Below are 130,232 nucleotides of genomic sequence, written 5' to 3'. Positions count from 1 at the left end.
GATAACGGTAACTTGCTTTAATGTGGCTTTTGCCCTTTCAAGTATGTGCAGTTCTCAGATGTGTTGAGATCAAACTGACTCACCTATCCTGTTGCCTCTTGCTGTCTTTCTGGGAAGCAACAGCCCAGACACCGCCTCCGATAATTCCTACTTTTTCTCCTACAACAAAATTATGCTTCAGACGGCAGAGTGCAAATCTACCGTAGGTGTCCTTGAGATAATATTGACTGATGTTGAGCTTTCTCCATAACCAGCCCAATTTGTTATTTGATTAAGGTGGCTCATAGCTGTAACAGAAACCCAAATCGATAGGAAGGCCTCTGCTCCCCAGACCAGTGACACTAATTGTAATCCATTGCATCATTTCACCCAGACCTGCAGTTCTTTGTTGATCTTTCAGGTCTTTGCCTTAATAGTTGCTGTTTGCAGAGTTCAGCTGCTCAGAGTGTTTACTGAGTATTTGCTCACCAGCTGTCTGACCCCTTCCATCCACTGCCCATATAAAGAGGGTTTCATTGGATCCTACTAAAACCTAGGAGCTTATTTTAAGACCATAGATTCTGCAAGGCCTCTGGAGTGTTTGTGCTTCTTATACTTGTGCATCGGTCCTCTCCTTGTTAAGCTTCTAAAAGGCTTTCAAATGAACCATATGGAAAACTATATTGGACACAGTCTCAATGCACCTTTCCTGCTGTATATGCTCTTGATTATGGATATCGATCCCTTAGCATTACTTAGTGCCTGGCTTTAACCCAAACTTATAACGTATATTTAATGTAGCTTTTAAATGTTAATAGCCTTTGTTTGTTAGGGCAGAGGAGCTTGCAGCTGTGATATAAGGGACATTTTAGTAATGCAAGATTGATTGAGATTGCAGCAGTTTCACTCTTGACAGAAGTTTATACTAGAAGATGGATTGTATGTATCCAGTGATTCAGTCTCCCTCTGAGGACTTCTTGTGTTCAGAAATCATTGGCAGAGCCACAGCTCTATAGTTTTTTAATCTGGATTCACAAATAAATGTTCTAATTTTGCCAACCTGGCACCCCTCAGTTGAAGATGGCAGAGTGAAATATAGGTAAACTGGCAAGAGATGAGCAAGTGGCAAGTTCACATACACATACGAGTTAGGCAAATTTAACAGATAAACAGACCTCATGGTCACACTAATTCCAAGGACAAGCAAGGGAAAGATGGTAAAGGTGAATTTAGTGTTCAAAAAAAACAGAGTTTGACACATTTAGACCCCCTGGAACCATGGGTTCAAACCTAGCAAAGCATTTTCAGGCTTTTGTTCCTATGAAATAGACAAATTACGTTCCAGGTGGCTTTGTGTGTTGTCAAATATCAGAAAATAGCCAGTTGGTCAGGGACCCAGAGCCTGCTTTATGTGGTCACACTGTACTGCTGCAGAGGTATAAATTATTTTGCAGGGATTAATAGCATATATAATTTTTTGTTACAAAAATGGTCTTTATAAACAGTCACTTTCTACCTGAATGATTCACAGGACCATAAGAGGTTGGAAGAATCAGAAATACAGGATATGCATATGCCTGTCCTTCATAACAACTGTGGGTTTAGAGGCTATCAAGGAAAATTAGTAACCATTAATCATTTAGTATGCAGACCTTTGACACCTTAAAGAAAAAGCCTTCCCTTTGTAGTTCTCCTTTATATACTACACCTAATCTAGGAGATTATTTGAAGGGGTGAGAGGTAAGGTCCTCAGAGCTCACTCGGATTTACCTGAACAGGTGAGGTGTTGCTGCATCTAGACAGCTAGTCGCCATAGAATGCTTATGCTTGTTGTCCCAATTCAACCAGTTTAAAATACCTGTCTGTCTAAAATACATCTCCAGAATCCCCCCTAACTGGCCTAAACCTTGTAAGTACTCCTAAGATGCTGAGTTTCCTCGGCTAAGACTAACAGTCCTGGAATCCCAGTTCTTCCCTCTGTGCTAATCAGTCATTATGCTTGCTTTCATAACGCAGGATAAATATTATAGTATTAATGTAATCACAGTAGTAATGATTAGAGAGTACATGAGCAAATTGTTTTTTGTTTTTGTTTTTTGGTTTTTTTTTTTGTGGTATTTGCCAGCTTGAATCACTGGAACATCTTGACGACAGCATGCAAGTAGGGACTTGATTTTGTGGTGAGGTTGTGCCCATGTGAAACTGGAAGTCTGCATAAGGAGAAACAGATGTGGGACGGTCGAGCCTGTAGGTTGAGCTGTGTGTCCTTCTCTATAGCCAGAGAACACAATATTACTGCAATAGTCTGAGGTAACCTTTAACGAGTATGTTCCCCAAGCATGCCCGTTTTATTTTCTTTGTTTCTTCATGGCTCTGTAAAAATAAAATGGTAAGGACAGGACTACAGGTCAGGGTTTTCTTGATATGCAACACGTGCGTTACTGGCATAAATTTAAGTGCTGAAATCTTTTTGGCTGTCATCTCCTCTGTTTACTCAAAATTCCCAGTTTAAACTGAAATGTCACCTCAATTTGGGCATGTGTCATTGATCTGAGTACAGGATCTCCAAAAAGACCAAAGCACAACTTCACATCCAGTTATATCCAGAGATGATTGTTTTGGGTCTGGGATCTGTGGCCCATTTCCAATTCCCTATCTAGTTTTATGCTGTCAAAAAAAAAAAAAAAAGTGATTTGCCTCGATCACCTTAACAATATTCAATGTAGATCCCACAGGAGGAATTCAGGAGTTTTTAACAACCCAGCATGGAACATCTATATCAATAATAGGAATGCCTTTTACTTGATTACACGAAGTAAAAATGAACCCCCTGGTATTTTCATGGCTGCCTAAGAGGAGAAAGGAGAAAGTGGTCTAGGAAAGGTAGTTTGTTACTCACAAGCAGTGATATTTTTGCTTTTTCCTCTGAAATACGGAGTTAGGGGAAGAGAGTACTGAACTGGGCGGACCCTGGGTCTATAAGGTAAAGAAGGGAAGAATGAACAACCCTTCTTGAAAATGCTGTCTACCACCACCTAGCGGAAAATACCACTACACCTTCATATATTTATGGCTGATCTTGTGGACAGTTGTGACTTAATTGCTGTGTGTTTCCCCCATAGTGCTATATGTAATTAGAGTTAGCATAAAATTATTTCTTTTGAGGAAGTATTTTAAAAACTGAACAACATACTTCCTGATCTGCCATCAGAGCTAAATCCTTAGTTTTGTCATCTGCAAAATGGAGACAGTAAGACCCAGGAAGAGTTTTATGAGGTTTAATTAGTGCAGAGTGCTTTTAGGTCTTTTGGTCCAAGGATCGCAGACTACTTTGGTCCAAGTACTCAAATTACTGAGGCTTCAGTCAGTGATCCAAGAGGAAGATGTACTGCTGTGCTTGCTATATAGAAAGATAAATAGCACGAGTTGCAAAGTTGCAGTTGCCAGAATTCACGTAATAAATCAACAGGGGGAGAGAAGAAAAAGCCTGCATAGTTGCAAAATTGTTGGATCCATACTGTTCACATCGAGATGGTTTTGCCTCTGGTAACTTTTGGAGAGAGACCTTCCTTCGCCTTTGTGTATGCAAAATATTTTGTAAATGGAGACCAGATTCTGGCAGCCAGTGGGGTACAAACAACCAAGAAATCCTCCTGTGCTATTTGCAATAGGGCTGATTAGACCATCATGGCCAAATAATATTCATTGAAATGTTGTCACTGAATGTGGGGAAGTGCAATAGGGAACACGCAGTAACACTGACTCAACTGGACAGCTTCAGATGAGAAGCCAATTTTCCTGATGCTATTACGTCTGGCACCTCAGGGGCTGCACCAAATAGTTAACGTTTAACATGCTGACTCTGGTGTAAGGCCTGTATTTAGCAGAGGATGGAGGAGATAGGTTTAGCTACATCTCAGAGTTCATTCCCAGTCCTCTTTTCACAAGCAACTAGCCAAGGGAGAGTCTTTATATATTGGGAAGAATGGTAGCAGGAGGGGGCCAGGAAAGCAGCATGCATTTATCCTCCCTGTTCTCATGTTTCTGCCAAGTTTTAGCTGCCAATACTGCTGAATTGCTGGAGCCTTATCTCCTGGCCCTGAGATATTGTGGCAACAAAAGAAGGACTGCAAGAAGCCCATGGCTGACAGCTCCTGACATATTTGCTTTGCTGGTGCACATTCACACTGGCGTTTTGCTTGCAGCTACCCATCAGATGAAGTCTATGTCATTTGGAGAGATGGTGCCTAGGCAGGAGACAAGATGAGTTTTGCCATCTTACATCAATTTCTTGAGTGACTGTTGTTCAAATCTGCAGCAGTAAATGGCAGCTTCAGTTGACAAATGTGTATGGGCAGGATCAGGCCAAAAAGTGACTTATTTCCACTTTGTTTCCAAAAGGGTATGGACATGGTGCTCTGTGAAAATCATTTGCAAGTCCATTAGAGGAGTTTTGCAACACAGAACAAAATAGGTTTCATTTGAGGCACTGTAACAGGTTGCCCAGAGAAGTTGTCAATGCCCCATCCCTGGAGGTGTTTGAGGCTAGGTTAGATGAGGCCCTGGGCAACCTGATCTAGTGGGCAGCATCCCTGCCTATGGCAGAGGGTTGGAACTAGATATCTTTGAGGTCCCTTCCAACCCAAGCCATTCTATGATTCATTAAGCCACCTCCACTTTGGGGTTCAAATGAAGGTCCTTTACTTTGCAAAGAACAGAAAGCAGCACTTGTGTGGTTGCTTACTTGTATCTCAGCAGAGAAGTCACAGCAGAGAGAGAATCCCTGTTTTAACTTTTTCATTACCTGAAAATTGCAAACAGTTTTGAAAGAACATCCACAGTGTGTTCAGAGGAAGGATGGTCTTGGTTGTTGTAATTGCTTTTATCCTCTATATGCCCATGACTCATTTAGTTCATCACATGAATGTATGGTTACAAAAACACAGCAATGTCAGAAATGGTAAAAAAATGATTATTGCAAAATCTAGCGAGTAGCAAAACACAACATAAATGACTGTGGTGCTGAGTCAAAGAGGGAAACAGACAGTACCACAACAAGCCCTCTAAAAGCTTCTGAAATTGGAGTCACGCTGGGTAGATACTTTGTGGGAATCGTCACTCACTTGGCTAGAAAAAGAAGAACTCCCTGAGGCAGGAGGGAGAACTGGGCCCAAACCAAAGCACAATGGGCAAACTAAGAGCTGGAAATTTTCTGTGGCAATACTCTTCAGTTCCTTCTTTCCCTGACAGCTGAACTAACACTTGTCACAGGAGTGCAAATGAGGCAGTTATAGCAAACCTGGATGCCACAGGGCTGGACAGGCACACTATTTATATTCCCTGCTGACAGAGCTTTCCCACTGTGCCACTGCACACATGTTAAGGTAGAGTCCATGCCATGAAGGGCTTACAGTCGGTCCTTTTACAAAAATAGCAAAAAGAAAGACAAGCAACCCCTTTTATGATGAGAACCAAGACTCAGAGAGATGAAAGGATGCAAAGGAAATCCACAGCAGAGCCTGGAACAATGAACTCCAACTTCCCCCCAGCAAATTGCCCTTCCTTTAGTTAACTCCTTCCTGCCTGAAGTCCTACCTCTCCATTACTCTTAAGTAGTGCCAGACTGATACAGTGTCATTGAAGGGGAGATTTTGCAAGTTCTGGGCTGTCCTCCCACTGTTAAATTATTTTCCCTACAGCAGATGTGGGAGAAGGGATGTGCACCCAGCCTATACACCCTCCTATTTCAATGCTTCCCATCCTGTTGTAGGAAGGATGGGGAGCATTGGACCAGGACAGCATCCTGGTGTGCTGACCCTGCTGAAGGGATGTTAAATTCCCTGGAGAGGAGCAGGCTGTCAGCTTCAAACATACAGTGTCTCAGACTGCCGTGGATCTGAGTCAAAGACAGTCAGTCTCCTTTGTTTCATGTGGAGGGTTAAAACACAAGGAGGCTGTTGAACAAGTTGAACTCTGCAGTATCTTCTCAGCAACTTGAAATGTGGTTGCACAACAGAGAAACTTCTACAAATACTTTTTTTTTTTTTAATTATTTGTAGTTGGAGACCATCCGCTGGCCTACTTTTAGACATACATTTGAACTGGCCACATTACAATCCTGCCACTGTTCTTATGCAGAAAAAATACACTTGACCTGCATAACCAAATACAGGGAAAATAAGATACTTGTCTGGAAAAGAACCACCCAAAATAGTGCTGAAGAAGTCATGCTGCTACATGCACTGTTAGTATTGAGAGGCGAGAAAAATGAATATTGAAGGATCTGGTAGAATTCTTCTAATGGTGTTAATGAAAATTAACTGGTAGAAAATGATACGGTGATACTAATTAGTATTTGTATGTTTAAGGACCTGAAAACTTTCACTTTTACACTGAATACACATGTAAGAGTAAGAAATAATCCTTGCTGAGGTGAGACTGAGTAAGGAGTGAGTTGGGCAGGCTAGAAATCTCATGTCCAAATGTCTTACACAGTCTATTATCTAATTGACCCCTCTCCCTAATTGACATTAATTGGTGTCAGCAAAGAATTTGGCCCAGCATTTCATGTCAGCTTTCTGCAAGATTTTCTAAACCCTGACTTCCTTTGCTGAATATAGCTTTTAGCTCATAAGCTGATGCTGTTCTGTGTGTGAAAACTCCCCTGGTAGCTGGCTTTTCGTTGATTGTGTGCCAGAACCAGAGGGACTGTGTGCCAGAGGTCCGTCTGTCGGCTCCACAAGGTGCTGTGTGTAGGGAAGTGCATTTGAAGTGCTTCTACACAAACACATGCAGTATGAGGAGTAAAATGGATGAGCTAGAAGTCTTGGCCCAGTCCCACAGCTACGACATCATCAGCATAAGTGAAACCTGGTGGGATGAGTCCTGTGGCTGGTGTGCTGCAATAGATGGTTACAGGCTCTTCAGGAGGACAGGCAAGGTGGTGGGGTGGCCATGTATGTGAAGCATGGGCTGGACTGTGTGGAACTTCAGGTTGGGGGTGGCAAAGTTGAGAGCCTCTGGGTAAGGATTAAGGGACGAACAAATAAAGGGGATGTCGTTGTGGGAATCTATTACAGACCACCTGGCCAGGACGACAATGCCGATGAATTATTTGCAGAACTAAGAGATGCCTCGAGATCAACTCCCCTTGTCCTTATGGGAGATTTCAACTTGCCAGACATCAACTGGGATCACCACATGGCTGACACAAGCAAGTCCAGGAGGTTCATAAAGCACCTAGATGATAACTTCTTGGTGCAGGTGCTAAGGGAACCAACTAGGAAAGGTGCCGTCCTTGATCTGTTGCTGGAAAACAGAGAGGGTCTTGTGGGAGACATGGCAATTGGCGGCTGTCATAGTGACCATGAAGTGATTGAGTTTAGAATTTATGGTGACAGAAGGAAAACTGCCACCAAAACTTCAGCCCTGGATATGGGGAAAGCAGACTTCAGGCTGCTCAGGGAACTAGTCAGCAAGGTCCCCTGGGAAGCTGCTTTTGAAGGCACTGGCGTCCATCAGTGCTGGTTAATCTTAGGAGGCACTGCCTCCTAAAAGCACAACATCAGGCGATTCCAAAATATCAGAAGGTAGGCAGGCGGGACAGAAGGCCGGCCTGGCTGACCAGGGATCTTCTACTGGAGCTTAGACAGAAAAAGAAAGTGTACAGCTGCTGGAAGGAGGGTCAGGCAATGAGGAAAGAATACAGGGATGCTGTTCATGTTTGTAGAGAGAAAATTCATGGGGCCAAAGCCCAACTAGAGTTGAAGCTGGCCATGTCTGTGAGAGACAATAAAAAAGGTTTTTTTAGGTATGTTAACTGAAAAAGGAGAACCAAAGAAAACACAGGTCCGCTACTTGACGGGGAAGGTCTCCTCACAGACAATGACATAGGCAAAGCAGAGACATTTAATGCCTTCTTCACCTCTGTCTTCAATGCCGATGATGGGCTTCAGGACCTTGGGTGTCCTGAAAAGGAGGACCATGACGGTGGGAATGACAAATTCCCATCCAACCCTGAACGTGTGTAGGATTTGCTGCTCCACCTGGATCCATACAAGTCCATGGGTCTGGATGGGATCCATCCCAGGGTGCTTAAAGAGCTGGCTGATGTCATCTCGGGACCTCTCTCAATTATTTTTCAACGATCTTGGGAATCTGGAGACGTCCCAGTAGACTGGAAGCTGGCAAATGTTGTGCCAGTTTTCAAGAAGGGTAAGAAAGAAGACCCTAGCAATTACAGGCCTGTCAGTCTCACGTCAGTGCCTAGTAAAATTATGGAGAAGATGATCCTTGAAGTTATTGAAGCGCACCTGGGGAACAATGCAGTCCTTGGTCCCAGCCAACATGGGTTCATGAGGGGTAGGTCCTGCTTAACAAATTTGATTTCCTTTTATGATAAGATCACACATCTAGTTGACCAAGGGAAACCAGCTGGTAATGGCAGATGGTCACTAGTGGGGTCCCTCAAGGCTCCATTTTAGGACCAGTCCTCTTCAATGTCTTTATAAATGATTTGGATTTAGGACTAGGAGGTGTTTTGAGCAAATTTGCCAACAACACCAAACTTGGAGGAGTTGTGGACTCTGTTGAGGGTGGAAAGGACTTGCAGAGAGATCTGGACAGATTGGAGAGCTGGGCAATCACCAACCACAGGAAGTTTAACAAGAGCAAGTTCAGGGTCCTGCACCTGGGACGGGGCAACCCTGGCTATATGTAAAGACTGGGCAATGAGACGCTGGAGAGCAGCCCTCTGGAGAGGGATCTGGGGGTTGTGGTTGACAGCAAGTTGAACATGAGCCAGCAGTGTGCCCTTGCAGCCAGGAAGGCCAACTGTATCCTGGGGTGCATCAGGCACAGCATTACTAGTCAGTCGAGAGAGGTGATTGTCCCGCTCTACTCTGTGCTGGTCCGGCCTCACCTTGAGTACTGTGTGCAGTTCTGGGCACCACAGTACAAAAAGGACATTAAACTGTTGGGGAGTGTCCAGAGGAGGGCGATGAAGACAGTGAAGGGCCTAGAGGGGAAAACATATGAGGAGCGGCTGAGGGCACTGGGCCTGTTCAGCCTGGAGAAGAGGAGGCTGAGGGGAGACCTCATCGCTGTCTACAACTTCCTCGCGAGGGGAAGTGGAGAGGCAGGTGACCTATTCTCTGTAAACACCAGTGATAGGACCCGCGGGAATGGTGTTAAGCTGAGGCAGGGGAAGTTTAGGCTGGACATCAGGAAGAGGTTCTTCACTGAGTGGGTGGTTGCACACTGGAACAGGCTCCCGAGGGATGTAGTCACTGCACCGAGCCTGTCTGAATTTAAAAAGCGATTGGGCTGTGCACTTAGGCACATGGTCTAAACTTTTGGGCAAACCTGTGTGGTGCCAGGAGTTGGACTTGATGATCCTTATGGGTCCCTTCCAACTCAGGATATTCTATGATTGGTTTGACCACTTATATTAAAGAAGATGCAACATGATATGACAAATGCAACCAAACATTGGGATGCAGTGCAATGGAAATGCTGCATCCTTTTTGATGCGTCAGCAGGAGAAAGAGAGGAGCTATTTGTCTTTGGTAACAGCACATGGAAAAGCACAGAAGTGAAAGCTGACCATATCTTCAGGGCAGGGAGCGTGATACATTTGTACACACAATTCATGTTCCTTAAACTTCTATCAGCCTCTGTTAGTCAGACTTTGTAATATCCTACACAGAGTAGACCATTATTACTATACGTGTCTTCTGTCTTTCCCTCCTTCAAGAAGCATGTTAAATTGGGGGAAGAAGACCTGACTGCAGATGTGTTAACTTCCCACTATCGCGTCAGCGACTTGAGTGTACCATGCATTTCTCACTGACGAGCAAATAAGGGCTGAAACCTTGCATGACAGGTTAACAGCATGATTTGCAGCAACAGCTTAAATAAATGGTTGCAGGCATGAACAACTAGCAGGCAGCTAATCCTTTAAAGACTTAAGAGCAGCTACTACTGCAGCCCAAGTAAATATTTCAAAATAAAATTAATTAGTGGTGACAGGTGGATTTTATTCTTTGTTTTGCAAACTCAGACTAAAATGTTAATTCCTCCATGGAACTTATGCTTTCAGTGCCAAAAAATTTTGCAGAAATGGAGCCTTCTCAAAGACAATTCATTGCAATTTTTTTCCTTACTGTAATTGTAGCAGGACTGGAAAAGTTATAGATCACCTTCAGAAAGGCAAGCTCCAAGAGATGGAGGACAGCATCGTGGCTTAATATCCAACACAATACAATGTAAAGGAAGGAAATGTTTGCTTCCCAATTCTTGTCACGAGCAAGCTCTGTCCATGGCCACAAAAAAGACCTCTTAATAATTGCCTTACTTCCAATTAAAAGAACTTTCTTAACACCTTCCTATACACAGGTGAAAGCAGGAAGGCAAAGGCCTCAATAGAACATGTACCCAACCAGCACAAAAGAAAGTTTGCCTGAGCCTGGAGAAGAAAAACAGTCCATCTACACCAGCGAAAGCTCAATGAAATTATTTGAAAACAATAATTTCTAATCCACAATTAAGCTTTTTTTCAAAGACTTTTTTTTTTCTTCTACCTTGACCCTTGGCTCTATCTCAGAACAAAACTCTTGGGAGGGAGGAATCTGTCGTGGCCCACTGAACTGTCTGGACTATTTTTAGTTAAATCCAGCATTCCTAAAAATCTCAAGCTGCTTGTGTATTAAGGAAGGAAGAAGGAAGCCCTGACACACACTGACATTTCACTCAGTGAGCATGGAACATGGCATGCCAGCTGCTTTGCAGCATGCAGACATCACTTGGGCTGAGTGCAGAGCTCTAGGAAAAAGAACAATTTTTGCCCGCAGTTTTCACCAGGAAGAGAAGGGTGAAAACGAGGGAAGAATTACTGTCTTCCCTGAGCTGGAGAAGGCAAACTAAAGGGTTCTGCTAGCAGCTGGAAGGCTGGAGAGATCTGAGGGTTGGACAATTTGCACTTATCTGCTAAACTGATGAGCTGCAGCTCCAGAACACAGCAATGAGAAAATTGCCCAGTGGAAAGGCAGAAGTCAGGGAGGTGCTTTGCAGGTGGTGATCTTGCTGGGAGGAGCAGGACAAAGGAAGAGAGAAATATTAAGGAGCTAACGAGCTGTTTAGGGAAAGACAGAAGATGCAAGGAGTGGTTGTATGAATGGGCTGATGCTTTGGACTTTTAAGGACTAGGCATGAGGGGGAGGAATGTGGAGAAACTCATTTAGACCTCAGCTTAAGTGGAGTATAGCACAAATCTGATTAGAAAGGACAGAACTGTTGTGCCGAGTCATTTCTTCCTACCCTGCAGGTTTTTACGTTGTTTTTTACGCTAAGCAAAATTCGTATTGCTATAAAAGTAGCATCATAGCATGGAGCCTCTCCATGGCAAATGTTGCTGAATTTGGCTAACTGCAGGTGACAGAAAGAAAGCAGACCGCAACTGTAGGGTCTAATCTAACTGTTCCTGTGTGATGGGTACTGGAAGAGCACTAGAGGTGCTGTTGTAGATTGCACTGTTTATTCAAGCAAAACATTCATTTTATGGCTATATTTATAGTGCATTGATTATATGCAGCATGCTCCAAGTCAGTCATCACATCCTCTCTCCCTCATTCTCTGCAGATGTTTCACACAATTTCTACTAAAATATTTTCAGGACTATGATCAGTTACAAACCTGCTGGCCATCCCAGCCCCTTTACAACCACCCCTCTCCACAGACAGTCCTCAGCCCTCAAGGGATGATCATCCAGATGGATGACATCCAGCCAGGCCTCTAGGATCAATTTATAAAAAAAGGACATAAAATCACTGCTGAGAGAAGAGAAACAAGTTTTCTCTTGGGTTGGAAACCCAAGATCCTGCTTGCTACACCATCACAAGATTAGTGATGGGCCTTGCTCTTCTCCTTGTCCCATGAACTTCCATCAGAACTAACACATGGAGAACTTCAGAGAGAAAGATCAACAATGATGCCAAGAAATATATATAGTGCAAGGAAAGTTGTTGCTGAGAGTACTGACAACCCCCTTTCCCAGGATCTTCCCTGTAGAAAGCTCTCACAGGTTAACTGCCATTGAATGTTGGTGGGTAAAGGTTTGCTAGTCATTTAGGTGCTAGGGTCCTTATAGGGGAAGCATGAGACAAGAGGAATTAGCACTCACCTCCTCACAACAGTGAGACATATGATGCCTCGTTACTAGGCTCTTCATATGGATAGATGCAAAATCACTGCACCTGTAAGGAGCACAGCATTGTTGGCTCCACTAACCTTAAAACAAAGATGAACTGGGAGAACAGCATAGTGTGATAAGCCCTTCACAGGTGTGGTTTCACTTGGACTCGAGGCTCACGTGCAGTAATATCTCCAGGCTGGTGAACTGCCACACCACTGCCTTTATCACATCAAGCAACCTACAGAAACACAATTTCTCCCTCTTCTCTCAACCATTTATCAGAACCATTTGCACAAAGCTTTGGTTAATTCTGGCTTTTCCTATTGCTCCTTTCTACTGCTGAGTGTATCTCTATGCCTCCTATTTTTGCCTTGTGATACAAAGAGCCCCTTTTGTGCAGGGCCCGTGCACAGAATGTTTCACCAAGGGAATCAGCCACAACCTTGGAGGTGCAGTGTTGGATCTGATGCTTGCTATAAACTCTCGCTGTCTCCTACTTTAGCCAGTGCATGAGTTGGCAGAGACTGTTACGTTGCTTTTAGCAGCATCTTGAGGTCTGAAGCCTCTCCTGGAAGCCCACTGAAGTCCCTCAGCCTGTGTGTGGGCAGCAGGTTGACTCCTTAGCTCTATGCTTGAATGTCACTGCTTGGTACAAGTCTGTTGCCTTACTTTCCTTCTCACTGGGAACTGGCAGTGGGAGGTGTTAGAAAATCAACATTAATTATATATGGCAGTTTTGATCCAGGAGCTGTTGGTGGCCATATCTCTCAGAGGTTGGCATTTGTACCACCAACAGTGAGAAGGAGCCTACTGAAGAGGAGGGGAATGGGTCGCATTCTGTCTCAGAAAGCATATGTCATTAACAATGAGCCACTGCAAAAGAGGATTAGAGAAAGTCATTATGGATTTAGCATGAGTGTTTAGGGCTCAAAGTTAATATCTGCAGCTACCCAGACTGTCTTCAGTGGTACCTTGTTTGTTCCCCTCAATTTATTCACCTAGACATTTCAAACAGCTTGTGTAGTTAAGGGAAGTTTCCTCTGATGTGATTATGCTTTGCAACTTGTATTAGCTGTGCTCACTCCAGACACTTAAGTAAAAATTGTGAGATTGACCTAAAGGGCTTATTTTCTTTTATAAATAACATGTTTGGCAGAATTTCTTTGGGACTGCTAGTAGCTTGGGCCTTCAGGGGACTCTAGAATCAAACAATCATATAAATACACCACACCACAGCAACAGAAAAACATCACTGAGGATATAAATTCAGGCACTCATAAACTAGAGAAAAGCCTTAAATCTGGGTGCCTGTTCTTGCTAGAGAGCTTCTGTGTATAATAATATCCCATCAAACTATATAAATGCCAACTATTTTTTCTGAGACAGCTGCCTCACCAAGTGCCCAGAATGGATGATGCTCAATAAAGGAAACAGCTACTTCAGTATTACCCCCATTCATCAGTGTTCAACCTCTGCCTTATTTGTCATTCAAGCCCTGCTCTAGAACCAGAAACTTCTTCACAGGTATTTTCCTATTACCCTCATCAGTCAGCTCTCCCCAAACCCACAACAGACAATTTTACAGAAAGGGAACTGAGGAGCACAGCCATTAGCTGTGGGTTTTGTCAGAAGCACTGAGCACACAGGGTGGAGGCAAGGATGCAGCTCCACACTCCGGGAGCTGAGGCAAGCCAGCTGTGCAAATCATCCATGCAGGTCCATGGGGTGGCTGGAGTAGAAGGAAAAATTGTAAAAGATCCTGTTGTAATGTATCAGCACTCAGGGACTAGAACAAGGAATGGGCAATGGCTGCATTTAGAAGGAAAACTGTGATGCCTTTATATAATACTTTAACAAAAGTAAGAGCTGACAGCCCTGATTATCCTCAAACCTACCCAGAGGAGCACCACTGCCATGAAGGCATGGACCATGCTTATCACAGAAACAAATGCTACAGTAAAATTATCCAAATTTTCCAAAATGTACATTAGTTTATTTTCTAAGGAAAAATGAACACCTGGTGTTAGCTACACTACAGCTAGACAATAGAAGATTGGACACAAAAGAAACTTGTACCCTTGAAAGCCACACTTAGAATACACCACGCAAACTCCAAGAATTAAGTAGCCTGGATCTACATTTGAGTAGTCAACACACCTTTTTTTTCCCCTGAAATGTCCATTTTGACTTTCCAAATTAGATGCAAAACATCCCTGTAGAGAGGAAATTTTCCCAGTGTCCATTCATCATACAGACAGCCCTGTGAGCACCAGGGTAGGGACTGATTTTATTTATACGTTGTGTTGTCTGAGGGTTTGCCGTTTCAAAAAATAAATTGTCAACCCTCCAGAAATGTCACTATGTTCCTCACCTGTCCCCTACATTTACTTACCCCTCTCAGTTGCCCCAGGCTTCTCAACTTTCTGCATCCTATCAGCCCTTGAAGGCATCTTCTCCCCCTACTCCTCTTTTTCCATCTCAACTCCCTGTCCCCTTTCCCCAAACCAAACAAACCCACATTCTTATTCCCTAATAGAGGCTGATTCATGGTTTTGCGTCAGCAGCGACTTTCCTGGCCAGACCCAGCTTTAATTGAGGGATTCCAGCTGCTGCCAAGAATGTGTGACATCTGGGAAGCTGGGCTGCCACCAGCCCAGGGGCTGGCTGCGTCAGGAACATGAGACGGGTGATGGCCAGGGCCAGTGTGACGCAGCAGAGCAAGAGAGAACACACGTAGTTGTTGCCTTCAGAGATGGAAAGGCAAAAAGGAGATCCTGAATTCTATCAGTTAGACCTCAGAGTGCACCACTGGGGCACACACAAGCCAATTAATCAAGTCAAACAAGGGAATTGTTGTAGGTTAAAAAAAGAAGACCTTGGCTCAGGCTTTGAGTTTACTCTAGAACATTGGAGGAGGAATAGAAAAATGAGGAAGGAAAAAAGACAAAGTGATTTTGCACTTTCAGAGCAAGACTTTTGTCCAAGAAAGTCTTCTGACCATCTCCAAGGACCTGCTCTGTATTTGTCCCTCTCCCTTTCAAATTTTCAGTCCATATGAGCTATGCCTGGCACAATTCTGGAGTATCAGTACCAGACTGCAAGTCATATGTAGACACTACTCCCTGTTACATAAAAGGACCAGATATTTGGACACTGACACCAAGCTATTAGAAGTTTGGGGTCTTTGCACATTCAAATACTGCACAAGAGGTTCAAAAAGTGAAGCCTGGGCTTCTGAAGCAGCACATAATCTTGTCACACCTAGGATACTCTGCATTGCTGCTCTAGAGATTCCGGGTTCCCAGCTCTGCCCAAAACCAAGCCAAGGGTCCTGCAGAGCAGTTGGAGCTGTTTCAAAGCTGCTGGCTCATCAAAGTCTATTGCTGACTGTAGCAACTACATCAGAAACTAGAAGCAGTAAGCAACAGCAGACTCAGCTGAAGTATTAACCTCTCTGCCCAGGACCATTTTTAGCATACACTGAGATCTATGAATGTGAAAAAGATGAGCTTGTAATTTGTACACAGAATATAGTGAAGTTTATTCATGTAAAATACATATACTTGAGGCTTGCATTTCTACATCTTGTCACATACTTATCCTTCAGGACACTTGGTTCACTCCCACTTAAGGAGACAGTGAGTTTTACTTTTGCATCAAGTACAGAGCTACCAATTGGTTTTCCCTGAATAAGCTATTACTGAAGCTAGCAAAACAATACAAACAATTTATTCAGTACAAACTATACAGAGATTCTTTTCACTGGTATAGGGAGTTAGTCACAATGTATCGAGGATAAAATGATCCCAAATATACATACAGATAGCTGGAATTCAGGTCTCCAATACCCACACCTGTCAAACCCAAGATTTTTGTATTTAGACACTTGAATGCTGGCCCATACTCCAGTTCTTCTCCCTGTCTCTATTCATCTTAAAGTAAGCAAAATCCCACAACAGTCCATCCTTTTAAAGGATGACAGTCTGATTTTGCCAAGAGTAGCAGTGACATGGGAAACAGCTTGCTTCTGAAGAATGCGTTTGGTGAGTGCATAAGATTGGTCAGTCTAGCAAGGAGTTGTGCAGCAAATGCAGTTTGTATAAATTATTTCATGCAAGTGCATTTTTCCCCCCTTGTACACATATGATTTCCATTACTCAAGACAAGCACAAGACAAGTAAGTTGGAAGCCCTTCTGATAGGCAGAGAGCAAAAAAGAAGTTATGTATGGTGCTTGCAACTCAAAAAACAAGCATAGCAAAGATCTCTCAAAAAAATAAAATAAACTCTATGAAGCAGTTAGAAAAACAAATATCTTTACTGCTGAAACTGTCTGGCTCAACTATTTTTGGAAAATTGCTAGAATTGCCTTGCCCAAGAGTAACTTCTTACAAGCAACCAGCATTATGTAACCAAGAGAAAAAATATGATGAACCACATGTTCTTCCCACCTAATGTTGCAATACTTTTGGTTGATTCCATGTTTAACCCCCTTGTTCCCCCAACTGAAAAGCTTGCAGCACTTCAGCACCGAATTTTGAAAACCGGAAGTTGCATCACATGACTGATATACTTCATTTACAATCTTAACAGCTTCCTCCAATATCCAGGGTAACTAGCAGCTCTTAACACTAACCTAATTATAACATCAGGAACATCATTCAGTCATCAAAATCTGGGATATCGTCGTAAGAATAGCCCCGGTAGCCTTTGGAAGCGTAATATGCAATGCGCAGGTGGTAGAAGCCTGGGAGAAATACAAGAATCCCGATGATGAGCACGGGGATAGCACGGTCCGTTCCCTGCGTCAGACAGAAAAGCTGTGTAAGTGCAGTAAGAGATCCATATCAAGGTCTTTTCGTTTACTCAGGCCCTGCCTCACCAAGCAAACTACCACAATTATTCATCCCTAAGGCCTGGCTAGCTGACAAAAATAAAATCCATCTCAAATCTCTCAGCTTTCTTCAGGCTGAGCTCTAATTCCTCTTCCTGGTCTGGCATCCACTTGATGCTACAGGAAACCTCAACTGAACTTTTCCTTTAGGCTGGAGGGGTGGCTCCTCCTGACACTCATCACATGACAAAATTGCCAACCACAGGCTGAGTCCTGCGTGCTTGGCTAAGCTCTCCTATCTGGGCCTGGACTGCTTCCGATATGGCCAAAATGCTGCTGTTTCAACAACGATAAGCAGCAGCTGCCAACTGTAAAGCAGTTCCATACTGCACTGGGTAAAAGGAGAAGTGTGTCACAGAGAAGCACAATGTCAACTGCAAGCATCAGATCTGCTTTCAATGGATTGTAAAGGCAGAGAGGGGAGAAAAGCAGTGCTGTGTTCTATATAGCAATCAGGTACCTGTTAGAGAAAGTGGGGGATCTGTACTAGAAGTGTGATGATCCCAGGATTTTTTCACCAATACAGCAAGCTGATCACTGCAATGATGTGGCATTAAAATGGAACTGTACCACCTGGTAGGACAGAAATTCATCCCTTCCTTGCAGATCTCCTCTCCAGCTATGGACCCACTCCCAAGTTGCTAACTAGAGATAAAGGACTCTACTGCCAGAGGAGCAGGCCTGTTAGCAAATACCAGTGTGGCAGGAAGGGGGATTACTTTCTTGTTTACAGGTCTTTTCCTCTGAATTTCTGCACTGAACATGATAGTTCTGGCAGGCTTTGGGAGGGGCAAACAATACAGAACTTGTAATCAAACCACTTACACCTTTGCTAATGTATCCTGCCAAGAGGAGGGCTCCTATGATAATGAGAAAGGTCCCAATCATGAAGAGCACGACAGCAAGTGCAATTGCCTTGTAGGGAATTTTTGGTGGGCTCTTCTTGAACTGGATGGAAAAGGGAAAAAAAAAAATTAACAGCTTACCCCAGCACAGTTCGCTTCTAACCACGGCATAGATGACAGCAAACGAAATACTGCAGTGGCCCTGATGCATGGCTCTATAACAGCCTCTCTGCAACGAACCCTGCCCATGCAGACACTGCTGTCCAAGCTAGCATTTATACTCATTGCTCTGATTTTCATCTCCCTCCAAAGAAATGAATCTGACGCTACTAAACAATAAATGTTTTTTTCAGTTGTGCTCTGTGAGCTTTCTAGAGGAGACTGGAGTGATGGCTTGTGGATAGGTTTGTACCTTTCTGGTGGACACAAACAAAAAGCAGTCTCACATGCATATGCAAAGCTATAGCAGCCCCCACTAGTAGCTTAAAGACAGAGAAGCAGTACAAAGAGGTTTTATTTGCTACTTTTTACCTGCAGGTCAATATATCCATCATCAGTACTGGAAAGCTTGGAATACTTGACTTTACTACTGGGAATGCCAGCAGACAGATTCATTCTTGATGACATCATTACAATGATGCTTGGGAATCAGCTAGAACCTGGAAAACAAAAATAGCAAAAACAAACAAACAAACAAACAAACAAATGAAACAGAGCTAAGTGGATGATGGAGTCAGATGTGGATTATGTTTCCTAAGAAAAGCACAGGAGTGTTAAGCCCATAGTAACCAAAAAAAATCCTTGTACACTTTCATGAATTAAATCTTTTAAAATAAAATTTTGTATTTAAGTCTAAAATAGAAGGCAAAAAATATAGCTGCAGACAAGTTTGGATTTGTCAATATTTCAAAACAAAAAACCCGACAGAAGTTCCAGAATAATATGCCCTCATAATCAGCCAGGTCTTATTTGCAAGGAGATCACACTTCCAGCAGTAAGATGTCTGACATCCACCTATTTCTAAATAGGGCCGCTATTAAATACACCCAAACCAAAATTAAACAAAGCAACTTTTCAACCAGCCAGATATTTTGCAATAAATCCATTTTGGAAAAAAAAAAAAAAAAAACACTGGAAAATAGAATGAAATGGAGCTGTCATCCCTAAGACAGTTTGGGTCATGACTCAGCAGGAACATGACAAGGGGATGGGGTGGTTAGCACATGAGGCAACCAAAAAACAGCAGGGAGTTAAAAAGCATAGGTCACTTGCCTATCTAGCTGCAAGGGAGGAAGTATTCAGGGTTGAACTTTATTTAGTTACACAGAGCCATACCCTGCAATTTCACTACACAGTGAAGCCTAACCCTGTGGTTTTGCTGCCAGCAGTGACAGTCCTGGGTTATCAGAACAGGGAGATGGGCAGAGCCAGCTTTCTTCTGTGCCTTGGAGCCTGTCTTCTCATAAACTGAAGCCTGGATCTGGCCTGCCAACACATCCCTGACACACTGCAGAGCCATTTAACAGAGGCTGACAACTCCCAGCTGCTGGTTTCCCCTATACAGGACCTATGCATTAGGCACCTGCTCACCCACAGCCTTGAACCTGTGCTGAATTCCCAAAGAGGCAGAATATACATTTCCTGCACTGCCTTCAATATATATTTTTTTAATTTCTAGGAAAGCTTGAATTAAAAAAATAAAATAAAAAGGCATATATCCCAATTGCTTCTACAGGAAGGGATAAAGATGCACTTTCCGTAATGGTATTTGACAGCTAAGGTAATAGGAACTCCTCAAAATATTTAGTCTCCATTTGAATGGAAATTCTTTGTCTCACTCACATTAATAACAATTTATCCTTTTTCATCTCTGCTCACATCATGTTGGCACATTCCCTTGCCATCAGGTTTGTTTCTTGTTCAGTAAATTTGACTTCTATAAAACATCCAACATCTTCCGATCTTAAATCCCCCTCAGCTATACCTTTAACTTGAACTTTTTTGCTTTTTTCTGTAAGAAAAACACATTTCTATCCCTATGGGTAGTAGGGGTATCACCCACCCACTGGGTAGTGACACACACCCTCAGCTTCTTTACACATCTTATTTTTACTTTTGTTTTCTCCTAAGTTCATTGTGCTAAAATGCCGCCAAAGCCTCCCACATACCCATGGGGTCAAAGTGCAGAAAGGGAAGAAGACAGGAAATCAGCACACCCAAACCCTGTCAGATGTCCTGACTCTGTTCCTGTTTGCCCCCACATTCCGTGGGACTGTTTACTGCCTGTCACATTATTTACCAGGCCATTCCTAGTGGCTTCCCAGCGATAATTTCCAGTTTACACCTGCGTCAACCATTCTAGCCCTCTGCATTTCCTTGCTAACCAACACGAGGCTATGAAGCACAAAGCGCTGCCTCGGACCTCATGTTTAAGGGCCACTTTCATGTCCACTGAGCTTCACTCTCCTTGCGCTCAAGAACTGCAGAGGATCAGAAACAAGTTCACTGCTGTGCTCTATAGGCAAACAAATGGGGAGGCATGCTTGCCATCCAAGCCCTCTAATAACGCTGTGCTACCGCCATGCTTCATACGCAGCAGGAACCAGAACTGCCTGGGGCAGGACTTCCAGGGTAAGCCAGGGCTCAAAGGGGAACATGCAAATAAAAGCAATCGTGCCACTTCAGGCCAAAATCCTGTTTTTCCTTCTCACAGCAGTGATACGAATTTCTACCCTCTGCACCTGGGAGTAAGGAAGGAAGGGGGATGTCATTTCCTGCCCCATCTGGGAGCTCAAACCTCAATGCTGGTGTGACAAACCCATCTGATCCCCTCCCGCGGAGGCAAAATGGTTTCTCTGCTGCAGAACAGGAAGTTCACAACATGTCTGACGACGCCCCGAGAACTGCACGCTGTGCCGGGAGCAGCATTAGAGCTTTGGAAGGTTAACCCAAGCCAAGAGGTACCGACAACTCACGCTGCTGGTCAAACCCATCACTCCCGCTGCCGCTTTTCCTCCGTGCTCCAGCCGCAGGCCGACCCAGGAAGTTTATTCAGTGCCTGTCATTTCCTTCCAGGTTATGGCAGCAGCCGCTCGCTGGCTCAGCTCCACTGAGTTATTTTGAGCCTTGCGCTCAGGACTGGCAGCTGAAATTAGAGCTGCGGGGCAGGTTGGCATGGATGTGCATTGTGGTCACCCTGGTCATGCAAGACCCACTGAGCACCAAGCTGACCTGCGTTTGTGACTTGTTTATGAAGCAGAATGTTCTTATACACATTGCTGCTACATATGCTTTAAAATATTGATTTTCTAAAGGAAGCTCAGGACATAAACTTGTCTGCAGGGAGAGCACACCCCTCCATCACAGCTATGCGTATTTAACAGAAAAAGTATAGCCAGAAAACTATTTTCATAGACTCATAGAATATCCCAAGTTGGAAGGGACCCACAAGGATCACCGAGTCCAGCTCCTGGCACCACACAGGTCTACCCCAAAATTCAGACCATATGACTAAGAGCACAGTCCAAACACTTCTTAAACTCTGACAGGCCTGGTGCCGTGGCTATATACCTGGAGAGCCTGTACAGTGTGCAACAGCCTTCTCAGAGAAACTCTTCCTGATGTCAAACCTGAACCTCCCCTGCCTCAGCCTGACACCATTCCCTCAGGTCCTATCGCTGGTCACTAAAGAGAATACCTATTTTGAACACCTGGAACTGTATTAATACAGATAAATCACAGCTGGGAATTTACTTAATCCAATTGCTCCCCCACCCCCCAAAAAAATAAAATAAAAGAGTAAGTTGCAGAAATAAGCATGGTTCCAACTCCTGTAAATCAATAAGATATGCACTGAATTTAGTGCATGGAACACCAGATCTGAAGTTTCAAAGACCACCCCCACTTTGTTCTATAAATTAGACTTTCTTGTCATGGAGAAAGGTATAAACTTCAAAGTTTACCTCCTCAAACATGGGGAAGCAGCGTTTTACCACACCTCCCCATTTTTTAATATTTATTTTTAAAGATGGAGCAGCTGTTGTTTCTTCAGTATTTGGGTACAGCAATGGCAAAGTAAATATTCAGCTAATGTAAGGATTTAACCAGAGAGATCATACACAAATCACACACAAGAGCATACATACTGATGCTAAGACATTTCCTACTACAAGAAACTACTCAACTTAGTTGTTACAGCTGCAAAAATAAGCAATTAAACCACATGGTTTATTTTTAGGTTTATGGATAAAACAGGAGTTCAGTAATCCCCACTATAGCAGGAAGTTGCACAAAAATGGATATGCTTCACTAGCACAGCTTCAAGCATCAGTAAAACAGAATTCTTCCTATTTCAACGCAATGGATCTTTCATTCTTTACCAAAGTACTTATTTACTTGCTGCACTTGTGGGTACCACAGTGGCAATCCATCTGGGAAGCATTACATTTGAGGTAAAATAGCCTCCTAATTCTGAGGTACCAAATGTTGTTCTCAACAACTCTACTGCTGCTGAGAAGTTTTAGGACAGCTAGGTTAGATCTTGCTTTCAGGAGTGTTCTTAGAGGTATTGAACTCACCAACAACCTCAAAATTCAAGAGAATAAATGGTTTATGCTCTGGAGATATGACATAGTTCAGAACAAAAAAAGTCATGCAGGGACCTACATGCAGAAGAAAACTGCAATGGAATATTTTCTAAAAAATAATTGCTGCTATCAATGAAGTAAAAAAGGGCAGAGAGCATTAAAAAAATCCTGTTCCCAGGCTTTGAGGAGGTACTAGTTTCAATCATGAAAGCACTTATCATTATGATGCAGCAGATCTGTTTCTGAATCAGTACTGCCACCTTGTGAAGTTCCGCTAAATCAGTTGGATTACCCAAGTTTACAGGCATGCTCAGTATCATTGTAGATGACCAGTGGAAAGTACAGGGCCTCCTAAACCTGAATGCACCCACAATACTTAAGACCCTGTAAGCACTGCTTGCTACACAGCACTGATCAAGCCAGGATTGCTTTTCATTGTTTCTTCATGAAGAAATAGTCACCGATTCACGATGGGGGGTGTGATTTATGGATAGCTTATAGCACTATAGTAAGTGAAAAACATTAAGTAGCTACCTACCAAAACAGTTTTTGGATCCTGTTTTTCATGATCAAGCCTTTAGTATAAACCTTCTACCTCCACGAATGATGAGTAGAAAAATATAAATAAGAGGAATTGCTTGTGATCTAGGTGATTGCATTACACTTGTCAACAGACATGTGGGGACAGAGCCACCAGAGAAATGGAATGTGCTCAGTCAGACCTGTCCAGGAATGGTTTAACATCAACAAGCTAGTAACAGAGCTAAAACCAGGAAAGGCTCATACAGCTTTCTACACCAAGCAACTTGCAGTCACTGTGACACTGGCATGTGTCTACACACCCTCAAGACTTCATTTGGAGTGCAAGTGATAGCTACAGGATTAGTCCCTGCTGGAACAGGTAGCTCTTGCATCTGCAAAGCTAATGCATTTTAAACAAAGGATGTTCTACAAACCTCCTCTGCTTAAGGCAACAGTATTTTTGATGTATTATTCAGACCGTAACTACCTCTTCCACTTCAACACATTTAATCAAGGTATTTGGCCACCCATGCAGTGGTTTATCAGCATAGTTTGACAGAGCATTGATTAATCCATCCACATTTAAATAGTATAAGAACCATGAAATTTATTTCCACTTTCCATGTTTCAGTTAGAGTATCAGCTTCAAAAATAAATGGGTGGAGGGCAAATAAACTTGTGGCGTAATTAAACAGCAATCCTAGTCAACTATAGTTCCACAGCTGAAACTCTAGGAGTCATCTTTATTGAAGTTAAATAATGCACTCCACTCCTCCTCTAACACATAACAGAAGAAGTAAGGTATTTCACCAAGAGACAGCATCTAAGATTACTGGAAGCGTAGGAATAGGCTAGAAAAAAAAAATCCTGTTTCAAATGACACCAGTATAGCAAAATAGCAAGTTGAAAAATATTTACAGAGATATCTACACAACATGCTTAACAGTATTCATTGGATGCTCCAATGTACTGAAACTGCTGGTAATATGGCAGACACTATTTCCTTCTCAAAGTCAGTTGTTCTCTCCAGGAACAACCAGATCTCCACCTCAAGTCCCAGTCCAATTAAGAACCTTCTTGTTGGTCTTCAATCTTTGGAGCCAGATAGTATTTTAAGTGTCCCATATCAGCAATCTTGTACTCCACAACTGGTAAAGAAAAAAATGCAAAAAATTATTCAGAAGAGCCATTCAGTCAAGACTTGTTACAGTTCTAAGGTGGAATTTACAAGGAGATTTTCAATAAGATCTGCATTTACTTACCCAGAGGAACATCTGCAGACATGCTGAGTGTTACTGTAGGTGACAGAGGAGTAGCTTTGGTAAAAAAATTCAAGTACCTCAGAGCAAAGGTCAGTTGGACTGGCTCATTCATCTCTATTGTAACCTAGAACAGCCAGATTGAAAAGTTTGGTAAATGCAAGGTGCAACAAGTACTCTGAAGTTTCTCAAATAATTCAGCACCACAGACCCAGCAACACCTCATGCAAAGGCAGCCAGTGGTATTCCCCATTTTGCTCTGAGAGCTGTTTGCAGGCCCCATGGCTAAGAACCCAAAGCTGGCAGAATTTGTTGACTTGGTTCTATAAATCAGAGAAATATGTGATCCAGTAGCCCACCTTTAGCCTCCAGTCATATTAGTAGAAAACTCAATGCTGAAGACACCACAGTAAGCATTAACTTACAGCTTCTTCTTCTTTGTCCACATTACTAGTCTGTGACAGCTTGATGTTTCCATTTCCTAGCTCTCCATTAGCTGAAAATTTCACACCATCTTTTGCACAGGAGATGACAACTGCATCACCAATATGGCTGAGATCTCTACAGATGCGTGCAAATTCAGCAGAAGGCATTTTCACTACACAACTATATTCCTGTTCCTGTGAAGAAAAAAAGTGACACAATTAAACTTTTACCAATAAGATTGGTATAGTCAATACACTTAAATTTATGTAGTCTTTAGTAGGTAAGTGTTGTTACAATCTCAAACCGTGTCTGACACGAACATGGAAAAACACGCTAAGAAACAATCATTCAATTACTTACTGGAATTCCAAGCTGCTCCACATCAAGATCCATTAGCTTCATCTCATAATCAGAAACCTTTTCCTGATCTAAAGAAAAAGCATAGTTTGACCAAGTGTTTCAAATAAACTACCAGTCAGGATTTAAGTTCTGCCCCCAACTTTTTACCAAATTAAAAACACCGTAAGTGTGACAATAGGATCCACCTTGCTTGAAATCTAAGCAACATGAACTGCCTTTTGTAGGTTGCCTGAGGAAAATGTGCCTAAGAACATTTTTATGTCGCATAAGGAAGATTCTCTTTCAGATGAAACACTGGTCAAGCAAACCAAGTTCCCATTTCCAGGCCATGTAAGTATCAGGTGACTCCTCCCATTTCTGACCACCCTCACAATCAGCACGTACTGCTTGGTCTATGATTGCCTAAATTATCCTGGTAGCAAATGAGCTCTCCAATACAAGACTCACTTGGTGCTTCAAACACTAGAGCCAATGTATCCGCATTGTCTTCTGCTCTGAGCGTTATGATGTCTTCATTTCCAGCACATTTCAGTATTTTGGACATGCTAGGAAAAAAACAAGCAGACCGCTCACGGGATTGCAAACAGAGAAGAAACACCAAGCCAGCTGCCTACTGCGGAACGCTAAAGCAAGTTTATCGAGAAGCTGTCAATAACCTCGGGTACAGCGTGGCTGCTCTAGACCCCAGGTGCTGCCCACGGCCGCTGGGCCGTTACAGAGGAGCCCCGACCCCCACGTTGAGGGGCGGGTAGCGTGGGGGGGGGGGGGGGAGGCTGCGGGCGCCATGGCGCCAAACCGCCGCACTTTCCCGCCACAGCGCGCCGCGCGCATGGCGCCGCCAGTGACGTCACGGGCCCCGCGCGCGCGCTGCGAAAGACGGCGCGAGAGCTCTGAGGAGAAGGGGAGTGTGGGGGGGGGCCTAGGGGGGGGGCGCACAGCGGGGCTCCGAGCGCCCCGAGCCGCTCCTGAGGGCGCGGGTCCGCCTCGGCCCTCACGAGCCCCTGACGCGCCGCCTCCCCCGAGCCCCAGCGGGCCCCACTACCCTCAGCGCCGCAGGCCCGGGGCTGCCCCGCGGCGGCCCTGCCGCTACCTGGAGAGGTTGACGCCCATGGCGATGTTGCGGTCGCAGCGGTAGGTGTCGAAGCCCTCGGACCGCAGCGTGAGCTGCACCAGGGAGACGTGCGAGGAGTCCATGCTCTGCAGGCTGATGCCGCCCGAGCCCAGGTCCCAGCAGGCCTCGGTGATGAGGTCCTTTAGGGCCTCCAGCACCCGCTTGAGCACCGAGCCCTGCACCAGCCGCGCCTCGAACATCCTGGCGGCAGCAGCAGCACCGAGCAGCACCGGCACAACGACGTGAGCGGGACGCGCAGCCGCCAACTGCTACCGCCCGCCGAGCCTCCCCTTTATAACCTCCTACGCCCCGCCCCCCTCCGCGCCGCAGCCAATGGTGGGCGGCTCTCCTCTGCCGCCGCGGGGCCCGATCTCGCTCACGTGACAGCCTCCCCGCTCTCCGAGAGACCCCGACGCCACTCATCCCCTTTAGTCCCGCCCCCCACCCGGAAGAAACCAGTCAGCACGCGGCCTACGCGGCGCCGGGGCGCCAGCCCCACCTCCGCGGCCATCCCGCGCCCTGCTATTGGCTGGCGGCGCGCGGCCCTCGGCCTCCCCCTGGCGACGGCGGCGGGCGGGGGGTGGCGGCGGCGGCGGCAGCGGCAGCAGCAGCAGCAGCAGCAGCAGCAGCAGCAGGAGGAGGAGGAGGAGGAGCAGCAGCAGCAGCAGCAGCAGCAGCAGCAGCAGCAGCAGCAGGAGCATGAGCGAGCTACGGCAGCGCCTCGGCCGGGAGGCCGGCGGGGCGCAGGAGCCTGAGGAGAAGGTGGGGAGCAGGCCGGGGGCGGCGGGCAACGGCGAATCGGCGGCGGGCCGCGGGCCTGAGGTGGGCGGGCAGCGCGGCCTGCGCGCCCCGGGCCGCGGGGGGGGACCCCGGGCTCCGCCTGCAGCCGGCGAGGCCCAGGCCGGGCCGGGGAGGGCTGGTTCGGGGGGCTCTGATTCGGTCCGTGCTGTGCCCTGCCCGGTCCGTGCTGTGCCGTTCCCGAGTGCGTGCCCTGTGCTGCAGCGAGATGCGTGTTCGCAGTAGAACTTCGGTAGTTTGGTGACATTCGCCGGTTGTGCCTTTCCGAAGGACAGCCGTGAGGAGGAAATCCGCCTGTTTTCCTGTAGCATCTCTCCTGTTTAAAACCCAAGCGCAGTCGGGTTCATCGAGCTTGGCCATCAGTGAGTCACGGCTTCACCCTTGTCTTCTTTACTCATGTGCCCCCCCGGCGTGTGAGGGAACAAGAGGGATGAGCAGTCAAGCAAAAGAAAGTTTTTCTACGTAAATAATAACTGCAGGGTCACAGAGAGCAAAACCAGGAGGGAGAAGCAGTTCTTCACTGCCTTCCTGTTAAATGTGTGTATTTTGGGGCAGCCCGATGCTTGTCCATTTGCCCTTAGTAGCATCATATTGATGGGTTTCCTCTGCTGATGCATAAAGTACACGATTCAGAGAAGGATGAAATCACATGCAAAATTGCCTTTGCAATTGAAATAATACATTTAATGCTGTTAAGTATTACATTTAATGCTGTTTTGAATGCCAGGTTAACACCTGCCAGACGCTGTGCAGTCAGGTTTGGGTAAGCTTTATTGTTCTGATGTCATTGGGGTGGGAATTCAACAGAAAGCTCGGACAGTATCAAGAACAGGTTGCCTTCATGTGGATCCAAGGTTTCTGCCTTTTTTTGACCGTTACATGAAGTTGTCTGACATCCAGATCTGCTGACCTCCATAAAGACAGAAATAGGACCACTTCTGTTTCATCGTTGTTGTGCATAGAGCAAAACTTGACCTCTAAATATGCATATTTGTCTCAGTTGGAATTTACTTTGCAGTGGAAAATCTTCAGGGACTTTTATGTTCCAGAACTTTTGTGGGAGTTGGAAGATGTCCCTCAGAAGCCTGGAAGTACCAGTGCAGCTTAACTGGTATGCAAACAAACTCCCTCGGCCAAGCTGTGATCTTGCTTTAGCTACTTGTGATGTGTTCCTAAAGAAGGTCAGAGGGCCGCTATTTTGAGTGCAATCTTGTCGTCTTCAGGCAAGTATGCTTTTTTTCATATAATGAGCTTCCTAAAAGGCTCCTCTAATATTACCTTGGAGTTGATGACTTGAAGCACCTTACAAGAGAGAGGGAACATTTATGTCACACTGCTCATCCTAAAGTAGCTAAGATGAATTGCAAAAGAAAAAAAAAAAAAAGAAAAAAGAAAAAAAAAGATGTTTTCAACCAATGAGCAACAGCTCCTCTGAGGTGCTGAGCATGATGTCTCTTACCATTAGCAAGCAGTTACAGGAGGCAGAGAATTTCCCAAAACTGCTAAAATCAAGCATGGTAGGAGGTTACCTGGTAACAGCAATACTGCCATTAGAAAAACTGTACAGCATTGCACTTTGCATGGCAGTATACTTGAGTGGCAGATTTTTCTCTCCTCTCTTGAGATCAAGCTGTTGTGTTTTAGTGCTTGGGAAACGCCTGGCAGAGTCTGGGAATAACATCAGTATAAAACCAACACAGCAAAATTGCTTGCGCTCGTACTGTTTATCAGTGGTCTCAGCCTGCCCAGAGCATTATGTGCCAGTATTTCTGTCAAGAGGGGAGATTCCCATTTCTGCCTTGTCATTCAGTTGGCATTGCCACAAAAAATAATTTAGCAATGTGTGTTGTATTCTACAAAAACTTGTGTCTTCTGAAAAGACCTCTCAGTTTCTTAAAAGAAAGAAATTAAAGAGATATAAACAATAAGGTTGGTTTCAAGATTAGACCCAGAAAGTTGTATTTTGCACTTGTTTTCACTTTGCTCTGTTTGGATAATGAAAGAGGGAGGCTGGTTTCACATTCTGGTCCTCTAACCCTTGTACAGTGTCACAGCTTTGATGTTTTCCTGCCTTTTGGCACACAGCAATACTTAGAGCTGAAACTGTGCTGCTTCAGTTGAGACCATCATGCAAGAACATTTTAGAATCAGGTTTTGTAAAACTGTTGTGCAGCACACAGTCTTTGTTCCAAAGGGAAGAAGGCAACATGTGTTTGATCAGTGAACTCCGTCTGATGTCTCTAGCTAAAAAAACCACCACCACCAACAAAAAAAAACAGGGAAACTTGTATTGATGTTATTTGTTCTTTTAGCCAGAATAACTTAAATGCTGTTAACTGTTGCTGTTCATGTGTAAATAACTGAGCTTAGATGATTGAAACAAGTTCTAGTTTATCATTTCCATATAGATTCCATCCTCTCTTGCTCTTTGTAGACTCTTCCCTTTGCTTGGCAGACTCATTCCTTGTGTAAAACAGGAGGTCACTGCCTTCTGTCCTGTGCTGTGTACATCCCACAAAATCACTTTTTCTCTTCCACTTTCCAAAGAGAATAGGAAAGGTGTAAAAGAAGATTGTTCCACAATGCATGCACAGCTCCTGAACGTTTCTGCTGTTCTAGAATCGTAGAATGGCTTGGGTTGGATGGGACCTTAAAGATCATCTAGTTCAAACCTCCCTGCCACAGGCATGGACACCTCCCACTAGACCATGGGATGTTGAGATCATTCCTCAGTAGTGGCTTGTGCTTCATTTGACTGGACAGGGAGAACAGAAGGTTTTTCCTTATCTTTTTCCTGATTGTGTGTTTTCCTGATCTGTTAGAATGGTTCCAGAGGAGGGCTATGAGGTTGGTCAGAGGGCTGGAGCACCTCTCCTATGAAGAAAGTCTGGGAGAGCTGGGGCTGTTCAGCCTGCAGAAGAGGAGGCTCTGGAGTGACCTTATTGCAGCTTTTCAATACTCAAAGGGAGCTTATAAAAATCCAGGGGGGTTCTCAGGCATCTGTCCCATGGGAGGGGAGGAGGGCAGAATGGTTGAGAGGCAGGCTTATCTGGGCTGCACATCACACCCTTACGTCACTTGTGGTTTTGTTTACCCACCCCTTTGTCACCAGCAGTCAGTGTATCTCTGGAAAATACCATTCCCTTTCAGAGGGGTGGCAGCTGCAAAAGCAAATGGAAATACTCTGTGCAGCCACGGTGCTGGCAGGCATTTTTGTGCAATGGCCCATGCAGATGAGTTTTTCCACTGGGCAGCGTTTGGCACCTTGTCGCACCCACAGCAGCTTGTCATCCTCATTTCTTATGGGAAAAGAGCTGTCAGTGACTTCAAGGAGTGCTGTTTTGCTGACACGAGGGCTTGAAGAGCAGGCATGTAGTGTGCAAGGGTGAAAGGTTTTGGAAAGGATTTGATAAAGAGGACTTTTTTTTTTTACAGCTCAGTGGACTGGTGACATGACTTTTTATCTGGATACGTTCATATTGTGTTACGAAAAGCAATGGACTCTGGTATCCAAGCCTCGTGATTCTTGTACTTCCAGGCATTTTGCAAGGTTTCCCTAGTGATCCAAAGTGCCTTGAAGATGCTGAGTGAAGCGAATGCTGGATGTTTGAATGCTGGTGCTGACAAGTAACTCTCCCTTAGGTCTGGGAGAGTGAAGGGCTGCCTGGCATGTGCTGGAAAGGATGAAGGAGCTCAGTTTCGGTGTTTGGCTCAGGAGAAGGTGTGTGTGGGATGTAGAGAAATAACAGTGCAGGAGCCATGAAGACTTAAATGGTTTCAAATCCTGTTATTACCCAGGTCACAGGAGAGCTCCTAGTGGTTGGGAGTTTGTGATACAAGATGATGTTCTTGAAAGACCAGAATGAATAAACCACCTTCGTGATGCCTCTCTTCCTTTTCACCCATGGTTAAAAGAGGCAGAACTACAAGCCATTTTTCAGACCCACCCCAAAGTTTTATTTTTTAAATAGCTCTTAAGATTTTAGGCTTGATACTGAGCATCAGTTTGTCTGGCTTCTGCTGAAGCATGAGCCTCATTTATTCTTTGTAGATAGTAACAATCTCAGGTCTGATGTGAGAATACATTTCAGCCTTCCTTGCTGTTTAATGTTCAGTTTTATGTGTTACTGCCAACAGGAGTGCATTGCTGTCTGTCACTGTTAATTGTGGCAATGAGAAATTGGACTGATTACATTTCTTAGGGAGCTCATTATAACTGGCTGTAAAATTTAATACCTAAGCCAGCTTCTGGCCTGCTGTGGAGCTGATGAAAGAACTACAGGCTGCTTGTAATTTCCTTCAGATGGTGGTTGACTAGACCACTATTTCTTTTTGCAAAATGCACACTGTTCTGAACTACCAACTTCCTTGCACATTTTTGGGGATGCCGGAGAAGTTTAATCCCAAGAAGATTTTGTCATTTGAAGGACTGGATGAGTCCACCTTGAGCTGCAAGGAAGAAAATAGGGTTTCCTTCCTAGTCCGCAAGGAGGTGTGTGCAGCATTTGTGCATGGTAGAGCAAGCATGGAGACTGTCAACGCTGAGGTTAAACCCTGTTATTCAGCCCTTTGGAAAGGACAGGGCTGGTTTGTGTTTCCCATCCTTATTTAATGACTAGATGATTTATTTCTGTCTGGCCTGGAGGGCTACATTTTCTAAGCTCACGTCTCTCTTGTCAGCATCTGAAAAGTTGCCATTACCTCCAGGCAGATGGCTGACCTGTTTTCTGAAGTGTCTCGCTGGGTCTTAGTGGATCTGGGAGCTTCTTACTGAGTTCCCTCTCGTGCTGCCCCAGTGGTCTACCTTCACTCCCTGCTGTGTCATGGCATCGTATACCATAAAGTCAGTGTGGTACAGGGTGATTGAGGAAGGCTGTGGCACACCTGTGGCTCTCAACAGGTATTCGTGCTGTCTTTGGCCCGCCGTTGCAGTTTGGGGTCAGGACTCTTGCTCAGCACTCAAATGAGCTGCTTCGTATGAGACTCATGTCTGCTTGCACTGCTGAAGCCCTGTGCTTGCAAATGATATGCTGGGGGCGATTCTTGTGAGTGCAAGGATGCTTGGTGCTGAGAAGGGGAGAGCTGTGAGGAGATGTTTGTGTTTCCCTTTCCAGCAGTGCCATGCCGTATCCTTCCCTAAACAGAGGGCCGACTTTACTGTCCATCAGTCACATACCCCATGTTATGTGGCAAGAAAACCATTTGCCTGTTTTTAATGACCAGTGGTGTTCACCAGGGTACACTATGCATGCAGATAAAAGCCTTAGGAAACCAACTTACGTGAAGACGTGATATTTCCAAGAGGATACGTCTTTACTTTCTGAAAGAAAAGAATACTGTCACTTTTCTTTGTATTGGGCAGGACACATCTGCAGAAATTTCAGAGCTGCCTATCAGTAGCTCTGTTGTTTTCACCCAAAATTTGTTAGTATGTGTCCCTGTTGGTGATCTGCTTCACATGAATTTTCTCTGATTTACATTTTCTGGGCTTATAAAGGACCATGAAGATTAATAGATTTTGCTTTAGAACAAGACGTTCAATAGCCTATAGGTTTATAATGATAGCTTTGTCTTCGGAAATTTGTTGATTTGGGTTTGTGAGAATTACATGTAAACATACTGGGCCAGGTATGCCTCCTTTGATTAGTTCAAATAAAGCCAGCTGGAGTGATTGATGGAGGAATGTGAACAAGAGGGTGGTATCACAGTTGGAGCAGATGGAGGGTTTTTCCAACCTATGATTTTTGTGATTCTTTGATTACCTTACGGTCAGCAAATTAACTAGACTCAGAAGTTTTGTTGTTGTTTGTTTAGTTTGTTTTGCTTTGTTTTGTTTCTGATTAGGACTTGGAAAAACACGTATAACTCCAGAGGAATTGAGGGTCAGAAGCCATCAGCCGTAGCATGATACAAGCTCTCATTTCGGACGACAAAAATAGACTTTTCCTTTACTAACCTTCTGATACAAATAGAGTATGTACTGCTGCAGAGCTGTTTGTGCTCTCTCTTGTTGCTCACAGCTCTTCAAAATAACAACAGATCGAAATGTTTGTGCAGAACCGTGCAGACACAGCTCCAAGGTGGGGTAGCCTCTTTCAGACACGGGCTCCAAAAGGCACTTAGGAGATTTATTTCTTGTTTATGTATGTGTTTTTCTGTTTCTGCAGGGACAACAATGGTTGGTTTGGTAAATGCCGTCATAGCAGAGAGGTGCCAATTAGATCTGGGAGAACCCAGCACCAAAACCTACCTCCAAAACATCTCTGTCAAGTGTTTTAGAGGGGGAGGCAGGTTGCTTTCTCAGCAGCAGGAAATTCTGGGGGAATGACAGAACTGGCAATGCATTTTTGTACTCTTTGTGTACAGTAGCTTCTCTGAAGGAGTTGAAGGCTGATGCATTTACCTTCTTGATTTCCTGGAATAAACAGAGCCTGGAGTTTGTGCTAATTTGGGTGCCAGGCAGAGGATTAGCCGAATGAATCACGGGGATGTGCAACTTTGCATGAATCATATTTGCTGACACAGAGATCAGGGTCTTATATCAGGCAGTTCTGCTAAAGGCAAACTATGCAACCCCCTGGTCACATCCTAGCAGTGAGCTGAACTTGCTTGTGATCAAAACAAAGCAGGCAACATCAGGGATATGAGATGACAATAGGTGTTATCTTAGTTATGTCAGCGTCAATGCAAACATTTATGCTTTTTGTGGTGTTATCCACTACTGGTCTCAGTTTATAGGCATGCCCTAATTTCTGTGTGCTTTCAACTGGAGTTTGTTTTGTGGGGTGGTGGAGAAGGAAGTCCCATGTCAACACAGATGAAAACGGACCTTCATCACTGGTTGAGTTTTCAGGAATTGAGCAGGCACTAGCGTGGTGGGATATGTTGATGGAGAGATGTGATAAACTTGAATTTCATTGCCCGAGGATAACTGCACTGAAGTTCAAGGGTGTTCCCCTAGACCTCCCTATGGCATGAGATACTTCGTGCCCACTTGGCTGGGCTTTTCTAGAACCTTGATAGAATCAAGTGTGGGCACTTGTGCATCTTCCTTCTAGTGGTAGTGGTCTCTGAACTTCTCTCCCTTGTTTCACTCTTCTAAGCTTGTAAACAACTAGAAGAGAGTATTTTGTAATTAGGGAGCAAAGGGAAGATGTTTTGCCTTGATGTCACCTTGAGGACAGAGGTCTTTGTGGCATGGCAGCTGTTGGAGATGAGCACTGCTGTATAGGTAAAGCAGCGAGGAAGGGAGAGGGGAAGACAGACGGCTTTTCTGGACATGGGCCATAAAGCCACTTTTGCAGAACATGGAGATTTTTATAACTGAGGCTGCTGGGTTTGTATCCATTAGACTAATCATGTCGGCCTAGAGCCTGCAAACATGCTCAGAGGTGAGAATAGCAGAGGCTTTAATACAGTTGGCCACTGTTGTTCTATGTGTCAATTTTACTGCCTCAAAAAGCAACTTTATTTTTTTCTTTAGCAGTGTATTAGCATTTTCCATCACAGCTTTTTGTTAAAGTCTAGCAGGAAGTCTAAATAAAGCAACGCCTTGCTTCAAGGAAGGTGCACAAATAGTGGAATTTCTTGGACTAATTTAATCCACCAGCATTGAATACTTAACTGTATCTCTGTGTTGGGCAGAATTTTTTTGGCAGTGAGATAGCTTACTTGTTCCTATGACAACTGAGATCATGTCATGGATACTTAGGGGGAAAAAAAGCACTCAGCTTCTGCTGCAAGAAAGCCTTTTTGCAATGTGAGCACAAATTTTGTACTGCTTGCTTACAGGAGTTAAGTTGTTTAAAGAAAGCTGAGACGACTCATTTCTCCATGAATCTGTTTTAAGCATGATAAAATATTTGTTTACAAATTTTGCCGAGACCTACTGATTTCACATGTGTATCAAGCAAGTAGGTATCTGTTCTTTTTCACATCTGCTCTGGTTCCCCAGGCAGGAGAAAAACCTCACAGAGATCTGTAGGCTTTATTCTTTCTTCTCATTGTTATTTGTGTAGAAGTCAGCTAATTAAGGTAAAATATACATTGCTGTATCTTGATTGTATTCCTGCATTACTTATTCTCCTGATTCTTAAAACAGCTTTCAATATTTGAGCTGACAAATTGAAGGAATGATGGATTTGCTGAACAAGCAGATTACACAAAAAAAATTGCCCTTAAATTAAAAACTCCATATTGCTAACAAAGCCAGTAAAAGCTACTGCATCTGATAGTGTTTTAGTAGACTTAATGTGTACTCTTTATAGGAAATGGGAAAAATAAAGTCAGATTCCAAGGTAGTTGGACAGAAAGCTTGTTTTATTCTTACTAATGGGCTTTAATTGTTCCCCAGCTCTGCGCCATGCACACAAATTTCTAACATCTCATTACACATTTGCTCTCTGTGTGCTCTGCCCTCTTTCAGACTGGGAGGAGAGAGACGGAGCATGTTTCACCTGCTGAGCTAACAGGAAAAAATGATGAGGGCAGGACGTGGGAAGAGAATACAGATTAAATACAGCTGGAGACAGCTACGTCTTGGTGCAGTAGCACCAGTGGGAAGTGGTGGGGTTGCTGAAAGGTGATGGGGCTGCGATTTTATTTGTCTGAGCAGCGTCTGGTTGAATGAGACCTAGGTTCAAGATTGCAGTGTTTAGGTGTGAGTGTTGTGCTGCCTCCAAGTCACAAGAGGCTCAAAGGTATTCAGATGTATGTGAGGAGTAACCTGTAGCTAAATGGCTTTGATTTTAGGAAGAATCTTAAAAACAACAATAAAAAGGCACAAAAGATGTCTGTTGCAGGGTCCAAGAACGTTGTAAGGCCCAATAGCTGGGAAAGGTGACAAATTGTGACTTCTAGGTTGACCTGCATCATGCCCAGGCTTTAACAAGTTACTTAGCACCCCGCTCAGCTGCTTAAATTGATGGTTGATAAGCTGATGGTTGCACTTTGCATAAAAGGTATGGAAATAGTGTCAATTACTGAGCGCTCTCCATGGCCTGTATCTGGCACAATGTCCTATATAGTCTCATCACCCCATTTCAGGGAGAGAGCTAAGTAGGGAGGAAAGCTGATTTCTGAAACTGATCAGTTGTTTTCAAAATTAAGGCATTAAAATGTATATTAGCCATTAGTTTGACTGGTGATTTCTTCCATCAGAGGAAATGTTTCTTTCCAACTCCCTTCAGGCTTAAATTGAGCTAGTAAGACATGCACCAGGAATGAGTCCAGCATGTAACGTTGCACCTTAACAACGTCTTTTTATCTTGACAAAACTCTTGATTCCTTACTTTGGAAACTCTGGAAATAAAGTGGCAATGTTTGTTTGGGCTTCACATATTGTGTATTTGTTGCACAGCCTCTCCAATTCCCACTGCTGGGAGTGAAGTGGGGAACAGTGGGATGCATGCATTCTTGGACTGATTCCATGAGGCTTTGCTCCTGCTCTTAGGGACCAAATAATTTCATGTCACAAGGTATGGTTTAGCATTGCACTGTAATTCAGTGGATCAGGTAATTGATTATTTATTTTATGTCCCTTTAGCTTCAACATCAGTGTCTGTACAAGAAACCATTGGCTGGGCTGTGGCAGAGATCTGCTCTGCCCATCCCAGCAGCTGTTAGGTTGCAACATCAAATTCCTCTGTCGCTTGAGCGACATGTGCAGATGCTTTTATCCTTCCTTTTCTTGGCCAGGAGTGGAAGAGAGGAAAACATCAGTGCTCTTTCCCTTCCTTTTGGTCTCTGAGCACTTTGTGAAACTTCTGATCCTATGGGCTACAAGCAAGGAATAATTTGCCTGCTTTGCACTTAGCCCTGCAATGGTAGTGCTTTGGGAATAAAATGCAGGGAGGCTGGCTTGGACCTGTTATTGCATGACCAATGAGACTGGGACTTGCACAAGATGATGGATACTTGGACTGCATTAAAATTCTACTTCAGATTTTTGGTTTGAGAGTAACCAGCATCATTTGTACGGGCTAAGTACCTAAGCAATTCCTTACTCACTTGACTGGAATCAGCTACATTAATTTTTCTGTTTGTAAAATGTGAAACAAGAAGCAAAGATTCCTTTTCCTAAAGGTAACTTACAAGACCAGAGGGAGGAACTAAGCTTGGTCAGGCAGGATGTGAAGCTCTTCTCTGTTATTCAGGTTGCTTGCAGGGGAATTCTTTAGAGAATTCTTTTCTTAGGGAAAGCGTAGAGAAAGCATTGCAATGTGAGACACAGTCAGTGTCTCACATTTAAATACAGTGCACTGTTCTCCCCAAACCTGCTTAAGAACAGTAGTGCCTCTCACCTGTGCTGTGTTGGCTGTGTTGTAGGCTGTGATACTCATGGTCTTTGGGGAGCTTTTATTATTTCCAGTCTTCACTTGCTGCCATTTGCAGCTCCCTTATGGATTTGATCTTTTCAGTGTTCCCAGCTAAACTGCACTCTCTGGAAGTGCATCTCTCTGGAAGTCTGTGGGACCAGGGGATTTTACAGGTCAATCACAGCTGAAATAAAGCCAAGCTATATTTCTTCACCAACTCTCCAAACCCTTGCAAGTGCCAGCAGAGGAGTTTGTTTTAGCTCTCCTCTTCATCCCCAGTTAATGAGAATGGACAGAAGCAAGCAGAGGGCCAGGCAGGGAAGAGGCAGTGCAGGGTGTGACTGGTGCGGTGCTGGCGCTTCACTTGCCCCCAGAAGCAATCCCTGTCACGTTTTTAGCTGTCTCCATCTGATAGCAGCTGGCTGTCCTTGTCTGCTTTAGGAACCAGGCCCACAGCTATCGATACCTTACAGATGGGGCCTTTTCTTTTCCCGCCTTAAAGAAGAGAGCTGCTACTCGAGTCTTACTGCTCGAGGGAACCACAAATACCCCTTGATGTGGTTGCAGCAAGCCAGTCCCAGGGGATGCTTGTTTTGGTGGGGTCCCCCCTTTCTGAGCATGGGGAAGCCTGGAGGTGGCCCAAAGGGACGAAGTCGCTTTGTTTGCAGTGCTCCCAGCACTTTTCAGCTTGGCTTCCTTGTGGCTTTTCCTGCAAACACTGTTTTTTTCAGTGAGTTTTAAAATAGCCCATGCTCTGAGGCCTGGGCTCTGCCTGCCTGATGCAAAAGTGCTCCCCTGGGATTGACGTTTTCCTTCCTTGCTTCAAGTACTGTCTAGGAGCAGGATGATGTTCTGCTGCTGAAATAAGGGGCAAAGCATGCACGTTTGGATCTGTCCTCTATTCCTGAGCTGGACTGGAGGAGAAAGCCCTGAGGAGAGGGCATGGGACTGCCTGGGAGCCAGGAGGTCATTCGTAATCCTTTTTCCACCACCGGCCTCTAGCACAGCCTTCAGTAGTCTCCAGCCTCACCCTTATTTATTTACCTCTAAATACAGGACTTTGCTCTGAGCTAGGTGCTGGAGCAATAATACCAGGGGCAGGGAAAGCACATGCTATTTCTTTCCGCTACAGGTCTCTTCTTTGGCCAGAAAGGATGGTGGGGCCTGAGCGATAAGCCATGTTCTTCCTCTTGAGCTTTTTGAGGATGGGCTCAGTGTTATTTTTAGTGCTCACATATTAAGTTTGCACTTGAAAAGTCTGGAAGCCTTGAGCCTGTCTACTTGGAGGCCTTTCTTTCTGTCTAATTCGGGCGATGCTGGATACTTGGAGATCTGCCTGGGGCTTGAGAGACCTTGTAAAAATTCCTGCTAACAAGCTTGTGTCCCTTAAGCACTTGCTGCACTTGGAGATACTTCTTAACAACTGTGAGGCATCTTTAACAGTTCAGGGGAAATAGATCCTATAGCTGCTGCTGAGGGTTCTAGAGAGTAAAAGCCGTTGTCCAAATCACCTAAAACACTTGATGTTGTTTCTCATGGGTATAACCTCGTGAATGTTTTCTTGCCCTCTTTCTCTCGTGTATGCAGAAGCAGACTGGCAGTAAGTATAGCATCCTGTGGGCTGGTCTGAGTTTCTTCATTGTCGTCATTGTACCTTGTTAAGCTCTTTATCTCTCTTTAAGTTGCAGGAGTCAGAGTCTGAGAACAAGCTGGATGGAGAGACAGCATCAGACAGTGAGAGCAAGTCTGAATTTGGAGGATCACCCCCTGTGCCAACATCGGATGACACTCCAGAGGTTCTGAACAGAGCTCTCTCCAACCTGTCCTCAAGGTAGCCCTCACTGAGCATTCTTGCCCTCTGCTGCCAGGGCTCCTGCATCTTCACTGTGGCTTTTCTAGCCCTGGTAGCATGGTGATGGCTGATGGAACCTGAATAAGCAGCTCCCAGTAGTGCTGCGCTCTCCTTCCCAGACATGCAAACAGGAAGGTGTCCCTGAGGCCACAGGAAGCAGAAGGTGATGGTGACGTTAGCGGGGAGAGCAGAGTGCAGCACTCAGGGCTGCTGTATGTGGGAGAGGACTGGGGCAGAGGAGTGCTGTGGGAGGGCAGCCTTGTTGTGTGCTTAGTCTTGAAAGGTGAAAGGAGGCCTCAGTGGGGCAGAAGACGTGTTCAGCTTTAATAGCACTTTCAGTACTCAACCATGGTGGTTTTTAACTGCTGGTGTGACCCACTTCTGTAGGAATGCATGAGAAAAATGTGCTGATAAGGACAAGATCTGAGAACAAACTGTGAATGGCTTCTGCATGCTACTTTGGGGCAAAAAACCTTATTCATATCACAGGAGAAGGCATTTCTCCCAGATGTCCTCTGTGGCTGGGAGAGACTCAAGGCAGGATTTCTTAGAGAGTAGCAAGGCACGACACATCAGGACCCATGTCTCCTCTCGAAAAGAAGTGCAGGGAGAGGTAGTGATTCCTATTTTATTTGAACTAATCATGCAGCTTGTCCAAGGTGTGGGAAACCTGTAGTAGAACAGGGACTAACACTTCTTCCATCCCATTTCAGTGCCCGTGGAGAGGCTCTGTTCCAGACTAATGTTTTCTGTATTAATGACATTCATAGCAGGGAAGATTGAACTGAACTGTAGCCTTGCAGCTACTGCAGCAGGGCCTTGGTCAGTGAATCAAGGTCTCCCTTTGCTGCTTTTTGGCAGCATCAAAAAGAAATTTGGGGTTTCCGGGGCTCAGTTTCCTGCTTACGATGTGCAGAGAACAGTGGTGCTGTCCTGCTTCCTTGCTTTGTTTTGTCTTTCTCTAACTTCTTTCCTTCTCTGTGGCCTAGATGGAAGAATTGGTGGGTAAGAGGCATCCTCACTCTGGCAATGATCACCTTCTTCTTCATCATCATCTACTTGGGACCCATGGTCTTAATGATGATAGTAAGTGCTCCAGAGAGATGCCCTTATGCTCACAGCAATAGGGGAGAAGGTTGCTGGGACCACTGATGGGGTTGGCAGCTCAGAGACTTTTGTTTTGATATTGTATTTTCATTTTTAATATCCTTGCAGAAGGAGGTATTTAACAAATGTGTGTTATAGCTTGCCACTCTCTCTTTGTGCAGGTGATGTGTGTCCAGATCAAATGTTTCCATGAGATTATCACTATTGGATATAATGTGTATCACTCATACGACCTGCCCTGGTTCAGGACGCTCAGCTGGTGAGTAGGGTGACTACTCCCCTCCCCATGCTTGTGTGCAGCAATAATGCTTCACCTCACTGCAGGGAGGCAGCAAGGGGTTCATCTGGCTACCTCCAAACCAGAGACCATGGGATTGTTGTGTGTTGACCAGTGTCATGTGTTAGCGGCTCTTGTAAGAAAAAGCCTCGCTAAATCCTGATATATCAGCTACCTTGAAAGAGCCCATACTGATAAAGTTTGTCCCGTTGTTTATGAAGTGTGGGCTTTAGAATCCCATGATCTGTGCAAGGGACAGTATTGACAGCCGTCACCACTAAGAGACAGATAGTTACTTGGGTGGGTGGAAGTTTGTAAGTGGTTGTGAAGCAGGGGCGAACACTGGGACACAGCTGGGCTGAGCAACTGTCTGCCAGAGAAGAGAAGTCTGGGGAGAGGGCAGGAGCAGCGCTTTTAGGATATATGGGCTGTTTTCTTTTAGGGTGCTTGAGCTCACTCACAGAGGCCTGTTGAGGAGTGCCACCTAAAGGCAGACAGTCCTTGTGCATCAGAAGGCCAAAACCAAACCCAGATAGTATAATCCATTGCAAAGTGGGGCTGAGTGATGTAGCCACTAGTTGAAATGAAGGTGATGTTTCTAAACTGGAGGAACTAAAGATCTGGCTGTCACTTTCAGGATGTCTGTTTGCAGGGTATCAGAACAATACAAAGACCTTAGGAATCAGCCACTTTCTGTGTTTCTTCAGGAGCTTTTTAGAGTTCCTGCTAATGAGCATCTGCATTCTCCACAGGTACTTCTTGCTCTGCGTTAACTACTTTTTCTATGGTGAGACTGTGACAGATTATTTCTTCACCCTGGTTCAGAGGGAGGAGCCCCTGCGAATTCTCAGCAAATACCACCGCTTCATTTCTTTTGCCCTGTACTTAACAGGTAAAGACCATGTTATCTGGTGGTTAAAATTGTCTGGACTGGGAGGAAGAAATCTACTTGAACTACCCTTGTCTCGTATAGTATCCAATGCAGTATCTATATCAAATTATCTCTGCTCTTCATTGACGTTGTAAATTGGCTGCGTGGTGACAAATCTCTTGCATGAGGCTCTGTAGAAGGATACTGCCTAAACTGTATGGGACAGTTAGGCTTGATGTTTACTTGTCTAAGAATAATTTGAAGGCAACAATATTTTGTGACTTCCAGATAATAGTGCTTTATTAAAAAAAAAAAAAACAAACCAAACTAACCAAACAAAAAAAACTAAGGAGCTGTGCACTATGCTCTCTTAAGAGGAAAAAAAAAAGTGTTTCTTACTTTTGAAAAAACATCCCCCTCATTCACTTTTCTTCTGTCTCTCACCAGGTTTTTGCATGTTTGTCTTGAGCCTGGTGAAGAAACATTATCGCCTCCAATTCTATATGGTAAGATTAAATACAGGGACTGGCTGCCCCCATTTGGAGGCAAAAGAATCAATAACATAGGCTGCTTGAAAATGTTATATAGATAAATATGTTCCACTACATGCTTCTGTGCTGGCTGTGCATTGTAACACTACCTTGAAGAAGAGTTACTGTGAGCAAACTGTTTAGGGAGATGTCCTGACTGAATTTCCTTGTAGTCATGCATTCTTTTCTCTCTGCGCTGGTGGATGCTCTTAAGAAACTTTCTGCAAGCTGACATGACTGCACAAGGCTATATGACTCTTGTACTGAGGGTAGGTTGCCATGAGGGTGTATTGGCTATGTTTCCCTTTTCTCAAACATCAGTAAGATGTAGCTCATATTTAATCAACATGGTTAGTTTTGCTTTTCAGTATAATCAGCACACAGGGATACAGCTTGGATATCCATTGGCCTTTTGTTCTTCTCAATTAGTCAGAAGGCTGAGTGAGATGTATGAGAGAGGGGTGGGCTAAAGAACACTTGGTCTGGCAGAAGCCTGCCCAGTGAAGGTCAGCTCTGGGCTTGAACTGAAGAACATGCCTGTAAATTACTAGGGATAACTGTTCTCTGCTCATCATGCCTCTTCATGTTTGTTATGGTGAAGGTGCATGCTAGAAATGCACATGTGCATGAGCCATTCTCTGTCCGAGAGATAGCTAACAGCATCAGATTTATGCCAGTGACGTGTGTGAGCAGGGTCTTTAGGCAGGCTGGACTGCATGCTGTCTTCTCTTCCAGTTTGGATGGACCCATGTGACGTTGCTAATTGTTGTTACCCAGTCGCACCTCATCATTCACAACCTGTTTGAAGGAATGATATGGTGAGTTGCCATGTATTCTGAGTTGCTTTGATTTCTGCAGCCTTATATAGGTTATCTTAGAATCATAGGATGGTTTGGGTTGCACAGAACCCTTAGAGATGATCTTTTCCAACCCCCTGCTGTGGGCAGGGGCTTCTTTCACTAGATCAGGTTGCGCAAAGCTCTGTCCAAACCAACTTCGAGCACTTCCAATGATGAGGAATCCACACATTCTCTGGGTAACCTGTTCCAGTGACTCACCACCCTCATTGTAAAAATATTCCTTCATGATATCCAATCTAAATCTGTCCCTTTTCAGTTTAAAAGCGTTGGCCCTTGTTGTTTCACTGCAGACCATGATAAAAAGTCTTTCCACATCTTTCTTATATAAGCGCCTTTATATACTGAAAGGCCACCATAAGGTCTTCCTGGAGTCTTCTTACCATGTTCTGAATTAAAACTTTTTTTTTTTTTTTTTTTTAAAACAAGTGGCTAAAGAGAGAAAGTCCTTCCTATCAGGGACTAACCTGTTCAGAATAAAAAAGCAAAAGGTTGAATGATGCCTCAGCAACTTAGGACTTGCTTTGTGCTATTTGTCAGTATAGAGAGCAGTAGAGAGGCATCTGAATATTGCTCCAGGATGCAGGGACATTTCATGCAGTGCTAGGCCTTTGTAGATACCTCCTCTGTCCACCCATGTCTAGCAAATGAACAGGATTCTGCTCAGCACTTGATTTGGGGTAGAGCTGCCAGCATAACGTTAAAAGCGGTGCTGTGAAAGAAAGGAAATTGCAGTGTGGCACCTTCACCAGCTTACTACAGTTGCAATACGGAGGGGAAGCCCTTTTCGTGGTGGGGCTGTCAGGCTCCATCTTCTCCAAACCAGCAATGCCAGGAACTAATTTTAACTGCTTTAAGATTGCATGTTTCCGTGTGCACCTCAGCTGTCCCAGAGTGCTTTGTGAGCAGCCTGCTTCCAGTGAAAATGCAGCCCCTCTGGGAGGAAAGGAGGTGGCTATCTAACAGCATGTCGTGTGACAGAAGAAGATATGCTTAATTAAAACAGGCCATTCTGGGTGCACAACGTGCTCTTTAGTCCAGAACACTGGAGTAACCCCCCAGATTGCTCTGAGGGCTTTTCTAGAGTCATTTTCTACCATGTGAGATTGCATTGGATAGGGAGGTGTTGATATGATGGCCCTGCAAAACATCTTTCAAAACAACTACCCATTTAATTAAGTTGGAATTGTCTGATTTTGGTACTTGCCAACAGTTTGATTCTTCGCCCATCTAGGTTCATTGTCCCAATTTCCTGTGTGATCTGCAATGACATCATGGCATACATGTTTGGGTTCTTCTTTGGCCGCACCCCGCTCATCAAGGTTTGTAATTCTATATTGGACAAAAGATGGCATTTTGGTTTCTTTAGGTCTTAGTCCTGTGTTCTGATCTCCATTGGTGTGACTTATTATGGGTCTGAAGCAAGTCTCCAAATCAGACTTGGTGCATGCCTCAGTCTTTGAGGTTGTGAAGTGGAATGAACCATTTCAGTCCAAGATGTTAGTGTCAGGTTCTGACCAAACTCTGGCTGTTGGCACCAATTTATATTTACCTCAGCAATTCACAAGCAAGGAAGGACTGCACAGGTGTGTGGCAGTGACCATAAATGCACAGTTTGTAATTATCCCCTTCTTTCTCTCCCTCCGGCAGCTCTCCCCAAAGAAGACCTGGGAGGGTTTTATTGGAGGTTTTTTTGCCACTGTTTTGTTTGGATTGCTGGTAAGTAGCAATCATGGCGCTTATTTTTTTGGTCTTTTCCCTATGTAAGTTGACATGGTTTTGGCTAAAAAATGCACCCAAGCTTTAAGCTCTTCTGGCTCTTCTCAGAAACTGTTTTCCTTACTGGCCAGGATTTGAACTGGTGGATGTTTGTGTTATGTGCTGTATGCAGATTCTGCAGATGGAGCAGGGTATTGGAGGAAGTTTTTAGTCCCTGTTAGACCCTGTGACATTTTCAGTAGAATAATTGTGCTTAAAACATTCTCCCTTGTCTCTTGAAAGGGAGAGACTGTAATATTTCCACAGGTGCTGTACATGGGTAGCCAAAACTTCTGGGGCTGCTGTTGGATGAATTCTGTGCATCATTTCAAAGGCTGTGTGGGGAAATCAGTGTTCTTTGAGTATTCTTACCTGTTTCTGTGATAATCTGCGTGTCTAGTTGTGTCCGTCCGCTCATCCAAATAGTGCAGCCTATCTCAGCCTGTTTGTCCAGGGCTCTGATCACTGCTTGCTGAACACATGCACTTACTAAACAACAATCCTCACTCTGCCTTTAGCCAATTGCTGCTTGTCAGGAAAGTAATCTTCTTAATGAAGCTGGGAGTGTGGCTCCCTCCTCACTCTTTGAGTGGCCTTTTCCCTTGGTTGCACCTCTGCGTCATTGCTCAGGAAAATATTAATAAATATTAATCTTGCTTTCTCTTACTGCACCTTTTTTTCTCTCTCCTTCAAGCTGTCCTATGTGATGTCTGGGTACCGGTGCTTCACCTGTCCCGTGGAGTTCAACAATGACACCAACAGCTTTACAGTGGACTGTGAGCCATCAGAGCTGTTCCAGTTACAGGAGTACAACATCCCCTTGGTGCTGCAGTCCGTGGTGGGCTGGGTAGGACTCTGTCTTCTGATTGAGGTCTTATTTATTGGGATAGGAACATCAGGAAAATAGACCAGGGCTTTATTTTGCTGGTATTCAAAGGAACGTGACAAGGGATGATGGTACATCCAGAAGAAGGGTGAATTCAGTGATGACCTATGTGGGTTTAAGACCCAAAGCAATTGTCCCAAGTCTGGTGGGACATGAACCCATTTGAAAACTAGCTGTTCTAAAGCCTGGTTAGGACAGAAAGAAGGGCAGGAAGTGAGCAGTACTGTTCTTGATGGAAATCCTTCTCTGATGTGTTTTTTTTTTTTTTCCTGCAGAAGACAGTCCGGATGTATCCATTCCAAATCCACAGTATTGCACTGTCTACTTTTGCCTCCCTTATTGGGCCATTTGGAGGCTTCTTTGCTAGTGGATTTAAGAGGGCCTTCAAAATTAAGGTGAGGACTCCCAGGTTCTGCAAGGTCATTTACATTTTTAAAGTTAAAAAGCGGTTGCTGCCACTCTAAGCAGTCTGTGCTCCAAGGAGTGAGTGGCAGGTTGGGAACTCTGGGAAGGAAGAGAATGTCACAAATGAGTTGGGGGGGGACATGATACAATTCATTTTAACTGTTTGGGTGTGGGGAGAGAGCTGAAAATTTCAGCTGTGATATTCTAAACACTGCTTTGGTGCAGAACTTGATGTAGAGGAACAAAAACCCAGTCAGGATATTTTGCAATCTGAGCCTTCCCTTGATGCCTTGCAGTCTGGTTTTCATATAAACAGTCTTTGTGCAGCTAAGATGACTTGAAAGGCGGGACAGAGTTGCGAGAGATAAACATTAGCCTTCCTTGACCTTTGAGTGGTAGATGAGTTAAGGCTTTATGTCCCTCAGGCGCTGGTGGCCTTCATAAAGGAGAAACTTTTAAAAACCAAGGAGAGGTCAAGCAGAATTTCTAACTTTTGTCTTCTGGGAGAAATTAGAGCAAGGATGTGAGTGTAGTGCCTGGATGTTTGTAATCAAGTACAGTTAACGAGCATTTGAAACTTCAGTGTAATCCTTTCTGTTTTGTTTAGGATTTCGCCAACACAATCCCAGGGCATGGAGGTATCATGGATCGCTTTGACTGTCAGTACCTGATGGCTACCTTTGTTAATGTGTACATCGCAAGCTTTATCAGGTATCAGTTGTTTCCCAGTGAAGTTTGGGGGCTCTGTCAAGTTCAAATGACATACGGGCTTGCAATACAAGACTGTTGGTATCCCCATGAGATTAACATTCAGAAATACAAGACAGAGGGGGACTCGGGGGTTGAACAAGGGAAGCATGTCTCAGAAGGATCATGCAGAGTTGGGAACACAACCTGTTTTCCTAAGGTCTGTTATTTCAGTCCTCTCCTCCATGTCCCTTCTGCATACCTGTGAATCTTGAACAAGGTTTCCCCTGAACTGATCAAGCAGAAAAATCTTAATTCTGTTGTGGTGTGCAAATGTTCTGTAACCAAACACAGAAGAAAGCCTATAGATGCACAGAGATGTACTGGAGGAGCTGAGGAGCTGAATTTATGTGGCTGCTTGGCTTTTTGCATCTGTTAATAGGGGAAAAATCCACAGCCCTCTTGAAACAGATTTGATTTGTTTGGTTACAGTTCAGCATCATATGCCTTTTGAATCCATTTCCACATTTCTGAAATAGCTCCCTGGGTAGAACCACTGAAGTAATGGGCAACATATTATTTCAAGCCTGTTTTTTTGATGAAATTGCATTTGGGTTCCCAGAGCATTGAGACTTAGCAGTACAACTCACTGGTAACGATTGGTTTTGTGTTTCAGAGGTCCTAACCCCAGCAAACTGATCCAGCAGTTCTTAACCTTGCGGCCAGACCAGCAGCTCCACATCTTCAACACACTAAAAGCACACCTTGTTGACAAGGGTATGTTAGGTAGTTTGGAGGATGCATAGACAGCCACGTGATTGGAATGGGACTGAAAACGGACAAGCCTCCTCAAGGAAATTTCTGGCTTGCCTGATTTAAGACAATAACAAGGCCTCATTTCACTGTAACTTTTCTTCCTTTCTTGGTAAATGTTTGCATTTGTGTTTGTTATTTTTTTATATAATATATTTATATAGCTTTGGTTCAAATGAGCAAATCTGAGTTTGTAGCTGGAAAGGAATTAAGACTTGGAAGGAGTTGGGTGAAGTAAGAGGGTACAACTGTCCTCATGGTCTGTTCTTAAACTTCGATGCATGTGGGCAGAAAGTTCAATTTCCTGTGGATGCAGGGAATACACAAAACATTTCCCGTACAATTGCCTCTGCGCATGGAAGTCAGCAGGGAAGGTGAAGTTGTGCAGCTTCCCTGGCTTTTGTGCCAGGTTGCATTCATAATGGCAGCTCTGGAGACCATCATTTTGCCTGGCGGTAACTGTGACCGCAATGTTCATTTTCCCAGAAATCCACATACCCGCCTGTGTGCAGACTCCTTGGAGTCTCTGCATGGCAAGCACAAGGCTCAGTTAATTGGAAGAGAACTTTGTACTAATCCAGCTATGTTTCCTCTGCCCAGCCAGGCATGTGTATCTATTTTCACTTGCTGTTTCTGCAAGTGCCTCCCACATTCTCCTCTTATGGCTGGTGTTTTGACAAAGAAGATCTTTTTTAACCTATTAAATTGGAAATAAACCAGGGACAAGGAATTAAGTAGCTGATAGTTGCTCATAGGAATGTGGGAGGTTCAGATTGCTTCAAAACTGAATTGAGTAAATAGGTTTTAGAGAACACTGAAGTTTCATTGAGTAAATCCTGCCAAGTAAGAACAAGCTTTTAAATAACCTGGTTCCTTTTTCCTCTGTTAAATAACCTTTAAGAAACATTGAACCACACTTTTTTTTTTTTCATTTCTTGATGTTTGGAAATCCCACACTTGGATATTTTGCCTGATTTGGAGAGCAGTTTCCAACTTGGTGTTGTTTCTGAAGTTTGCAGGTTGGGGCTCCAGCACCCTGCTGGTGCTGTCAGCTGGGTATTTCATTTTTCTTTCAGGGATCATGTCTATCACCCGTTCGTTACTTGAGTTCTGGATGTTGTGCTGCTGAGTTTTATCACGGTCTGTGTTGCATTTCAGTCTGGGTTCATTCACCTGCAGGCTTCTGTCCTGCTTTGCTTACTAAATCTTGTCAAAAATAGGTTGCACTTAATAGTTAGAGGTTTTATCTAAGTACCTAAGTACTTTCCTTTATTTTGTCATACTTTTATATTATTTAAAAATGAGAGCCCTAGAGATTGTAAAACTATTTTTTTTTTTGTGATCAGATCGTGAAAATATCTTCAGTTTATACTAGACCTTATGCAATGTTCCCGTGTACAAGGTGAATCTGATTTTACTTCTTTCCATAGTTTGTGCACAAGAGAGAGAAACTTTACCTTATTTTAACCTGGGGAACGAGTGACAGGGAAAGATAATACAGAAGTACATTGCTGTTATCAAACAGTTGCTGATATAAACCTTATACACCAACACCACCCCACATATGGAGACATGTACATGCTGCAAACTATCTAAGCATCGATGGAAAATAAAAAACCTGAAAATATTTCATGGTTCATACTCTGTATTCTGATTCTGCTGTTGCTTTCATTTACCCTAAAAGAGTGGACAGGAGAGCACGTGTGCATGTGTAACTACATGAATAGATACCAACACCTCTCTTACATTTCTATACAACTCTTTATGTGTCAAAAGTTCTGCTTCATCTCCCTAAACAGGAGTTGTGGGGCGGAAGTGTGTGCCCATTGCACTGCAAATACAGGTATTGATCAAGAGCATGCATTGTGGAGAAGAAGGAACTGTTTCCACAAAGTATTTTCAGCATGGTGCTGAAGAGAGAGGCTTCTGAGAGAGGCCAGAACCACTAAGATGGAGCCAATTCAGGATTGTATTTGGTTAACACCAACTGTGTAGAGGCTTTCCTAAACTAGTTATGGAGCCTGATTTTTTCCAGCTAGAATCAGGAAGGGATTTATTTTGTGTTGACTTAGAGGATATTGGTCCAAGCTCGCTGGAGGGGAGAATTAAGGTGTTTCCATCTTGCTTCACCCCAGAGAAAATGTTTGGACTGCATTTTACAATGGTTTGTCCGAGTCTAACTAGGCAAAGGGAGGACACTTGAAGGAGTACCTGAACTGGGAATAGATGTGGAAGTGACCAGGTTTTGTGTAGACCCTGAAAAGCAGCTTTCCCTGTGGTCAGACAAGCTGGTGCTTTTCTGGATTCTCCCTGCCATATGTCAACATCTGCCAAAATCCCTTGTACTGCCCTGTTGGTTCCTAAGTCAGTCATCAGAAGAAGCTACAGTGTTGATAAATATTACAAAAGTGTAATGCTCTTTATAACAATGCATTTTTCACGTGGGTCTCTAGCCTCCTGCTCATCTTGCTTTGAACCTTTTGGACTTCTTTAGTTGTAATTAGTGGGGCAAAAGCCCGAAACCTTTGTGCATGCTTTTGATTTGAGTAGCATTGGGGTCGTTTTTAACGGTGCAATACTGCATGTAGACACTGGAGGGCAAAGCAGCTGCATTAATGGCTCCATAGTTCTGAGAGAGAAGCTGCAGCAGTGTGGGTGGTTTCCTGCGCAGCTCTATTCTATTAATATTACTTCCTCCCCAGCAGTGCAGTGGACAGCTGGTCTTCCAAACCTGTTTTGATGCTGAAGGCTAAAGATACGTGGAAAGGGTTTGGCATCCTACACTAAAATTTAGTAAACTGAATGGGAACAGTGCATCCGTTTGGGAAATGGAGGAAGAAGGGAGGGAGATGAGGGATGATAAGATCATCTGCAAGCTGTATAGCTGGTCTTGCTGAAAAATACTGGTGAGCACCATGGCATGTCCTCTGTCATGCTGAGACTATGGCTGGTAAACCCATTTGACTTCTGCACCACTTCTGAGAGTGTATATAGTAGCACTGGTCAGCTCTTAGTGACAGCATGCTGCCTGGGAGAGTGTTTGGTGGGTTTTCCCCATCACCCCAGCCTGGGATTGGCTTTAGTTTGCTGTAAATATTTCAAGTTATATCTAGAAAGTTAGAGGAAATGAAAAACTACTGTTACTGGCTCTGGCTGTTCCTAAAGGAGGTATTAGCTGTGATGCCAAATGTGTGTACAGGGATGTGCAGCAAGACATATTGCAGCTCTTTGCATTGCATTATGCCTGGCAGGACCGTGGCCATGCTGCAGCTCTTGCAAGAATGTAGTTTTGGAGGGAAGCTGATGTAGCTAGTGCTCCTGCAGAGGCCACGCAGGCACCAGGGGTGTCTAACTAAAGCAGTGCAGGGATGTTCATGTAAAGTTTCTCCAGCTGCAGGGCTTGAGCTTGGCATTGCACAGTAGTTTTGATCACAGGGGACTCCACAGCTGGAAGTGTTCATCATGCTTTTGCTCAGCAAGAAGGAAATAACTGGGAAAGTAAACCAGTGGGGGATACTGCATTGACTGGTGTGGGTGCTTGGGTCAGGAGAAAGAGAAAAGTGGGTTTTGTCTGATGTCAAGCCTACGAAGGTAGAAGTGCTGCCTTGGGAGGGGACAGGTGGTTTGAAAACCACCTCCTCACAATCAGTCACTGCTTTTCCAGTTGGAGCAGACAGAGATGGATGTGAGTGTATTTAATAAGCAAAGAGCTGACACATGGTGGAAAGGTGCTTTTGCATAGTGTAACAAGCTAGCTGTCCCAGTGAGGTAACTAAACGTTCGTGGTGTTTGCTGGTGGGCGAAGGTCATTTAGTGAAATGGGCTGGATGCTGGTCTGCTCACAGCTTGAGTGTGTAGTTGAGCACTTGGCTTACTCTGATGGGAATTTGCTTCTTTGAGTTTGTTTGTAGCCCAGATTTGTTTATAGATCAGTTGCATCATCAGGCTGGGGCCTGCAGTGCTCACTGAAACATTAAAACCTAGTTGCTGGGTATGGTGTCATGTCCTATACCCATCACTGCGTTATTCAGATATTCTTTGTGGTGATGGGCTCAGGAGTCTGCTGACGCTGATCTGAGGGGGCAGCCCATGCGGCTCGTGAAGCCAAAAATCCCACAGCATCAGTCAACACTTAGCACCAGATTGGGAAATGCCAGTATTTTTAAGGCATCTCCTGTTCCTCATGCATGCAGCATGTCCCCCTGAGAACGACTGGTGGGATCCAGGCATGCGTCCAGGCTTTGGTCTCTTCCTTCCCCACCTCCTCTGACTGGCTTGGTTCTATAGGAGGAGGGCAAAGCTGTGTGGAAACCATCACTGTGGCTCATCCAGACCTTCCTGGGGACAGGCAAGTACTGCAGAAAGCATTGCGTGACAGTTCCTGTGGTTCCTGACCTCTGTAATCAGCCCCTGAGCTGCATTTTGTACTACTGTAATTTTTGCGTGCTCCTGTTCCCCAGACCTGATGTGTTTCTACCATCTGCTTCTTTCTCTGTGCATTGTTCTTTTGAGTAATGTTTTAGCTACACATGTAGAATTGCCTATCTTTGACCGAATGTCCGAATGTGATATATTGTATATTTTAAAGTATTTACCCTATTTATATACCATATGTTACTGTTAAATAAATATAAGTTCCACTATCTGTAGTGGAGTTTTATTCAGTGCTGTTGGCAAGATGTTGGGGAGATTCTGGAAACCTCCTTTCCATGCTCTGCAAAAGCAGCTCAGCCTGTTTTGAACAATAATCTTTGTATTCCTTCATTTGTTGTGCCATAGTTTGCCTTCCTCGGGAACCTTCCCGAGAGCAGACCTGGTGGCTGCAAACATGTGCATGGAGGCTGTATATGGATGGAGCACGCAGGTAGCGACCGTCTGTGTCCTGCACGAGGGACAAGTGGCTGGGTTTCCAGCGTGGTTTGGAGTGGAATCAGCAATTAGATCACACAGACCTGCCCTGCAAATCAGCTCATTTTGCCCTCAGGTTTTTGCTGGGAATATGAAAACCTGTTGTAAATCTGGTTAGCATAAATTACTGCTTCATTTCATCCATTTTTCCTGGCTTGCTTGGGTTAGGAGGACAGAATCCTTCTGTTTACCCAGCAAAATGTATTATTTTTAGCTCTCGTGTTATTTTGACTGTTTGACTTATCAACTAAGCTAAACCAAGCAATCAGCAGACTTCTGTTTGCTTCCTGTCATGCTGTCTGGGTATTTTGAGACAAGTTAATCCTCCAAGAAAACCAAAATATATCTTCCCTTACAGCAAACTTGCAAAATTGACTCTAAGGACCCAAATCTTGTGCTGCAATACATCTTCCCTGGAGAAATTGGCTGGTTAAAAAGAAAATTGCTGAGCAGCACCATGCAATATTCAGCAGCCCTCTGAAACAACTACACGTTGTTACTGAGAGGTCTTGAAAGATGCCTCAGTATCAAGTCTTTTGGAAAACAGACTAAGAAATCATTCTCTTCTTGCATATTACCAAAATGCAACTGAATAGATAGCTGTGTAATTCAAGACGTCACCTCTAATCCCCTGTGTGCATGTAGTGGCTAGATAGGGAATGGAGAGCTATATTAAAACATGTTTTCTTGACCTCTGCAGCAGTTTTGCCTTATTCTTCTGCCACTGAATGAGTTTTCTTGCTGCAACGTGGGTTTTCCTGGGCTGGCTGGCAGGGCAGAGCGCATGCCCACACTTTGCCGTGAGTCAGCCATGTCATCTGACAGCCTCTGTGGCCAGCGTCATCGCTGCCTGCGTTTCAGCTGCTCAGCTGAAGATCCCCTTTGTTTCTCCTCATCCTATGCCAATTTCATTGAATCAAGCATCCAAAAGAGCAAAATCCCGGCATCAGTCCTGGTGCTAGCACTGTGCTCTATACCCACCAGGGCAGAAAGCCTCAAACTGAGGCTGCCTTTGCCACGAGCAGGTCTGTTACAGCCATGGAACCCTCCATCCAGATGTGTTTTCCAGGAGATCCTGATAGAAGAAGGATGTAAAACAAAATAACAACGGAGGTTGAGATTTGCCCTAAGTTCTCCAGGAGCATTCATCCCAGGAATAGGCTGCCTGATGTGGTTTCTAAAGAAAAAACAAGTCCTGTAGATGTGCATTCATTCTCAAACCCAGAGGCATAGTCCTGGTACATGATGGGACCAAGTGGGTAGCAGCTGGGATGGCTCTGTGGGTGCTGGAGTGCTGTGGGGTGCTGCAGGGGGCTGAGCTGCTGCCGTGTAGGCACATGGCATTGGTCTGAGTTGTACAGTTTGGGACTAAAACACTTGCTGTTTACTTTCTGGAGGAGAGGAAGGTGCAGCATGACATCCTGTTCACACGGGCAGGTGGGGAAAGGCGGCTGGGTGTGAGCTGCTGCTGGGTTTTTGTAAGAAAAAAAAAAAAAAAAATTGAAATGAGAAAAAAAAAAAAAAGATCTAATGCATGACTCCCTAAATTGTTTCCTGCTGATACTATGAAGAGGAGGAAAAATTATCCTAAATTCAGGGCCATCTGCTCAAAGTACGGCAGAAACAGGGTTAATGGAGGCAGCTTGATCCGAAGCAGACTATCAGGGTTAATCTAGTTCAGGCTCGGCATGTGCTGAGCTTCTCATTGTGATAGCACTGCTTTCTTTGCTTTCAGCAGTGGAAGACGTGAGCTGGGGCTCGCTGAGCTGGATCCGGCTGCCACTCACAGCTGCAAATTCATCTCTTCAGCTGCAATTAACCCAAACTAGCCCAATCTGGCTGTGAAATCGGGCAGTGGGTGCTGGCTCCAGCTCCTTCCTTGAGAGGCACAGCCTGAATTTACACTACGGCAGTAACAAAATAAACGCTGCCATTGCAAGGAGCTTGGTGCATCCTGGGCGTGACGGCAGGGCTGCGACTCAGAACAGGAACCGGCGGCTGCATCCTCTTTCACCCTTGGCTCCCCAGGCCACCGTTTCTGCTTCTACTTGGAGCAACTTCCCTTTCTGCAGGGCCCAGGCTTTCCCCACGGGGGGGGGGTTGGGAGATGGAGGCTGGAGCCCCCTTAGCCTTTGGGGCATATTGCCCTGTCCTGCAGCCACCATAGATGTTTTTTTGCTCCATTTGAGTGTTGGTGAATGCAACAGCCCTTCCTTGTGTTTGTCCATCTATCTCAGTCACATTGCATTGCAGACGGCTTTGCGGACGTGCAGCTGTTTGTCTCCTGGAAATGCAGCTTTAAATGGCATGACACAGGATGCAATATGCCTGCTGCTGTGAGTGTGGTCTGTGTCCACGTCCCCTGACTCTCGTTGGGCAGCTGAGCTGCACTTCTGCTTGTACCCACAGCCTTTCCTCCAACAGCAGCCCCATTTCACCCCGTTTTGACTGTGCCACTGTTGCAAAAACCCTAAACCACTTTTGGGGACCATTCAACAAGCAAAAAGATACCCATGTCTCCTGGACTCCGCACTCGTGGATGTGTTTGGACATTCGGGGATGATGTCCTGTAGTGTTTGGCCATGGCAGCTTCACTTTTCTGCCGAGCAAAACATTTCCTGAAACCCCACACTGGACCATGCCCTTCAGCAAGTGCTTTTCTAGTGCGCCCACAGTGCCGAGGACACCCACTTCCTCAAATGCAATGAGCAGTGTGCCGAGAGCGTCCCCAGCCTTTTGGTGCAGGCTGGGGCCACATTGCTGCATCTCCACGCAAAGCGGGGGAGCAAAAAGGGGAGCAAAAAAGGCGCTGTTGCCTCCGTGGTGTTGGGGAAGCAAGACAAGAGCTTTACAGGAGAGCAGAGCAGGAAAGGACTTTTATGGGGTTGCTCGCAGCCGCTCACAGATGAGGGAGGAGGAAGTACGTTGGCAAATCAACCCTCGCCGAGCTTTTGCTCTTGTGGGGGGAATCGCACCCTGGGCGCAAGATCCCTGTGGGGCTACCCAAGCTCCACTTCAGCCCATCTCCTAAGTGTGCCCCTTCGAAAAACAAAAATAAGCTCTTTCTGATCCAAAATGTCCCTCAAGCTGCCGCGGAACTGGGATTTCAACCTGAAAATGGATGCTGCGAAAATAGGTACTGTGACTGCTTCTTTATGTCCTTCAGTTCCTGCTTCAGCCTTTCAGAGCTGGGATCCGCAGGGTGCCCATGGCTGAGCCCAGCAGTGATTTCAGCTGCGGCCCACACCCCAAAACCTTTTGGGCCTTGGTGGGGGGACCTGGCCCAGGCTACTGCTTTCGAGACAGCAGATGGTTTGCAAATAATTTGTAAGAAATTATTTGCAAAGCTACCACAGGGATGCTGCATGAGTGTGGCTGGGGCTCTGGGGACTGGAGCAGTGGGGTGACCCAGTGGGGTTGGGGACAGAGCAACAGTGTTGCAAATCCAAACTCCAGGTTTTGAGAGGATTTAAACCACAGGGTCTCATTTTGCTGAGCAAAGCTTGGAGGAGGTGGAGCGCAGACAGAGGTGTAGGCTGGAGGAAGCAATCTTGCTCTTGCTCAGGTTTCTTCGCCCACCCCAACGTCACTGGTTTCCTCTCACCAGCAGTGAAGAGCCTTCTGACGCCCGCGCTAGGCTGTGTGCCATGGGGTGGCTTTGCTGCCTGGTATCCTGACCCTGCCCATGTTTTACATGGTTCCTGTCCACTGTGGGATCCATCTCCAGCATGACAACTACTTAGATGCATCCTTGGGAAGGAGTGAGGGGTCCCTACAACAGACTCTATGGCCAAAATATCACCTGCTTTGTGTCAAGCAGCCAGGGAGGGGTTTGGGGGGCAAGGATACAGCATCCAAGGAAGGGGTGCGTGAGCCCAGCCCTCTGCATGCACCAAAGCAAAGGTCCCTGGTGGTGCTGGCACCGGTTCCAAAACCAGAGTCAAGGCAAGTGTTGGTGGGGGGATTTCTCCTGACCACGGAGGGATTTAAGTGAGCAGGTCTCTGCAGTGCTGAGCTCTTCCTCCCTGCACCTCACATCGGCTTGTGGTATTGTCCTTGCAAAGGCAGTTGGATCTTTTATCCAGAGCCACTTTATCTGGGGCTGCCCAGCCATTGCTTTGCAGAAAGCTCCAGATGAAGCAGTGCTGGTCCCAGTGGCTGCTGCTGTGGCCAAGCTCGGTGATATGCAGGATGGGGCCCCATGAGGTGTGGCTGGACAAAATGGTGCCATTATGTGCACTTGTTGGCTTGCAGAACAGTGGTAGGGAACCCCCTCCCCCCCTACGTCCTCCCCTACCTCCCCCCAGACATCACAGATGCATCCTAGATTTCTGCATTGCCCATTCTTAGGTCAATTGGCTTTTTTTTTTTTCTTTTTTTTTTGTTCTTTTTTTTTTTTCTTTTTTTTTCTTTTTCCTGAGGATCATTGTGTAAATTCAATTGGTATCTCAAAAAATAAAGGGTCAGGGGATGCTGAGCCTGCTGGCTGCCCACAAGGAGATAGGGCAGAGATGTCACACAGGCGTGAACCCATGTTGTTATCAGGAATTGCTTTTCACTAGAAAATTCACTTGCAATGATATCTTTTTTGTAGCGTGCAGCATGCCCCTAGGCTGTGATGTGTGTGTGTGTGTGCAGGGATCTGAGCTGCAGGTGCCGCTCTTTGCAGCAACTCTTATCATGCTTCAGAGTGTCTAGCCCATGGGACCAGCCACTGCTGTCTGCAGGGACGTGACTCACTTGTGGAAAATAATCTCATATTAGTCACCATCGCTTTTGCTGGATCATCCCAGTTTCTGGTACTTCCCTCTACATGTCCCTAGCCATGGCCACGGCACAAGAGGTTTTTGAGAACCCAGAGACAGCTTGCTGGCTCCTGCGTGCTTCCTCATGTAGAGACAAACACAAAGCTATTTATTTCCATGAAACAGAAAACTACATTTGCAGCTGTCATTGCAAAACCTATTGGAGAACATTCGCTGTTTTTTATTGCACATACCCAACATCCTTCAAGAGGGATGGCAGGGAGGTTGTGTGCATGAGAAAAGGATTTGGAGCAGGGACTGGTGGCTGTGTGGGCACTGCAGTAGCACCCGATGCAATTTGTCACACTTCAGCAGGGCTCCTCCTTTCTGGGAGCAGCCAGCAGGATGCAGGCACCCCACTGTGGCCAGTCCCCAGAGCTGGAGGAGGAGCAAGGATGTTTTGGAGGAAATATTCAACTACAGAGGGAGTTACCGCAGGAAATGCTTCAGGGGGAACCGTGTTTGCTTTTAGGGGCTCTTTGCTGCCCTGCAAACACAGCAGAGATGCGCGGGTGAAGGGCTGCACCCAAGAGAGATTGCAAGACAACCTGGGGGAAGCCAGGGAAAAAGCCTCACCTCAGTCCTGCACGAAATTTTCAGTACATGAGCTGGGTATTGCACTGGCCACAGAAGGTAGAAACTTGGAAAAGTGGTTAGGGAGGCAGCCACAGCCTTGGTAGCTCTGGTTTTGTGAACACAGAAAACTTTCCACCAGGCAAAAAATAGCATCACTGTCTGCAAAGGCAAGATCCCCGCAGCAGCTCCCACTGTATGCCTCTGTGGGAGCCCTGAAGTGGGGATGGCTGCTAGGGAGGGAACACACGACAGGTATGAAAGATCCTGCAAACTGCTGATTTGGCCTTAAGTTAGCCCAAAGTACAGGGAGAGCTGTCTCATGCAGAGGGAAAAAACATTGGTGTGTATCGTGCACAAATGTGCGTGTGATCACAGCTAAGCCATATGTGGTTACACCTTGAATATAGCATTTTGGGAGTTCTGATGCTAAAGTAAAGGGGACCGAAATGTACCACACCTTTCTTCGTGCAGCAGGGAAAACATGGGAATGGCTGCAAACAGGGAGAACAAACTGTATTTCCAGCAAGGACTGGGCAATTTAAGCTCAGGACTGAAAGCAGGAGGAATGTCTGTGTAGCAGTGCTGGCTAGGCCACTCCCTTTACATGATGCAGAGCCCTGATGCAGTGGTGATGGGCCAAGGGGGAGGACAATATCACTGATAAAAGGTAATAAAATGTTGCATTTTTTTTGTAAAAGACACAATTTCTCCTTGCAAGCCCTGGGCCACTGGAATATTGAAGCTGCTGGGCTGATCTCTTAGTGAAAGATGAACACAGAGCTGGTGGATGGAGACATCCTGATTGGGATAATGGCACCAATCCTGACACTACTGCATCCTGGATTCCCACTCCATTGGGTGCAAGCACGGACCCCACCAGCTGCTTTGCAACATCTTTGGGGTTAAGCCTCAGTGGTGCTTGGTATAGAGACTTCATTCTGCTGACGTTGGTGCTTATTAAACATAGCATCAGCATCTGTTTCACTGAAGGGAAACTGAGGTGCTGTGATAAGACAGGAAACGGAAAGCAAAATTCTGTGAGGTGCTCTGAGTGCCATCAGCTCATGAGAGCACTGCCTTCTGCAGATTGGGGTTGATGTGGAGCTGTCTCACTCAGGATTCTTGCCAGAGTGATGGGCTGTGGTTTTTGCAGAGCAAAGAGCAAAGCGCTTGTGAGAGGCAGGCACCTGTCAGCCTGCACTCCAGCCCTGTGGACCATTCCCCTGTGGAACTAGCATCAGCTACACAACATGAAAGAATAGGACTTAGGAGGAGGAGTGATGCTGCTTGTAAGCAGTTTGGCAAGAATTGAGTTCATATTTATGAGATTCGGGTAATGCAGATGTTTTGGCAAAGAGCAAAGAAGCTGCCTGCAGCTGGAGGAGCAGTGTGGAGGAGCTGTTTGGTTGCTGCGGCAGGGCAGTTCCCAGGAGCAGGATTTTTCAGGGCAACAGGCTGCCAAATCCCTTTCAAAGGTCCTTGCTCACAACCACATCCTCTGCAGGGGGTATCTCATGTCAGCATAAAATGAGATATAAGCAGCATCCTTACCATGCTTTGAAGGATGATTTTTGGATTCACCATCATTTTTTAGAAAAGGATTTGCAATGCTCTGGTGGTTTCAGTGGGCAAATGAGCTCAGAGTGTCCTACCCATGCTGGGCTCCAAATGATAAAGGAAAAATGCAGTGGGGCTTCTTGCTCTGGGCGATTTGGAAGGGGAATCTAGGAATGGTCCCAAACTGCAGCACCTCTGAAGCAACTGCTAACTGTGCAGTGATAAATGCAAAATATTTTGCAGGTCCATGCTGCCCATGGGTATCTGTGTAGATGCAAGATGCAGCACTGGTCCCAAGCATCACAAGGCCATAATTTTTAATTTTTCACTTTTTTAAGCTTATCATTTGGACAAGGTCAACAAATTCCCAACACTCACAGCTAATGGAGCTCTTGCAGCTCTCTGCTCCACCAGCTGACTCGGGGAAAAGTGGACACTGGGGGTCAGAGCTATGGGGCAGCTGTGGCTTGCCCCTGCAGTGCTGCACAACACCACCTTTGCAGCCTCGTCTCCTCTGTCCAAATCCTGCACTGCAGGACTTGGCCACATGTCATTGTTTCTAGCAAGGCGGATATCTGGAAATCACCATGTGCAGCGACTAGCAAAATTGAATTCCCCTGCAGTCACTAATTAGTTTTACCCCACACCCATAAATGCTCACCCTGCCCAGCTAGGTTGGCACTGGTGTCCTGCAGTGCCTGGTCCAGAGGCAAAAAACAAAACATCCCTTCTGGAAATGATTCCTCCCAAGGCATTTACTATCACAGAAGCATTTGGAGATGCCACAAGGCCACATGCTGGTCCTTGGTGCAGATCAGTGTTACCAATGGGAAGCATCTATGCAATGGGAGACCAGAGACACCTCTCTGCCCTGCTGGTAAATCCATACCAACAATTCTCTCCTCCTTGACACTTTCCAATATCCTTGCAGGAGGTCAGCCCCTTCGGCAACATTAGGCAATGCTCTTCCAATGCAAAACTCTATTTTCCAAACAGTTTTTGTAATGTTTTTTAAACATGGCTGGGTCATTTTGCTATTGCTGCTGCAGGCTGTTTGGGGTGGGGATAAAACAACAAAAAAAAAACAACACACACTCCCATTAAAAAAAAAAAAAACTAATGATTTTCTTCTCGCTTGCAAGGCAATTACTCCCACGCAGGAAAAAGGAAGCATACACTGACAGATACTGCAGCCACTTCCTTTAAAACTCGATAGCCAGTTTGCTTGGTGCAGGCAGAGGGGCAGAGAGCCGCTCTCGTCATCGCAGCTTAGTCGGCCCTGTGGACGGGTCTGGGGTGGCTGGGCCCCCTGCATCCTCACCAGCCCGTCCCTCTCTCCCCTGGCAGCCCGCTCCAAGAGCGTGATGAGTGGTGAGGCAGCAGGCGCCCGGCCAGGCTCCCCCAACCCGCTGGAGCGGCCCCTGAAGATCGGCTGGCTGAAAAAGCAGCGCTCCATTGTCAAGAACTGGCAGCAGCGGTACTTTGTGCTCAAGGGCCAGCAGCTCTACTACTACAAGGACGAGGATGATGTCAAGCCGCAGGTAGGATGAAGGCCGCCAGCTTCGCAGGTCCTCGGCCTGTTGCTTTCCACTGCCTTGCTGGGGGGAAATGGTTGGGAATAGGTCTGGAGTAGGGTTTTTAAGAGGTTTTATGCCTTGGGGTGGTAACAGAGATGAGATGTCCCAATAAGGTTCTTTGTCCATGCACTTAAATCCACACAATGCTTGCAGACCCTGCTAGGGCTGGGCCTGCACAAACCACTGCTCAGGGAAGGAAGGTGTGGGAGCACTCTGGCTGGGAAGACATAAGCTTCTTGTCCCAATTTATATGGATCACTTCTCAGGTTTTCAACCATTTTCTCCACACTGCGACTTTATTGATTTATTTATTTGAATTTCCACCACCTTTTCCTTGTTTTGAGAGTTTTCAGGGAAAGACCCTCCCCTTTGCCGGAAAAGCCATTCTCTGTAGAAGTTGTTACTGATAGCAAAAATAATCCCAAGCTGACAAAAGCTCGCAGGGGGGAGGCAGTCCTCAGATCCTGGGTGTGAAAGCACGAGGCTGAGGCAGTGGGGCACATATCCTATTTCTGTCTCTGTCCTTTTTTGGGGGTGATGGGGAGGAACTGTTTCCCTGGCTGTAAATGGGGTTGTAGAAACAGAAAGCTCTGCAGTGAAGCTTATTGCTATTCATGGCACTTTTGGGAGCCCTTGCCACCATCCTGGCTCATTTCACGCCCTGCTGGCCCCACCAACAATTTAGCTCAATGCAGCTGCAGTTCAGGCTGTTGGAGTGCTGACACCCAGACCCCCACTGCCCATGGAGCTCAGTGGCTTTCAGGAGGCAGAAATTACTGAGAAACCCCATTTCTGTGGCGTGGCCCTGCTTCCGGCCAGGAGGCCTCGATGCTGACTCATGCGCCCACTGTCCCCATGTCATCGGCTGCTCCCCACCCATCTCCGCCCCCGGGGACCGAGCCACCCAGCTCGGACAGGTCAATCTGGGGAAGGACAGACCACCAGAAATGGTTGTTTTCTGCCTTTTTATTTATTCCACCCCCCCCCCCCCCCCCCCCCCCCTTTTTTCTCCTTTTTCTTCTTTTCCTGCACTTCACTCCTGTCCTGTAAGCTTTTTGGTTTGGATTTTGGTTTTAAGTGACACTATGTTAAATGAACAGTTTTCCTGCTCCAGTGCAGTGGGAAGACAATGCTCTGGTTTATTGCCATGTTCCTTCTCCTTTGCATTTTCCTCCTCTAATTACAACAGGGGTTTAAAAACACAAGAGGGGGAGGAAAAAAGAAAGAGGGACAGAAACAGTTTTCTCATTCTGAGGATCACTTCATCAGAAAAAAATGGCATTTAAGAATTAGTGTTTGAAGTCCTTTTTAGCACCTCTCTCATGAAGAAAGACTGAGAGAGCTGGGAATGTTCAGCCTGAAGAAGAGAAGGCTCCAAGAAGACCCCGTTGTGGCCTATCCATATTTAAACGGGTCTTTTAAAAAGGATGGAGAACAACTATTTGCTTGGGCAGATAATAATATGACAAGGGGGATTGGCCTTAAACTAAATGAGGGGAAATTTAGATTAGACTTTAGGAGGAAATTCTTCACTCAGATGGTGGTGAGGCACTAGCACAGGTTGCCCAGAGAGGTTGTGGATGCCCCATCCTTGGAGGTGTTCAAGACCAGGCTGGATGAGGCCCTCAGCAACCTGATCTAATGGGTGGTGTCCCTGCCCAAGGCAGGGGCTTGGAACTAGATGATCTTTGAGTTCACTTCCAACCCAAGCTGTTCTATAATTCTATGATTCTATGGTATTTAGGTGATCTATCTATCTATCTATCTATCTATCTATCTATCTATCTATCTATATTTGCAAAGAGAAAAATTGCAATGAGAAACTGAGCTTCTGCAATCTGTTTCAAAGGAGGACTTTGATGCTCAGGGCTGACACAAAGCAGTGTCAGCCTCACAGAGATGGACCATGGGTATTTTCAGCTCCTGCTCTGCTTGATCCTAGGGCTGCCTGTCTCTCCAGGGAAGCACCATAAAGGAGGTGGCTGGCAACTCAGAGGATGGAGGGAAATTTATCTTCGAAATCATCCCAGGTGAGGATGCTTCACTCAACTTTGTTACCTGCTTTTGGGATGGACTGTTCACCCAAAATTGCTTGGGCAAGTCATTTTGCCTGCCTTTTTACTCCAACTTCTTTTCAATGCCTCCCCAGCATTGCATATGAAAGCTGATGTTGTCCTTTCAATTTTTACATGTCAGGATGTCCCATGCTGAGAAGCCTTCCCAGCCATAACATTAAGCATTTTCTATTCCCTTCTTGCAAAGCTTCAGCGAGGGTGAAACATAAGAGCACTGCTTCTTTTCACAGCCAAATAGACATTACTGGGGAAACTGGAAGCTAGAAACATTTAGCAAAGAAAACACCAAGTTGTCTTTTTTCTGTCCAATCCTCACTATATATTGCCTATAAATGCTTTTTGCAGGGATCTCTGGAGATCTGAACCGGGCAGGGCAGGACACCTGTGTGCTCATGGCTACTTCCCAGTCCGAGATGGAGGAGTGGGTTAAATCCATTCGACGGGTGCTGGGCTCAGCATCAGGAGGTAAAGGGGAATGGGAACAGCCCTCTGAGGGATGTTTTTTTAGTGTCTCATGCTCCGTGTTGCTTCTGTGCAAGAATTTCAAAGCTGGTCTCATAAATCCATGAAAATGGAAAGTGGAGCAGCAACTGTAACTTGTAATGCCTTGGAGGCCTTCCTCGAGGCTGGACCTCATGGTGTTGGGACTGCTGCAAACACAGGCAGAGTTAAGCAAATGGCAGTCAAGAGTGAATGAAGATTTCCAGTCTCCTTTCAACCTCTTTGGGGAACTTCCTCATTGACCTATTGACTTCAGAAAGTTTCGTTCCTGAGGACAGCTCCTATTCAATGTGTCAGGGAAAGGCACTGAAAAAGAATCTCATCTTTCGTTTTCCTTCTCTGCTTTTCCCCCAGCTTTTCTCATTCTGCTTAGCCCTCCTTCCCCACTTTTCTCTGCAAACTCTGCCTCAGACATGATTGACCACTCCATGTGCTGGCAAGGCTTGTGCTAATGGGATCCTTGCTTCCAAACCCTTGCACACTTGTTTGTGCCACTACTGGGTTGTGGTCATGGAGGGATAAAACATGAACTGATTGGAGAGGAGCACAGCTTCAATTTGCCACTGTGGGCGATCCCCGCAAAGGAAGCAGCTAAGCTTGCTCCAGCCACTTTCCCTATACAGATGAACTACTCCGACTTCCTATAAGGATGAATTATCCAGACTTTTCCTATGGATGATAAGCAACATCCACCAGAAAAAGCAAGGCTGAGAGCCCCATTAGCACTTTCACAAAAGAGATGGTTGTCCTGAACCTCTCCTCCTCTCTGTGTTTCACCTTTAAAATCATAGAATGGCTTGAGTTGGAAGGGAACTGAAGGATCATTTAGTTCCAACCCCCCTGCCTTGGGCAGGGACACCACCCACTAGATCAGGTTGCTCAGGACCTCATCTAACCTGGTCTCAAACACCTCCAAGGATGGGGCATCCACAACCTCTCTGGGCAACCTGTGCCAGTGCCTCACCACCATGTGAGTGAAGAATTTCCTTCTAACCTCTAATCTGAATCTCCCCTCTTTTAGTTTAAATCCCTTCCCCTTTCTCCTAACATTATCTACCCAAGTAAAGAGTCTTCTCCATCTTTTTTATAAGACCACTTTAAATATTGAAGGGCTGTGATGAGGTCACCCCAGAGATTTCTCTCCTCCAGATCGAACACCCCCAGCTCTCTCAGCCTTTCTTCATAGGAGAGGTGCTCCAGCCCCTTGATCATGTTTGTAGCCCTTCTCTGGACCTGCTCTAACAACTTGACATCCTTCTTGTTCTGGGGGCTTTAGACCTGGACACAGTACTCCAAGTGGGGCCTCACAAGGTCAGAGCAGAGGGGGACAATCACCTCCTTTGACCTGCTGGCCATTCCTCTTTTAACACGGTCCAGGATACATTTGGCCTTCTGGGCACACGCTGCTGACTCATGTTGAGCTTTTTATCCATCGGAACCCCCAAGTCATTCTCTGCAGGGCTGCTCTGAATAAATTCTTCTCCCCTCAATAAGTTCTTCTCCCAGTCTATGCTCATGTCCGGGATTGCCCCTGCCCAGGTGCAGCACCCTACATTTAGACTTGTTGAACCTCCTTAGGTCCTTTTGGATGGCATCCCTTCCTTCTACAGTATCAACTGCACCACTCAGCTAGATGTCATCTGCAAATTTGCAGAGGGTGCACTTGATCCCACTGCCTATGTCTTTGGTAAAGATATTAAACAGTACTGGTCCCAGGACAGATGCCTGAGGTACACCACTTGTCACCAGCCTCCACTTGGACATAGAACCATTGACCACCACTCTCTGGGCGTGACCTTCAAGCCAACTCCTTATTCACTGAATGGTCCACCTATTAAATCCACTTCTCTCCAGTTTGGAGACCAGAATGTCAAAGGCCTGTGTCAAAGGCCTTGCAGGAGTCCAGGTAGATGACATCGGTCGGTTTTTCTTCATCAACTGATGCAGTCCTTTCATCATAGAAAGCCACCAGATAGGTCAGGCATGATTTGCCCTTGGTGAAGCTATGCTGACTGTCCTGGATTACCTCTATGTCTTGCATGTGGCTTGACGTATCTTTCAGGAGGATCTTTTCCATGATCTTACCAGGCACAGAGGTGAGGCTCACTGGTCTGTAGTTCTCTGGGTCCTCTTTTCTACACTTTTTAAAAATGGGAATGATGTTTCCCTTTTTCCAGTCACCTGGGACTTCATCTGACTGCCAGGAATTTTCAGATATGATGGAGAGAGGCTTGGCAACTACATCAGGCAATTCCTTCAGGACCCTGGGATGCAATGATTTACATCATTTTGATAATGGTTGTGTCCTGTGCTGCAGCTGTGTAAGACGAGCAACAAGAAGCTCTGACCTCCTGTAGCTCCCACTTGAATAGAAGTTTGGATGCTGTTTTCATTTGTAGTCCAAATGTTTTCTGCCTCTAAACTGAAGTGTGCTGTGCCTCAGGGAAGACAGCTTTACTCTTCTGAAATTAGGATGGCCTGAGCCAGAAATGTTCAGGATGTTGCCCCCCCTGGCTTTAATATTTCATACCAACTCCACATCTGATCCTTGCTTAAACTTTGGAGGCTGACCCGTCTTCTAGCCTGTTAAAGTGATCTTATATGATGGAAAATGTGAATTTACAGTAGTACAGAGAGCACTGAGGATAGCAGAGAAGTCAGGCTCTACAGAGCTGCACTTCATGTTGATACAGAGATGCACAGACACCAAAAGTTCATGCTGTAGGTTTTTGGCTTCAATGCAAGCCAATACAATGTGTGCTTTTAAAACAACGCCCTGCACAGCAGAGGTTTTGGCAGGAGCTCACCTGGAAGCCACTCTGCGTGAGCCAGCCAGTTGTGAGCTTGCTGCACACAATCATGTCAAGCAGCTGCAAAGTGTGAAGCAGCATCAAAAACAGCTCCAAAATCTTGGGTCCAGGAGCGGTTCTGCAGGGCTGGCTACCACCCTGCAATGACAGCCACCTTCTGGGTGGGCATCATGTGGGTACGGGGAGGTTTCCTGAATCCAGCCACTCTGCCAGCTTGAAGTTAAATGAGCAATTCAGAATCAGCTACCACAACAGAGGGCAAAACAAACAAACAAACAAACAAATTTAAAAAGCCATATGCTTTTATTGTACACAATTGACAAATTTATATACATTATTTAAAATCTTAAGCAAGTCTCATATAAATGAAAAACCCCCACTACTGGGCAGGTGCAGACAAGCTTTGTGGTTCCAGATGAGGGTGTTTACTTGAATTTTCCTGGTCTGGAAGATCCACCAGGATTATTTCAGCCTTCAGAGCATGAGGTGAACACACCACAGGCACTGCCATGGCAAAAATATGGTAGAGGACCATAGGACCCTTTGCCATTACCTCAGAGCCAGTTTGAGTTGGGATTCCTGTGCTGTTACCATGCCCCAGGCTCTGAGGAGGAAGAGCTGGGATGCAGGATGCTGCCTTCCCACCTTTAAGCTCTTTTGCTGCGAGTTTGGGAGGAAAAAGCCCTTGCTCCGAAGAAAAGGTACCACCCGCTGAAAACACTGCTTTTCTTTGCACTGGGGAGTTCTGAGAGGGTGAGGAGAGAGGGGAGGGGGAAGGAAAGCAGTGAAATCAGTAGGACTTCTAGCCCCACATCTCTGCCAGACTCCTCTTCTTAATTCCTAGTGGTTTCCTGGGCTTTGTACATCCTTCAGGTTTGCACAATGTGCTCGCTTTCCCTCCATCACCAGCCTTTTTGCTGTTTCTGCCTCTCTGTCAGCACCCTGCTTTGAGGAAGGCAAGTGGCATGGTGTAAAATAAGAAAAAAAAATTTAAAAAGCAATGGTCATGGCTTGCTTTTAATCATTTTGAGAATGTAATTATTTGGAGGAGGTTTCATTTTGCTATTATTTCTTTGAAAGAATTTCTGTTCCCTTCTGTCAGCTTGTACTACTTCTGCAGCTCTTCACTGTTAGAAAGAAAGGCAGGTGCTGCTGTCGCCTCTGCACCTGATGCATGGCAGTGAGTAACTCACCTTTAGCAAAGCTGTTGACCTCCTTTAACTCCAACGTCCTTTTCCTAGCGGTGTTTGGCCAACGCTTGGCAGAGACCATGGCCTATGAGCAGAAATTTGGGCAGCACCAGGTGCCCATCCTGGTGGAGAAGTGTGCTGAGTTTATCCGGGAGCACGGCGTGAGTGAGGAGGGCATCTTCCGCCTCCCTGGCCAGGACAACCTCGTGAAACAGCTCAGGGACGCCTTTGACGCCGGGGAAAGGCCATCATTTGACCGGTAATGCTGGATTCTTCCTCTCCTACTCAGCTAGGTCTAATGCACCCCAGTATCTGGGAAACAGCAGCCTAACCCCTTTGCAAGAGCCCAGCAATGCCCTGGTGGAAATTTGGACCCTCCAGAGGGGCTCAGCACAGACAGAGGGTTCAGCGGACACCTCAAAAAGCAGGACTGTGATAAGAGATTTACAGAAATCTTTGAGGAGGAGTTTAGGGACACTCAGTCCCCCCACAGTAGCATTCCCAGGACCAGCCAGGAAAGGAGACAAAGGGAAGAGCCTACATAGCCCAGGACAGCGGTTTGAAAGGAGAGCAAGAGAACAATTGTTCAGGGAAGACCCTATAGCTCACAGGAGAAGTCATTTCTTTCCCTGCCAACCAACTGGCACATTTTTCTCCCATTGCCTTGCCCTGTGACACCATGCAGAGGTGAGAGGGAGATTTTGGCTGTTGTGAAGGCTGATCCCTCCCGATTCCCTTCCTCTACATGGCTAAGAAGAAAGAACAAACCCCCTAAAGCCAAGAGAGCTGCCCATCACTGCCTGTAGGTCTCAGGGAGGCTCTGACGAGAGGTGTTTGTTGCTATCATACTCTATGCAAAGAAGAAGGGGAAAAAGAAGAAAAAAAAGCCACCCACAAACAGCCAGCCCTGGTGCACCTCTTCATAAAGCTGTCCCTTGATTGCTCACTGACCTGCTGCACCTGCACTGTGTCATTGTCTCTAAGGATGTTTCCCTCCTCCAAGCCAGACCCTACCATGTGCTTTTGTCCATGGTTGTAGGAGGTATTGCCCTGTGTTCCCCATTCACCCATGTGGTTGCTGCAGGGCTTTGATCCCCACTTTATGCTGGTGACAGCAGGGAGCCCATCTCTGGGTCAGCTGGCAAAGACCAGGGCACCCAACAACAGGCACCCCCCTCCTTTTTTGTGAGGAGTTTGCCTAAGCAGAGGACAGGGGCCATATCTCTGTGCACCTGTCCCCAGTCACAAAACTTTTTCTGTTTTTACCCTTGTTTATGCAGCTCTGTTAGGAAAAAAACACAGCACTTTTACCCATATAATCTGTGTGCCGTGCAAGGCAGAGCCATATCTGCTTTGCAAGTGTAACCAACCCAGCCCTTGTTTTTGCAGCTTTTTTTATTTTATATTTTTTTATTTTTATTTTTTTTATTTCTTGTTTTCTGTGTGCCTGAGTCCTGTTGCAACCTGTACGGGGGTCATAGGAAGGTGAAGCTTTTATTTTTTTTTGCAGAACCGTGTTTTGCAGCAGGGCATGGCAAGGGAGGTTGGCACTTCTCCCAGCACCATACCATGTTAACCCTGTGCTGCAGGGCTTGGGATGAACATCACTTTGGTATGACAGTGTGATCACAACCCCTGTGCACTTCAAACAAAATGTTTCTGTAGTAGTGAGGTGGGAGTTAGGAAGGCCAACAAAAGGGTTTCCATCAATGTGACTGCTGCAAGATGCTAGCTTTGCAGCCAGTTTGGGTTTGCACAGGCACATTTACATGCACAAGCATGGCTCAGCTGCGTGGGGAGAGTTAGAAAACTCCTGGTGCAGCTCAGACATCAAGGATGCCTAAGGCTATATATATGTAGGCCCTACAAAAATACAGCTCTGAAAAAATTATGCCATGAGTATGTGGGTTTGTTAAAAAATCATAGGATTTAAAAAACCTAAAGCAATCCTAAAAATAAATGACCTGGGGGATTTTTGCTAGAAGTTTGTAACAGTTTAGCAACTTCAAGGTAGGTCAAATTAGAGGCTTACAATCTTGACAGTGTCCTTTTGACATAATGTAAACTACATGGTATGCAAAGCTGCAAACATCTGGCCCAGCAGAACATCTTCAGTAATTGCTGTCAATCTTACAAACCCCAGGCAAGCTTCGCCAGCTCCGTGCAGAGCAGGGAGTGCCTGCCAAGCATGTGAACACCAGACGGTGTTTGCATGCAAACCCTCATGAGTCAAACACAGGCTGGGAAGGCTCAGCCTGGGTATGAGCACTGGGGACCTGCAGCAGAGAAAATCTCCACCAAGCATTTATTTTCCTGCCAACTGGGGACATTCCCCAGCTTGGGGTGCCCTGTGAGTCTCCCCCAGCTTGCTTTGGCTTCCCTATTTACAGTTCTCTGCCTCCTGCATCTGTATACAGAGCTTAAATACAGTCCCCTGCTCCTGGGGCAGTGTAGGGTTTTTTCACTGTCTGGGTCTGATTTTGATGTGTGTGGCTCTCACAGGGACACCGATGTGCACACCGTGGCCTCCCTGCTCAAGCTCTACCTGCGGGAGCTCCCCGAGCCAGTTGTGCCCTGGATACAGTATGAAGATTTCCTGCTGTGTGGCCAGGCACTGGATGTGGATGAGAGAAAGGTACAGAGCTGCATTGGTTTCTCTCCTACTGGCCTTAAAATGAGCTGCAATTGTGAGCTGGAGTTGCAGAGTGCATATTTAGCTGTCCATTATTAGCTGTGTAATTACCGAGCTTGGAAACCTGAAAAAAAAAATTTGAAAAGGAAAAAATCTCCCCATGCCAGTGGAATTTCCCAACTTGGAAACATGGGTTTATCAATTTTAAAACTCAAATTTCAAAAACAGATCTGAGAGCTACTCCACAGCATTTTTCATTTGCCCCTCGCAGCAAACAGCAAGTGTGAAAGCCAACAGAGAAAGGAAATGGTACCTCCTGCAGCTGCTGTTGGCCTGAGCTGAGAGTGGAGGTGGCAGAGGGCTACAGGCAAGAGCAAAGACAGAAGTGGGGGTCTGGGAGAGGACTGCAGGGGTGAGAAGCAGGTGGGAACTGTCTCTTCCTAACATTGTGTTTTGGTGGAAAACAAGCCACACCTGCTGTGAGAAGGTGCTCAGGAATCCTGTGCACAGGAAAATAAGATGGATACCATCCCCAGTCAATTGAGGTCTGTGAGCTGCTATGTTCAGCCCTGTATTTCAAGGGTAAATGTCTCTTGTAGTTTGTTTCAGTTTAGGATATTTGGAGTTAAACATATCCTATATGTTCCTATACAAGAAATGGGAGGCCATTAGGTGTTTTCCCAGGTGCTCAGCACTCACTGTTGGGCTGGAGGGGACCTGTGCCAGGTCCCCTTCACTGCCAGGCAGCAGCAGTGGGATGCCTCTTCCTGCTGAACAGTGTACAAATGCGTCAATGTGTCTGTGCTGGGTCACTTAAAGAAATGTCATTGCCACGATTTCACTTCCAAGGCAAGCAATTGCCAGGTGAGACCGTACAGGGATGGCTGAAGCAACAAAGAGCCTCTCTTAAATCCTTGTACACCTGTGAATCTTTACAGAGCTATTCCTTAACTTGCATTTAGGGTCATCAGGAACTTCTGGAGCAACTGTCCCTCCTTCCCAGAGACAACTACAATCTCCTCAGCTATATCTGCAGGTCAGTCCTTTGCATAAGGTATAAAGAGCTCAGATTTGGTGTTGGTGAGAAGAAATATCATCCCAAATTGAGGCTGAGACCTCAAGTGAGACCTCTTCCAAACTGTGCTTTGGTTCCCTCCTGACTTTTGTTAAGGGAGAGTTTCAGCCATGGGGATAAAAACCTCAATGATGTCTGAGCAAAAATGCATAGCCTGTAAACCTCAGACTTACTTATGTACCCCTGAGAATAAAAATCAGGTGTAGTTGTTTTTAGACAAAGCCTTGCATAATGAAACAGTCAGGTTTCACCCAGCCTGGCCCCGGGTGAGGTGTGATTTCTCTCTTATTATTAAATATTAGACTTTTTCCCCCCTCTACTGTTTGCATTTTTTAGGGGTGTGCATATCATCACATGGTGGTTTTCCTACTGGCACCAATTAGACCCAGCTCCAGCATGCAGCTGTAGATCACTTATGTGCTTCTGTCCTGTCCTTGGGATTTAGAGGAAGAGGACAGATTAATTCAGGATTTTATCCCAGTGGATGTCTAAGACTTTTTTGCAGAGTCTTTCTTTTCTGACTGGAAATGTTTGCCCTTGGATTCTGGCAGATTTCTACATGAAATACAGTTAAACTCTAGTGTCAACAAGATGAGTGTGGATAACCTGGCAACAGTGATTGGAGTGAACCTCATCAGACCCAAGATAGAGGATCCTGCAACTATTATGAGAGGTAACAGGGACTCCTGGAATAATTGGCACAGAAGCACCTGATATGTTGAAGCATTCGGTTGCATCCGCAAACTTAAAATTAAAAAAAAATCTAAGGTAGATCCCTGGTTATAAGCCAGACGTGCCTGAGTACAGTAAGTACTACAAGGTAGTGTAAAGCTAAGGACTAGTTAGGCTGTAAATGTGTTTGTGGAGTCAAAAACCCTTTTGCACTTTTAGTCGCACTATTTTCCCCATAGGTTTCAAACAATTCAGGAATTTGCTGAAGTCTCCTTTCTTTTGCTTAGAGCAGAGAGGTGTGAAATTCTTAGAGAAACAAAGGAAGCTCAAATAAACTACTGCTTGGTTTAGCCAAACTCTCATCCTGTGGGCATGGACTGATGTAGCCAAACTAAGAGAATTATTCTGAGGCCAAAGACTGCTCTGATTTACAGGCACGGTGGTAATGATACTGTACATCACATGCAAATTGTCCAGACATTCATATACGTGTTGGTATAACTGATGCTCTTAGTTTGCTTCTTGAGCCAAAGCAACACAATTTGTATTTTGTTACAGCTGAGCAGACTCTCAGCTGTTTTGGTGTGACATAAAATTCCCTCCTTTTATTTGGTTTTATGATCATGGTCCTTGTGTTCACCTGCATTTCTATGTGCATATTCATTCTGGACACTAGAAAGACTGACCACGAAACACAGCTGTGGGTGGCAAAAAGCCTGTAACACTGGGTTTTCTCCTAATGTGTCCCTGACTTCTTCCAGGCACACTGCAGATCCAGAAAGTGATGACTGTGATGATCAGTGACCATGCAGACCTCTTTCCCCCATCCAAGGATGTGCTGCCCTCCCCACCGACCCAACAAAATGACAAGAAAGCTCCCATCCCACGCAGCTCTGTGGGCTGGGATGCTGCAGAGGACATCATTGTGCCCAGGGCAGACAGCTTGATCCAAAGGCAAACAGTAAAGGTAGAATTTTGGAGAATAAAACATGAATGCAATGAATGGCTGACTGATGATTATGGGATCTAATGGGTCAGCAACCCACTAAGAGTGCTTGCTATAAATAGGGTAAAGAACTGTAACTGTCATCCCTGGTAATACAAGTTCTTTCCTGGAAAACAAGTTCATTCCTGTGGAAAACTTACTGTTCTGGAAAGAATGATTTTTTTAGCTAACATCTTTTAGCTAAAGGAAGAATAGATGAAACCTTTTCTGTTCATGCTGATAAAGTGAAAACTTTGATGGTTAAAGGCTTTTATCAGAAAGAAATAATCTCTGCAGAAAGCTCTTCATAATGGAAAACATGGTGCAACTCAGAATAATAGTATCAATGAATTGTGGAATCACAGAATCACAGACCGGTTTTGTTTGGAATGTACCTTAAAGCTGATCTAGTTCCAAACCCCCTGGTGTGGGCAGGGACACTAGACCAGGTTGCCTGAAGCCTGGCCTTGAGCACCTCCAAGGATGGGGTATCCACAGCTTCTCTGGGTAACCTGTTCTGGTGCCTCACTGGCCTCTCAGTGATGAATTTCTTCCTTATGTAATCTAAATCTTTCTTCATTTTTTAGTTTAAACCATTACCCCTTCTTCCATCACTACACTTCCTTGGCAAAGAGTTCTTCCTCAGCTTTCCTATAAGCCCTCTTTATGTACTGGAAGGCTGCTATTAGGTCTCCCTGGAGCCTTCTCTTCTCTGGGATGAACAACCCCAAATCCCTCAGGCTCTCTTCATACGAGAGGTACTCTGGCCCTCTGGTCATCCTTGTGGCCCTCCTCTGTATCCATTCCAACAGGTACATGTCTCTTTTGTACTGGATGAAATACAGGAAGAGAGCAGAGTAGAGGGGGAGAATCACTTCCCTCCACCTGCTGATAAAAGTAAATATTTATGGAAAACTTGTGGCCATTCTTGTTGGCATGTTAAAACATCATTTGTGAATATTGTGGTCTCAGCAGTCACTGCCCACAAAACAGGATGAGGCTGTCCTAATGCCACTGCTCTATTTTTCAGAGAGACAACCTGAATGCCAGCAGTGCTCCCAGACTGGCTGTCAGCTCAAGTGCACCCAGTGAAGATGATGGCATGCAACCCTCCAAAGATACACTAGGAATATGGAAAGCACAATCAAGGAAAAGAACTCAAACTTTACCTAACAGGAAATCTTTCCTGACAGCTGCTTCTCCGGGGGAGAAAGGCAACAATGACAAAAATGACATATTTGCGAGTGACTTTTGGAAAGGCTCCCCAGGGAGCAGCATGCGCTCTGTAACCTCTGAAGGACATAAGAGAACATTATCCCATGATCTTTTCAAGCTGCTTGATCTTCACCGGGCTTCAACTTACGACAATGTGCCTACTTCTCCAGCAGAAAGTGGAGAAGGCAGCAGCTCCAGCCCCATCCCTGCGAGCAGCAGCTCTGATAAGGAATTCCAACCCTGCCCTAGTCCCAGCCACCAGTCAAAGGAGCCGTCCAATCCTGCCAGCAGCCCTGCTGAGGTCTCCCAGCTTGATCCAGAAAGCAAGGAGTTTCTGCAAAACACGATCCTGAAGCTGGAGAAAGAAATGGAGGCACAAAAAAATGACTATGAGGAACAAATTAAAAGGTAATGTGCTGCAGTGTGCTGCCTTGGGGGGAGTATGAAGTCTTCAGCTGATATTATTACAGCAGCAGTGTTGCACAGGATTATTTACCCATACAGTATATAATAGCAATGACTAATGGTAAAATACGGTCTTAAAGTATAGTATCTAAAATTCAATGCTCATGTGCTGTACTTTCATGACAGAGTTGTTAATGTTAGTATGTTATTGCAATGCTGATACTCCATAGTTCTTTTTATACCACTGTCTGTAATATTTCTGCAATATTTACATCATTATAATTATTGTAGTACAATATTGTGCCATTTTACTATCTAGAATTAGTAACAGTAGTATTACAGCATCAGATGGTTGAATACATCATTGTTACTATAGCCTCGCATATTGTTAGCATATTATTATATCTCACATGATTTATTGCATTGTCTGATGTAGCCATTGCTTGTCAAGTGGTCAGATCACCTCTGTCTCGCTTTATTGCTTACTGGCATGGAGGTCAGACTCCCTGAGAGCCAAATGATGAATTCCCAGTGCTCTTCTGATCCAATCCTTTCATACTCTGTTTCTCTTTTCAGCCTCGAGAAGGAAAACTATGAAGTCTGGGCCAAGGTGGTGAGGCTGAACCAGGACATTGAGAGGGAAAAGAAGAAGTCTGAGGAACTGGAGCTGAAGCTCATGAACTTGGAGCGTTCACGGGAGGACTTGGAGAAGAAAAACAAGGTGCTTGAGGAGGAGATAAAAAACATTGCTAAATCCAGGAGCAAAAATGATGCCAAAAACAACTAGGTGAAGACACTCAGCTGGGCACAAACATAAAATGCAGCTGTATGAATCCAAAGAAATTGCCAAGCAGGATCAGAACCAGGGACTTGTATTGTCCAATGTCCTGCTACTGACCTTGGGTTGGTGTAGAGGATGGAGCCCAGAAGTTAGAGCATACTTTAGGCTCTGAAACAGGAAATTTCAAAAATATCGTTTAGCTTTTTTTGTGTGTTTTTTCAACTCCTCTTTTGGCTGCTCAACTTACCTGCAGAACTGGCCAACACCTCTTGCTGCTCAATCAAAATATCTTGGATGCAGGTTAAGGATACATGATGGCTTTATAAAAAACACAAAAACAAACAAACAAAAACCATCAAGAGTCCTTATTGTCAGCCAGCTGGCTCTTTGTTGGAGACACCAACAGTGCTTCTGAGTGGAACAAAGCACCCATAAATCCTGGATTTGGGCAGATGGAAAAGCCCCAAGGTCTAGGGTGGCACAGCTTGTCTCAGTGTCCCTGGATGCTGTGTTGCAAATGCTGTCAGCAAAGAAAACGAAACATTTGCATTAATACATGCACTCGATTATTGCTCTTATAGAGCAAGAGATGCCTAGCCAGCCTATCAGGTCCACCAAGAAGTCTCATACTGCATCACTTGATGTGCTCTGCCATTGATATCAAGGCTCCGGGTGTAAAATCACAAAAATTGCAAAAACCTCATTAGTTAAATGGTTGCTCAGTTATTTTAAGTCACTGGTCCTTATGGTCATTTGTATATAGATCCAGCACAGCTGCTGTCGAGACTTTGGTGAGCAGTTTCACACATCTATACACAGAGTTCTTTGTGCAGCAAGAGTCTACCAGCAACTTTACTCGGTACAGAAAATGGATCTTCTGCCATTTCACTGGCAGTTTTCACACAAAAATAGATCTCGATTTATTTCCTGCCTCTGTTTTCATTTTTCATTATTTCATCATTGTAGAATAGAATTCCAATGGCCACCTCAGTGGAAACCTGGGTTTGCAGCACAGCAGTGATACTGGATCTCTCTCCATCACTTGCTGCTGTCAGCATACGAACTAATTGAACCCACAGGTCTCATGGTGCAGGTTTGGCAAACTGTAAACCTGTTGCTTTGGCTGCTTGTTTTTCCACTCTCTGCAAGGACTACAATGCTGCTGAAGCTTTGGTGTAGGAAAGAAAATAACAGGACTCTGAAACCCTTCACTTATTTATGTTCAGAAGGGTGACCCACAATACACAGCCTTAGCCCAGCCATCATGGGAACAGAAAGGGGATCTGCAAGAGTTTTGAACCGAGACTTCTAGGACCAAATACATGCTTCTGTGCCAAGCACAGTGGGAGTTAATGCAACAACATTGGATTACTGTTACTGAGGACTTGACATGAAATTTCTGCTCAAGGCAGGATGCAGACCTGCTTGGCAGAGCCTGCATGAGAAAAAAGGACTGGAGAGTGAAATGGATGCAGAGAAAACTATGTTAAAAGAGGTAGATGGGAGTGGGAAAATGTTAATAGAGAATAAAAGTCAATATTGGGTATACTGCACTTGCTGCTGTCAGCCTTGCTGTGGGGGAGTTGTGTAGACTAAATCAAGCCCAGTTCCTTAGGCTTAAGCTTAGACTCAGTTGTCTGCTTTGAATCCACCCTTGCTCAGCCATGGATGAAAAGTACAGTTAAAGGAAAGGTTTGTGGAAGTTGAGCTGCATTTAGGAGTGTGAACTATAACAAGCTCATTTCAGCAATAAACTCTGGGTAGTTTTCCTTTCCTTAGGATCCCCAGAGACTACACAGCTCCTAACTTCCCTGCCTTCAAACCATTTCACCAGGTAATTATTTTTTTTTCTGGAATCCAACTTGGGATGACTGCAAAATCACAGTGCCTTCCTCCAAATGGAGGGGTTCCTGGTGCAAACTGACCCACAGTCAAGGTCATCTGCTCTTGCAATGATCAAACCTTATAAAAAAGTTTCAGATCTGAAACTTGACAATTGGAGATCTCAGCAAGGATCACAGTAGCCCTTTGCATTGGTCAAGTGGGGCTGGTGCCCAGAGCCTTTTGGAGGGATGGGCTTCATGAAGAAGACCCCAGGGAGGACAATGCAACCTCCACAAGGCTTAATCACCTTTAAAGCTGAGCTATCCAAGCCTCACTATCATATTGCCCATTGCTTGCATGCCCTGCATGCTATGGCATCCCAAGACAACACATTTCTTGCATCTGCAAGAACTGCATTTCACGCAGTTTCTTTCCGGCATCTCTACTACCATAGGCACTGCAAGTCACAGTCCCCCCATGCACCTATGGGACCCATGTCTGACACTCAGATTAAGAGGTTTCCAAAATGCCCATGAGATATATTTCACTTTCCTTCATTTCAGAGTAACTTGCTCCCATTCATAGTTGTTTTCTATGTGATTTTAGATGACCTTGAGAGTTCTGCTTCAGTGTTTAAGTAATTTTTTACTTTTATAGGGATCTTGTTAGTAATCTGGCCATGAGGCTCAGAAGCCATTTAGAGAGACACTTCTCTATCGGGTCTAGGAGAAGCGTCAGGAGCATCTGGGCTGGAAATGCCACACGCTCCTTTCTGTGAAGATCAAAAGTGTGAACAGGCAAATAATTCCTTCATGGCTCACAGTAGACCATAATGACGTGAAAAGGCTTGGCTGCGGCTCAGAAGTCTCTGCGATTAGGACAAGTGCACGTTAATTTAGTATAAACTGCACATTCCTCCACTTCCGCTGCAGATAGGCAAAATAACCTTTATCAAACCACATCTGTTTCTGAAGAGCAGAGTAACTTCTTTGAAGATATTCTGCCCATTAAAAATTGAAGTGTTTATAGTGGCCATATTTAAAAGATAGACTTTCCAATGAGGTCAGGTGGTCTGGAAATTCCCAAGTGCATAGGGGAAGCAAGCAGCCTCTGGGAAGCAACATGGGCATCTTATGAGCTGGTTATGTGAGATAAGGACTTATTTTTATTAAAAAAAAAAAAAAAGTAGGCTTTACCAGTAGAAGGAGATAGCAATGTGTTTAGAAAAGCACAGACCTGCCCATGTGGACAGACCTGTGGAAATTTTGCAGTCTCAATGGCACATCCATTCTGCTCAGCCACACAAAACCCAGAGCCACACCTTAACACTGGCAATACCCAAATACTGCTCTGGATTTCATGCATTTCCAGAGCTTCTGTTGGGGACACCAGAACATGAGATCTCCAAAAACTGACTGATGCAAGGCCTAGATTTGCCTCCTCCTTTTCTTTTTGCAGGCTAGCCCTGAAACCTTTTAGGGAAGGAGTAGCAGAGAATGGCTCTTCTGTTCCCAAAGCAGGGGTTGCTGCTCCTCTGTGCTGCAAAGGACATTAAAACACTCACAGAGGGTCGCTTAGGGGATGCTTTTTACCTCAGCAGGATTTAAGCATTGATTCTGGAAGTGTGAAACTGGTACTGTCATGTAAAAATACATAGATACATACATATACATATATATATGTATATATATACTATAAAAGGATAAGGATAAAGAATAAATCCAGTAGAAATATCTATTTCAGTCCTGTCCTGAGCATCATAGATTTGGAAAGTTGCTTCACCAAAAAGGCTTTTTTTCTTTTTTTTTCTTTTTTTTTTTTTTTTTTTTTTTTTTTGCCCCTTTAGTCCTTGCATGGCACAGCCATAGGTCACAAGAACATCCCCTTCAAGGAGATGGGAGAGCATTAAGGATAACCACAAAACACCTATGGAGTTTTCCTTTCCCTTTACATGTGAAAAGTATTTACAGATTAGAGCAGATCTGAATGCATCTCGAGCTGCTAAACCATGCATTATGGAGTGGAATCATGTCTTATAGGACATAATTTTAGTCCTGCCCTCATTGTCTAGGATTCTTTGCCTTAGAGCAAAAATCTATTTTACCCTTCTTAGGTATTTATCGTATGCATTTAGTAATTCACTTCATTGTATCCAGGCATTTGGTAGGCGTGAGGCAAGAAAGTAAAATTATCCTTCCCACACTCTTTTCTTTGGATCCCAAGCCAGTCACACTTATGCTGACTTATCCCCTCATACTTTATCAAAATCACATTTTTGGCATGATAGTAACTTTCTTTTTTTAGCTTGGCTACTGCAGAAAACCGCAAGTTTGTAGTGGGAGGAGAGGTGGACGTGTGGGAAAAGTGTCCAGCCATTATTCAGGGTGTCTTACACAAACGGATGAAAAACAGCAAGAACATGTTGTTCTCCCCAGGAATGAGAGAGCAACATACATCCTTCCCATAAATGGGAGCTGAATGATACCCCTAAAGCAGGCTGCGTTTTAGAATAAAAGACTGTCTAATTGAAACTTCTTATAAAAATAGCTCTTCAGAAAAGTGGGGAGAACGAAAGTCCACAGGCCTTCAGCCAAGCCCTGGAAGCAGTCGCACCACCTCTCTTTCTCTGTGTTTTCCTGCCACCTTGCTGCAGCACAGGGGTGCTACGGAGCAAGACTGTCCTGGCCTGGAGGAACAGCAGCCTCCAAGAGGCTTTGTCACATCCTGACAAAGTGAAGGCCAAAAGGGGGGCAGAAGGAAACAGCCAGGGAAGAGATGGAGTGCTCCTTTGGAAAGTCCTCATCTATTCTAGCATGAAAATCCTGCAAGTTTGGGTATTCCTACTTATGCAAGCAGATCAGTGCCCCAAGTGCTCACATGATGAATACTGCAGAGAAGCTCCAGCTGGGACAGTTTCTTCCACTGCGTGCATGCTCTCCACCAGGATTCATTTACCATTCTGGTTGTTGTCCTATACAAGATTTTTATCCATAGGTAATTCCCATGAACAGAAGTGCTTAGCAGCTGATTGGGAACTTGATGTCTAAAGAAATATAGCTTATAATTTCAGCTGAATACACTGTCCAGGTAACAGCCTGAATGATGTGGGTTTGGGTGCTAGGCTCTGGAGCAGAGCAGAGAGGACTGCCACTTGCGAGGTACCAGGGCGTGCTCAACCTCAGGCACACAGCCTACCAAGCTGAAAGACCCAACAAGCAGAGAGCTCAGTGAGAAGGAAACATTCTGCTTACTCCTTGAGTCCGCTATGAATGGAGGATTCAAAAAAGCCATTTTTCATGCATGGCCCTGTCTGAAAAGTCCTGCTGTACCCCATGTGCAGCCAGCTCTGGTGAGCCCCGTCAGCGGCCGCTGGTGCAGCTTCTGAAAATTTGCTTTATCACGTGTAAAAACACAATGTGATATTTTGGCCTTCTTAACACAACACACTGATAACAGGAACTGGGAACAGGGGAACATTCTTTTAATCTCATCAGCTGGCCGGGATGCTGTTTGCCACGTCCAGGGAGCTATTTCCAAATGAGTGTATTTATAAACCAGCTAGTGAGGTGAGGGGCAGGGTTTGACCTCTTGTTAATGAAATAAAGATAAGCATCAGCTTGGCATCTGCTTTCTGACCATGTGAGAAGTTAATTTTTCCTTTCCATAGCAGCGTTGTCCTGTTTCATTCCTCACCTCCATGATAAGGGTAGGCACAGGCTGCCATCCAGCCTGAGGCTCCCCATGATCTCTGCATGCTCTAGATGAGGTCTGCACTTGATCCCAAGGTCCAGTGCAGGTTTTGAGACTGTTCCATGACACCTTTACCCTGCCTGTCCCTTCCCAGAGCTCAGGAGATAGATTTTTCTACCACTGCCAAGAGTTTCCTTTGCACGAATCCACCTTATTGAAGCTGCTAAAAATCTGGTGCTCATTTTAAGTGCTAAACTCTGTGGAAATGTGAATCCAAAAGGAATGAGGAAATCAACCAAGCATCCCTAGGACAGTTGTTCCCACAAGAACACAGGCCACACTGAGGAGAGAAAGTTCAAACGCGCACTGGAAACTTCTGTTTTCATACCCTAAGAAAGGAGGTTTCCATAGGGGGAGTGGGAGCATCCTGATCCCTTGCTGCCTTCCTCCTATCTGATGTAAATAAAGCTGTGTAAACAAGTCTGAAATGGGGTTAAATCACATCTAGAGATTGCAGAAGACCTGGAATATGGGCTTAGAAAAGCATGAGCACCATAGGACTGGATCTTTCCTCTAGCTGGCAGTGATAGAGAATTGGATTATGGTCAAGGATAGCACAAGAATTTATGGAAAAGCACCAAGAGATTAAATTGCTGCCATCCACTCTGATCTGCTTCTACTTACTCAAATTAAAGTTACTCAAATTATAAATTTCACTAACAATGGCAAGCAGAATCACAGCAGACTCTTTATTGCATTTTATTAGGCTGCTCAGAAACCACATACAGGAACTCTGGCTGGGACAAAGCTCTCTGGCATCTTATCACAACATGGGGCTATAACATGGTGGAAATCTATACTGTCTTTATGGAACACTGGTGTAGGGCTAAAACAATGAGATTGCTTTTTGCTTGACCTTCCATGTATCCTAGCTCCATATCCATTTAGCTTCAACATGGGCAAGCAAGGAGACCATTGCCATGAAGGTGACAAGGCAAAGGAATTTGGAGCAGAGTGCTCAGTGATCACCATTTGAGCCAAAATAATGAGGTCTTCTGCCTTGATGAAAGTAGAGCCATTGAGGCAATGGATTTTTTTTTCTCCAAAACTCAACACAAATGTCATTATTTGAAAGCTTCTGAAAATGTTTGTAGAGCACATATGAAGCAGAGTCATACAAAGACTTGGGAGTCTTGAAGCCCAATCTATTCTATAAATATTTTGGTCGGTAACTATATTGCTGATCTTGCCAGATAACCCTTCCTTCTATTAACTTTATACTAAAGATTTTAGGCCAGAAGAGTTTACAACATCGGTGTCTGTGGTGAAGACACTGATTTATTCCCTGAGACTCAAATGATGCAAAAGCGGGATGTTTACAAGCAGAGGATGGAAGTGCAACTCAGATGTCCACAGAGGTCCTGCTGCTTGCCAGTGGCTGCCCAGTCCCCCAGTGGATGCTGCATTCCCACGTGTTTGCTGACTGCAGTGTGCAGCAGGGTCCGGCTTGGCTGACAACTCTAGCTTAAACGTCACTCTTTCCTCATGCAGAAAGCACAGGGGTTAATGCATCTCCAAAATGCTCACTGAGGCCCTCATCTAAATTGTTTTCCTGTCCTGGAACTCATTAGCATTGCATGCAGCACCCTGAGCCATGTCAGAAGGGAACCTGTGGCAGGCCCCATCAGGAAGGACAAGTCCTGCGAAGCGCCCTCTGCTGTTAGCTCACTGCTCAGGGCGCATTGCTTATCTCCATTGCAATTAGGGAGGAGAGAGGAAGTGCAAGATACGCAATCAATATTATTGGGCTAAATCTGGTGTAATTCATTGGTTGGCAGAGGAATGCAAAAATTAACGATGTGAGCTAGAGAAATCCCAAGGGAGAAGGAGTGAGTTCAGATAGGAAAGCAAAAGTGGTTAACTTTATTCACCACTATCCCTGCAAGAATGACTTCAAAACTGGTGCAAAACTACAAGTGAAATTCTGGATAGCAGCTTACGTGTGAGCGATGCCATACTACTTTGTGCCTACACCAGCAGCAAACAACTGATGTAAGCCAAAATCAAATCTGCTCAACAGCTGGGTCAGCCCATTAGTCTTCTAAATGTGTTTGTCTCAGCTTTCCACAGATCCCTACTCTCATTTTAACCCATGGGGGAATTCAGATTGGAATTTCTTAGTGAACAGTTATGCCAGCTACAAATAATTGTAGAAATGCTAGAAAGGGGTAGCATTTTATTTTATTTTTTTCCTACAATAATATACTTGCTCTGCTTACAGTTCAGATGGCTTATGCTTCAGGCTGTAGGGCTCTCTGTATCAGTATCTCAAGCTAGACATGTAAAATCTGGCAATGGTAGAAATGAATGAAGCACATTCAGTATTATAGGATAATTGGTTTCGCTTTCACACTCTCCCAAATCTTTGTATTTCAACTTTGCCTGATTAGCCAGTGGTGACAGCTCAGGAAGTGGATTCCACCAAATCTCACAACAACTGATCTAAAATGCTCTAATCTCTGGAAAGATAAGGAGTTGCTACAGCAAAGCCAACATAAACCTGAGAGCTATAGAAGGTTGAGTTGTTGTTTAGCCTCTGTTGCTAGTTAGCTACTGTACTTGATTTCAAAGACCACCCTGTATTTAAACCTTCTCACTTAACTCAACACATATCTTTTCAACACCATCTGAGGCTTGGCACCCTGGATAGCATCAGCCACACAAAGCTGAAGGACATTGTTTGGGGAGCTCAGCACTGCAGTGAGCATCCCCTCATCCTAAAGTCGCTGCAGATACATCAGACAGCAGCTCCTGTGAAATGTATGTATTGCTAATATCGAATTAATAGTACTGCAGCTGCTCATTTAAAATAAAATACCATGTATTGTTTTCATTGGCCATATCTTGGGCTGTCATAGAAAATGTAATATTTGGAGCTAGGGAAAAAAGCACCTCCCACTTCTTTTCAGGGAACATTGCTCTATGTCACGGAAATCCATTCCTCTCATATCATTTCCTTTATTGCAACCATGTTGATTACTTTTATCCCCCATATTTCCTTTGTTTACTTTAAGAAATGCAATCAAAGGTCCGGCAAAACCCTTGAAATGCTGAGCAGGAGGTTGATCAATTTGCCTTGTAAACAGAATCACATTGGGCACATATCCAACAGCGTAAAACAAGCAGACAAACTTCCTATTTCAAACGTAAGCTCATTTGGCGTGCGCTGTATGTGATTTATCACCCACTGGATAAATTACTGTGTATATGTTAGCAACCATCTTTTATATTTTCTGGCATTGTTCGCTCCAAAAAGTAGTTCAGTTTGCTGGAGTAATGCAGCTGTATCCTAAAGAATTTTGTCCACAATGCTGTGTAGTGAGATGGGGTTGGATGTAGAAAATTTCACTGCTAATTTCTTGCTGAAATTCTGCCTTTATTGATGTGAAGTGATGCCTTAAGAAGCAGTAGTGAGTTGGCATTTACTAGCATGTATCTAAAAGCAAATGCGCTCAATTCCTGCAGATCTTAGCAAGACCTCAGCATGGAGAGCTGAGTCACCTTCCACTATTCATCTTCTTGACAGAGATATCAAAAGTTGGACTTTTTCCTCCATTTTATCTGGGAAAAGTAGCAGTAATTTTAATGGCTGCTCCTTCTACTGTTTTGATTGCCTTTGTGTTCCTTCAGAATGTCTGCTCCTGTGCACGAGCTGCAGATGCTGCATGCTGCAAGTCCTGGTCACCAGGGAACAGCTTGCAGGGATTCAGCCTGAGAAAAAGCATATATCTGAGTGAAAGTGGTTGCAGAGTGATAGAGAGCCATGAGAAAGAGCAAGGCAGGGGAGTGAAGGAGAGTAAGGCAAGAAGCCCAGCTGCCAGATTTGTGCCCAAAATGTGTCCAATGGTTCACAGGTCATTCAAATGTTCTGAGATCATTTGAAAGCATGCCCTTGTATTGGGGTGTGTAAATGAGATAACTCTGATAAACCTATCTGATCTTTGAAAATTTCTGGCTTTATGGTTCTTGGAAAAAGATTTTAATTTTTTTTCTCATGTGTGTTTCGATTTCAGTGGGCTTGCAGTGCAAGATGTACCTTTTTCTACTTATTGAGAAGATGCCTTTAAGGGAGCTCATTTGCACAGCAGCGAGTTTTAAAGTCTGTGTTCATTACCAAATGTCTGGGGGTGTTAGGCCATAAGTTCAGGTTCTCTTTGGGTTAGGGCTGTGCCGACTACATGAGTGACCACACATGGGTGTTTTGCACTGCTTCTAAATCAGTTTACTAACAGGTGGACACAAGCCTGCCTCACTTTGGCTGAAGGAGGTTCAAGCTGGACACACTTGGGATGTCTTTCATCTATCTTCATTTAGGCTTCTGAACTCTAGAAATCAAAGCATGTGTGTGGCCCCTTTACCTCCACGTAAGAGAAAGGGGTTTCACCCTGCACTGCCTCTCCTCCTCCAGCATTGTTGCCTGAAAGGGCTCAGGTGGTTTCTGTGTCATGACAAGGCTTAGCCTCAAATATTCCCCTTCTCACACCCAGGTAAATCACACCTTGTTACCCTGTTTTGGTCAATACAAGAGAAAAAAAAAAACAACACATTTCTACCTTAAACTTAGAAGAAGGAATCAAGGGTAAGGCATTGGTCATGATTTGTGGCTGGTTTCTGCTTTCTGCAACAATGGAACCTCCCTAACAGCTCTTCACTACTGATATCGCCTGTGCTAGAAATACACAGCTCTGGCCAAAATGCCTGGGCCGAGCACTAATATTCAACAATAATATGTTCCATATAATAAACTTCTTCTTCCAAGGGGTGTTGATAAGAATTTCCATTTTTAGTCGCGGGCAAATGAGCCATTCATCCTTTATTGGTTGTTGTTTCAATTGAAGAAGAAGCAGAAGCTTTTTTTTTTTTTTTTTTTTTTTTTTACTTTTCCTGTAAATAGTGCATTAATGAAGACAGATGGGTCAGCAGTATAAACAAAACCTCTATCTCCAGCTAGTTTTGTTCTGGCTTTTTTTCCCGGTATAGTAAGCAAACCACCACCACCCTGGTTCCCATCCTATTAACAGTGTTTGCACTCCAAATGTTGAACTGGGTTATAAGGAAGTTTAAATTAACCCTGGGCTGTAGTTTCTCAAATGCATGAAACAGATGTTCAAAGGCCAGGAAATCCTTCTTTCTGTCTCTTTTTAAAATCAAGTAGTGGATTTTGCTGGGGTTTGGCTCAGTGTTTTAGATAGAAAATACTTTGCTAAACCTCTTCCATTGTGCTGTAGGTAAGCCAGACACAAAACTGCCCATGGATGTTAAAAACTTTATTTTATTTTATTTTATTTTATTTTATTTTATTTTATTTTATTTTATTTTATTTTATTTTATTTTATTTTATTTTATTTTATTTATTTATTTATTTATTTTGGTATTTCTAGGCTTCTGGAGCTTCTGGTTTGCTTTGGTCTCTGAGCACTTTAAGAAGTGCAGTGCAGTATCTGGAGCTTGGGAGAAGAAGATAGATGTGGGTTTTGGCTGCAGTTTTGGATGATGGTTGTTTTGGGAGATGATTTTTCCTAAGTGACCTCATTTCCTCATTTTTGGGGAGGCTGATCCTCATGCTTTTAGCTCCAAAGCTATACATGATACCTTTTTTTTTTTTTTTTTTCCCCTACTGAGACTTATATTTTGGCACTTGCAAATGGGAGCAGCAAAGATTTGAAGCTGTTTGAAAGCCTGCAACTATAGAGGTTTTCTCTTCACAGACCAGAGTGTGTTAAGGTTTATTGGCAATCTTAATTTTGGAGTTTGGTACATTTGCTCTACACATCCTAAAGGAGAAGGTAAGGGCCTTAGAAGCAGAATAAAACCCCCCTTGCAAGGGGGACAAGGCTGGTGTATGTGCCAGGGAAGGTGATGAGCAGTGTTGTGGTGGCCTGTGCCAGCATAAGCCACAGCCAGGCTGCTGCTTCTGCAAGCAGCACTGTGGGGAGAAGTGATGCCCTGCTTCCCTGCCAGAACATCATGGGGCTCTGACCCTTCTGCTCAGGCTCTGCCAGCTGTACCAAACGGCCCATCTGCCCAAAGCAAGGGGTCTGGCAGGGCCAGGACAGAAAAATCTGTGCTGAACTGCCAAGAAAGCTGGGAATTGGTATCTTCCATCACCCAGGCAGGGCACAACAGTCATAGTGAGCCTAGGCTCCAGGAACTGTAGCCAAGGAAGTGATAATGCAAGAAAGTTTTGAGAAGAAATTTACTTGAGGAAGGTTTAGTCCGTGTGCAGAGAGCTAAGAGATATGGATCATTTAAGGGAACCTCAGATTTCCAAGCGCTTCTTGAAATCTGGCATTGCTGCTGCGTTTGCACAGGAGACACAGATGTCATGATTTCTTCAAAGGCCCAGAAATGAGTGAGATGTCTTAAAGTTTGTGCTCTCCTGGAGGCATCATGTGTGTTGATTTAAGAGTAGGAACCCAAGACCAAACTCTAATCGCAATATAGTTGCAACTGAAGGATTCAAGAGATGCTTGGTTTTCTCCTGAAATAGCACAATAGGATATTCTTGTTTTACTGCTCATGCTTTACTGCATTTCTTCACAAAGTCTGGCTAAAATCCCCTTTGATCATTGCTTCATTATAAAGAAAAGTTACTAATACTAAAAAGCTGGCTGACACCTAATACTAAATAGGTACATTAGATATTTCTGCATTCATACGTGCAGGTCTCCTTACTGATAAAACTACACGCCTACCCATATTTGCACTATACCATAATACTCTGCATCCCATCTACTCTGTTACAAAACATCTGTGACAATAAAAGAGTGTGAAAGCAGCCACTCTGATTTGCTATGTGGTCACAGGGAAATTTAGAGTGATTGTGGGTGATTAGAGTGGGTTACTTATTATTTTTAAGGCCTACATCCTCTTACATGCTTCTCAGAAATGTTAAAGGACAGCAGTACAAAAGCATGCTGGCCAGATCACTGCCACAGGAACAGTTGCAGAAAAGAGATGATAAAAGCAAATGTCGGATTATCTCCCTAATGCTGGATTATCACTCCTAACAAGGCGAATGGTTTGTCTTGGCAAATGGCTTCATAGGAATTGTGGATAGTTTTAAAAGGTTCTGTGTGGTGACACTTAGCCGTTGGCTGCAGCAGTTCATGTCAGCAGAGCAAAATATCACACCTCTTATGAATTCTTTTAACATACCATTGACTACAGACTAAGATTGCATGGTAGCTCAGGGGAAAGGTCTGTGAGCAGTGTCAGCCACTTGCAGGGTGAGATCCTGAGCAGGTGTAAAGTAATATAGCCTCGTGGCACAGCTCACTATCTGGAACCATGCAGCACAAGAGTGGAGTCTGCATAACTCTACAATAAACTACATAGCTGACCACTTAAAGCAATGACACCACTGCAAGAGTTGTTATACACTGAACAACACCATACATGCTCCAGAATGCTGTTTAAATTATTGCGGTGAACACTTCTGTAAGCAAGAGAGATAACTGTGGCATACAGTATTTAGAGATATCTAAGGCAGAAAAAAATCAGCAACTGCAATCTCTGTGCAGCACAACTCAATAAAGAGATTCCATGCACAAAAGTATCGGCACAAGGTTTTTATCCAAGTGGGATTACATACAAGCACAAAAATAAAACATTCTGTATTCTACATTATATTACAAAGGCAGGCAGTCAATAAATAGGTCAATAAATTATGGAAAGCACAGAAGAGTATGTGTGAAAACAGGTATGTGTGAAAACCAGAAAATTGTTTTTAGTTGGTGCATGATAATGTCTTTTGTGTTCATTCCCATGAAGTGTTATAGTGATTCTTTCAAAGGCCTTTATCACCTCCAGTGAAGATAACTTTCCCTTAAAAGTGTAAAACAGATGCAGGGACAGTACAGTAGGCTCTGGTACAGGCTAAAAGAGTCAGCGTCACTTACACTTTCCCAAGAATCTGACAAATTTGCAGCTTAGTATAAATAAAGTGACGGGTCTATTGTTTCTCAGCTCCGACACCTTCTTATCAACAGGATTTGTTGCAGAAGACTGGAGGAAACATGGCATGTGACTCCATCATATATAGTTTGGGGGGGGGGAGGAAGGGGCAATACCTTTATGAATTGACGAATTCAGCACATACATAAAGGAAATATTCTCTCTATCTAGCTGGTGCAAAGGGGTTTCCTTTTCTGTCTAGCTTTGTGCAGACTCAGTTCAATGCTACCTGGCCATTTTAATTGAATTAAATCGATGTTTTGTATGTAGCTTACTGGACTGGGTGGGGGGACTATTTTCGTAACTGGTATAAACTGGTACAATTTCAAGGATTCAAGAGATTTACTGCTCTTATTTCTGCCACCAAAAGCTCTGACCCTTGAGGGACAGCACATGGCTAAAGGAACTAAGCCAGTGCTGCTTTACACAGGGTGCTTTTGTAATAAACATGCACAGGGGGAGTTTCTTGCCATTGCATTTCAGAGCACTGTAGACACCTGGCATTGCTCCTGGGCTCATTGCTTTAGTAAGAAAGATGGGGAAAGGAATGGTTCCCTTTTGCTCCAAATGCCAAATCATCCCTGCCTTGATCTTTTACTTTTAACTGAGACAGGGAAAGATTAAGAAAAAAAGAAAAAAGTCTAAAGTCTTGTTCCTTAGTGATTTAGGAGCATGTGTTTTATCAGGTAAGATCTATACAGATAAATTTTCAAAGAAAAATCTGGTAATATAAAGATCCTTATAAAGATTTTACACACAAATAAAAATTTAGGAGTGTATTATCCATGATTTTAGCAGCTCTGGAAAACTCTATAGATGCCAATCAATATTTACAAAGTACAAAAATATGCCTTTATTCCTGTGAATTTGAATGTGCCCCTTCTGGTGTGAAGAGCCTACCCAAACAACCCAGTGATCTGCACTGTGCTCTGATATGAAGAGAGACTTGGCCATAATTTGGGCAGCAAAGAACAGCAAGAAGCAAGCAATGGAACAAAATATACATTTCCTACAGTCATATGACTTGCCAATTCCCCATGACAGGAAACATACAATTATCTGTACATGCCTCATTAAATAACCTTATTAAATAAGAAATCTGAAATGTACAAATTTACAGACTGAATCATTAAATACTTCCCCTGTGCACTCCCCTATGCATGTGTTCCCTGCTACTATCTGCACCCACACTCTGATACCACCATGCCTTCATATTTGAACTTGTAGGTGACAACCCCTGCATCTAGGTAGAGAATAGAGATAGGATCAAGTTTGGTGGGCACGCAGCAGGCCTTGGAGGCTTTCTGGGGATTCTTTAAGTGAACTAAAGTCTGGACAATGGCATGTTTTGTTGGTGTGACATGCTCTGTCAAGGGGTAGGCGCATACTCCATGGCACTCATAAGCTTCATATCCCGCTGGAGCGATGATCCAGGAATCCCAGCCAATCTCCTTGAAATCTATGTAGAGTGGAGTCTTTTTGCAGTAGTTGCCTTTTGCGTTCCTCCGGATTCGGGCAGTAGAGTCATATATGATGTTGGAACGCATCTGGAGCAGTGCCTCCTCACCAGGGTGGCCATGGAAATTACCAACCTCCAGGTTCTCCAAGTCCAGGAGCTGCTCGTGATCTATCATTTCGTTCAACTCTTGCTTCTCCTCTTTTTTGTCATTACTTTGGTCATCAGAGAACACAATCAACAGGGGCACATGCTTAGCCTCAGAGTTTATGTCAATATCAAGTTTCCCCTCTCCATTCTGCTCCTCCCCTTCCCTGCTCTCAATATGAACTTCCAGTCGGTGTGTGGTCAGCCCTGCCCTTCGCCAGCGCCTGATGGCTTCAGTGACCTCAAAGCTCTCCCACTCACTGCTTGTGCCATAGATCTGTCTGGATGCCAGTGCCACTATCTTTCTTTCTTCTCCTACCCCCATACGGCCATTTTCCAGCACTTCAAAAATTGTGACCTTTCGGTCGAGCCCATCATAGAGCATTTGGTCCCGTTCTACTAAGGTGTAGAGCCTCAGCTCTGCCATGGTGATTTCTTCATGGTGAGGGATGGACACATTGAATAGAAGGGGGTATTTCCGAACTCCTGTAATACCAATTGGGTGGGAAGACGGATCTGGAAATGACAAAGATCATGCATTTTAGAAGGGTCAATACATCCAGTAACACATGCACTGAAGTTCATCTGACAGATTTTGCCTTGCTGGGTTTCACTGAAATAATTTCAGGTGAGTGTTTTTTCATCATTTCCCAAAACTGTACTTGGAAAAAAGGCCAACTTCATTCTACAAGTCTAAAGACAGAGAGATTGCAGATATGATAAAGACCATAAACCTGGATTTAAAGATTTTTTTTCTGCTACCATGTCTCCCAGGGACTTCCTTGTCACCTGGAAAGAATACATGTTAAAAATGTGTTGCTTAATACTGAAATGATACCAATTCTAGGTTGTTGTGGTACTTGCTTAACAAATGAGGAAAAACAGCCAGTGTAAGAGAAGAAGGGAAGAAGGATATGGCACTGGAGTGAACATGAGACAGATAAGCTGCATATGCAAGAACAGCAGGCTGTATCTTGGTCTGCTTAAAGTTTCCATGCTGGCAACTATTCCCTTCCACTGAAACATCCCTCACCAATGGAGAGAGACAATCACAAAGGGGGGAAAAGTCTCTTGGGAAACTGTAAAGGCTCCTGGTTAGGAAGAACAGGCAGCAAACACCCAAAGTGAGCTGCCAATCAACAGAAATCCTGCTACAGACTCAATGGGTTTCAAGTGAGCAAAGTCAAACAGCTGTACTGAGTCAGGCACTTTTGGCAGCTTTAGTTAATAACACATATAAGAAGAACATAATATCTGCTTGTCATTCAGACTGTCTGTCCTATCTGTGTTGTTTATTTATACATAGGCAATATGCATTTCTTCATGCAATGCCCGAATCTTAGCTAACGACTATGTATTTGTTGCTGAATTACTGTGCTGTCTACTTGTAACTCAGAAGACAGATTAGGACATAGACTCTATGCGTAACATTTCTGCAGAGGCAAACTGATTGTGATCTACTACTATCTTCATGTCTGATTTCTCCAGTTTTGATGTTTGTAGAAAAGGGACACTGATGAATCTGCAAGTATTGGCCATGCTCCATCAGTGCAATTAAGCAAGCAGTTAACTTAAGCACATGAGCTGTCCTATTGACATGAAGAAAGTTTTGAGGCACCTGCCTTTTTCTTCTTTCTTTCTTTCTTCTTTCTTTCTTTCTTTCTTTCTTTCTTTCTTTCTTTCTTTCTTTCTTTCTTTCTTTCTTTCTTTCTTTCTTTCTTTCTTTCTTTCTTTCTTTCTTTCTTTCTCTCTCTCTCTCTCTCTCTCTCTCTCTCTCTCTTTCTCTCTTTCTCTCTTTCTCTCTTTCTCTCTTTCTCTCTTTCTCTCTTTCTCCCTCTCTTTCTCTCTCTCTTTCTCTCTTTCTCTCTTTCTCTTTCTCTCTTTCTCTCTTTCTTTCTCTCTCTCTTTCTCTCTTTCTCTCTTTCTCTCTTTCTCTCTTTCTCTCTTTCTCTTTCTCTCTTTCTCTCTTTCTTTCTCTCTTTCTCTCTTTCTTTCTCTCTTTCTCTCTTTCTTTCTCTCTTTCTCTCTCTCTCTCTCTCTCTCTCTCTCTCTCTCTTATTTCCATCCATTCATTAAAAAAAAAAGAAAAAAAAAAGAGGTGCCATTCTGATTGCATCTCTCTACCTGTTTATTGGTATGCTGGGAGCTGATACACTCTGCACTGCACCAGGGTAGGAACACATTACACAGGGTAGGAGAGCTGAAGGTAATGCTATTCAAGCACAGGAATGCTTAGCTTTAATCTCTATACTGGAAGAAATGGAGTAATTGTCAGGATTTCCTTGACCTTGGAATACTAAAGCAAAAAGTCATTACAGATGACAACAGGGTGGAGAAATGCCACCTGACTATACAGAAAATGAGCATGAGCAAGTCGCTAGGATGGAGGGAAAGGCTACCCCACATGTAAGAACATGGGTAAGCACTAGCAGGGCAAGAAAAGTGTTCATGTGTAAGTCAGGATGTGACTTTGCACTTTAACTAAAAAGCCCATGGGATGAAATACCTTATTGTTATCAATAGTAGGATCAGGAAGAGTGATCTGGAGTCCATAGGAAAAGAAAAATTTTCCTTAAAATTTCCCTCAAGTTTTAAGAACAGATAGAATATTACAGCCCCATTTGCAATGGAGACATTATGCATACGTTAAAACAAAGAACTACTTCCAGCAATGCAATATGTTATAATATCTTTATAACAATAACACATTTAATATAGGAATCAATGAATAGTAATGAAAATACCATTACTGCCAGTTTTCAGTAAGCAGGTGAACAAAAAATTCCATGGGATAATCCATTTCTATTGTCTTGACCACTACAAGTAATTTGTTTCTCTATCAAAAAAAAGTTATTTTGACATGAAAGAATGGTTCCCAGTTTCACAGACTTTCAAGATAGAAAAAAAAAATACATGCGCATTAATTGCATCACTACTTTAATTCACGTGCTTATGAATCTGTTTTAACATCAGAAGCCTCACTTTGCATCTTGCTGTTTTGGATCATAAGAGGTGAGAGAAAAAATGAAATGACAGACAGTTACACTAACTTTACCCTATTTGGTACAGAACTTTTGCAAGGATGAAAAAGGCGTTGAACATGATGCTTACAGAAAGGCACAAAACTGTGAACCACTACCTGTATTACTCGAGAAAAGGTCAGTCTGTAGAGTTTTCAGTGCTGTGAATCAGAAAGAATTTTGGTCTTGCCACGGGAATAATTTCAGATTTATATCACAAAACCACATTGTATTTTATTGTTCAGCATAGTTTACTTGCCAAATTTTATCACATTTATTTCTTCTGAATAATGCAAAATGAGAAAAGAACAATAGGCATTCCAGCATATGTCTGCATTTATGCTGATGCAAAGCGACAGGCACAGCTCTTGCAAGGAATAAATGTTCACCAGTGGGTGTAACTGGTGTGCCATTAATCCTTCAATAAATTCCTCCACAATGGAGAAAAGAATACATAAAGAAGATTTAAACCACAATGCAGTGCCTCTACGAACCATAAACATGTTGCCAGTAAGGAGTGTTTGGGCCTGGCAGAACGATAGAACAGTGTAGAACAGAGCTGATTTTCTCCTCGCATCTGTGTTGCCAAACTGAAATAACTTGTGCACCGCCTCTCCTTATACTTCACTATTTTTAAATTGCAAATATTAGAAACAAAAAAACAAACAAACAAACAAACAAAAACCCAACTATATTACCTGATATACTTCATTAATTACACTGGTGAAGTAGGAGAGAAATCCCATGGCAGTTTGAATAGTTGCATATATCTCTAAGTAGTTAAAAATAATTAAAACACTTGTGCTTTAAGCCAAATGGAATAACTGGTATTTGGAAATAGTTAGCTGAAAAACATTTTTACCTGTTAAACCTGTAATGATACAAATAGCTATTGACAAGTTACTGAATGTCAGCACTGAAACGTTATCTTGACCTTGCTGAACTGAGGGGAGATGCTGAAGCAGAAACATTTATTTATTTATTTATTAATAGACAATATCCTGCTTCCCTAAAGTAAAACTTAAGCGTTATCCGAAATTCTGCTTCATGTATGTTTTCTGAACTATGCTCAGATGTCAAAGGAAGAAATCATGATGAATCCTGTGAAGATCAATCAGGGGAGGATATTAACAGAAAGCCGTATTTGGTTAAGCTCTCAATATGAAAATACTGCACATTTGAACAGTGTGTAAAACAATTTCTTGCCTTAATTTCAAATATTAATGAAGGTATCCGGTTGAAAATCAGGCAGATAATTGCAAAAGATGGGTGTCATTCTAGGGATAATGAAAATGTACCCAAATTATGGTTAGTGCTATAGAAACACTAAAGGAACATCTTCTTCCCCCAAACCTTACAATCTCAAAAGCAAAGGACAAGGGATCTACCTTGCAGCAAGTAGTATCTGGCTTACATTGGTACATACAGTATTAGTTGTCTATTTCCGATGGTGGCCTCACTGAATGTCAATTTTTCCCCTTAGTGCAGTTCCTGCTCAATGCCTGGTAAATACATTTCATGTTGACTACAAGGGTGCTTATTTCTATTTGTTTCCTCTAGAGATGCATGTCTTACCTTCATTTTTGAAGCTCCTAATAATATTTGCGGATGGCATAGATGTCCTATCAGTGGCAAACTTGTTGTACAGCTCTAGCATGTACTCTGGTGGGTCCACCTTGGCTGTTTCATGCAGGGGAATGTCAGAGAGGTTCAATGTCTTCAGGAACTCATTCTTCATATTCTGAAGCAGCGTGTTGAAATCAACACCATCCTGCTCGGAGAGGATCTCATCAAAAAGAGGCACGTCTTCCTCCAGGGAAGAGTGCTCCAAGCTCAGGATGGGACTGCAAGCAGCAAGGTGAACCAAAAGACAGAGAACAGCCCACAGCTGGAGGACTACAGAATCCATGACTTTGGCTTCGCTCTAGTCTCCAACCACACTCAACAAGCTCTAGCTCTCGTGTGGGCTAAGTGGCGGTTTTATCCCCTGGGTTATACGCCACATGTGTCACAGGGAGATGACAAGTTTGGAAGCTCTTGTCTTGAAACTTGTGATCCGTCCTCTCTCTCCCCCTTCCCCCTCCCCAAAACCAGGTCTCAGTAATTGGATATGGCTTGCTCTCTTCTATGGTCGCCTTGCCTCTCTTATCTCATGTAGTGTAAGCTGTTCACCAGATTTGTTGCTATCTTGCAATCCCCTTTCCCTTAATGAGCGTTTTGTAAACATTTGCACTAGGACACTAAGAGATAGGACAAGTTTCTCCTCGGAGAGGAGCTGCCCTTACTTTCTGCCTCCTGGTAGCTGACTTCCTTTGGCGCGCATGAACAATTTCAATCCACACAGATTTCAAGCTAACGTTAATTCTACAGAGCCTCTACTGAAACCTATGAATTTTGCACCAAGGGCAAAGAATAGCTCCTTTAAGGTAACAAATCTAGCTTTTTAAAAACTAATATAAAAATAAGTTTTAAAATTTCAGTTCTAAAGGAACTTCTCTGGGAAAAGGTCCATTCTTCTGTGCGTTTGCAGCACAGGAGGGGAGCTGCTGGTACTACAGCAACTCTGGGGTCACAAGGCCCTGAATGCAGAGAAGCATGTGAGCTCAAGATATTTAGGTGAGGAGGGTTTCTCATATTGCATCTATAAAGCTGTGCTTTGCAAGGGCTTCACTGGGAAAAGCACTTTGAAGACAGTGAATATGAGTCAGGGAAGATCAGAGTATGGCCTGTAAAACTGAGCCCTTTTTTTTTATGCAGGCACCATATTGCATGCATAAGGCACTGTGTTGTTTAATGATAAAGGACTTTTATTTTATTTCATATTTTATTTTATTTTATTTTATTTTATTTTATTTTATTTTATTTTATTTTATTTATTTCCAGTGCTTATTTTTGCTATAAAACACTCTTTCCTGATCTGAACATTACCATTGGTTGAATGATAGTGCTCAGTGCCATGTGCCATATAAATGCTCAGAAACAGAGAAAGTAAAGAAAATCTGTTCTTCCTTTCACATCTTACATATTTGATTTGGGAGGTTATAGGTTACAGTTACCTTTTATTTAGTCACGACACTGTCCAAAAACTATTGAAAATGCACAAAGGCCAACAGACTAGTGACTTAATTATTCACCTTTGCATGACTTCAAATAGCTCAGAGGTACAATGTGGGGTATCTGGAAAAGTTTTTGCCAAAAAGGTGTGCTAAAGTTTTTTAGTGGCTAATGTGCAAATTTCAACAAAATGTGAGCATCATACATATAAAGAATATGTATGATTTCTTGAGCAAGTTGTTATATAAAATCGACCACTTAAATCACTTCATTGTTCAGACTTTTTCAAGGTGGTCTTGTTTTGGCTACAGGGCCTGAGCTCAGTTCTTATCTAGTAGACATCTTCAAGGTGAAGAGACATTTCTTCTCATTACCACTGCAAAGTTTTGCTGCCAATAAGAGCTTTACCAAAGAGTAAACCTAAGCTGATTTGTTGATTTTTCTGGACTCTGCTTTTCCATTCTGGCTAAGCATGTCCAGTGATTTGCTACCCCATCTCTGCAACTTTCTTCCTTCTTCAATAGCCCAAATCTATCACTGGCAGAAATGGCCACAACTCCAGCTGACTTACTTAGAATGGTACTCAAGCCATGCTTATTTAAAGTAATACTCTCTATTTTTTTTTTTTCTCATAAATATCAATATCATTGTCAAAGTCATGTATGGTATTGATGTCAGGTACATCTGCTAGACCTTTTAACCTTGCTTTATTCAACTTTTCTCCTTCTAGGCATGCGAAACTTGATAGTAAAACCAAAACACATTATCAATGTCCCTGTTACTGCTTAGCTGCATTGGAAGTTTATATTTGAGCTTAGGAAGATTAATTTAGAGCCCAGTGTGGATTTCATGGTTATATGTACAACCTTATCGATAAATCCTCTTCAGTCCTATCAAAGACTTTCTCTGAATATTGTGGCTTTCTAGAGATAAGCACAGAAAAACTTAGGGAAATTTTGGAGCTGAGTTGATGTCAGTTACGTTAATTAACTTAAAAAGAAAAGCACAGCCTTCTTGCTTGTGATTCATCACCTGACTATGCTGAGCTAAAGTCCATACGGCTGTAGGAAGGGAGATTAACAATGAAAACTGTGAGAAAAGAGTCAGGGAATACAGCCCTAACTTTTCTTCAGTACCGTAACTGGCTACTGTAAAAGGAGATCTCTGAGATGGCTTGTCATAGGCAGGTGAACAGGTAGTACATTTGCTATGAAAGCAATAGTACCTAGAAAAGTGGTTTCAAAAGGTGCTTTTTATACGTAAATATTAATTTCAGAAATGCACTGACTTCGTATATATAAAAGTATATATTTTTCCATGAAGGGTGTAAGCATTTTGTAGTAGCTCCTGCTTGGTGGAAGGCAACAGGTGCTGAATCTTCTTAGCACTTCACAGCATACGGCCTTATCCTTAGTGCTTGCTCATATCTGGTTTTCCTTCTCAGACAAGCATGAATAACAGCTTGAATGCACAGGCAACAGCAAGCAGAGATATGCCTTTCAGAGCTTGTAGGCATTGGGATCTACAGCATTATAGGGCTCAGTTTGGAGGGTTTTGAGTTTTCTGTGAGCTTTAGAGCTAAAGGTTGAATTACGCTGGTGATTCTGAGGAGTGAGCATTAGGCATGCATTAAGTCAAAGTCTCCTTTCTGTTATTCTGTTAATTGAACAATTCTACAGCCAGATGAGTTTTTCTATGTTCACTCCACCTTCCTACAGTTTAAAACAGCCTGCTGTACAGCTTTGATTTGCTGGGTGACAAAAATGAACGTTACTGTAACTGCTCTGGCAGTGACATAAGCAGAGCTGACACTGCCTTGGAGCAGAGGCTGGGCAACTGACTTCTCTAAGCCTTACTAAGTCCAGACATTTTCTGTGAATCTGTAAGTTCACACCCTGTAGATATAAATATGTAAGTAAAATGTATTGTGCACACAGTGATCTGACATAAATTCCTTAACCCACAAATATGTCATCTTGGTTCAGTGGCTCATGAGAAGCGTTATCACTGCTCAGACATTCCAGCTGTCTTTGCATTTCCACTCTTGTTTTGATAACTCCTTGAACAATAGCATACTGAAAGGCAATGCAGCCTGCTGTGTTATATACAAGTCAGCTTTCACTGAGTTTCTTAGCTTATTCAATTTAGACCCTGTTGGGGATCTGCCAAATGAGGAGAACCCATAGAGTACATCTGATAGAAGAGCAGCTTCCTGTTTCCCTAGGTTTTAGGCTGATTAATTTAACATGATTTTTTTTTTTTTTTTTTTTCTCCCAGTTGAAATACTTAACAGAATGGCTTTATTTCATGTCACTGAAATTAAGAGGTTTGGTCTTTTTTTTCACATGTACAATTTACTTGTACAATAAGCATCCTGAAAAGGAAACTACCCTCAAGAAATCTATGCTAAACAGATTAACTGAGGTAGATGGAGAGAGAGAACATTAATAGGTATTACTGTATAATTGTTTTAAAATTTTGCAGCATAACTGATGACCCCATTTCAGAAAGGTTTCTTGGCCTTCATTCCTAGGAAATTTGGGTTCTTTTCCCCAGAGAATTTGAAGTAGTACATGGGAAAATGTAGCTAATGGAAACCTTAGCCTTTGCACTGCTCTTGACAGAATCAGGGAACAATATTCAGTGCAACTATGGCATCGTTTAATTTATGTCTCGCCCTTCCTGTTCGAGCTGGCTGCTGGTGAAGCTGTAGATTGGACACTCTCCATTCTCATGCCATGAGGCCTGGAGGAGATCAACAGAGAGAGGGCCATTCACGCTCACAGTGCTAAACAGCTCAGGCAAGAACGTGAGCACGGTTGACACAGTGGTAGCCAAGGCTATGCAGCAACTCCTGGGAACAGCTCAGCTGTCGAAAGGGTCAGTCCTGAAGATTGTAGGTCTCCAAAATAGACTCTAATCTCAGGCACCATGCAGCTTCCTCCAAGCTGATGCCTCTATGGCTTCTTCTGTCAAGAGGCAGCAGAAGAGCAGGGGTTTGAACAGGAATGTGTGAAGCAAGCTCAGTGCTGAAAGCCTAGAAAGTGAAGCAGAGCTTTACGAAGTGCCAAGGTTGACGATACACCATGACTGAAATGGTGTGATGCTCCTCTGAGTAAGAGGAAGTTGGGAAAAAAGAATGTGAAGTGTTTTTTAAGCATCCTTACCCTTCCTTAGTCTGATTTTCAGCATGGAGAAAAACCTGCTCTCACTAACACACTCAGAAAGTGTTGGGATGTGGAACTTTTTCCAAGAGAAAGTGTTTAATGTTTGCTTACGTGTCCTGGGCTTTTGTGACTTAAATGGTTCCTCAGTGAATAAACAGAAAGCTTGCCAGTTAGTTACAAGAAGTCACATGTAATTTTTCCACGTGTAAACTCAGTCAACTGGATTTTGGTTCAGTAATGCATAACTTAACAAATTTTCATAAGATTTGCAATCTAATTTTATTTGATGTTAAGTTTTTTTGAACATGAATAAATCTGTTTTGTTTGGTTGGTTGTTTTGTTTTGTTTTGTTTTGTTTCTATTTTTACTCCTTCTCCCTGATTCTTTTTTTGAATAGATTCTATTGAAAAGACCACTCAGAAAACATATAAAAGAAAACCCAAAGAGATTAAGTTTTCAGTAGAGGAAAGGAATGTAATTGATTGTGGTATAAATATAGGAGCATTGCTGAAAACCAAGTATTCCTTAAGGATTACTCTTCAGTTACTTTGTTTGTTTGGTAGTATGTGAAGAGAGATACTTGAAGAAAAAATACCTGATTAAATAAATCATCTATTGGATAGGGGAAGGATATTGCCTGCTGTGCTTATAAATGAATATAAATATCACAGGTAAAATTTGGGCTGTAATATGGTGGTAAGAGCTTTTTATTTCAGATTTCACAAGGGAAGACTTTGCAACCAGTATGGCATTTTAGGGACTTTTACAGATCTTTAAACTGTAATTTCAAATCCCCATATTGAGGGCTGTAGACACGGGAAAACAAACAAATATTGGACATTTCCAGTATCCTATGACCTTGAGCAGCTTTACAGTTTTCATTTAAGCTTCAAGTTTATTTGTCATGGAACATTTCCATTTTTGCATGTATAATACATAAGAAAAAATAAATCTGTCATGCAAGAATATATACTTTATATAAATAAGAAAGGAGAGGATAACAAAATGGATGTATCCTTGTTTCATAGAAGAAAATTTTTCAAACAACTTTGAGTCATCAATCATGCCTCCATTTCTGGAATTCAAAATGCAATGCCCTGCTTTGCCACAAGAAAATACCCCCTCGTCCTCCCCAACTTGCTCTTGCAAGATTTGCATTATAGCACAAGGGGAATTTTGTTTCTGTGCTAGAACCTTTGAGAAAAAAATAAGCCTGAAAGTCTTTTCTAAATGACAAAGAGGGTTCTCATTCTCAAACACATGACTTCTTTTGCCCATTAAGTAATACAGCATTAATAAAGGAGAAAGGATGTGTTTTAATGGAAACAAACAAACAAACAAACAAACAAAAAAAAAACAACATTGCCTTTGGTGATGTTAATCACCCCTTAAAAACACAGATAAATCTAAAAAAAGCCCACATATTTTTCACTGCATGATGTTAAGAGGTATAACGTATCTCTATCAGAACACTTCGATCAATTGTCAACATTTAGACTGAATCAACATTACGACATCCTGTTTGGAAATTTTCAAAATTCCTGCTGAGCACATCTTCAATCTATAAATGCAGGGGTTTTGGTTCAAAGCTGCTCTCTAATCAGGATATCACTGACATATATGCCATTTTAGGGAAGTAGGAGAGTGATGCAAGCTAATATACTCTAGCAAGCAACCCAGCATATGATTTGAAATTTTCCAAAATACAGACACAAAATTATTACGAATATGGCCCACAATTGTCTCTGTCAGGAGATAGCTGTGGCATGAGGCAATTGTTGGATGTGATATGGTAGATAAAGAAGAGTGTGACACTGACAGTGTGATGAGCTTGCAATGGAATAACTAAAATTAGTTTCCATTCCTGCATCTGCCTGAGTCCTTGTTCCTGTATGCCTCAGTTCATGGCTGCTCTGGATTTTCTTTCCATAAATGGGCTGTTCCCCAGTAGCTCCCTGTTCTGATTTCAGATGGCACTGGAAATTGGAAATATATTATTTAAAGAAAGAGTGGGATGAGAGAGGTGTAGCAATGTGTTAAACCAGAGTGATGAAGAAAAAGAAACGAAAACAGAGAGAAGAAGGAAAGACATGTGCAGCCACAACAGAAGGGAACTATTTAGGCTGTGTAACACAATCTACTTGTGACCTGTTGGAGACAATATTGAAATGCACATCAATAGCTCTATAAGGGAAGTCAGTGGCATTTCATCTTCATTAGCTATTTCCATGCAAGTAAAAAGGCTGGGGGACACACTAACAAGTAGAACATACAGACAAACTGCATGACTGCTGTCAATTCCATTTTTTTGTTCTGTTTTTCCTGCTGAGGTGGCAAAACTCCAGGCACTAGGAAGGGAGTCCATCACTGTGCATTTGCACTAGTCCAATCTGGTCTTAGTGGCAGGTCATTGGCCATGCGGCGGTACAGATAAATACTGATAAGCAGAGATTTTTAAGCTGGCACAAAGCCTGAGTAACTGAAACAGAAAGAAGAGGACTGGAAATAGCTGGACATTGCCTTCTTGTCAGTGTCCTGTCAGTTGTATGTAGCAAATTCACTGCAAGCATGTGGCTTCATTTTTACTGTGAATCCCAGCTCCCCGTGTGCTTAATTCCTTGAGCACTATTTGGATAAGCTACCATTTTCCAGTGTGATTGGATTTTCTTTATATGTAATTGGAAATTTGTGCTAGCATGCAGGCATGCACATAGCTTAGTCTTGTGTAGTGAGAGAATGATAAACAGAAAATTATTAGATCCTTACATGAGAAAGACAATGCAGCCCCTTGCTTTTGCATCTGCTTCTGTACATTTCAGCATTTAATCTTTTTTCCTGCCAAGCTTTAAAACACATCAACACAGGTGATCAAAATGTTTCCATGAGCATAAGTATTTCCAGGAACACTAAGATAAACACTTGCTCATATCATTTATGAGATGGGGGATACCTCAAGAAATCTATTGATTTGTCTCCCCTCCCATTATCTGGATATACACAGATGGAGGCTCTAAATACTACAAAAAGGTCATTTAAAATTTAGTACCTTTAAAGGTCACACAGTTTGTTTAGGCCAACAATTCAAATCCAGTGGGACACAGTTGAAACGAAATCAATATCTAAGATCTTCATAAAGAACCTGATTGTATTGTAATGCTAATGAACAGCAGAGTAGGCACACTCTTTAATACTAAAAGTTTTGACTCTGCTGGTTTCTTATCATACTTGCTTCACAGCACAGCTTAATAGAAAAAGGTCAAGAGAAAGTTTTAATTTTACATTGTTGAAATTCCTTCTCTCACAATCCAGTTATTTTGTGAAGCTTTGGATTCATGTGGGTGTTAAACTTTGGGCAACCCTTTGAGCAGCTTCAGTGACACTGACAAAAGCAAGACTCCTAAACAAAACTTTACAGAAATCTCCCAAGTTGTTCCCCTTTGTCAGCTATGTCCAAGTGGACTGTTTGAGGAATAACATTCTTCTCCTTAATGACAACTCCATTTAAATACTTCCAAAGCCCTAAAAGGACAAAGCTCCTGGGAACAATGACTAAATATATCCTGTCCCTGGTTTCTGGAATTATAGATTTTTAATCTTGAACAATGGATTTGAAGAAAACAGGTTCTGTTCACCAGAAATTATTTTGATTAATAACTCAAAATTACTTAATCAACAACTAAGCAGAGATGGAATATTTTTGTGTGGTTTGTTGATATCTCAGTGCGAGATGGTAATTACAAAGCCAACAGCTTGTATTCACCTTAACAAAACATGAGAAAAAATGAGACAAAGTTCTGTTTGTCTTATGTTAGAGTTGGGATCAAAAAGGAAAGTTAAGTTTTATGTGACAGTAGAAGAGACTGTCAGTAACAAAAACAAACAAGCAAACAAACAAACAAATAAAAATTGTCTAACTCCATCCTTAAAAATTGGAAGAATTAAAATTAACATTTCAGTTTCTGTAATCTGATGATTTGAATTACAACAGATAAATTAGGATGGTCAGCAGCCTTTCTCAGTTATGTTTGTCATGCAACTGAATATCAAATTCTCTTTTCCACTTTTTTAAAAGAAAAGAAAAACAGAAAAATAAAGAAAAGAAAAGAAAAGAAAAGAAAAGAAAAGAAAAGAAAAGAAAAGAAAAGAAAAGAAAAGAAAAGAAAAGAAAAGAGAAAAGAAGAGAAAAGAAGAGAAAAGAAAAGAAAAGAAAAGAAAAGAAAAGAAAAGAAAAGAAAAGAAAAGAAAAGAAAAGAAAAGAAAAGAAAAGAAAAGAAAAGAAAAGAAAAAAGAAAAGAAAAGAAAAAAAAGAAAAGAAGAGAAAAGAAAAGAAGAGAAGAGAAGAGAAAAGAAAAGAAGAGAAAAGAAGAGAAAAGAAGAGAAAAGAAAAGAAGAGAAAAGAAGAGAAAAGAAGAGAAAAGAAAAGGAAAGGAAAGGAAAGGAAAGGAAAGGAAAGGAAAGGAAAGGAAAGGAAAGGAAAGGAAAGGAAAGGAAAGGAAAGGAAAGGAAAGGAAAGAAAAGAAAAGAAAAGAAAAGAAAAGAAAAGAAAAGAAAAGAAAAGAAAAGAAAAGAAAAGAAAAGAAAAGAAAAGAAAAGAAAAGAAAAGAAAAGAAAACTATGTAGAAGCACTTTTTATTTTCACTTCAAACACAGCAAAAATTCCAAATATGAGCTTGTCCTCCTAGACTCTGTGCTATTTTGCCTTCTGTATGGGCTAGTTATCAGCAAATGAATGAAAAAAAAAATGTTTTAAATACTTATATTTAGTGCAGAAGAAAAAGGTAATGATTACATTCCTTATGGGGAAACCTTCCAGAATGTTTAAACTCATGGCTTTTTGTTGCCAAAACTACCAAAGAAAGGCTGGGAAAAACTTTTTTGGAGACATTCCTTCTTTTGCAAAAGTCCAAAAAATTAAGAGCAAAATATTATTAAAAATTAGTTTTTGACATACAGTCTACTTTTCTGAAGGGAAAGAACTTATGCATAGCCCAGGTTTTGCTTATCTGCTTATAGCATAGGTTTTGCTTATAGCATAGGTTTTGCTTATCTGCTATTGATTTTAGTTTGGCTTCTGCAACTTTATTGTTTAGGATGCTCAGAATACATACATATATGTTAGCATTAGTTAGAAATTTTATCAAATGCTGCTAATAGCTCAGTTCACAACTGCTGATTTTCCTCACCTGAAAAAAATCTTACAAGACCAACAAAAAAAAGTGAAAGACTAATTCTTCTCCAATTTAAATGGCATATTAAAAATGTGACTTTATCTTGACAACTTAAAACAAAACCAAAACAAAACACAATGGGTGGTGAAAATCAGAGCCCCTAGGCAACTGCTATAAGCAATTATAGCCAGGATGCTTTCCTTATTGATACATAAATAGTTTTCTGATTAGCAGTCCCATCAGTCAGAGTCTGTTCTAGTGGCAGTGTGTGCATAAAAAGACACCTCTCCCTCTCAGGTACTAATTAAACTGTATTAACAGTTGTGATGCTCGGGATCATGAAAATACATTTTATTTGGGGAATTTTTAATGATTCTTCCACTTTTTAGAGTTTTGTACTGACAATTCTATCCTTCTTGTTGTGTTATCTCCTTCACTGCTGTTTAACATCTATGAGTTGTGCATAAACACTCTTCTGTCTGAAGGATCCCACACTTCTGGCGTTTCCTCACTTTTGATTCACGAGACCCCCACATTTAGGTTTGCAGCTTGTAGGAGTTTGTAATGTGCTTTAAATCGTGCTGCACATCTCCCAGTTTTTCTCAGAGCGGCTTGGCAGATAGGAGTGTCTTGTGAAGCGCGGATGGCAGCTTATCTTATTGAGAGCATGGAACAAGCCCCTCACAGTCCCTGGTGTTAAAGGGCTCTACTTATCTGGAATGAGTGGCAGAGTGCCCTGGCTCAGCTCTCAGTATATTGCACCCAGGGACATTGCTTAATGTGATGCTGTCAAACACCTCCTGGTGTGCTCAGGGCAAATTTCTTATTCACAGAGCTTCTTTAAGTGAAAACAGCCCCTGCTTCCTATCACAAGGGATGGAAAGGGTTAGTGACTACCACTGTTGGGTCAAGCCTTAAAGTCCTTACGTCTCAAGTTAAGCATATTTTTAAATGCCTTCCAATTGCTGTTTGACCATCTGTACAATGGTGAGAGCAGAAGAAAGGGGAAACTCCACAGCAGCTGGCATGGTGGCAATCACAGCATGTATGTGATGGGTAGATATGTTGTGTCCTACCCAGGAACTGTTGGGCTGGATTTACAGCCTGCAAACAAATAAAGGCCTTAGCTGCCTTTATAGTCTGGGCTGTCCTGGAAGCCATCAAAACCATAACAGCCTCCTCAGAAAAACTTATTGCACTTCTTTACCCCTCTACCCTCCATTATATTCCCTCATCAGCTCTCATCCTATTACCAGCAATTGCAGGATAATTTTTAAAGGGTACTTTCCCCAGTCAGAGCATGGCCACAAATGGGTCTATATGATACATCAATTTTTCTATCCATCAAGAAATAGTTGGATAAATTACAGGACCCAACTCAGTTTTACCTTACTCTCTTTATACACACCCTCAGAAAACTAAATAAAGTGGGAACTTTCAAGTCACATGAGTCTGTCTATCTCTTACTGAGCTGCAAAAAAGAGCAAAGGAAAAAAAATGCAGAATAGGAAGAGAGATGCTAAAAACAGTACATGGTATGGCCATGATGAGCACCAGAACAGCAGGACCTGCCTGCAAGGAATAGAGACCTGGATACAGAACGCCAGCCAGCCTGCCTGCCCACTTTCTCCCCTGGCTACCTCTCCAGCAAAGCAAAGCAAAGCAGAGAAAAAAAAAAAAAAAAAAAAAACAACCAACCAAACAACCAACCAAACAACCAAACAACCAAACAAAAACAAGCAAGAGTGAAGAATTCTTCTGTGGAATATTTATGCTTGAGGGAGGAGCATAGCCAAGCAGGAAGAGCAGAGGCAGATGGCAGGATGAGGTTTGTTAGATTTCACCTGGTGACAACAGGGGTGAGAAGACAAGAAGGAGATAAGGGGGATACAGGAGTTTTGGGGCTTCCCCCCCTTACCTGGGCTCATGGTTAGTGTGTCATTGGCATTTGTCAGATTTATCTTACATCCTTTGCTGTATCCCTGTTCAGAAACAGAAAAAGATTTCACTTAATTGTGTGAATCTTTGCTACTTACATTTCTGGAATGTTTTGAAGTCCAATTAGTAAACCTTCTACAAACGTAATGCTTTATTAGATAAAGGGATACGTGTATATATATTGTAAAGAGAAGAAATGACAAATATTATGAGAAAGAGAAAAATTAATTTAGTCAAAAAATGGGGCATAATTACACATGAAAACAAAAATCACAGTGGTTTGGAAATCTGAAAGAAAGAATTCTAATCTCCTGCAATCTGACCCAGCATTTTCTTCCTGAGGAACATGTCTCAGGTTGACAGGGATTAATTTTATTTTATTCTTGTCTTATGGTTTGCACTTAATCAGTGTTTTCACTAGCACAGCAAGAACAAGCTCTCACCTAGTAACAATCCTAGACTCAGATCATAATAAAAAAAAAAAAAAAAAAAAAAAAATTAGCTGTTGAGATTACTGTAACAATTTGCCATCTAGTGGCCAATCAAAATCACACCCAGTTTTATGGGCCATCAGAACTGGATTATGTGCCTTGAAATATCTGGCGTGGCTCATGACATTCTCTTATACAAAACAAGTAATTTTGCAAAGCCCTGCTCACCTCCTCTATGGACAATAACTTAAGACTTGAGTACTTAAGATAAGGTACCTTGATTCAAATTGAGCACTTCATTTCAGTTTACTGGTATGCTTTTTTCTTTTTGCATGTAGATCCTGCCATGTTGTTCACTGTTCAACTGCAGCTATTTGCTCCTGAGTGGTTAGAGACACACTCATGAGGCAAGTTCTTTATTTCTAAAACTAAGGGATGATTTTTTTTTCCCATCGCTATACATTGTTAGTATAAAAACAGTGGGAAGACTTAGCAAAATGAGGACAATCAGACAGCACATTTTTTGTTTCAAATAGTGGGCTGGATTCACCAGCCCAACTTCAATTTTATCTTCAAGAGAATTCTGTCCTATAAATGAAAGTTTGCTCATGTATGCAGCCATCTCTCTTTGTTACTTGATGCAAACTGGAAGACTTTTTCTCATTTATTAGACAAGTTATCTGTTTAAGAGCTCCAGCCACATGGCCTGGCCCCAGAAGACAAAGGCAGGGACTGGAAGAATGATGAACTGTCCAGTGTAGGAGAAGATCAGATTCCAGACCATCTAAGGAACTTGAAGTCACACAAGTCCATGGGACCAGATGAGATACATCTGCAGGTCCTGAAGAAAGTGGCAGATGGAGTTGCTAAGCCTCTCTCCATCATATTTGAGAAGTCATGGTAATCCCATGAAGTTTCCACAGACTGGAAGACAGGAAACATAACTCCCATTTTAAAAAAGAGAAAAAAGGAAGACTGGGGGAACTACAGGCCAGTCAGTCTCACCTTTGTGCCTGGCAAGATCATGGAGCAGATCCTCCTGGATACTCGGCTAAGGCACATGGAAAATAAGGAGGTGATTGGTGACAGCCAGCATAGCTTCACTAAGGGCACATCGTGCCAGACAAATCTGGTGGTCTTCTGTGATGGGGTTACAGCATTGGTAGATAGAGGAAGAACAACTGCCATCATCTACCTGGACTTGTGCAAAGCATTTGTCACTGCCCCCCCATGATATCCTTGTCTCTAAATTGGAGAGGCATGGATTCAATGGATGGACCACTTGGTGGGTAAGAAATTGGCTGGAGGGTCACACTCCAAGAGTTGTGGTCGACTGTTCAATGTCCAAGCGGAGATCAGTAATGAGTGGTGTTCCTCAGGGGTCAGTACTGAGGGGGACCAATGTTGTTTAACATCTTTGTAAGTGATGTGGACAGTGAAATTAAGTGCACCCTCAGCAAGTGTGCCGATGACACCAAGCTGGGTGGTGCGGTCGACACACTGGAGGGAAAGGATGTCATCCAGAGGGACCTGGACAGGCCTCAAGGTGGACCTGTGTGAATCTCATGAGGTCCAACAAGGCCAAGTGCAAGGTCCTGCATCTGGGTCTGGACATTCCCAATCACAAGTACAGGCTAGGTGGAGAGTTGAAAGCAGCCTTGATGAGAAGGACTTGGTTGTGTTGGTCAATGAGCTTGACATGAGCCAGCAGTGTGTGCTGGCAGCCCAGAAAGCCAGCCATATCCTGGGCTGCAAAGGAAGCATGGCCAGCGGGTCGAGGGAAGTGATTCTTCCTATCTGCTGTGCTCTTGTGAGACTCCACTTGGAGCACTGCATTCAGCTCTGGGGCCTCCAACACAAAGATATGGATGCATTAGAATGAGTCCAGAGGAGGGCTACAAAGATGAGGGATTGGACCACCTCTCCTACAAAGAGAGGTTGAAGGAGTTGGGGTTGTTCAGTCTGGAGAGGAGAAGGCTCCAGGGAGACCTTATAGTGGCCTTCCAGTACCTAAAGAGGGACCTACAGTAAAGCTGGGGAGGGACTTTCTGTCATGGAATGTAAGACAAAGGGTAATATCTTTAAACTAAATGAGAGTAAGCTTAGAATAGATATAAGGACAAAATTATTTACTCTGAGAGTGGTAAGGCACTGGAACAGGTTGCCCAGAAAAATTGTGGATGCCCTATCCCTGGAGGTGCTCAAGGCCAGGCTGGATGGGGCTTTGAGCAACCTGATCTAGTGGGAGGTGTCCCTGCCCATGGCAGGGGGGTTGGAACTAGATGATCTTTAAGGTCCCTTACAACCCAAACCATACTATGATTCTATCATATACAAAAACCTGCCACGCCTAATTTAAGCAGTCTATTTCATGTAAATGATATTGCTTACCAGGGTAAGAGTTTCTGGGTCAATCTCTGATTTTAAAATGATTGTAACTGACAAAACTGTCACAACTTAACCTTGATAAACAGTCTTGCACACTGGGAAATACCCAGAGGTGACAGTGGGGAAGTTCTCAGTGGAATGGCTTCAGTGGTGAAAAGATCTTAATATGCAGGTGTCTAGATAAACTGGTGTCTTTGGCAGTGAGGGACCGTAGATGCTTCCCGCCCACTGATATGTATAAAGGATAAAGAAAGGTTAATTGCAGCAGACTTGGAGATGTGACTGGAATGTGTGCTAATTCTGCCATCCCAAAATACTTGACATATTTTAGCTGGCTGTCAGAGTGCATCCAATGATACCATTGCTGGGATTCCAGGCACGCCTTTAAATACTTTTTTTTTTTTTTTTTTAAATGAAAGCAAATAATCAACATTATTCTGATATCCTATCCTAGGATAAATACTGTTTTAACACATAAAAGCTGCCCATGTATACATATAATCACACACTCAGGCACACCCAGACACACTCCCAATGTGCTCTCTTCTACATTAAATATTTTTATAGAAGAAGACTATCTGAAAAGCTAGCTAAACTTCCAGGACACATATTACTTGGATGGAAAGAAACTCTTGGAAAGACCTGGTAACCTTCAACATAGTAAGAGTCACATCCTGATACTCTTCTAGACTCCTTCCACCCATATCTCTATAGCATCTAAGCTTATGCACTGGATCCATTCCTCATTTCTGTGATAGATCTGAGTTCCAGTCCTAGTGGGATCACCACAGCACTGCACATTCCCTGATGCAGATAAACCAAATGCCTGTGCTATTTTCAAGGTGTTAATCTTGCGCTTAAGGCTAATAAGCTTCATGCATGATCCTCTCTGCATGTCAACCTTTGGCAGTTGTCATTAGGATAAACACTCTCCTTTGACTGTGAGCGTAACTGTCTCTCCCATTGTTTCTGGGAATGGTCGCTGGCTGCTGGCTGCTTAGGAAGTGGCGGCAGTCTTCTGTGGGTTCCTCACATGGAAATCAGTAGGCATTTTCTATCCATTCCCATGGGAGATCTCAGGAATCCAAATATTAAAAGATCCTTATCCATAAAGCTGATGAATAGCTTATAGAGGAACCATAAAGCTATGAATACCTAATGAGCTCTGTGATAGCAGGTGTTTCATATTATGTAGAACATATGCTTAAGTTCATACAATCATAAAATCATAGAATATCCTGAGTTGGAAAAGACCCACAAGAATCATCAAGTCCAACTCCTGACTCCACACAGGACTACCTAAAAATCAAGTCATATGCCTGAATGCATTGTCCATAGATGTCTTCAAAACCACCAGGATTGGTGCTGTGACCACTTTCCTGGGCTCAACCAACCTCTCAGTGAAGAACCTTTTCCTAATATCCAACCTGAACTTCCCCTTTCACAGCTCCATGCTGTTCCCTTGGGTCCTGTTGCTGTCACCAGGGCGCAGAGGTCAGCACGTGCACTTCTGCTCCCCTTGAGAAGAAGCTGCAGCCCACCATGAGGCCTCCCCTGGGCCTCCTCTTCTCTATGCTGATTAATCCAAATGATCTCAGCCTCTCATTGTACTTCTTGCCCTCTAGACCCTTCACCATCTTCATAGCCCTCCTTTGGACACTCTTAACAGCTTTATAAATTTTTTATATTGTGGTGCCCAAAACTGCACACAGTGCTCAAGGTGAGGCCTCACCAGCACAGAGCAGAGTGGAACGGCCACTTCCCTTGAGCTGGGCTGCTCTCCAGCCTCTCGTCCCCCAGTCTATATGCATAGACAGGGTTGCCCCGTCCCAGGTGCAGAATCCAGCACTTGCTCTTGTTAAACTTCCTGCAGTTGGTGATTGCCCAGCCCTCCAATTTGTCAAGATCTCTCTGCAAGGCCACTCTGCCCTTAAGGGAGTCAGCAGCTCCTCCTAATTTAGTATCAGCTGCAAACTTACTTAGCTTGCATTCCAGTCCTGCATCCAGATCATGTATAAAACATTGAAGAGAACTGGCCCCAAAATGGAGCCCTGGGGAACCCCATTAGGGACTGGCTGCTAGCATGGTGTAACCTCATTTGTAACCTTTGAGCCTGATCTGTTGGCCAATTGTTCACCCATTGTAGTATGTATTTTTATTCTTTTATCCAGAGAGATACTTTGAAAAACGGTATTGGAAGCTTTGCTGAAATCCAGAAAGATTACACCAGCTGGCTTCCCTTGGTCAACTAGATGGGTAACCTTACCATAAAAAGAAATTTAGTTAGATAAACAGGACTTTCCTTTTGTGAACCTGTATTGACCGTCACCAATAGCTATTGTCTTGCAGATGTTTTTCAATATCTCCCAGAATAATATTCTCCATAATTTTATCAGGCACTGAAGTGAGACTGACTTCTTTCTTGCTCTTCTTGAGAATTGGAACAGTTTTTGCCAGTTTCCAGTTGGCTGGGACCTCTCCAGATTCCCAAGACTGTTGAAAAATAATTATGAGACATCTTCCAATGACATAAGTTAAGTATTAAGTTATAAGTAAAATGAAAGCTAAATTTTTCCTTCAGATCATGAAAATTCAGTCCAAAATCTTTGCTGCCAGGCTGTGGATTTAAAGATTGAAAACATTTTCAGACTACAGTTGTTTAGTTGTTTAAGGAAACCAAGGGACTGTATCTCCAGTGACACTTTACCTATTGTTGCTGCCTTTTAAATCCTTGGTCTTTCCCTGTAGTCCGTCAATAAAATCCATCACTTTGCAAAACAGTTAAAAATAGGTTAATTGTCGTATAAAATGGCTACATGAAATACAAGGCAAATTGTTGCATAGTGAGCAGGAAATAGCACTGGCCAAATACTGTATCAAATAGATAAAATATCAAAATTCTTTTTCATGTGTAGGTCCTTTTCTTTGCTTTTGTTCAGAGCTGTGTTTACATTTCTGTTTGTCCTGTAGTTACAGTTACCAAAATCTGAATTAATTTCTTCTTTCATCTTTCTTTCTGGGGGTGCCGATATGTTTGGGTTCAAGGTCTAAAATTCAAAGCTATAACATGCAATGCACCTGCTCATGTGAAAACAGACCAGCCTCTGAGAAACTTGGGTAAGGGGAATGTGGACATATGAGCAACATGGTGTATGATTCTCCCTGCACTTTCTTTTCTCTCTGTTGTGAGGTACACTACAAAAGGTGCATCAACAAATTTGCCCCCAGGGTGCTCCATCCAGAACATTTTTCTCTAAGCTGTGCAGTTTGACAGTAGAGGTGCTGTGAGAGTTCATGGATGAATGAAGCATTATTCATAAAACAACAAACACAGTAGCCTAAATGCAAATCTATTGCCAAGAGGCCTGATGGATACAATAAGACTGTGAACTAAAAGAAAAAAAGAAAAAGAAAAAAAAAAAGTTGTGGATAATAAGGTATTGGACCTTGTTTTAGAGTTCTTTGTAGAACCATTTACTCTAGTACCAACTGCAAATATACTGGGGAGTTGAAGTACACGTTAAAAACATTTCAGTAAGCTTCTAGGTGTATATGCAATATTTTCTAAACAAAAAATACAAGATCTCAAATATGTATTTAATTTAAATGAAAAAGACATTAAAACACGAGAGTCTTCTAAGCCTTAAGTGAAGACTGAACTGCTGCATTCAGTTCCTGCGTTGGTCACAGACAACTTCCATAGAATCATAGTATAGAATCATAGAGTTATTTAGGTTGGAAAAGACCTCTAAGATCATAAAGTCCATGATAGAATTAAAACTGTACAGGGTAGATTGTGCTTCAGTTTCCCATCAGTAATATCAAGGCAGCAACTCATCCCTTATTTTGCCCATTTAGAAAAGTCTTCAGAATCTCTAAGCAACTACAGAAGAGGAGGACAGGACTTTTCACATGAGTATTGCTCATTATCCCTGGGTCAACAGAAGATTTTAGCACTGCATTTTCATAACTGTGCATAACCACCATGTTGTTTTAATTAGACTTCATTACATGTCTCAGAAAACTCTTCCATTAATAAGTAAGAGTATAGTACACATTGGGTTGCTTTAAAGTAAACAGTTTTGATTATCCTATTAGCAAGAGGATAAGAGTCTTAAAAAAACATTACTACACTTCAAAACAGTAAAGTTTCAGATTCATTTATACTGCAGTTAGAAAATAATTGCATTGACTAATTATTTTAAATAACTTAATAATAGAATTATTTGTAATTTATAATTTTTATATATATTTATAGAATGTATGGAATTAAATAATCAGAGAATTAAATAATAATAATAGAATAATAAGATGTAGCTTTGTACATCAAGTCTGCCTTCTGAAATCTCAATCAGTTTGTTCCTTTGGGACCTACTTCAGTCTCATATCTTTAAACTTTCACTGGATAGTTGATGTCAGGTCAGCATCCCTAGAGAAAAAAATACACAGATATATAAAGCCTGAGATAGTTAAGGTAGTTATTTTCTAGATTTTGCATAACTCATTGGACTCTGAAGGGATTGTCATGACTTCCATACCCTGTAACAGAAGAATACACAAAGAAGGGGTTGAAGCATGATGGCTATCACTTGGAAACTAGATTAGAGCTTCCAAGTTAGTTTTTGAAGGTCTTAGTTTTTGAAGAATAGTCTCTCTGAATACTGCAACCACAAGAAAAGCTTTGAAGGTCATAACCCATGTGAGTACTCTTCCAAGCAGTGCTGTTAAAGAGTGCTTTGAGGTGTTTTGCATTCACCATGCATTAGCCTAGAACATCACTCAGAGGGTAGTGAGTTCTATGCACTAGCCTAATTATTCACTCAGAGGGTGACGAGGCATTGGAACAGGTTGCCCAGAGAGGTTGTGGATACCCCATTCCTGGAGGTGTTAAAGACCAGCTTAGATGAAGCCCTGAGCAACCTGATATAGTGGGTAGCATCCCTGCCTATGACAGGGTGGGTGTCACTAGATTATCTTTGAGGTCCCTTCCAACCCGAGACGTTCTGTGATTCTATGATCACAACTACAAGTCCTAGTTCTACTTCTCATACTTCTCAGACTTCATTTCAAAATATGGCTAAACAGACTATCCTGTACCTGGCACACACACAAAAATACTCTTGGATTTAATTATCTAAGTCTGACTCTCAAGAAACATTCTGCGGATCACCAAGAACCTGCAGACTGTTGTGATTTGCCCAGAAGAACAGTACTACCATACGATGATAAAATGCTCTTTTAAAAAATAGCAGATGGTTTAACTAGGAGACCGATTTGAAAATAACATATTGCAGACCTGGGCCCAAAAGGAATACCTTGCTCTTTGGCAACTATTAAAGTCTCCAATAAACTGCAAAAAAATCAGTATTCTTCCAAGCACTGATGTGCAAATACAGCCATTCACTGAGATCCTTCAGAAAAGCACACAGTTAGCATCAATTCTGCCTCATTTTGTATTTTAATCCTGAGATATAAATTGCTCTCAACAGGTGAACTTTTTCTCCAACATATGAGGGGAACTCAGCAAGTGGCCACAGCTCTGTCTTACACACTGACATTGTGTGAAAGGATAATTGTATTCCAGGTTACAAACTTTTTTAGGACTGAGAGAGTCTCTTCTATCTAGGCTTGAAAAATGCCTATAACAAAGGGTTCTCTGTCTATTGCATCTATTCAAATTGATACAGATTTTCATTGGCCTCACAGAACTCAAGCTTCTTTGCAAATACTAGTGTAAATCTGTAAGGAATCTAAAAGGCATTGCAAAACAATGGCTTGCTATCCAAAATCTGAAATCCAATTCAGTAATGTTGAACATAAATTTCTAGAAGTGAACTTTCTCAAAGTGTCAGGTTTAAGATATGGGGCTTTGTTTCAGATGCATCCCTAAAAATAATGTTTACATCAAATCTGCTTAAAGATATTCTGAAGTGCTCCACTGACATTCGGTAAGATATACTTGCTCCCTCTCTGTATCTGTTTGTTCATCCATTTGCTTCCTCTGTCCCTCCCTTCTTCTCTCTAGTAATCATATGTGAAGTGACTCTGCCTGAAGGGCATGGGTGCTGATGCAAAAGGGAGGTTCTCCACCAAAACCATGTTCTTTTACTCTTTCTTCTTTGGCATGAAGCATATACCAATACCTATCTCATGTTGCAGCCTAAGTATACAAATGCACCAAAGTGAAACATCTTTTCTGGAGGAAAATTTCAAGAAAGGCCTAGATTGTTTCTGTTTTGCTTTTGAATGAAGAAAAAAAGACAAAGCATTTGAATTACCACATTATCTTTATTTGTAGAGCATACATTTTTTTGTCTTCTAAGCTTAGGACAGGTAAGATGAGTGTGTTTTGTTCCAGTTTAAGAATGTTTTCTATCACAAAAGCACACAGATAAATGAGACATTTCCATAAAGCAGAACTGTAAAAATCAGGATTTTTGGAGTTTTTCACAGATGTTAATGCCCAGAATGGTTGGAATTCCTGCGCTGGCACAGCTATGATAATTCAGTAGTGCTAAAAATGAAACAACAACAAAAAAAAGATATTTTCAGTGACAAGATCCCTGTATCCAGAAAGGAAGAGTCAAATACACAAATTCATTCTCAGTTATGGCCCTGCTCAATGTTCCTGTTGGTCTCAGTTGATACTATATAAAACTTTTATTGTGTAACTCAAAAGGAAGAAACACCTATATGGCTTTAAATCACCTCTGTGCTCCTTTCCCATCACCTGCATAGAGCAGGTAGCATGCTGTCAAAACAGAATATTTGTGGGACCATTGTACCATTGGGGTGTAAGATGGGTACAACTGCTACACAGTGGTTTCCTCTGTGACACTAGGCAAACCACTCTGGAACAGCTGTTTCAGATATTTAGATGCTTAATGATGAAAAATGGTGCTTTACTGGAATTTCCAAAGCATCCAAGAGCCTTACTCTTTCAAACTTTCTTAGAGGTTTACTCTTCTTCCCTAAAACAGGGCAATATGTTCCTGCCTCACAAATGTGCCACATGGATTTAGGTTTAAGATAGAAAGGTGCTTATACATTGTATTGGAAGCATAATGTTCTGTTCTTGCTACTTACGTTGTTCACTCTTCACAAGCTTGTAGAGAGGCAGACCCTTGCAGAGTTGTTCAATGGGTTTACCATAGAGAAACCAATCCCTCATATTTCCAAACAGGGAATTGCCGGATTGAAACTGTACCCACACATTTTGTGGAGAATACACTTTCTTCATAGTCTAAAGAGAAAATATTAGACACCATCAGTAATGTAGCTTTGGTTTCTTGCTACTATGATGCCATGCTACTATGGCATCCATCAAGAAAAATGCCATGATCTAAAATCACTTCCCTTTGCCGCATACAAAACATTAGCTAAAGAATCTATATGTTTTTAAATACCTTTTTTTTTTTTTTTCAATCTATTCAGAAACAAAGTATACTAGATATTAATTCTATCAACACAGTGAAACTGAGTTGAAGTTATAGTTAATAAATTGCTAATTGACTGCAATATAATCAAGTATTTTTCATATACATTAATCTTCCCACTCCACAAAGGCACTCTGAAAAGCAAAATGAGAAGTTTTGCTATAAATGTACTATTGTTAGTCTGTCATAAGATGAACCAGAACTCAAGTTCATCTCCAGGCAATGCTTCCAGTCACCTTCATGAAACCTTTGCCTGAGTAGGAAAATCACAGTTTGGTGATAGTAAACTAATTTCTAAATTTTGTTCTGCAAAGAATAAAATAATAATAAAAAAAAAATCAAATGATATAATGATGTCAAGGACAAAATATTAGCATACCAATGAAAAAAAAAAAAACAAAACCTTGTGTGATCTCACATTGAAACCTCCTCAAATTTGTCAAAATATGCCACTTCCTCAGGCATGGGATCTTACAGTTCTAGCTATAATGATAATCTACTATATGCAAGGTGGGTCATGACTGTTTATTATTTTAAAAAGATGTTCTATATGATATTTCCTTGAAGTTCTATCTTGTTAGATCTGTTTCATCATTGCTAACATAGTAAGAGATATTCCTAAGAACAACAACTGTTCTTGAAGGCAGAATGGAGGGATCCCATCATACCATATAACTTGTACACAGTAGTCTTTCTTGTATACAGAATAGGTTTCTCTACAAAATCACCTTTTTCTCAAAAGCCAGGCGTCCAATTTCTTGCAGCTCTGGGATGGAAGCCTCAGATATTTTCAAAATAAAGCAAGCATTTCGTGAAAACAGCCTTGTTGCAACATATCCCTGTGATTAAAATAAAATAAAATAAAATAAAATAAAATAAAATAAAATAAAATAAAATAAAATAAAATAAAATAAAATAATAAGATAAGATAAGAAAAGTAATTCATTAAAAATAGTTACCACTGGTGTTTGGTGATTCTCCCTAGCTTTTAGGGCAATCTAGAAGAAATATGAAGTGGCTACACTGACTGTCATGGTGGAATGACTCCTCATTTCCTCATTTACATTGTCACCTTTGGGGAACGGAAGCAGCCTGCTAACATTAATATCTGTCCATAAGACTTGAACGATCTTTTCCCATGGACTTTTGCTGTACTTACTAACTTTCTATACATGAGTGTATACAGGCAGCTCTTCACTCCCTTGCATTGAGGTCAATGATATTCTTCTCACTTTTGTGAATGACTACCATGTGTTTTACTACAATTCTCTTAAAAAAATCATCTTCATATGTGTGAAAGAGAGATTGCGTAAGAGGAGTAGAAGTGATGGGAGTCTTCAGTGAAACAGTGTTTCAGGACAACTCATGGTGGGAATGCACTAGAATAAATTCTCTGTGTTTATTAACTTCCTTAAAGAGATTTTTAGAATCTAGTCAGATTCTTAGATTTACTTACATGACTGTAGTCAAAAATAGTATCAGAGGAGTACAAGCCAGAACGGACATGGACGTCAGCAAGGTTCTTCTCATTGCTGATAGTCATAGTTGCCGTGACATAATCATTGTTAGGTTCGTTCAGGACAAAAGTCTTTGGTAAAAAAACACAAAACCATTGTTCATCTGGTTTTCACTTTTAAAGACACAATATAAACATTTTCTCTCAAATGGACAATCATGATTGTTTTATATACATGTTAAATCCATTAACAACTCTCTAGCAATCTCAAGAGGCCCTTGTGGTGGAGACTAATTATGAGAGATTTTGAGTCAGGGTGAGTTGGGAAGGGACAGGACCATACTGCAGGCTTTTGAAAACAGCATGTGACATACCAGTCATTATACATGGCAGCAGCAATGACTCAGAGAAGACTAAAAGAGTCTTCAAATTTTATCTTGAGCTAAGGGGACATATGCTCCACAAATTTCTTGTCACTGCGCAGGTGCACAGAACTGCCTCTTTGGCTCATATGATTGTCACCTTTGGTAAAAGCTAATTTTCTCTGTGCTTGGTAATAAGCATCATTTTAGCTTCTTCTGTTCTTTCCTTCCTATTATATTCCTCCTTGCCCAGGAATTTAAAACATTTTAAACAAATACATGCAATAGAAGGCTTGTCAGTCTACTTACTTGCAATGCAGAAGTTTGAATCCAAAAGACTCCCAGCAAAATGAAAATTGCAGCCTGTAAAAGGAATGAGCATTCTCACTCAGAAGAAACAACATGCAGTGTCATACACAAATGGACAGAGTTAGACAAAAAACACTTTTTTCATGATTTGAGGGAAACATATTTTCAGTTTGAAAAATTACCCAATCCACATGAGTATTAGTTTAAAGCAATTACAGTTCTTCACTATAAAATTCTTGCTATCAGGCTTTCTTTTGCCTGTAATGGTAAAAATGCAGAACAACCATGACATTTTATGCTTCATTCAAAAGTCACACCCTTTGATAACATTACTTCTTTTTTGTCTCAAAAGTGCGAATTATTATATCATAACTAAATCTCCTGAAATCAAGTTCTGCATTCTTCACTCAAATAATGTTTCCACTGACTTCAAGGAGCTTACTGCACACACAAGAAACACAGGTTTCCTACTGAACAACCAGAAAAGAAAAAAAAAAAAGAAAGAAAAAAAAAGAAAAAGAAAAAGAAACCACACCAACACAGAGGTCATATTAGCCCCAGTACTGTACTGATAATTTGAGCATCTTCCTTTCTATACTTCTATTTTAAAAGGAACTTTTAATAATATAAATACAATAGAAATGTATATACTCACAAATCCGTTCATTTTTCCTTCAGATTTAAAGCAAAAGCCTGCAGAAGGTAAGAATGCAGGAAAACTCCAGAGACCTTCAACTTTTATATCTTGCAGTAGGTGTGGGAAATACTTGACAGAACTGTTCTTCGTGATTAGAACAAGTCCATATCTACATGCCATGTACTTCATATCTGAAATTTTGGTCTGGCATAGATAACCAGATCTTGATATGTTAAAAGCAGTCGATACATCAGCTTTTGTGAGATTAATCACTCTCCAAATGGCTATTGTTTACTGGTTTAAACTTTACAGGAGTTTCCACTTCTTCTAGTTCCATTTTTTAATATTTAACAGGATATTGTCTAGAGTTAAATGGCATCAGGAACTCTGCTATTCATTCATACAATATGCATTTTGTCTTCTTAAATACAATCCCTAACAGCCTGATAGTCTGTAGACAAAGCCTGGAAAAAAAAAAAACAATCACATACATTATGCTGGATTATGTGCCAACTACTAAATAGACCACCTTTTCAGACATTTCTTCTATCTAGCATATGCATGATCTTTTCTAAGAAGTACTGCTCATTTTTGAACAGTTGCTATGATACATATCACATGCATTGAAATTAGTGACGTAGTTAGGAATAACAATTGTGCTTCACAGACAGAATCTAGTTAACTGCTAGCCTAGGAGGGAGTAACATGAAACTTCAGAAGATGTGTGGTTCACACAAGGTCACAAAACAACAGAAACAAGATGGAGATTCCTCCTTTAAAGTTACAACTGTTTTCTATATTTTATGTCAAATGTCAATGACCACATGATATTGCCATGAGGTATTCTCTCGTGAATTGGACCTTGCCTGGACTCCTCATCTCATCTGTGACTCCACATCAGCTAGAGCAGATAACCTTGATGAATCACAAACTACTTTTTACTAAAATGTCATAACTAGGGTCTATTCCTTCCAATAAAATGAGAATTCAGCCTAGAAGCCAACAAATTTCTGTAATCTGTCAGAGAATCACAGAATGGTTGAGTTGGCAGGGAACTCTGGGTACATCTAGTCCAGCCATTGCTCAAGCAGGGCCATGCAGAGCAGGTTGTCCAAGACCATGTCGAGACAGTTTTTGCACATCTCCAAGGAGTAGACTCCACAACCTTTCTAGGCAACCTGTTCCTCTGCTCCATTACCCACACACTACAGAAGTGCTTCCTGATGCTCTGATGGAACCTCCTGTGCTCCAGTTTATGTCCTTTTGTCCTGGCACTGGGCACCACTAGTAGGATCTTGTCTCTGTCTTCTTTGCACCCCTCCTTCAGGTATTTATATATTTTGATGAGATGACCATTTAGCCTTCTCTTTTCTAGGCTACAGTCCCGGCTCTCTCAGCCTTTCCTCATAGGAGAGGTACATTGGTCCCTTCATCATTTTTGTGGCCCTACATTGCACTCTTTCCAGGATGTCCAGGTCTCTCTTCTACTGGGGGCTCAGGACTGGACGCAGTACTACAGGTATGGCCTCACCAGGGCTGAGTAGGGGGAAGAACCACACCTTTTAACTTGTTGGCCTGTTGGCCACACTTTACCTAATGGAGCCAGGAATACTCAGCCTTCTTAGGGGCAAGGGCATGCTGCTGGCTCATGTTGAACTTGGTTTCCATCAGGACCCCCAGGTCCTTTTTAGCAGTGATGCTTTCCAGCTGGGCGCTCCCTGCGTGTCCTGGTGCCTGTGGTTGTTCCTCCCCAGAGGCAGTATGTTGCACTTCCCCTTGGTCAACTTTGTGAGGTTCTTGTGAGGCCATTTCTCCAGCCTGTCCAGGTCCCTCTGGATGGCAGCATGACCCTCTGGTGAATCCATCACTCCTCCCAGTTTTGTGTCATCTGTGAACTTACTAAGGATGCACTATACCCCATCATCCAGATAATTAGTGATGATTTTAAACATTCATCAGTCATCAGGAATAAAAAATAAATAAAAAGAAAAGAAGAAAAAAAAGAATGAGGTTGTACAGAAATTATCTCTGCAAACATGTCTCAGTATAAAAAGGAAATTGCATACATTTGCTTTATAACACACAACTCTATGTGGAAAATTTTATCTCAAGTGTGACAAAGCTGTGCTGCTAAGCAATATATCAGAACATATATATAAATAGATATGAAATTGTGACAAGCATGGTTAGATTAGATTAAATTAGATTAGATTGATGTTATCCTGTTGAAAGCTGGCCCTGCCCCTTCTCAAATGATTCTTTGTTTGTAGGATTGCAACCTTTCACAGACGGGTTCAGGCACAAGCTAAAATTAAAAGCTTTAAAACTTCTACTTTATATTCATTTAGAATGTCAATTAGTCAAATAAGCCCAAAGTTAAAAGATTAGTTTCTAAAAAGCATTTTACTAATTAACCTTATTGCAAGAGAGAAAATAGTTCTAGTTGTCTCATGTCTGTAACTCAAGAAAAGCCTCGATATACCTCCAATAGCAAAGACCTGCTTTTTAGAGACGTTTCCCCACACTGAAAATTAATACGTCTCTCAGTAATATAAATGAAATCATCATGCATTCATTTGGAATAAAAAATATCCATGACCATGCCACAGTCCTCTAAGTGTCCTTATATATTAAGTAACTGAATTAATGAGCTGCATAAGAAGAGCTATAAATCGCTCTAATTTTCACGTACACAACCATCACTTTTGCCTGTCCTCAGTCAGAGCAAGGTTTGGGTTAGGAAGTAGCCCTCCTCCATGACACCCAAATTTCACAATGATACCCACTCTCTCAAGGCAGTCTGATTCCTTTGGACACTTTTGATCTAAGTGAAGACTCTCAAAGTTCTCCCCTCATAAAGTGACTTACACTTGCATACTGTTCATATCAGTACAGAGAAGCTTGGAGGAAATGGAAACTTAGTAACGTTCAGAACAAGCAATATATTGTTACAACACAGCAACGCATATTGTCAAAGGAAACTTAATTTCTCTGGTATTTTCATAAAGCCATGTATTTTCAAATGCATTCTAATTTAAACCAGTAAAACATGATTAAGTTACAGAATTACTCTTAATCTATGCAAGCAAAAAATTTGACCCATTATTTGGCACCATCATCCACTAAAAAACATTTAAACAAAAGACCCTTGGAAACTGTATGAAAAGAATACTTCTATAATTACAGTTCATGTCTGATTACCAAACCGGAATTTCAACATAAAAGGGAGATGGATTTAATCAAGGTAATGTGGGAATAATACTATCAAAACAAGCCCTCTTGGTGACTAATTTTTTTTTCATGTGCTTTTGATAAATATTTGCTTTATCAGGGAGTGAGCAGGTAGTGGGAGAAAAGTAAAGAATGAAGCAACACCTCAAAAAGCAACAAAATTCTGTATGCTTATGTTTGCATTCAGCTGGGCATGTCACACACTGGATCAAGATGGGGTGACAGAGTCTAGAAAAATCTATGTGCATGAACAGGTCAAGCAGAATTTGTTGCATTCAGTAATTAAAAAACAAACTTCTAGAATCTAGTAAAAATGCACTCTCTCTGCCCCTTTTCCTGGCTTCTAAAATTGTAGGTAGTTTTGTAATCTATTCTACATGTCAAATGCTCTAGCTATGTATGTTTCCCATACAACTACTTAAGTAATCAAAAGTTAATGGAAGATTTGGAGATTCACGCTTCCAAATGTGACACATTATTATAATGGCCAAATTGGCTGTGGCTGTTAGAACAAATGGACCAAACTGTTTTCCAGCTCATTACTAACAATACCACAGGGACTACCATTATAGAGTTTGGTTTCTCACTGCCTTTCTCAAGAACCAGTTGATTAATTAAATTTCCAGAGACCTGGAGAGGATTTTGTGACATTCATAACAAACTTTCTTGTGTATTTGGATCTTTGAGGCTAACGACATACCTTTCTCCATACAGCATCCACAAACCAGACTGATTAGAAGAAAGAAATTGTTTTGCTTAGTAATTTAATACTTCCATTCACCATATTCTACACCTGGTGCAAATGGCAAAGTGGTAACAAAATGAAGAAGGAAAACATTTCTTCCACTCACCTGCAGTGCTGTAGTCCAAGCAAGACAGTGGGATGAATTGGGGCCCTTTACTGGTATAAATGAGAATTGGACCTCACCTTCTTAGTTAAAGTGATATTCCCTGGCCTTGTCAATAACAGTTGCAGCAAAGATCTTCAGCAATTGACAGCAGTGGAGAATTTCGTTCGGAGATACGAGTTTGTGAGAGAGTCTCCATCATGTCATTCTGGAAATGAAAAGGAAATGTAAGGGTGCAAACCCATCCTGAAATACTGTAAATTGCAGGATTGATACACAGAGAAAATGATAGAGCTACTACTAAATAAGAACTGCTTTTTGAGTACTTAAATCAGTACCTCTTAAAGTGCTTCTTCTGTAACAAGCACAGGTAAGAAACAAATCCAAATTACCTAAGGTTATGTATGTACCTCTGTATATTATACAACAATGGAAACCATTCTTGGGCAACAATACATCTAAATGGGTTAATTAAAATATTAAATATTTGCAAGGTTTCTGCAGCAAACAGGGCAAATAAACTCTTTCTGGTGCATGACTGTACATAATTATGAAATTCAGATGAACTTTAAAAAATATACTTTCTAAATAATAATTAATATAAAATGTCCATTGTTACTGCTTCTCCCTTACTTATTTTCTTCTAATCTCTAGTTTATGGCCCCTTTCTAGAATTAGTCTTTAAAGGCTAATTACAGATTAAATTACAGATTAAATCTGTAATCACATAGTACTTTTGTGAAGAGGTTCTGTGAAAATACAGAGACCAGGCCTCAAGACTGGAAAACAGATCCTAAAAGACAGGACAGTGCAGAAAAGATTCAGAAAGGAAAGAAAACAAAAGGACTCAATAATTTCTATTACATAGATCAAACCTCATCATTTCAGGGGACATGAATTAAAATATTTTAGACCAATAGAGGTGGTAATCTTGCTATTTTAAAAATGTTATAAACTATGAATTAAAAAATTAGGCCGAGTTCTTTGTTACACAGGCACAAAATTTCACTATGAATTTTATTAGGTATCCATTTTCTGGTCCTGAATTTTTTTCGTTTTTGAAGTCATTATTAAATGCTTTGAACTTGCCATTACAAGTTTTCTTTCATCTTCCTGTATGTAATGAATTCAATTAGGCTAATATCAAGCCTACCCTTATCACAGCACTTCCACAGGAAACCCGTCATAATTCTGTGAACAAAGGGCACTTGCCAAGAAGGTAAACCCATTTTACTTTGGGATATTACTGTATAAGAAGTAAGAGTACACATCAATTACCAGCAGAAACTGCCTTGCCTACCATCAAAATGAAGTTCACTGTAAGTACATATATCACTTTCTCATAAAACTACTACTGCAGAGTTTTTAAACTATTTTGAGTCTTTCTTGGCAACTATTGAACTATCACTGATTTATGTAGGGTTTACAGAATAAAAAAGGCCAATTGGATTGCGACTTCATGGGTGAAATTTCAGTTTTGGCAGTGATTTCACTCCATAAGCTTACTCAAACATGAGAGAGGAAAGTGCTCTGTTACAAGGGTGAGAGGCATATATAAAATCTAGAAAAGGCAATATTTTCTCATTCATAACTCTTAGATGCAATTCAATAGTCTTACCAAGTTGTATGAAGTTATGGCACACCTGCCTGTTGAGAGCATAAAGAGAGGAAGCATGAGTTTTGAGACACTCCAAGTGCATGAGCACGAAGCATAGAGGTATTTACAGCAGTCTGAAACTGTTGCAGGAGATATTCCAAAACATTACTGCTAAATACTGAGTCACACTTGGATATCACCAGTAAAAAAATTCTCCTTTGAAGTCTATGAAATTTGTGACCAATTCAGTTATTGGAGGGATTGTCTCCAAGAGAACAATTGTTCACAAAAATTATTATTACAAAAGAGTTTACTATTAAATCTTACATAAAAATATACTGGCAGTAGTTTTGACCCTAGAGAAATCTGAGCAACAACAAGCATGTGAGTCACTGAAACTATAGTTTTACAAAGGGGTAGCAATGTGTAGTATTACTTTTTTTTTTTTTTTTTTTTTTTTTTTACAGAGAAGATTGTGCCTACCCTTACATTATTAGCTCTGTACTTAGAGGCACAAGATTTATGGTATGTTCCAAGGACAGAGCTGTACTTCACAATAGATGTGCACGTATGCTGCATGGATTTGCTCCATGTCTGAAACTAAAATGCTCAGAGTGAAAAGTTCATTTTTACAATGAAATACTTCAGTCCATCTTTTTCCAAGGAGTGTACTGAACTGGGGCTAGACATTTTAAAAATCACTAAGTTTAAATTATATTTTTACCTGCACAGCATATACTGCTAAGAGTAAGAGTAATATATATATGAATTGATTACCTGACTTATGGTCATTTTAACAAAAAAATTCTTCTGCATATTTATATACTGACCAGATTCAGAATAGAGCTGATCATGTACATAAAGTTAAACAGGAAGGCAAACTTATTTGAGACACCAAATAACTTGATGCAAGATGAGCAGTTGCAATGTTAAAATGTTGTGAATTCCAATTATTCCTTTCAGATTGTGATTGCTTTTCTTGGAGTTCTCCTGGCTCCAGTTCCTGCCTATAAGGTAAGTATAGTGCTAGATGCAATTATACACTACTGTCATAAGAACCAGTGGTCTTTAATTGTAACATCTGTAAAATATAATTCTGAAAACGAAGCTGTATACAAAATCTGACACTTAGCTTGAAACTGCGTTTTTTATACTAAAGAAAATATATAAGTGGTGATATATCAGGCAAAAAATGTCAGTTTCTAGATATGAAATCAGCAACAAATTCTGTCTTGAGATTAGCATAAATACTGTAAAGTATTTATGAAAGTAATTGTGTGGGGAGAGACCAATGGTAGCATGAAGTATCTGATCACAAAATACAATGAAATACTATAAATTATTCTCTGCCTGCAAATTCCTCCTGGGAAAAGAACAATAAGGACAATTCATACCTTCCTAGACATTTTTCTTCCAAGTTGAACTCTGAATATTCATTTTCATTTTTAATTTTAAAGAAAACCATCCAGTGTTTAAAAGTAAATGTAAACTTTTCCACCTGGTCTAGTAGGCATTCTGTACAGGGTGGCAGGGAGGAAGGAATGGAGCAGTAATGTTATTAAAGCTTGTCTGTCTTCACAAGGTAGATGCCATCAGATATATATGAAAAACAAGGCTTGATAAAGCCTGAATGTAAAGTTTGACACAAAAGTACTGATGGCTTCCCAGCCTCCCCCCTGAGGCTGGAATTTATCTCCCTTTTACTCTGGTCTCCAAGAGCAATTATTTTCCAAAGCATGGTTTCACACAGAATCTCCAAACCTAAATCTTTACCTTCTTTAATCTTGTTCAAAAATCAGAACAGTGAGGAAAACATTAAAAGGTACCATGGTGAATATTCACGCTCTCCTTTGGATGACACTGTAGTCGACACCGGCTCAAATAAGCACTCTGAGATCTGGAAAACTGTCTGGGACGCCAAGACTGTAAGTGGCTGCCACCATGGCTCAAACAGCTTTTTCTCTTCTTCTGTGAAGATTATGGTGAAATTTGGCACTGGGTAGAAACTGGTGTTACTTGATCTTCTCTTCTTGATTAAAATGTAAGATATGTAATAATAGCCAGAGAAAATCCGAGAAGACAATCAACCGAGTAATCAAGTTGTACAACTTGATTCCATGAATTCATAAAGATCATACAAAGCTGCTTTTTCTCAAGCAGCTGAGAAACCTGAGTTAGTACTTAGATTAGCACTGGAAAAGAATCAAATGTTTTTCAAAAACACCTAAGCTTCGACTGTGAGATTTTAGAAGACATGCTTTAAAAATGCTCTCACTTAACCATTTTATAAATTCTGTTGCACTGTATGTTGCACTGATTTTCAACAGTGAATTCCTTCACCTGGCCTAAGCAGGATCATACACATAGCATTAGTGGTGAAGGCAATTTATTTTACCTTTTATCAAAGCCCATTGTTAGTCTCCATGACACATTTACCTAAACAATATATTTGAAAAACATTATTTTCCTTCCTATGATTATTTGTATGTTCCCTTCCTATGATTATGTGTATGTTGTAAAGCCTTTATTTCTTCTTTTTGTTTGTTTACTTAGTTCAGTGCTTCTCTCTAGCAATCCACTTCTCTTTCACTGTATATTTCACTGTATATATACTGTATATATATATATACTGCAACAAGATAGAAGTTTTTGTTACTGTTTTTTTTTTGTTTGTTTGTTTATTTTAATAGGGCTACATTGCAACCAAGGTATTTTCAAAAAAGACCTGCATCATTAGTAAAGCTGACACAGGAGTCTTGCCTGTTAATAGACGATTTTCTGCATCACCTCACGGAGACGAGGTAGGCTGGTGAATGAAAGTGCTGAGAAAGCTAATTAACTGCCTGTGAAAAGCATTTGTTCTATACCCACAAAAGGGAGAAAAAGATCATAAACTGGAGTTTCTCAGCAGGACTGAGTCACTCTAGAAGTTTAGTCTCTAGTTTTCTTAAAAGCTGCATTGCACTTGAATAATCTCTTCTCCATTATGAAAGTGTGGATTTGATACATTTTTATTTTTTTTTATTCCTAAATGATGTATTCTGGGTTTGTTTATTTAACACTTAGGAGTCCAGACCTCAGCACCTTCCACCCAGAGAGAATCGATACATTATCTCAAAAAATAGACTCCATAACTTGCGCCCATATGGACAACGCATTCAAAATCTGTGCCAAGGAACTCCCTCTTACTTTGCTTACCCAACCCCTGGTAAGTATACTAGTGTTTTGTATACCGAAATAAACACTAATAAGATTACAAATAAGGATTAAATAAAGGTTTAAGTGAAAACGAATAAGCTAATTATTGAAATCCTGCGTTCTTCTGTTAGTTTTTATAAATCAGTGAGTGTGTAGTCAAGGGAAGAAAACCAGGTCTGCCACTCTCCTGCATACAAATGGATGATCATGCTACTTCAAGAAGGCTCTAGCTGTGGAAGAGAGTCTGATTTTTTTCAGGCAACTTCATGCATATATGTATACTACATGCATATATATACACTGAATGCATATACATGTATATGTATATACTTCATGAATATGTAATATACTGATGCTCTAGGTACAGGCCACAGTACAATTTTGAGACTCAAAATCCAATTTGCAGATTAGACTTTTGTCTAGGAAGATTGCACTAACAATTGCTTGTACTATACATTCAGAAAAAGCACTTAGATTGTTAATTTGAGATTTTGGTAAATTCGACATTTTCTGGGGGAAGAACACGATGTTAGAAAAAAATCGCCTATGTTGTTCTATTTTCTCACTCCAAATCTAATCAGCCTTTTTCTTTACTTTTAGGCTCAAACTTTTTAAGGCAAGACGTCCCATGTTTGAAAACTCACATGAAAAAAGTGACATTTTTTTACTGTGGTTTATAGATCTTTTCCTGGTTAAATTTGGAAGAAGAAATTAGAGCTGTGTACCCATGAAGATACTTTTTCTTTCTTTCTTTCTTTCTTTCTTTCTTTCTTTCTTTCTTTCTTTCTTTCTTTCTTTCTTTCTTTCTTTCTTTCTTTCTTTCTTTCTTTCTTTCTTTCTTTCTTTCTTTCTTTCTTTCTTTCTTTCTTTCTTTCTTTCTTTCCATGGTAATCTTATCTTGATCATATTTTCAATCATTTATCTGCCTTCTTTTCTGCTCTCTGTGAAGCTTAGTGTCTCTCAGTAAAATTCATCATTAACCTACACTGGTCTGTGCTGTGTTTTTACTGATCCTTTTAAAAAGTAGAAGTAACCCCAAAGAAAAGTTCCTAAACTACCATTCCTGAAAAATCCCATTTTTGGCTTTTAAATCAGATCCTGTAGTATTTCCCAATTAGATTTCACATTACCATAAGGAATTTTTCAGCATTTCTAAAAGCAAATTGTGTTACCTACTGCATAACTATATTTGGAAGAATTAAATACAGTGGTATGAAAACAAGCATATTTCTGAGTTATTTTAATCTATCTTAATTCTACAATACTACATTCTACAGTGTTTTATAAGGAAAAAATTATAAGCATTGCAGTGAATTATAGCCAATTGAAAATAGTCACACTATTGCTCTGATAAGCACAGAAATCAGGCTTTCAATAACAGTATTATTGTGCGTTGCTGAAATGCAGTCTGTAATTGAATAGAGGTGTTATTTAACAATGTTTCACAAATATTTAACACAGGAAATAAAAGAACGTACCCTAACCAAATAAAAGCACAGTTGGAAATTTTAGAATAGAATTGTCATTAGGCCAAAATTAAGACAGAATGGCTGGGACTCATTTATAATGCTGGTCTGAAAGGATGAATTCAGTAACAAGGGTTGGCTGGACGATATCAGATCTTCACCTTTCTTCCTTGCTCAGATGCCCTTTCCCCGGACTTTGAGACAAGTTAACATGTGAGACACCTTATCATTCATGAAAATCAAGGGTTACTTTACAGAATCACAGAAGCACAGAATGTCTGAGGTTGGAAGGGACCTCTGA

General features: G+C 42.6%; 7 protein-coding genes across 20 annotated transcripts; 3 read left to right on the top strand and 4 right to left on the bottom strand.

Annotated features, from left to right (window-relative positions):
- Window positions 1–15,195: 15,195 nt before the first annotated feature.
- Window positions 15,196–21,095, bottom strand: TMEM230 (transmembrane protein 230). 5 transcript variants are annotated; one of them, XM_082779452.1, is made up of 4 exons: window positions 20,876–20,941; window positions 18,439–18,566; window positions 17,888–18,010; window positions 15,196–16,970 (listed from the first exon to the last, which is right to left on the bottom strand). In XM_082779452.1, exons 2-4 carry the CDS (start codon window positions 18,535–18,537, stop codon window positions 16,830–16,832), a joined length of 363 nt encoding a protein of 120 aa, XP_082635578.1. In that variant the 5' UTR covers window positions 18,538–18,566; window positions 20,876–20,941; the 3' UTR covers window positions 15,196–16,829. The 5 variants fall into 5 exon arrangements, with proteins under 5 accessions (XP_082635578.1, XP_082635579.1, XP_082635576.1 ...); XM_082779453.1 differs by lacking the exon at window positions 20,876–20,941 and adding an exon at window positions 20,726–20,750; XM_082779450.1 differs by having other exon boundaries at window positions 15,197–16,970; window positions 20,872–20,954.
- Window positions 21,096–23,602: 2,507 nt separating this feature from the next.
- Window positions 23,603–26,422, bottom strand: PCNA (proliferating cell nuclear antigen). The gene is made up of 6 exons (XM_082779636.1): window positions 26,151–26,422; window positions 25,508–25,605; window positions 25,061–25,128; window positions 24,700–24,894; window positions 24,278–24,401; window positions 23,603–24,163 (listed from the first exon to the last, which is right to left on the bottom strand). The coding sequence occupies exons 1-6, from the start codon at window positions 26,369–26,371 to the stop codon at window positions 24,081–24,083; spliced, it is 789 nt and encodes a 262-aa protein (XP_082635762.1). The 5' UTR covers window positions 26,372–26,422; the 3' UTR covers window positions 23,603–24,080.
- Window positions 26,423–26,784: 362 nt separating this feature from the next.
- On the top strand, window positions 26,785–51,973 carry CDS2 (CDP-diacylglycerol synthase 2). Of its 2 annotated transcripts, none has more exons than XM_082779380.1 (13): window positions 26,785–26,933; window positions 38,968–39,116; window positions 40,127–40,223; window positions 40,406–40,503; window positions 41,274–41,413; window positions 41,840–41,898; window positions 42,658–42,740; window positions 44,014–44,101; window positions 44,430–44,498; window positions 45,232–45,384; window positions 45,699–45,818; window positions 46,436–46,539; window positions 47,192–51,973. In XM_082779380.1, the coding sequence occupies exons 1-13, from the start codon at window positions 26,871–26,873 to the stop codon at window positions 47,319–47,321; spliced, it is 1,353 nt and encodes a 450-aa protein (XP_082635506.1). In that variant the 5' UTR covers window positions 26,785–26,870; the 3' UTR covers window positions 47,322–51,973. The 2 variants fall into 2 exon arrangements, with proteins under 2 accessions (XP_082635506.1, XP_082635507.1); XM_082779381.1 differs by having other exon boundaries at window positions 26,788–26,933; window positions 38,974–39,116.
- A 3,010-nt stretch (window positions 51,974–54,983) lies between these two features.
- Window positions 54,984–76,022, top strand: ARHGAP25 (Rho GTPase activating protein 25). The gene is made up of 11 exons (XM_082779533.1): window positions 54,984–55,372; window positions 60,522–60,715; window positions 62,694–62,781; window positions 63,172–63,291; window positions 67,379–67,586; window positions 69,830–69,962; window positions 70,922–70,995; window positions 71,586–71,707; window positions 72,468–72,673; window positions 73,722–74,314; window positions 74,888–76,022. Exons 1-11 carry the CDS (start codon window positions 55,312–55,314, stop codon window positions 75,096–75,098), a joined length of 2,010 nt encoding a protein of 669 aa, XP_082635659.1. The 5' UTR covers window positions 54,984–55,311; the 3' UTR covers window positions 75,099–76,022.
- Window positions 76,023–85,062: 9,040 nt separating this feature from the next.
- BMP10 (bone morphogenetic protein 10) lies at window positions 85,063–95,234 on the bottom strand. The gene is made up of 2 exons (XM_082779470.1): window positions 94,821–95,234; window positions 85,063–90,741 (listed from the first exon to the last, which is right to left on the bottom strand). The coding sequence occupies exons 1-2, from the start codon at window positions 95,152–95,154 to the stop codon at window positions 89,798–89,800; spliced, it is 1,278 nt and encodes a 425-aa protein (XP_082635596.1). The 5' UTR covers window positions 95,155–95,234; the 3' UTR covers window positions 85,063–89,797.
- Window positions 90,800–129,429, top strand: LOC309887616 (gastrokine-1-like). Of its 9 annotated transcripts, XM_082779475.1 has the most exons (10): window positions 95,569–95,671; window positions 103,539–104,244; window positions 120,967–121,110; window positions 123,537–124,040; window positions 124,835–124,989; window positions 126,231–126,281; window positions 127,067–127,192; window positions 127,958–128,068; window positions 128,334–128,475; window positions 129,066–129,429. In XM_082779475.1, exons 5-10 carry the CDS (start codon window positions 124,978–124,980, stop codon window positions 129,143–129,145), a joined length of 522 nt encoding a protein of 173 aa, XP_082635601.1. In that variant the 5' UTR covers window positions 95,569–95,671; window positions 103,539–104,244; window positions 120,967–121,110; window positions 123,537–124,040; window positions 124,835–124,977; the 3' UTR covers window positions 129,146–129,429. The 9 variants fall into 9 exon arrangements, with proteins under 9 accessions (XP_082635603.1, XP_082635597.1, XP_082635605.1 ...); XM_082779474.1 differs by lacking the exon at window positions 120,967–121,110; XM_082779472.1 differs by lacking the exon at window positions 120,967–121,110 and having other exon boundaries at window positions 103,539–108,292.
- On the bottom strand, window positions 115,745–119,668 carry GKN2 (gastrokine 2). Its single transcript, XM_082779398.1, has 6 exons — window positions 119,610–119,668; window positions 118,955–119,008; window positions 118,284–118,415; window positions 117,556–117,666; window positions 116,478–116,634; window positions 115,745–115,905 (listed from the first exon to the last, which is right to left on the bottom strand). The coding sequence occupies exons 1-6, from the start codon at window positions 119,619–119,621 to the stop codon at window positions 115,820–115,822; spliced, it is 552 nt and encodes a 183-aa protein (XP_082635524.1). The 5' UTR covers window positions 119,622–119,668; the 3' UTR covers window positions 115,745–115,819.
- Window positions 129,430–130,232: the final 803 nt, after the last annotated feature.

This window comes from Aythya marila, assembly GCF_965140915.1.
Source record: "Aythya marila genome assembly, chromosome: 26".
Lineage (NCBI taxonomy): Eukaryota > Metazoa > Chordata > Aves > Anseriformes > Anatidae > Aythya > Aythya marila.
Note: the sequence above shows the minus strand (reverse complement) of the source record. Positions and strands in the feature narration are given on the sequence as shown.

Excerpts from the sequence above, each read along its gene's own strand:
- TMEM230 (XM_082779449.1), bottom strand. The coding sequence starts at position 18,537 with ATGATGTCATCAAGAATGAATCTGTCTGCTGGCATTCCCAGTAGTAAA. Across the intron at positions 18,011-18,438 it reads ATGGATATATTGACCTGCAG|TTCAAGAAGAGCCCACCAAA; the intron begins GTAAAAAGTAGC and ends TTTTCCATCCAG. Across the intron at positions 16,971-17,887 it reads CAGGATACATTAGCAAAGGT|GGAACGGACCGTGCTATCCC; the intron begins GTAAGTGGTTTG and ends TGTCTGACGCAG.
- PCNA (XM_082779636.1), bottom strand. The coding sequence starts at position 26,371 with ATGTTCGAGGCGCGGCTGGTGCAGGGCTCGGTGCTCAAGCGGGTGCTG. Across the intron at positions 25,606-26,150 it reads ATGGGCGTCAACCTCTCCAG|CATGTCCAAAATACTGAAAT; the intron begins GTAGCGGCAGGG and ends TTTTTTTCCTAG. Across the intron at positions 25,129-25,507 it reads TCTAGTGTTTGAAGCACCAA|ATCAGGAAAAGGTTTCTGAT; the intron begins GTGAGTCTTGTA and ends CTTTTTCTTTAG.
- CDS2 (XM_082779380.1), top strand. The coding sequence starts at position 26,871 with ATGAGCGAGCTACGGCAGCGCCTCGGCCGGGAGGCCGGCGGGGCGCAG. Across the intron at positions 40,224-40,405 it reads CCATGGTCTTAATGATGATA|GTGATGTGTGTCCAGATCAA; the intron begins GTAAGTGCTCCA and ends CTCTTTGTGCAG. Across the intron at positions 40,504-41,273 it reads TGGTTCAGGACGCTCAGCTG|GTACTTCTTGCTCTGCGTTA; the intron begins GTGAGTAGGGTG and ends CATTCTCCACAG.
- ARHGAP25 (XM_082779533.1), top strand. The coding sequence starts at position 55,312 with ATGTCCCTCAAGCTGCCGCGGAACTGGGATTTCAACCTGAAAATGGAT. Across the intron at positions 63,292-67,378 it reads GCTGGGCTCAGCATCAGGAG|CGGTGTTTGGCCAACGCTTG; the intron begins GTAAAGGGGAAT and ends TCCTTTTCCTAG. Across the intron at positions 69,963-70,921 it reads TGGATGTGGATGAGAGAAAG|GGTCATCAGGAACTTCTGGA; the intron begins GTACAGAGCTGC and ends ACTTGCATTTAG.
- BMP10 (XM_082779470.1), bottom strand. The coding sequence starts at position 95,154 with ATGGATTCTGTAGTCCTCCAGCTGTGGGCTGTTCTCTGTCTTTTGGTT. Across the intron at positions 90,742-94,820 it reads TAGGAGCTTCAAAAATGAAG|ATCCGTCTTCCCACCCAATT; the intron begins GTAAGACATGCA and ends TGTCATTTCCAG.
- LOC309887616 (XM_082779471.1), top strand. The coding sequence starts at position 95,567 with ATGAACAATTTCAATCCACACAGATTTCAAGCTAACGTTAATTCTACA. Across the intron at positions 126,282-127,066 it reads CTCCAGTTCCTGCCTATAAG|AACAGTGAGGAAAACATTAA; the intron begins GTAAGTATAGTG and ends TTCAAAAATCAG. Across the intron at positions 128,476-129,065 it reads CTTTGCTTACCCAACCCCTG|GCTCAAACTTTTTAAGGCAA; the intron begins GTAAGTATACTA and ends CTTTACTTTTAG.
- GKN2 (XM_082779398.1), bottom strand. Across the intron at positions 118,416-118,954 it reads TTCAAACTTCTGCATTGCAA|ACTTTTGTCCTGAACGAACC; the intron begins GTAAGTAGACTG and ends TTTTTACCAAAG. Across the intron at positions 116,635-117,555 it reads GCCTGGCTTTTGAGAAAAAG|ACTATGAAGAAAGTGTATTC; the intron begins GTGATTTTGTAG and ends TTTTCTCTTTAG.